Here is a 110,280-nt window from a genome sequence, read left to right on the forward strand (position 1 = left end):
TTGTTTCACTTCAATCATGAACGAGAGTAAATCTTTGAAACTCTGTATGACCTCAGTTTCACTCTCATTCTCCTGAAATTCCTCCAAATTGTTTTCGACTGTCTTAACGAGCAACCGTCTGGGCTTTCCTGGGGACACATTACATTTTAGGTAACGACAAACCTCTTGCAGATGGTCCTCATCTAGCTGCCAGAGTCCGGCGCTCACTTGGTCGTGAAGGAATTGGCTGTTCTCCATGACTAAATTCGTCTCTGTATGAAGAGGTAGTCTTCGTCACACTGCGTACCTCTCCTGGCTGCTTGGCTCGCCAAAATATGTTACACATGTAGAAAGGAGCAGGCGTCGATTCTGGTGCAACACATTTAATAAGGGAGATATTGCATGCAAACCTGCAAGACAGATATCAGATTCAATGTCAATCACAAATGGAGCGTCTCAATTCTGTGTGTTAGCTATCTGCTCGTCTCTGCATTAACTGCTGTATTACGCGTTCTCATTCCATATTACATTTTCTCATTACTCATTTTAGCATTATCTATACCATGGCTGTTAAACAAACTAATGAAATAATTCACTTGCAAATACAGTTTACATATTCAGCCCTTGAACACATATCTTGCACCATAAAATCAAAAATAAACCATGCTAAAATTAATTTGAACCCATACAATTCGCTTTGTTTGTTAAACACTTTTCCGAATACATGCATTCTCTTTTCCAGCATGACTTGTTTACTCTAAATAACACTGTAAAGTTCTCATGTCACCTTTCATAACTTTTATATCATTACTGAGCAAATCACGTCATCTGAGTTTATTAACTCTGCCGCCGCGGCATACGATTTGCACGAAATGGCGGACACCCGCGAACTCCACGTGCGTTACTGAACCCGCGTCACTTAAACTATAAATGTAGCCATCAAAATCACGCAATAACTAAATAAACATCGCTGTGAATAATGTATTTTCATATCTGTGCACAATACAGACTCGCGTTTCACATACAAGCTTTCATTACTGTTGTTTCTGATCATGTTCTATTCACGAGTAGTGACAATACAGTTTTTGTGCTCAAAACTTACTTCACACAACAAAATACTAAAGATAACGGTTCATGAACCCCTTTTATCTGTAATAAACTGAGTTAATCTTACCTGCAAGACAGATATCAGATTCAATGTCAATCACAAATGGAGCGTCTCAATTCTGTGTGTTAGCTATCTGCTCGTCTCTGCATTAACTGCTGTATTACGCGTTCTGGAGCAGATCTTAGCGAGAGCTCCCCCTAGCGGTTTGGATAATTTACACTGCTGTATGTATACATAAATCAATATCCTTCTTGCAGATCTCTTATTAAAGTAACCAAACAGGAGTCTAAGACAGGCTTTAAACACAAGCACAAACATTTAGTCTGAATAGATTACTCTGAATATAAATGTATGCTAATCTCTCACTTCCGTTTGTAATAACTTATTCACACTAGTGCCACATCAACAACAAAATACTTAAACAAACAAAGGAAGCGTTTGCCTCTTTTGATAAGCTTATTTATTTTGCTGTGTTACTGTAACTATAAACGATTATGTGGTTATTTGGACTGTATTTGCATCTAGCATCGCTACAGTATTTCCCTGCTGTCCATGACCCAATCAAAACAGACCTGCCACCAATTTTTGTGTCCTGACCCATTAGAGAACATCTGCTCTGTTTGAGTCTTTTGTGAATCTTTCTATCCAGTCTTGAGCTCATGTATGTGTTTGCGATTTATGTAGGCTACCACTGACATGTTGTCCGAGCGGACCAAGACGTGGTGTCCTGCTATTTGGGGACGAAAGCGCCCCCATATATATATATATTCATATTCATTTGTATAGTGCTTTCCACAATAGTATTATTAATAATTATTATTATTTGAAGTAATATATAGCCGCATAAAATAAATATATCATATACATAAACTTTTTTTTTTCTTTAACACTTTTATGTATGCTATCAGCTACCTGCTGCTTTGAGGTTTGGCACCCTGAGTGAGTTCTTCAGAATAGAATGTAATCTATGACACAATGGTAATGGTTTATTAATTAATAAAGAAAGAAAAACAGTGTCTCACTAATTATACTGTTCTCGAAAAATTACAGAGCGTAATGTACGTTCATTTGATAGTCGCCGCCCCACAAGATTTCATGTATTTTCTTCCATTCTTCTGGGTAGACATTAGGACCGCGCAGACTCTACGGCTGGAGCGTTATATTACTCCAGTATACATGCCCTAAACAACGGGGAACTGGGGGATCGACCCGGAGATTATCTAACCGACGACTTTTTGCACTTTTGATCCAAAGGAACCGGTGTGGATGGAGTTTACGAATCCCTTTACTCAACCCGCACGTTTTACCCACTTGAATCATATCTTCTCTGGCCGCAGAAAGTGTGTGGCTCACTTTTTGGTTTTCCCGTGGAGGAGGACCCTCTGTTGATCCCTCTGTGCGCCCTCTCGGTTCTCCATTCGCCAGACGCGGAGCAGAGCCGCATCACCATCATCATCAGCGCTCGCGCTGCCTCTGTGTGCCCTGCTATCCCACCACCATGAATTCGGATATTAACATGTACTTGGGGCGAGAGAAAACGGGGATCATGCGAAAGAGAGCCCTGCTCCTCAGGAAGGGCTGCAGTTTCGAAATAACGAGGTGAGTTGATATGGGGAAGGGGTTTTTTTATGTTGGGAGTGGGCATTTTTTAGAGCACCGCATCATCCGGTTACAGGATGGTGTGATTGTAAATTATCACAGCAGTGTGTAGGGCATCTGAGATAGACATGTTTTACTCAAGTGTGTGGGTTTAGACTAGCTTTCAGGGGGATTTGGCATGGACCAGCAGCACATTAAAGTGTCTTAAGGCTGTCGCTAGGGATCTCAGAGTCAACAAAGCTTTATTGGCATGATTGTCAAGCATATATTACCAAAGCATATGCAGCATTCAAATTTTTGCAATAGACAGAAAATACAATAACAGAGAATACAACCGTATATATATGGTAATGGTTTATTAATTAATAAAGAAAGAAAAACTGTGTCTCACTAATAATACTGTTCTCGAAGAATTACTATTATAATACAGAAAATAAATAAGATTAGAAATAAAAAAGGGAAAATTTAATATAATGGAAATTGACATATGGATATAGCATACATGTCTCTGTGTGTGTGTGTTTATATATATATATATATTATTATTATTATCTGTATTCTCTGTTATTGTATTTTCTGTTTATTGTAAAAAATGTAATGCTGCATATGCTTTGGCAATATATGCTGACAATCATGCCAAAAGCCTAAATACATACATACATACACACATTTCTTGAGAGTTTAGACACAAGCCATGGTCCATTAAATGCTGAGACATGAGCCTCTAATGGCAATAACCCACTTTTTCCATCGGGATTCCCCATGAACAGTCTTGAGGAGATCCGGGTTTTCTGTTTGCTAAACAGAAGATGTACTCAGAGAGCTAAGGCTTGAGAATTATTCCTTCCTATAAATGCATATCTCGAGTATCGACCCGTTGCTCTTGTATTTGCAAGAGTATTGTGTTTTCAATGTTGTTTTCCATTTATGTCAGTGAAAGTGAAAGGATGATAGCAGCGTAAAAGCTCATGCTCAGTAATGGTTCTGCATCAGTGTCAGACACACCAACACAAGCACTGGTGGTTAAGCACATGAATGTAGTATGTCTGTGTTTGTGTGAGAAATGCAGAGATAGCCTACATGAAGGAGAGAGGTCACACCCCATTTTGGCCTATCTCCTGTGTTGGGACCATCATAGTGTAGACTGCAGTATTATGCTGAGACAATACTGTATAGCTTATTTCTACTGAATCTTAGGTCATTTTGAAATGAGAGACCTGTATGCACAGTAGCCTAATACAAGTTGCATATATGCAACTCTGCATTGGTCTTTCATTAAGTTGCTCTTTGTCAAATACAAATTTACCACATTACTGTGCCCATATTACATGTTATTATAATTGATTAGTAGGCTTATAATAAGGGATGTGCATGAGCGGTATTGACAAAAAATAATAATGATGAACAGATGATATGTTGGTATACTTTGTCAGGTTTAGGACTACCGTGGACAGTTGACTCCTAAAGTTTTTGTTATTCATCATATTCTGCGTGGTGGTCAGTTTGCAGCAATTTGACAGAAATTAAATTTTCCAATAAGTTTAAATAGATTTTTACCTTTTATCTGCATTTTTACCTTTATAAGAGCAATTTGTCTTACCTAATTAAATGTAACCTATGCATAATTTATTATGTCAACTTATTACATTTAATCAATACATTCAGTTAGAATAATAAGACACTATATGGCTGTTACCAGTCAAATGAAATCAGTATCATCAAAATCTGTCTTCGCAATGCATGGAAACAGAAGCTGCATCTGACGTGGCATTTAAATGTATTTACACAGACTCTTTAATTCAGCTCAGAGGTGACATGAATGCATTTAACCTGCTGTTACAAATGCATAAATAATGTTTTGATGTTTTAAAAAATAAAACATTGATGATATATGAAATGATTTTAAAACTGAAAAATACTTTAAATATGAAACCAAAACTGGCAGTAGGTGGCGGCAAGTCACTGTTAATGAGCGAATAATTGAGTCATTAATTCAACCGATTCGTTCAAATGGACTGATTCATTCAGGAATGAAATAACTCTGGCTCTGTGTGTTGCTCAGAGACACAAAACAGTTCTGCAGTGGCTTTGTTAGGAACTATTTACGTCGGCGAAATAGAGCAAAACAGGCAAAATTGTGTCTAAAATGTAAGTCACTTAATTGTTTATTAAACTAGTATTAAATCAATATCGCATTTGCAATCGTGTTTATATTTGGGGGGAAAACGACTTTTTGTGTGATTGCTTATATCAAATGATATAAATATAGCCAAGAAATTTTTACTGCATTTTAATATTGTAAATCACCCAGTGAGAGGGTGCACTCTAAATGTGCACGTGCAGTAAGTAGTCTAACCTAAACTGAAAAGGCTACATCACGCAGTGTATGCACTCTCTAGAAGTGTTTTTGTTTGTTTTTTGCGAATGAGGGACAAACTCGATAATGTCAGATTGCGCATTGTTAAAACATCAATTACAATATTATCATAGATGATATATATCGCACACCCTTCCCTATAATATGGCTGATATTTCTTGTTGTCAAATTTAGCCGGCGGAGCGATTTTTTTGTATTACTCATCTTGTCCATGTTTGCGCATTCTAGACAGACTGTCAGTCTGTTATTTAGTGGTGGAGATTGTTCAGAGACCCTTTTCTGGTGGTTACATAATTATGCAAGTATGTGGTGACAAATTGAATCGTTGAATCATTCATTCCAAAACAATTAAAATCACTTATTCATGCAGGAACAAAACAAGGGACTGCCTTTATGAACAAGTCATTGAATCATTTACTCAACCGAGTTGTTCAAAAACAGTGAGACTTTCATAAACTAAACAAGTGACTGGCTGCATCCGAATAAGCATACTTCCCTACCATGTAGTAAGCAAAAAATAGTATGTGAAAAGAGTAGATGACAATGATCTACTCTTCCGGCGACATTCTGAAGTGCACATCCAATAGGCACTTTACTATCCCATGAGGCCACGGGAGAGGATTTGTGAATGGCAGTGAACTGAACTGACGTTGGGAAGTCACATGACAATGACAACATGATGAATTTAGTACATCTGGGTTACATTCATAGGACACACATTCATACTATAGGACACACATTTTAATGTTTAATGTTAATGTTAATGTAAATTAATGTTTTTATTCAGAAAAGTACCTACTCATAGAGTATGCGATTTTGAATGTCATTGAGTCATTCATTCAACCGAGTCAATTAATTCAAGAGAGAAACTCATGTGTATTGCTCAGATATGCAATGGCTGCTTCTACTGTAGTTAGTCTGGCTACATTTTGAATTATGTTAGTTTGTGGTTCAAAATTAGACAAACTGGCAATAATGTGTCTAAAATGTAAATATTAACTTATTGTACGTTGAACCATTACAAAAATCAACTGCAGAGAGTGCATCAAGAATGCTATTGGTCTGAATATATCAGCTGTGATTGAAGCACTTGCAGGTAATTAGTTACACAAAAACAAAGTCTGTAAAGTGTGACCAAAAATTGCTTATTATCTTCAATAGGCTCCATGGAATGTACCTTATTTCTATAAAAGCTACACAAATCCCTTCCCATATAAACCACAAATTACTTGCTCCCCAAACAAGCAGCAAATTACTCCTGCGGACAGACTTATTGTGTTCAGACAAGGGCATTGATGAGGAGGAGAATGCATCAGCCCCTAACGACATGTAGGCGAGAGGCTCACTGCTTTCATTTTATTCCTCCATAATGTTTTATCATGAAGACAGCCTTTTCTCAAGTGGCAGAGTATAACATGATCATTCAATTGTTTTGAAGGCCACACACAAACACACATGCACAGTGCTGTATGTCTCTTTACAAAGAATGTCTTGTGAAATGCAGTGAAATTGGTGAAGGCTGTTATAGTAACAAAATAGTGCTGTCCATTATGGAGTTCTATGGTACTGTATGTCTGTAACAGCTTTCTATTTTGCCTAATTTGCTACCTATTCATGCACCATTTATTTTGCTCTCGCTTATCTACTTTCTTTTGTAACCTCTCTGTCAGGAATCAGTTGTAAACACCTCTAATGGGACTTTAATTTCCTCAACATTATAAATCATTCAAGACACAAAGATACCTGTTGTTTATTCTTGTCTTTTTCAGTCGTTCAAAACAAACTAAAATAATGAAATGTAAGAAATTGAAAATCATGAATGAATTCCAGACTCCCATAATTTTTTTTTTAAATAATGAATTATATTTAATTACAAGACTAATGTATTCTTGTGAATTTGACAGTTGGTTTTGTCTTACCTACCTCCTTTGTATTGTCGCAATAAAAAAAGCAGAAATAACAGTAGACTGCCAACGCTCTCCACAGGACAATACAAGAAAGGATTGCTGCTAATGTAGTTAAACACAAATCTCCACATGCACAAACACGCCATAACTTTAACAAAAAAAATCTAACAATCAATCAATCAATCCTGAATTTCAGAAGTTACAAAGAAATTACAAAGAATAATTATTGAATTGACAGTGTCCTTGATGCACATCTTACATGTACTGTACTTACTACAGTAGCCTAATAACAATAGTATAAGTAATCAATGAATATTACTTATTTGTATAATTACACTGTAACAAGGACACCCTAAAATAAAGTGTAACCAAATGTTCATGCCACATTTATGCCTTGATTTTAACCTGTCCTTCTGAATTTGAGCACTCATTGCTAAGCAATCTACAATTAATAAACAAGTTATCAAACACAGGCCTGCCTCCCCCTGCATTCTGTAGCTGATGAGAGAATGGTGAACATAGAAATGAGTGAGAAAGTTCATGGCACTATTTAAACTGTTAGGGTGGAGATGACACTATGGCCTCGTTTACACTGCAGGTCTTGATGCCCAATTCTGATTTGTTGCCTATATCCGATTTTTTTGACTGTCTGTTTACACATTCTTTAAATTGTGACCCATATCCGATTCATGTGTTTACACTTGCCATATAGGCTACTATCTGAAACATATCGCGCATGCTTAAAGGGTTAAATTCTCTTGCACAAATAGACGAACACAAAATATGTTTCATGCTCTGCGATATGCAAAGTTGCCAAACACCACTTTTGAATAAGAAACAATGTCTATAAAACTCGTTAAAACTCCACGAATCACAAGCGTGTCGGTGAGAACACTCGTTAAAACAACATACACACAGCCGAACTTGACTGCACATCACATATTTGACATTATTGATACTGCTTTCATTCGTAATGCAACGGACCGATCTACGGCACATACATTAAGGGCTGTTCACTGTTATACAATAAAGAGCCTGCACAGCGACAAGAAATAGAAATTAACACACAAAAAAAAACTGCCTAGAGCCTGTACTTACACAACACTGACAGGAGTTGCGCTCAGGAGTAGAGCAGCTGTGAACAATTTTCTTTTTTCTTTTTTGAGCGGCTGCGGACAAATTCTTTCTATGCACACACAATATTACATCACAATCTGCGCGTATGTTTTAAAAATAATAAATACAAATAAATTACTATTGCTTGAAATGAATAAATGTAAATTAACAAAAATTTTCGTTAAATTTACAGTCATATGAAAACACTTCCCGTGACCCTCTCCACATTCCTCTCCTACGATGACAACGTTTCGTCGGGCCATCCGTCCCTTTGCAGATCTGCGTCGGGGTTTCTCTCGTCATTAAACCGCGGAGACGTTGCCTAATGCCTCAGAAAATCCGATCTTCCTGTTTACATGACAGTCGCATTGGCACATATCCGATTTATTTCCACATATGAATGAGGCCTGAAACCGATCTGGAAATATCCGAATGCATGCGTTTTTTTCTTGTTTACACTGTCATAGAACACATCCGATCTGTGTCACATGTGAGCAAAAAATCGGAATTGGGTCACATTTCACTGGCAGTGTAAACGGGGCCTATGACTCACACTGAGTTCATTTGTGTTTGAACGTGTGAATGTGTGTATGCTGAGCAGCTGAACACAAACTCATCCAGTAACCTGAGCATGAGCCTGTATAGTATCTCATGAATCTCATTTGAATCATTTGGATTGTGCCTGCAATTAGACTAAAGAAAAGACTAAAGTTCTGGCTATTTTCAGCAATCTCTCTCTTTGGCTTCTGAGCAGCCAGCCCTGCAGTTCGTACCAATCTGATAATACTAGCACTACAGCTAACACTAATCACTCTCAGCTGTGCGGTCTGCATGTGCTCGAGCACAACCTCCTCATTTGCAGAGAAAAATAGACGGAAATCAAGCAGAGGAATAAAAGAAAGAGTCCCGCTCTGATTACAGCCCTATGTAAACTTTCATTCCGAGCCCACATATGCTTCCATTTAAGGTTTAAAGATGCATACCTACACATTAGTGTTTTTCGCTCGAGGAAGCCTCACTAGGAAAGACTCTCTTCCCGTTATAGCAACCCTGGAACGCACCCAGTGTAGGATGGATGGAGCTTTTTGGAGTTTAGTATTTTTTAAAATACTGGTGGTTAGCTCCCCACCACAAGGGCATTCACACTGGGTGTGTGTAGCATACATTTGTGGGTCTGTGTTAGGATGGCTAGGGATCTTTAAATAGGTTAACATTAAGTTTTTCTATAAGACTGGGAAAAGGGGGGAAAAAACAAGAAATGCAATCACTGGAGGAAGTGATGTACTGTATGTGTAATGCCCTCTGACATAGTATTATATGAAGGTAGGCCTATTTAATTTGACTGAACAGAGAAGTAAAGGAAATATTTTTCACATGTGAAGTTGATGACACTTTTATTGTTTATTTAAACAACGTTATGGGGTATATTGAAGTCCCCCTGTAGTCAATAATTGTATCCCTCAAAACTCATCTTTGATCACCAAAATGACATATTTAAAAGTTTTTTTCCTGTGAAAAAAAATTCATGCTTAAAATAGCTTGAATGCAGCTCTACACCCTTGGTTCATTTAGTATACGTGGATACATTAATATGTTAATTAGCCCCGTCTCCACTCACGCCAGCTCACAGATTCACTCGGCTAACTTACTGAGGTAATCGCTGCACAATGGTATCGCTCTTTACAATGTCGGACACATAATGGTAATTAATATGATTAGCCTTTGAATTGACTGTTATCAAACAGATAATAATGTGTTGTTAATGTTACACAAACTATGTCCCCATTCGCCATCTCAGTCTGCCTTCTAACTATCATCAGAAACTCTTTGAACAACTCAGAACGTCAGTGGAGAAAGGCATAGTTCACCATAACATCGCAATATAAATCATACATCCGCTATATTGCTAAATCCACCAGATTTTTCATGTCAAGAAAAAAAGATATCGGAAAGGCATTTCTTGAGACTCCCCTGCTAGTTCGCTGTTAAAGGTGCTGTATGTAACTTTTTCACTCTACTAAAGCATAAAAATACCATTATATGTTATGGCTACTGCCAGTTCACCCAAATCTCTATGAACGAGAGCATATTAAAACGCGGATAAATCAACTCATCAACTTACATAGGGCCCTATCTTGCACCCAGCGCAATTGACTTTGTACACTGATGCATGTATCATTCCTATTTTGCACCCGACGCACAGCAGACTTTTCCCTCGACAGACGCACGTCGGTAAATTAGGGAATGAACTTGCGCTCCCGGGGGCGGTTCGGCAAAAAGAGGAGGCGTGTTCCGGCGCAAACGTTCCCTGGTGCTATTTTGCAGTTTCGGAAAAACCTAGTCTAAAGTCAGTGCCGCGTTTTCAGTGCCGCGTTCAGATGCTATTTTAAGGGTGCATGCTTGGCCATAATGTAGCGTGTGCACAACGTGCATACACTTTGCTTCTCTCATCTACACACAGACGCAGCAGTTGCCAATTTTGAAAACCATACATAATTACAAGGAAAAATATTCCACATGAGGGAAATCATTGTGATGTTCATGAAGATGTGAAAAAATAGGAATAAATAGCTTACCATTTACCCGCCCACAAAGTTACTTGCGTTTCGCGTTTGATACTTGCGTTTCAGATCGTTAAAATATAGGGATCTTAGTATTTAAATCTCCTTGGCTTTCATTGTCAATTGCGCTCGTTCCTGTTGCGTTCCTTAAACTGGCAACCCGCGTGAGCGTCCAGTCTAAGCAGGAGGGGGCGGGGGAAACAACCATCTTTTGAATTTGGACTGCAGTGCCTATTTGGACCACTAGCTGTCATTCTTACAGACTGCACCTTTAATGATATGCTTTTTGAGCATATTTTTTTGTCTTTTTTGAGTCTTTTTTTCACTGCAGTTTGAAGGAGAAAATACTCTGCAATGGTGTTGACTTATGAATTTGCTCATGGTTTGTCTTAAAGCACATTAAAAACACCAATATATAAACAACGTTAAAAACTTGATTTTCACCACAGGGGGCTGGTGTGTTAGAGCAGGTCTGGAATGGGTCAAGGTTGAGCTCGTATCAGCTAGTCTATTTATGTATATAGTTTATCCAGTTTGCCCCATCTGGTGGTCAATGACCATCACTTCTGATTATAAGATGTAATTAATATAGCAACATGTTTTCATATTATATGTGCAAATAATTAATGTAAGTATATAGTCACATGATCTTTTTAAAATTTTCAGATACATAGTTTTAGAAAATTCAGATACATATTTTCCATTTCTGTTACATATTTAACTAATGGAAATTATCAACATTTCAGTATTTGTATATTTATATTTTCAGTATATTTCAAAAACATTTTTGTTGAAAAAGCCTACATTATTATCTACAGTAAGCAAAAAGTGACTGAGCGTGACGGGAGTCATTGGGTTGGAATAAAATAAATAAAAACTATGTGAGTCAGAGTACTAGCTGCTGTAAAGGGATAGTTCACCCCATAAAATGTATTCTGTCATTTACTCACCCTCAAGTTGTTCCAAACCTGTATGAATTTCTTCCTTCTTCTGAACACAAAAGAAGATATTTTGAATAATATGGGTAACCAAACAGTTCATGGACCCCATTGACTTCCATATAGCCTATGGAAAAAAGAAAATACTATGGATGTCAATGGGGCCCATCAACTGTTTTGTAACTGACATTCTTCAAAATATCTTCTTTTGTGTTCAGCTGAAGAAAGAAAGTCATACAGGTTTTTAACAACTTGAGGGTGAGTAAATTATGACAGAATTTAGATTTTTGGGTGAACTATCCCTTTAAATAATTTAAGATATTTTCTGTAATTCTTCCTAGTGTATATTTTATTGGATGGACACTCACAAAAATCTCAGAGCTTGCTGCCTTTTGATGCCTTCGCTTGCTGCCTTTCTTGACAGTAGTGAATTACCTCTAAATCAGAGGGGAAAAGTTTAGATAGAGATACCTTTTTAATGCAACTAGTCAAAAGACATTGTAGATCACATTGAAAACGGTATCTGGTTCTGCAATAAACACATATTACCACTAGAGGACACTGTGGTCAAATATATGGAACCCATTGGATTTTAAGACCCAAGAACCAGGTCATCATTTGGCTGTACTTCCCCAAGTCAGTTGATATTTTCGTATAGATTTGTACTTGACACAAAGCATTTCAACAAAAGAAAAAAGTACAAAAGAAAGTAAATGGTCTGATGTTTACCTCCCAATGGTCTTGTAGTAGCCTACCTTATATGATAAACAGATTGAGGCACAATACAAATGGTGGCTGGAAGTTTTGCTGTTAAGATCCAGCCTATAGTATTCTCTAAAGGGTATGGATCATTGGTTTAATATGATTAGTATTGCACTCTGTTCATCCAACAGCATTATTATTAGGTTTAGATTAGATCACACTGATCATGCTGAGAATTTTGTTTAATGCATTTGCAAAAAAAAAAGAAATTAAGGAATATTTGCTTTGGTACATTCTTCTTTCCTCAGGGAGAGTTTAGCCCTAACATCTGCCCTCAGTCTGATCTGCTCTAAAATGCCAACAGTTCACAGACTGGGCTCTGAAAATGTCACCCTGTCAGACACACCATGACGAATGACCCCAGTCTTTATCATAATCAAAGGACATAACCTTTGTGCCACAGCTGCCGATATGTGCATTTATATGCATGCTCATGTTTGTGTCAAAGTCATGATTTTTCGGATCATCTATTCTACATCCAAGTTTAAAAGGGAAAAGGTTGCTGTCCTGTCCTATCTGGTCAGAAATGCTCTTTTCTTGTCCTCGTGTTCTGTGTTCTTTTAGAAAATTCTCTATTATTTCTTGTTTTACTGGAAGTTGTTATGGCTACTGTTTCTCTCAAACTCCCATGAGATTTTAACAAAACAAAAGGCACTCCTAATATAGCTTTAACACATTATTTTATGTTTACAGTGTATAATAATACAATAATAATGATCAAACAAAACAAAACAATTTAGTTAAAACTTATGTAATCCGCTTCAGCCAATAAAATTTAAATCTATTTACCATGTGCTTGACATTTTTGGCAACAAGGAAGTAAAGGATATGTTGGTCACATACTATCAAGGCTCCATAGTGAGTTCATTTTAGACATGAAAATACGTATACATTTTTTTTGTAAATCATTGTACATCCAATAGTTTCTTCTACAGTTTTTTTTCTTTTCTTTTTTCATTTTTTACAGTATAATAGTCTTTTTGCTTGTGTTATGGGTTGATATTAGTAAGTTTTATAGAAGCTGTACCTTTTCCAGAAAGTATTGATGATAGTGACGGCAGTGCATCAGAAAATGAGGTTATAGTAAGAAAGGAAGAAGATCGAAGAGGATAGAAGCAGTGAGGTTGATGGCAGAGATGAAGAATATAAGTCATAGATTGTTGTGGAAGTCAGGCATTTGGGTATATTATCCTATGCCAGTTTGGAAGATGTGATCCAGACTACAAAGGTCAGATGCCCTTGGTCAGATGTCATAGCCTATTGGCCTCACTACACTGACAAGCAGGGATGCTCCAAAAATGATGACTTAAAGGGGTCATATGATGCGATTTCTTGTTTTCTTTTGTCTTTAGTCTGTTATGTAGCTGTTTGTGCATGTATAAGATCTGCAGAGTTACAAAGCTCAAAGTCTCAAACCTAAAGAGATATTCTTTGTAAAAGTTAAGGCTCAGCCACGCCTTCCTAAAAAGCTTTGTTCAAACACGCTCCTACAAATCTACGTCAGTCTGTGGGGGCAGAGTTTCATAACACCGCCCAAATGTGTACGCAAAGAAGGCGTAACTTTTATTCTCGCTGTATTATTGTTGCCGCCAGCGCCGCCATGTCGTGGAGACGCTGTGTTTTTCGTTGCGAAAGCAAAAATACTTTGTTTGTCCTTCCAAAAGAGGACACAATTAGAAAACAGGTTAAGCTTTATTTACACCACTGTTCCAGAACAGTGCAACCAAAATATTGCGCTTGTGTTCTCCGACTTCGCGTGCAGCCGTGCAAAACCTCACAACACCCACCCCCTGTCGGTGATCGGTTGAAACACTATTTATTTTGGTTTTGAGTGGTTGGTGAAACCAATTGTTTTTGTGTGCAGATCTCAGAGCCTAGGCTGCCTACAGAGACAAATTTTTTTGACGGCCTGCTTATGGGGCGGGCAGCTAGTGGATCGTTAGGAAAGATTAGATGAATGTGATCATTTATGTTTGGGCCTTTTTTGGGCCTGAAATCGCTGATACAACCTTTAAAGTATCTGTGCTAATCACAATGCGCTGGAACGCTGGCCAATCAGAGCACACCACGCTTTTCAGAACGATGATATTTGTAAAAATGTACACGTTTCAGAAAGGTGGGGCATTAGGTGGGGCATAGAGATGCAACAATAATGTACGGTATGTGTAAAATAGGTCAACTGGGAAAAGAGGAAACTCGCCCCGTGCAGAGGATCTCTTTTCTCGGTATGGAGCTGGACTCGGTCCACCAGACGGCATGCCTCACAGAGGAATGTGTTTGGCCAGTGCAGAACTGCTTGAATACTGTCAAGAGCTGAACAGTGGTCCCATTCAAACTTTTTCATATGGCATCCGCAGCCGCAGTAACGCCACTGGGTTTGCTTCATATGAGACCGCTTCAGCACTGGCTTCATGGCCGAGTCCCGAGATGGGGGTGGCAGAGCGGCACACTCCGTGTGACAATCACCCCAGCCTGCTGCCAAACCCTCAGCCTGTGGTCAGACCCTTCGTTTCTCCGGGCCGGAGTGCCCCTAGAACAAGTGTCCATCCACAGATGCCTCCAACACCGGCTGGGGGACCACGTACAATGGGCATGCAGTAGCGGGGATCTGGACGTGCCCCAAACTGCATTGGCACATCAACTGCCTTGAGTTACTAGTAGTACACCTTTCTCTGAGCCACCTCAAAACGGCACTGCTCTGCAAGCATGTGCTGGTCTGTATGGACAACACTGCGACCGTTGCGTACATCAACCATCAAGGTGGTCTACGCTCCCCTTGCATGTCACAACTCGCCCGCCATCTCCTCCTATAGAGTCAGGAGCATCTGAGGTCACTTCGTGCCATTTATTCCCCGGCCTGCTCAATCGTGCCCCCGACAAGCACTCACGACAGCCTGTGGCCTCGGGAGAGTGGAGACTCCATCCCCAGGCGGTCCAGCTGATATGGGACCACTTCGGCGCCGCACAGATAGATCTGTTTGCCTCCTCAGACTTGTCCCATTGCAAGTATGCGTTTCCCCCAGTGAGCCTTCTTGCACAGACTCTGTGCAAAGTCAGGGAGGAAGAGGAGTAGGTCTTTGTAGTTGCCCATTATTGGCCCAACCGGGCCTGGTTCCCCGGACTGATGCTCCTCTCGACAGTCCCTCCCTGGCCCATTCCTCTCAGGGAGGACCTCCTCTCTCAGAAACGGGGCACCGTATGGCACCTGCGTCCCGACCTCTGGAAACTCCATGTCTGGTCCCTGGACAGGATGCGGAGATTCTAGGTGATCTACCACAAGCTGTCGTAGACACCATCACTTCTGCAAGAGCAACCTCTACGAAGCATGCTTATGCTCTGAAGTGGAACTTGTCCGTTGAGTGGTGTTCTTCTCACCGAGAAGACCCCAGAAAATGTTTGATCAGTACCGTGCTTTCCTTTCTGCAAGAGGGGTTGGAGCGAAGGCTGTCTCCCTCCACCCTCAAAGTGTATGTTGCCTCTATTGCCGCACATCACCATGCAGTTGATGGAAAATCCGTGGGGAAGCGCGACCTGATCGTCAGGTTCCTGAGGGGGCGCTAGGACACTGAAGCCGCCTCAACCCCCTCTATACCCTCTTGGGACCGACAGCTCTGCAGAGACCTCCCTTTGAGCCATTGCAGGCAGCTGAGTTAAAAGTCCTGTGTGTAAAAACAGTTATCCTGCTTGCTTTGGCCCTTTCGGGACCAGGTGGTAAACCTGCAAGCGCTGCATCTGGAGGCAGACCCAGCCCTGGCTTTTCTCTGTCCCGTCCGCGCTATGTGCCTGTAAGTGGATAGAACACAAAGCCTCAGGACCTCAGACAAGCTCTTCGTCTGTTACGGAGACCAGCAGAAGGGAAAGGCTGTCTCCAAGCAGAGGTTGGCCCACTGGATAGTGGATGCCATCATCTTGACTTACCAATCCAAAGATGCACCATGCCCCCTCGGGTTGCGAGCCCACTGACAGATATCTGTAGAGCTGCGGGCTGGGCGAAACCAAACACGTTTGTTAGATTCTATAGCCTTCGTGTCGAACCGGTAGCTTCCCGTGTGCTCTCTACTCATAGAAGCCAGTCAACACCGTAGGCCCCGCTTGAAGTGTCGGCTTGCTGCGTCATTTCTCTCCTATGGACTGGATATACGTGCGCTATTCTTGCTCCAGTTAAGTTCCCCGTTTGCCAAACCCTGTTGAGTTCCTCCACACCCCCCAGGCCTAGCACTCGTATGCATTGGTGGAACCTGTGCTAGGCTGGGTCCCATGTGTTGTGATCCCTACGGCGATCCCATATGTGTATTCGTCCACGGTACGGCTCCCTGCGGCGAGCCCGTGTCTTTCCCTTGGCAGAGCCCGCTCTGCTGTCTCTGACCGGTGTTGTCTCCTCCCTGCTATAGGCCGGAGCCACCTCAGTGATATTCCATATGTTGTACTGCCAGAAACTGCCAGTCCGTATGTGTAACTTCCACATGATACCTCCCTACTGGCATGATGTGGCTTCCAACGTCTCCCTTTCCACGGAAATGGCACTCTTTCCCAGTGTTATCCAAGTCTGTCTGAGTGGGTCATTCGGAACAGCAGTGGACTTCCCTGGCCTAAGCCCTGTCCTATGTCCGCCTCAGGGATCAGGAGGCTTTTGCTAGGCACTGTAAGTTGGTGATCGTGTTAATGGAGATCCCAATCAGTACAGTACGTCCGACTCACGTCGAACGTGACTGAACTGAAAGGGAACATGAGTCCCGTCGCCACCATTGCTGGACCACCGCCGGCCCCGGGCTTCGCTCGGCTCCTCAGCGGAAAAACAAATATGCGACGCACCTCTGCTCATTATATGCTTAAGCTGCGAGGCAGAGCAGCTAATGCAATTGTCGCATGTCAATGTGCATTTGCTCGTTTTGTAACACTTGAAGTAGATTGGTCTTTCAAAGCGATCCCAATCAGTACGGTACATCCGACTCACGTCTCCATTCCCTCCTTCAGGGAACGAGGGTTAAATACGTAACCGAGACCCTCTATGTGAATGAAAACATCCTGCAAAGTTTTAAATCTGAAAGTGCACCGTATAGTCAAGTCAAGTCATGTCACCTTCATTTATATAGCGCTTTTAACAATATGGACTGTTTCAAAGCAGCTTTACAGTGATAATAGGAAATTAAAGTAACAAAGATTGTTTTGGCTTTACAGCAGCTCTAGAATAAAGTTATTGTCCAGCTAAAGTTATTTTTGATCGATTAACTTCCATTGCAAAGATCATTAGTTATTAACTTAGGGGCCGCTTACAAGACACCGTTCTAACAGAAAACCCTTAAAGGGTTAGTTCACCCAAAAATGAAAATTCTGTCAGTAATTACTCACCCTCATGTTGTTCCAACCCCGTAAGACCTTCGGAACACAAATTAAGATATTTTTTATTAAATCTGAGTGCTGGATCACTCCTCCATAGGCTTCTAAGACATTATAACTTGCTGGCCCAGAAAATGCATTAAAGACATCGTTAATATAGTCCAAGTGACTACAGTGGCTCAATCTTAAGTTTATAAAGTGACGAGAATACTTTTTGTGCGCAAAAAAAAAAAATAAAAAAAAACTTTGTTCCACTATTAATTTCCTTCTCTCGGGGCCTTGAGTTTTTTCACGTAGTGTAATAGCGTAGCGCTTCTACTAGAACTAACCCTTTAATGTGCTCCGGCCCGCTCATTCGCACAACAACAGTGTCTGGTGGCTCGAGAACTCAAACCTTGAAATGGGTTCCAAGGTGCAAGCCTTGAAGAAAATATATAAATATTAAGTATATAAAGTAATTGTCTGTCAAAAGTAAAAGTCGACTCTGAGTCAATTAAATGAATCGTTTTTCAAACGTGTCCTAAGCCCTTTTGTTGTGACGTCAAGACGAAAAGTTAGCATATTGCACGCCCCTCTTATTGCACGCGCAGACACCAGGGAAAACTTGAACCCCCTCAAACACTGCAGCTGATTCCTGTGGATACTGGATAGCATCATGTCGAGAAGATGCTGTGCTCTACAATGTGAAGGTAAAGCCAGTTTTTTTTTTTCACTGCCCAAGGATGAGCATGTAAAGAGTTGTTAAAGTTCATCTTTACAACAATTCCATAGCAGTATAGCCTGAACCTTGTGCTGTGTTCCCGTCATTTTACTGACGACTGCTTCTTCAACTTAAATGCGTTCAATGGTGGATTTGCAAGTCGGTTGTTATTGAAAGATGGGTCGTTACATGTACTAAGTGTCAAAAGCACAAGTATTGCAGAAACAATACACGTCCTTGCAGCAAAAATTTTCAGCCTCGCTTGGCATTTTGATACAGTTCCCACACGTGGACCTAAAAAAAATCAGTAATTAATTAGTCTGTGACGCGTTACACTGAACTAACAAATGGCGACAGACAGCAAGATTAATCAGATTACAGCACGTTACTTATCAGAAATTCTTACTCCGATTCTGCTTGTTCCATCGGCCTGAAGTGCCATAAACTACATTGACACTTACCATTGAGAAAGGTCCGGCTCCAGTCGTGTTTGCGAACTCGTTTCCTCTTCGGACTCTGGCTCGAATTGGTAAGGAAAAATTGATGCCATGTCTGTTTCGACACTGTATACAATTTTCAACATTTGACAAGCCGTAATCCAGTAATGGTGATGGGCGTTCCGTCTCCGACAATCTCTGCATGCAGTATATACCAATCACAACTGACTGGGTCATCTGACCAATCACCGCAGATTAGCGTCAAGCAAAGGAGGGGTTTGGAAAAATGAATTGTTGAGCGAATCCTTTGGGAGTCGTTGAGCAATTAAGGTAAAAATAAATGCATATTATTAGACAATGAAAGTGTTTTTTGTCCTTGCATGCATGTAAACTTGTTGTTGGGGACTCCCAAAACAGAAATAGGAACCTTTCAAATGCCATAATAGTGGCACTTTAATAGAGTTTTTTATGTTTTTTTGAAACACTAAGACCTTTTTACTACTTTTCACTACTTTTCAGACAGTGAAAATGCATTTGAATGTGTGTGACATTTCAGACAATTTGCCAAAATGAATTTACCCTAATAGGACGAAGTCAGTTATAAATGATGGCACCCTTAAAAAAGATCAAAGGTCAGATGTAGAAAACAAATTTTTTCTAGCTGTGATTTCACTATAACTCCCATAGATAGTTAGCCACTGTTAAACAAGTCACATTTACACTCAAATATCACCCCTTTATTGATATTTCTAAATTACTTGATAAATGTTGGTAACATATCATAACTAACTAAATAACGAAAGATTACAAATTAATGCAAAAACTTTTAGGCCTCTATAATCATGCAATATTATTAGCATATTATTCAAAGGCTGTTTGATTGCTAATTATGCATTTGCATTGTTTTCTTCCACTAAAAGGAAAGGGTCCTAATGAATTTTGATGCTTTAGTAATGTTTTTATTGTGCTTTGTACAAATAGAAAATGTAAACATACATTAATATATGTGACCCTGGATCACAAAACTAGTCACATGTCGCACGGGTATATTTGTGGCAATAGCCAACAGTACATTGTATGGGTCAAAATTATTAATTTTTCTTTCATGGCAAAAATCTTTAAGATATTAAGTAAAGATCATGTTCCATTAAGATATTTTGTACATTTCCTACTGTAAATATATAAAACATTTAATTTTGTGAGTGAATGCAGCACAATCGCGAACATAAATGGACAACTTTAAAGGCGATTTTCTCAATGGTTTGATTTTTTTGGACCTTCAAATTCCAGATTTTCAAAGTTGTATCTCGGCCAAATATTGTCCTATCCTAACAAACCATACATCAATGGAAAGCTTATTTATTCTTATTTATATATGAGATGTATAAATCTCAATTTCAAAAAATTTACCCATGTGACTGGTTTTGTGGTCCAGGGTCACACATTATTATAAAATCAACCTATAAGCAAATCGATTTTAAGTTCTAAATAGTCGACATTTTTGTTAGAATTGATTCAGTTATTCTGTCTGTTTTCACCCAAAAATGAAAATTCTGTCACCAGTTCCCATGAAAGCCAGCATTTAGCAAATGATTGGAATACTCAATATGGAAAGTGTTTTTGTTGATGGTGCAAAATGCTGATTTTGTATAGCATGCTGTCAGTGAGTGTGCTTTACATCAAGGCTGATCTATGTGGGAAAAGATCGTGCTGTGCTTAAGTCTGTACTTGGCAAGGAAACACACAATATGTTCATGTGATTTTGGGCCCACTCGATCTTTGCTCTCCAAGGTGTGTGTGTGTGAGAGAGAGCAGAGGATCAGTGGTGTGGTATTACAGGATTATCTATCAACACATTTCTAGTTCTCAGGTATACAGACAACAACAAATACTCACAGAAGAATTCTGCCAGACAGTTATTTCTGTGTTGCTCTATCGGCCTACTTTTATTTACAAAAAATCTTCTGATGGTCCATAACATTCATGATGGGAGCAGTGAATGGGTTTAAGTCGACTTACGAGGATCTTGATGATGAGCAATGAGGATTTTAATAATGTTTTTGTTGTTTCAATGATTGACATCTTTACTTTTGCAAGGATTTCAACTTTGCCATTTTGAGCTTTTTTTCCTGCAACCCCCCAGAAGTCAAAGACTCACCCATGATCTGCTTAAAGTATCAGAACACTGAAAGGTAAGGGTTGTATTGATTGTATTGATTTTATAGAAAAATCCCATTCAGGGTTTTTTGGACACATTCTTTCACTTTAGCTGAGCAGATCTAATGTTTGTATGTTGCAGATGCATAAACTAGCTGATGCCAAGCAAGTCTCTGTGTATGAAAATACAAATTCAATTTGTATGCAAATAGAAATGTAGTTTCAGAAAGATTTATTTCTAAGGCATGTACTTGGATCAGCGTTGTGCCTCATAGTTACAAAGCAGCAAGAAGAACCAGGGACAGTTGTACTTTCCCAGCCATCTGATGTTTTTGGAAAGACCTGCAATTAGTACTTGTCTTCTGCAAGTTGTTGCTGCAAAGAATTTAAACTGATGTAAGGTATCTTTTGGTTTATCAAAAGGATCCTATTTTACACAAAAGAGAACTGCCAAGGATCTTGCAGTAGTACATGATATATGTTGAGGCAGAATAGAAATGTTGGCTAGAAGCTTTGCAGTGGAGCTGATATTGCCTCAAGCTATGTGGGGGAAATTGCTGCTTTATGTAGTTGTGTGATATTGTTTCATTTTATAATATAACAAAGTCTACTACTGTTATTCAAGGTCATATCATACATTTTAGTGTTAATGTTACACTGTATGGTGTTTTGCATTAACAATACTTAGAAATTATGAAAGGCAATTAGCCAAATTTAAATAAATAAATTAAATGATTAAAATTAAAATTAAAACCAGATTAACGATTTCATTACAGAAAACTGTACGCAAAATATGTGACAAAATTGAGAATGAAATTAAATGACGGCTGAAGGGCGTTGTTAGGCACGACGCGAATATGAAACATTGCCTCGGTTAACGCAAGCGGGTATTAATGTCTGGCTATAATTTTTGTAGAAATTGTGTTACTAAGACTTTTGTACACCCAAATAGTTGAATTTCCAAAACAGCCTAATACATGAATGAACCTCATCGATTATGGTCTAGTCTAACATCATAACTAACATGGCCTACCGGATACTTACTCTGAACAGTTTCTCTGGCAACTGAAGATGCCCGCGACTCAGGCCGAGGAACTGCAGTGGGCCGAGGGTTTGACGCATGCTGGTCAGGCTGGTTGTTTCCACGTTCTAATGCTGCGGCAGCTTCCCGCAAAAGCTCACTAACGGATTTCGCCATATCTCGTCGCCTCGATTACAATATAATCACATTTAAATAATTTCGTTTCACACATTCAACTCATGCACACGGGACGTCGACAACTTCGCTTTACAGAAGGCGTGTCTCTAGCACCATTACTTGAATAAGCCACACCCACTCATTAACATAGAATTTGCATGCAGGTTGTCTTTGAAAATGAAAACGAAAATGAAAACTGTGAAATAAAAGAGGAATTAAATTAAAATGAAAACGAAAATTTACATTTGAATTTGAATTGTGTGACTATTATTGCGTGATCGTTAATAAAGAGCATTGTAAAAACTGTATTTGTAGTTTCTTTTTCCGTTTGGCTTTTCATTTTAATATTGCCAGTCTTGCCTCGAGACTGTAGTGAAAATGAAATGTGAAATCACCAATTGCATTTTATTTTTCAATTTGACAGGGATGATGCACTGTCACCGTGAAAATGAAATCATTTAATTTCATTCTCAATTTTGTCACATATTATGCGTACAGTTTTCTGTAAAGAAATCGTTAATCTGGTTTTAATTTTAATTTTAATCATTTAATTTATTTATTTAAATTTGGCAGAAAATGCCTTCCATAAGAAATTGGTTATTTATGACCATTTTCCACCTTCTCTCTAATGGATTCTATGCTCAACGACTGCCTATAGCCTACAGTATTTCCGCTAAAATCTCAGCTTCCAGTATATTCTCTCATAGCACAATTTAGTCATATTTCTAAAAACTGTCAGTATTTTCTTATAATACAGTGTATATATAATATTAACTATAGTAAATGTAACATTGTAATATATTAAAACATGAGAAGCGTTTAATATCTTTAGCGAAAAGGTGGATCATATCAATATTGCTTTGTCCTGTTGTGGGACAATTCTGCAATATATACATTTGTGCTTAATTATTTTTTTTCACTCAAGATTTCTGTACCCTGCACTCCACCAGAAGTTGCAGTGGCCACTGAGGCTAAATGCAGAAGCTATAGTGCTTATAGTAGATAGAATTTCATGCTTCTGTGCCTCTAAGACTTCAACAGTATGTACAGTAAATGTGCTCATAGCATGTGAAATGTACTCACAAACTATACTTACATTGCTTTCAATAACAACAACAGCCTCTTTGCAAAGTCTGAAACACTTTTTCTAACATTTCATTCTTTATTAAGAAAGTTTCGGCCAAGTTTCTGAATAGTGAACAGGTAGGCGTGTAAATGTAGGTGTGCAGGTGTGCAGGTGTATGTATTTGTTAAATTCAGTCATTGGATGTCAGAAAGTTGTGGAGCCATCTTTCTACTGTCAATAAATATATGTTTTACATTCTGAAAGTATGTTTTTAGAGTTTTAAAACATTAGTTTTAAAGTGATTGATTATATGTGCCCATTTTGTCATGGTTTAGAAGGAGAGAACCCAATCGCAGACCATTTGCAGACATTACAAGGGTTTATTACTACACAAAAACAGAAAACAAAACCCACGAGGGGGTAAAACAAGACAGGATGAACTATTAAGACAGAAAACACTAGACTAACACTCAGACGATAAACTTAGACAATAAAGACAGGATCAAATACTTCTAACAAGACAAGGCTTTCTTCAGGTAACTCACGGAGGGTATCAGACAAGGATAGACAATGTACCGACACAGGACAGCAAACACAAGGGGATAAAATAGGGAGCAAACTAATCAGGAACAGGTGACACAGGTAAAGCAATAATGATAACAAGATGAGATAACAAGGGGGCGGGGTTACATGACGAGACAACGCAAGCACACAGCCAAACAAATGGCCATGTGCTTACACACAAAACATGGGCCTGTCATGATCCTGCCTCAAGACCAGGGAAAATCAGAGACAAGAAGGCAGAATCATGACACATTTAAAGTTTTTATGCAGTATAATAAACATGTTGTGAAGAGAATAATGTGTTTGCATGATCCACATTTCAGTGAGACAGATTTGTTTTTCAGCTTGCTCACAAGATCCCCTCTTCCATACATACTTTGAAAGTTTGATCTGCTTCAGTATTCAATTGCTTCACTCTTCCTGACCACACATTCAAAGCATAGCTCTTTAACACGGACACAACTACACAAACACAGTCCTGTCTAATGTGCTATTCAGCTGGAAGAGCCAATGTGAGATGAATGCTGTTGTTCTCTCTGTGATTGTGTGCTGAATTTTTCAAAGACTAGCTGTTTCTAATGTGACTACCCTGCACCTGTCTGTTGTTTATAGTCATTAGCATCTGGATTTTGCGTGTGCGACGCCGACTTAAGTCGAAAAATGTCATTATGGTTTAGACTGTTGTGTAATTTTTTTTTGTAACGTGTATGCGTGTGTATTGTTGTGAAGTGTGTGTGTGGGGGACCTGTATGTGATTACTGCACCTGTAATTTGAACTCTTTTGTTGACAATGAGGTGCTCAACCGCACATTTCATTTGGTGCTATAATACCCACAAGCCTCGAGACAAAAGAGTTTAGGTTACAAACACACACAAAAGCCTGTGCACACACACACACCTGAAAACAAACTACTCAGCACTCAAACACCACATGCATGCTCAGCTAGATTTTATGTACAATTCTAAATATAAATGGTTTGATTTTCTTCTGTTCATCAGTTTCCAGACCAAATTTGCAGTTCTTTTATAACTTTGCCTGTTTTCAGTGCTTTTTTCCCCCAAGTGGATTGCATAAAGTCATTCAAATTCCTTTATATATTGATTCATTTAATAATTAATTGTGTTGTCCTTACACTTAAAAATATCATCTCATAAAATTTCACATAAAACACATCATTACCTCTTCCAATCATCCCATTACTACCTGTGATGTCATCAGGGAGGGACTTGCATACCAGATACGCTGCTTATGTTACTTTTGTGTTGGAGTTTGTTACTGCAAGCCTCAGGCCTTGTCCACACTAATACATTTTCGTTTGAAAACACATCTTTTTCTCTCCGCTTAAGCCTTCTGTCCACACTGAGACAGCGTTTTTAGCAACAAAAACGAAGCGTTTTTTTAAATTATTATTTAGAGGTATTTAAAACCGATGACGTAAGTTTAGTCGTGTGACGCAAATTGAACCCATAGATATTCATGTTTATACCGGTATTGTGTCTATGTACTTTCACTTTCACACAGTTGCTAAAATGTTACTTTGCACATTCTTCATATCACAGTCCTGATGCAAAACATGAGAGCAGTTGCGTTTTAGACCAAACATAGAATGGTGAGTGAGTGCGGCCTGGACGCATCAATGAATGGTGAGATATTTTGCTAAATAAAATGATCCTACCATAAGAATTACAAAATAACTTGATTATGTATTGTTCTGTCTGTGTCATCTGAGCTTTTATGAGGGTTTACGCATAAGATTAATATAGCATTTTACGGCATTCAGTGTGGACAAGAAACTTTTGGAAAACACTTGAAAACACTAGTGTGGACAGAGAACGAGAGCGGTTTGAAACAAACACTCTGTTTTCAAATCTATCCGGATTAATGTAGACGTAGCCTCAGTTTGGCTACTAACATGCTGTTCTACAAGTAATAATTATGAAGAGTAATAAACAGTCTGAAATTAAATATCTGCTCACTTCCTATTGCATATCTCAGGATTCTTATATTCCTTAATATACGCAAGTCTTTCTTTCTGTCTCGCTATCTCATTTAAACTATGTGTGACATCATCAGACAGTGAGGGTGAGTCAAGAGAGAGAGAGAGATTAAATGAGAAGAAAAGGTTATTGTGTGAACAATGACCTCATTGCACCCCTTACTTCTGTGCTAGACAGGAGGATTATGGATAGACAGTGGAAAGAAGAATGAAGGTTATGAGATCATAAGGGCAAAAAACACTGTCTAGAAACACATAAACAGCAGGAGGGATGCTTTTCATTAGTGGTTGCTGTTCTCAGTCCATTTTGTGAATGCAAAGTACGTAGTGTCCTTGGAGACAGATGTCAAAACATGCACACATTCACATCTCACATGCATGCAAACACATATGGCTAATGCTCTGCCTTTTGAAATAAAACCCAGTGGAAAAATTATCCTCATTTGCATGGACTCAAAATGTGTTTGCATACAAAGCTGGTGACAACAGTTATTCATTTACATGATAAAGCAGCTGTAAGTCACAGCGACATCATTTAAAATCATGGCATTATTTAAAATTGTGACATTATTTAAAATTGTGACATTATTTAAAATCATGCAAGTCGGAATCTTTCTAATGTAAATGAGTGTCATGAGGAGAAGTTGTCTAGCTCAACAGCATGATGATCTCGGGTACCGTTACATTAGGGCTGTGCAATTAATTGAATTTCGATTTCAATTTCGATTTTTGCTCCCAACAATCACCAAAATAGTATAATCGAGTAAAAACGATTATTTTGCCATTTTCTGTTTTGAAAGAACGCTCTTATTTTGTCTTGTGTTCTGAATGACACGCGCACATCTGCCCTTCCCTATGCCGTAAACTCTCTCAGCTTGAATGTTTAAACTGATAAGACTTAAAAAGAAGTGAAAATGATAAACTTTAGTTACGATGTAATGCTGGCCCGATTGTACAAGTGACAATTCCATCATGTCCCGACTCAAACGCGAGAGTGTAGTTTCGACGCTTGCCTTGTCCAGCGCATTTTGAGAGACAGAGAGAGAGAGAGAGAGAGAGAGACACGCGGCGCCGCTGAACACTCACGCGCTGAGTTCCCGCATTATAAGTGCTAGATCTGCGGGAATTATTAAAATACTCATTGAAGGAGCCTATTATCTGTTACATTATTTATTTTAATAGTTCAAAAAGTACAATCAATGTTCAAATTTCGATTTTTTAAGAATTGTTGAAAGGTGTGTTTGGTGACACTTTACAATAAGGTTCATTAATTAGCATTATAACTAACTTACCTTTGTTAAGATTAACTAATAATGAACAATAATTCTACAGCATCTTAGTTAATATTAATTTCACCATTTACTAATACGTTATTAAAATGAAAGGTTGTATTTGTTAACATTAGTTAATGCACTGTAAACTAACATGAACAAACAATGAACAGCTGTATTTTTATTAACTAGCATTAAAAAAGATTAATAAATACTGTAACAAATGTTTTTCTCATTGTTAGTTCATGTTAGTTAATACATTAACTAATGTTAACTAATTAACATTATTGTAAAGTGTTACCGTGTCTTTTTAATAAATGCAACACGTTCCCAGTCATGTGAAATAATCGTGTTACATAATCGTGATTTCAATATTGACCAAAATAATCGTGATTATGATTTTTTCCATAATCGAGCAGCCCTACGTTACATGCTGTTCAATGCACCATAGGCAGTGCCTGTAAATGCCTCAGAAATTATGTTGACAGCAAAACTAACAGACACAGAAGGACATTTTGCTAATAAAAAGATGCTCGGTATTTCAGTGAATGCACTCAATTAATAATAATCTTTCACCCTTTAAATCACTTTGCCACAAAGGCAATTAAATATTCCAATTAAAACATTTCACCAAGTGTTTCTGTATGTAAGAGAGAGAGAGAGAGAGAGAGAGAGAGGGGGGGGGGGGGGGGGGGGGGGGGGGGCTACATATTAATTGGTTAACTACAAGATTCCTTTTCAAGTCAAAAAATTAAATACAAGTAAATACAAAAAAAATAAGTATTTTAGTTTGTGTAAAAAATAAAATGTATATTTTACTTAACAGCAAAATATAGCCTAGGCTTTCATGGTAAATTATTGTTAAAATTATGTTTTAATATGCGCAGGCTATATAAATTATCATATGAGTCGCCTTGGTATTTGACTTAACTGCATGAACAATCACATTTATTTTGATTTGATTTTAAAAGTTTTTTGTTGCTGTTATTATTCTTTGCATTTGATGTATAGCCTAGCATTAATTTGGTGTGGTGTACCCTGATGATGTGTTGTGTCCGTCGCTGCTCATTTATGAGCTAGGCTACTTCAATATTTTCTCGTCTTTTATCATTTTGCAACGGCTCTACTGCTGAGAGAATATGCGGTCGTTGACAAGCTCCCCACCTGACTTTCTCGGTCACGAGCACGGCGCTCCAGTCCAGGAGAATCTGTTTCTTGAATGTTCAGTTACGCGTGAGGTGTGTCCTGTGTGTCCATATGAATCTAACCACTGCGTCCATCAGGTGTATTAAAGAAAGCGACCGCCGTCCGGCAGAAACGCGCTACTACCAATAGCCCACTAAAAAGGCAGCGTAATGAAGGGATACAGCAGCACGCGCAGCTGTAGGGGAAATGATGGTTCCTAATCTGTCTCTTTGAAAGAGAAGAGTAAGAAAAAGGCGAGGGACAGAAGAACTTGGACTGCGGGAAAAAATAACATCGCATGGGGCCATGAGCGCTGCAGACCCTGCAGCGAACAAACTGTTGAGTTTCAACCAACGGTAAATCATTCAGTTACTCTATTTCATGTTTATAAATATTGATATTTAAAACGAGATATTCAGTATCAGATGTTGGTGTGTGTGGGTTATTATGACACAGTCATTGCAGCAGTATCAGGGGTTATAGCTTACTACTCAACACACATCTCATTTCAACGTGCAACAAGCGGCTCCCTTCCAGGAGTGATCAATCAACATATTAGATGCGGATTTTGGAAATATGCACTTGCAACTTAAATCATTCATTTTTCTTTTTACTGTTATTTCAAGCTTATATTTTAAATATTCTAAATGTATGTATGTATGTATGTGTGTGTGTGTGTGTGTGTGTGTGTGTGTGTGTGTGTGTGTTTGTGTCTTAATAATAATTGCGGTTTAGTAATCTTAAAGGAACACTTCACCGAAAATTATGTCATCATTTACTCACCCTCATTGTTCTAAACCCCGTATGACTTTTTTCCTGTCAGATGTAAAGCAGAATTACAGTCTCAGTCATCATTCACTTTCATTGTATGGAGTAGCCTAACTCATTTTGTTTAACATCTCGTTCTGTGATCAGAAGTCATATAGGCCTACAGATTTGAAACAACACGAGAGTGAGTAAATAACAGAATTTTCAGTTCACTGTGTGAACTGTGTCTTTAAGAAGAAGCTGTGCTCTTATTTATCTTCAGTACTGCAGTAATATTTGTACATACATAGTCCACACGAGTCTTTGCATCGCAAGTGTTCAGAGTAAATTCAGGTGGGGAAGAGGAAAAAGTCACTGTTTTGTCTTAACCTGTAGGATACAGTCCTGATGAAACACAATGTTTTAGACTTTCCCATGCACCGTGTAGTGGGATATACTAGTGCGGAAAAACAGTAAATTATTCATGCGAATGCCTCGGTAGAATGGACATCCATGCACCACAGTGACTGGTGTCACCCTAAACATGATGTTTTCTCTGATTAAAATATGAAAGAAAAGAGGAACGACCTAAATATTAATTTGCTGTTCATTTTAAGACAGTATAGTGTATTCCTTGTCATGGTAAAGTGTTGTGACATTTGTGAGGCATTCGCAATCATAGCAGGTGGTTTTCCCGAGCACCGCATTGAATCTGAGGTAATTTGAAGCGAGTGTGATGTCACTCTGCAATTATTTACATGACAACTAATGTAACCTCAAATGAGTACAGGACAAAAAAAGCACAACTCCACCTGTTGACATGTCCCAGCTAAATGTAGCAGAAGTGTATTACACATCTTTACAGCAACAGCATTTTTTTTTACAAAACAAATCCACTCACATAGGCCTAACACTCAGCACAGAATGACAGATCATGTGTCAGCGCTCTTTAAACTCACCATATAATTCATATAAATACAGACTCATATTTCAGCTAGCCTGCTACTGAATTATCACCACCAATCCCAGAAAAATACTTTAAGTTGTGTTCATCTTTCAATTAAAATAAGTGACTTTCTCTTACATTATTTATTTCTCTCCAATACTGTATGTTTATCTCTGTTATCCAGATTTATCGCACATATTCTCCAACGGCAAGGTCCCTGAACTATCGTTGCAGTTATTGGTGGCTTAATTATATTAATCTGTTTTAACAGTGCCATTGCTTTTTCCTACAGCAGTGTTGGCGCATAATAAGAAAGTCGGAGCTCAGAGTGCAATTTTGTTGTTAATGATTGCGATGTCAGATGTTGGTTGTCAGACTGTGTGTCAGCATCACTAGTAACCTTTTCTTCGGTCATATGGCAAGACATCAGAGATGCGTGGTCTGAAAATGTCTGAGGCATTGAGCTGTGCATCATTGGAAACATGATATCATGCCAGATCATTATCACTAAATTATTATTGCAGATGCATAACAGGAGTGATTACTGTTAACAAACTTGACCGTATTTGGTTTCTAAGTATCCCCAGAGGGTAATGGCTACGCTAATTATGTCATGCTGTTGCTGTCATCATTATCATAATCTCAAACACGTTCATCTGCCGGTCACTACCATTTAGGATTTCTTTTCGTAAAAATGATCTCATTTTTGTGACATCTTTCAGATTCTTCTTCTTTTTATCAACAGAACCATTCAATCATGAGCGACAATGAAAGGTTTGTTTGAAGATATGAAACAATAAGACGTTCTGCATCTTAAGATGCCTTTATGTCCTCATCTGTTAACTGTATTCTCATCTAGGGTAGTATTTCTGAATTTAGTAAAGCAACTTTCTTTCAGCCCCGTGCCACAGTAAGTCATCTAGTGATGAGCCACTCCTTTCTTGTACTCTAGAATCACTTGTGCATTTGTCTTTAAATGCTCTCAGTCAAAGACATGCTTCTAGTATCTGACGGTAATGCAAGAGTGGGTCAGTCTGACAGGATTATGAGGGCATTTCTGAAGTCGACCTTTTATCTCGTTTAATTTTCCCCCCTCTTTCAATTAACCATCTTCCTTACCCCATCTGAGAGCCATTGTGCATATCAGAGGTGCATAGAGGCATCTATGTTTAAACTTCTTCTGAAGCCACATAAAGAATGCATGTGCACTTGCAAGTTCAACATTGTGTATAACCATGACCACACTGGATCTGCAGAATTCAGGATTTAATTTATTATTTAATTTATAAAATATTTTGGCCAATTTTAGCTACAAATAAGAGTTGTTAAACACATTTTTCAATATTTAAATCCTGCTCAAAAATGCAAACCATGTCTGCAGATTCCACCTGGTTATATCTTATCACAGCATGCGCAGTATCTCTTCTGTTGTCCGTAAAGACATTCTTAGCTGCATTCTGCACTAATGGAAACATAATGATAGCCCTCACACAGAGGAAATGTGTTTGCTCACATGCACTATTTACATTGCACTTGAAGTGAAATGGCTATAATAAATGTAGGCATTCATGTGGCTCAGCATATACTGTACATTCTTTAAACCTTAGTCAGAGGAGATGCTGTCTTCGATAAAGCACATATTATGAAAAAGAAAATAATTTGAGGAGTACTGCATATCAGTTCGCCAGAATCACAAGTAGTTAGCTAAAACAGCAGCATTATTAAAGGTGGTTTGTATTTTTTTAATACTATTTCATATCCCAGTTTAATATACAGAGACATCTATAAGTATGACAGTCGTAGGTTGATGCCTCTGAAGAGTAAACACTTGCTCTTATGATGGCTTTTTTTTTTTTTTGAGCATCTCAACCTGACATACCAACACTGGCTCGACCAATGGTATAAGTTTTTAAGTGAGACTGTGTGTTTGTCCAGCCAATGGAGGACAGGGCTTGTGTGTGTGTATGTTACATTATTTAAAGTTATATTCCCATATATATTTCCCTAAATATATTTAATATTAATAATAATCAAAAGGCACCTCAATGACTTGATAGGGCAAGAGATTGTTTTGCTATAGTGGGCCATCCTTATTGGCAGGGAAAATTTGGAAAACCTGTTTGAAAACATTACTATTTTATTTGGTGATGGTAGTGGCACAGAAATGACACACCTTTAGGGCCTTTATGGTCTTCCTGTGAAGTGGTTTTCAATGAGAGAGATCCTCTTTAAGGTTTTGGGAAGATGTGTGATGTCTATTCGTCAGCTGAGTCACTGAGCATTCGGTTCTCGCTCTAATAATTTGAAACAACCTCACTCAAAGGTTGGTGGGGTGGGAGGGGCTCCTACTTTTTGGAATGCAGGTTTCTGGTATTGAAACTAAAGGCTGTGTCTGTGTGCTCTGTATGTTCACATACGATAAGTCAAATAGCAAAGAATTTCTCTGTTAGAAATCACATTTACAATAACAAACAACACACAAACATTCAACATTTCTTTCCAAGAGAATGAAAATATCTTTTTGTGCGCAACTAAACATCATGAAATCAGTTTGAATTGCTATATGCTCTGTTTTTGCAGCTCAGCATCAGAGGATCTTGGGTGCAGGAGAGGAGAGTTCAGCCGGAAACACTATGGATCAGTTGAACTGGTGAGGACTGTCATATTTGAGCTCTTCTGAATGTACATATTCTACCTCCTCCTTCTTCTTCTTCTTCTTCTTCCTTCTAATCTATTTGTCTTTGCCTGTGCACTGCTGTGAACGCAGAAGCTTCGTGTTGCTCCTTGATTTCTTATATGTCTGTGTTATACATCAGTGGTTCGGTCTGTTACATCAAATGAGATTTGTACATCTTTGTAATTAAATTGTTCTTGAGATGAAGTTCACATAAACATAATCTCACCCTACAGCAGCAGGAGCTTTGCAATAGGTTAAATAGCCACAAGTAAAGCTTCATTTATATTATTCAGTGTTTCGACTGGTCAAACACGTACTGTATTGAGTTGGTGTGGGTGTGTTACTTTTCAGAGGTGTCTGTCTCTCCTAGATATTATTGCATGGAGGAAGTGGCTTAATACCACACTAGATGTTACTTCCTATGTGAAACGTGCAAGAGGTTTGTGGGTAGAAGGAAATGGGTGACCTTGTGTCAGATAGAACCATGTCACAAAACCACATGCATTATCATGCGCGGCAGATGGAGAATGTAAATGTGTGTGAGAAAAGGAGAGAGAAGGGCATTTGTTACTGCATGTGCCGTTGTTCTTAAGTATCTAAAGCTACAGTGGCTTCCAAACGTCTGAGACCACTAATGAAAATGCATTTATTGTTATTATAAATTATGTTATCAGCATAATAACTTCATTGTTTTGAAAGTTTCGAAAAACGCATATGAATCTCAGAATTTCTTAGTATTTGGATCGTTTTGTTGTTGTTGTTGTTGTTGTTGTTTTACATTTTTCAAAATCCCAAAACTTTATTTTCGGGTTTAAATTAGGTTATGAATTATCCTGGATTTTTGATCACCACTTTGACTGTATGACCATGATGTTATGACATTAGTATTGGTAAGAATTTTTTTTTGTGTTGAAGATAAAAATTTAGCATAATCTCATAATTGCCTCTTGCATAAGAGTACCTACATTGCGCTCTGTAATACTTGATTCGGTTTGGTTAGTCACTCATTCTGATATTTCTGTCCAGGACAACACTGACCACTCTGTGAATGTGTTCTGTTTCTTCACAGTTTCTAAAAGGCAGTAAAATATTACATCTCCAATTGTCATCTCAAATCAATATTTCCATGTTTTTTTTTTTATCATTTACATAATTATTCAGAAAGTACCACAAAAATAAACATAGAAAGGTCGATCCTGGACTCTCCACGCTCTCTGTCTTCTCACATAATAAAATAATTTAAACGAATCAATATTTCATGTCTGTTTATTTATTTAGTAAGTAGCCGTGTAATACGTTTCACATCGCGGCCCTCTTCTCTCTGTTGGGGTTTATTTTGTGGTAATGACCATCTGATTGCACATTGCCCCTTTCTTATATCCGTTGTAAATTTTAAACAAGAAATATCCAATTTATTTGAAAAAAAAAATGTAATGCATGCAAGCCACATTTATTTTTGTTATGTTGTCTGTCTTTATTTTTCCATATGATTTTTTAGTTTTTATTCTGTTTCTTATTGTTTGTTTTGCTTTGCCGCATTGCTCTTATTAAACCAGGCTGAGGTTACTATGAAACACGCTTGTACTGTCTCTCTCTTTTTCTTTAATGATTGCTGTGCTTAATTACATTCATTATTCCAGAATGTGTGTAAGTCTCTTATTTTAGTTGGAATCATTGGTTGGTGCGTGTATTTATCTGTCTGACAGTGTTATTCGGTTATATCAATTATTATGTTATACTGCTAATTGATTCTGTTATGGTTTTCATGCCAGTGTTTGCATCATTTTACATTTACACTTGCATGTGTGTGTTTTGCTAAGTTTAATAGTGTAATCATCATGAGGGGAAAATATCAGTATTGACCGTCATCATCACATTACTATACAATTATTCTGTGCAAACATAGACAAGGTAGTTAGCCACACAGAATCTGATTGTCTGAATTATGATCAGAGCATGATTTATTGGGACATATACAGTATATTGTGTCTATATACTTTATCATTGGCTGCAACCTGAGAACCAAGGAAATGCTCTTGATGTTTTAGTAGATGTAATTTCTACTTGCATGGCTGGCTATCTGTATGTTTCAGTCAATTTATGTAAGTGCATTAGCTCTAGGGATCCTCTAATAGGTGATTTTATGACCTCTAAGTGCAAAGTGTGTATGTTAGGGCTGAAGTATGTAATGCGTGTGTGTGAGGGTTTTAAGTTAAAAGCTTCTCAAGTGCTCCATTCTCTCATTATTGTATGATGGCCTAATGTAAACATGACTGTTGTTTAGACACTATTACAATGCGATCAACCATTTCCAGAAGTGGCTAGACATCATCTAGAAATTCCGCAACCTATAATCATATGGCAAACTCAACCAAGACATTAGACCTGATCATAGATCAACAGCCAAAGCCAATGCAATATTCTTGTTGGAAACCAGAAAATGTGCTGCATTTGATGACTTCTCCATCGTTAATGAAGTATGTAACATATGCATGTGTGTAGTATTAGCACGTCCTGATTTAACCTGACATACCTGTCCGTAAATGTATTCCTAACCATATCCCTACCCCTAAACCTACCCATAACTTCTTCCTAAAATCAGAGGGAAATGATAATTGAATAACACTGGTGTAGAAGCACCTAACCCTGGTTTTAAGTCTAAAATTGACATAAACTGTAAACTTGTCCCTCAAATCTGATTGGTTGATTGGAATGTTGTCCCAGGGTCAACAAAGATGTTAATCCAGGAACATATCACAATTGGTAAAATCAGGTTCTGCATAGTATGAATACAATCTGGATGAAATGTATCAGACATGTTGACTTTGGACATACTACTCATTTTGACATAATGTTTTTCGTATAGCAGACATATTTGGATGCAGGGACTGCAATGCCAAAGGTTGACTACTTAATTAACATATATGAGATACCAAGAAGCTACGATTCCAACCAAGGCTGTAACCATATCTCGAACATTGGAGGGGGAGACAAATGTCACAAAATGTATGGTCATTTTTATTTATAATATTTTCATTTTAAAATGTGCTCAAATTCACTCTTAATTGTATACCTAATATGCCGAAAATGGCTGTTAATTTTTCTTGTCTTTAACATTAAATTACGAATTACATTCAAATAATTACATAAATAGTACTGTATAGTCTATGTTCAATTCAAAGCTTAAATCTGACAAAAAAGTTAGTATAGTATAGAATAGTTTGCATCACTGGATATTACTGTCACTTAACATTTCTATCGTAAAACAGTTAAATATTAAATGTTTAGCTACTTCTTACCTCGTACTCTTTTACTGTTAAAACTGAAGTGTTCAGCATCTGTGAAGAGCCCACCTTCTTTGATTTGATTGACCATCACTATCATTTTGAAGGGGCAGAATTGTTTTGTTTCCTAACAACTATGAGAGTTGTGTGTAATGGAGTGCAGGACAGCAACATCAATAATATCCAATATTGGTGGGGGCAATTTGGCCATATCTGATTATTGGGGAGGACTTGTCCCCTAAATGTCTATGGTGGCTATACAGTGGTGAGCCGTTTCCAGCAATGTGCATTATTTTTACAGTTTATAGCAGCATTTTGTATACCTAATGTTTCTAATCAATCTCTAATCCATGTTTGATGTTTAATATACTGTACGTTGATTGTTGAAAAACTGGGATTGACATGGAAGAGGCCTTGTTACATGGAAGAGGTCTTGTTACCAGAGCTTGTCGCATCACACCTGGTCACCTGTAACCAGCATTCAAAGCATATGGGGTTTTTCAAAGAGAGCAGATGAAAATGCTTTGTCATCATAAAAGCAGCATCACTGAAGTCTATGACAGTTCTTACTCAGCATGAGTCTGAAAGCAGATAACATCAAAGCTGAAAGAACAAAGCTGACCTGCTGTGCACACCTGTACAGGTTGAAGATGTGTTGAAGAACCTTTATAATTCCAACAGAAATCTGATATGGAGTGGCTTGAATGCCCCTCTTTCATTTCATCACCTTTTCTCCATTCAGACACATTGCTGTATGTGCTCTTCAATGCCTCATTCAATTTCTCTCTCTCAGTCACTCACCATTATATTTCTTACTTTTGTATGCATTTAAAAAGTTTATGTGATGATTTTCCCTTCCTGGAGCTTTGTTTGATTGTCAGTCATTCTTACAGCTCTCTCAATGGACATTTATAAATACCTTCAAAAACCAACCAGATGAAGAGAACTTGTGGGTTTTTAATTGCACCTGATGGAGAAACTGATAGGAGTAAATTGATTATTATTCCATTTCTATCGAAAAATAAGCATTGTAGTCATTAAGTAGTCACATTTGCTTGGTTATGTCTAAAGCATACAGTGACTGGGAGGGGACATGTTCGGTTCACTTAGTTTTGTCGTGGCCTCGACATATTAACTTGTGGGAATGTGATAATATGTCATGGCCACAAGAACATTTTGTCGAGGTAACGACATCCTTATGCTGTGGCCGTGCAATGTGAAGCCTTGGCCTTCGATGTTGATCCGATGTTGAGGGAATGACCTGCCACCTGGGATTATCAGAAATGGATATTATTGATAAATGACTATTTTATTTTGAATTAAGGATGACAAAAATCTCACATCCCACAGCCTGTAATCATAATTAGTTTGAATAGGAATAAAAGTTGTTGCAGTTTTATAGTCTCTACTGCTCATTTTAGCTGCAAACTGCAGTAAATTGTATATAGGTTTTGTGCATTTTTTGAGTTTTGCAGAAGTGTAGGTAGAGAGGCACGTTATTCAAATGAGTCTATTTTGCAACAGCCTTATGTTTCAGACACAACCATTATGTTTTGTTGTACAAAAATGATTGTGGCCTACAGGCTTATATATATACATACACACACAGAACGTATATACAATATCAACAATAAATATGTATACAATTAAAGGTCCCATGACATGAAATTTCCACTTTCTGAGGTTTTTTAACATTAATATGAGTTCCCCTAGCCTGTATATGGTCCCCAAGTTTCTAAAAATTTTAATCAGTGTAAATCGAGCTTTTGCTATTTTTCTCTGCCTTTGAGAAAATGGAAGCTCAATCGGGCTGATCATGAATCTCCTCCTTATGACGTCATAAGGAGAAATGTTACCTCCCCTTTCTCTGCTTTGCCCGCCCAGAGAATATTTCTCGCCCATGAGAAAATGAGCTAGGAAGTAGAACGCGCGCGCGCGCGATTTTAGTTTGTCCACGAGAGATATCATGGCTTTTGAGCGAGCAAAGCATAATAATTGCTCAATAATTGGATGTACAAATGAACATCGAATGGTCAATACAGAGCTGGGCTTGCTGAACGTCGGACAAGTAAGTCAACAAATTATATATAAGTGTGTTGCTTTACTGTTTATGGTTACCTAGCTTCTTACACGTAGAATGTGGCTGTCACATTAGCTATGCAGCTATGCAGTTACTTGCGCTAATGTAAAGGTAGACAGCATCAAGTTACACATACTGTAACGCGAGTGTTGTACATTTCTTTGTTATTTGGATAACCGTTTTCCTGTTGGTTATATGGCGCGCGCGATATCCACATTTCAAGATCGCAGAGCTTGATGTAATTGTAATAAGATAAATTACAGACGTTACAGATCTCTCATGAAAAGGCAACAGTAGGTTAGCGTTAGCTACATGATGATAACTGTAAACCATCCGAATAAAGTACCGTATCCAGACATAATATTTTAAACTAACCATTCGGAAACGTCCTGCTGGAGCCGCTGAGTTGCAACTTCTTCATCCGTTGCTTCTCCATCTGGATCAGATTCTGGGTCAAACTGAAATGCTTGAACGACTGCGTGTCTTCGTGCCATTGCAATATATCCAACATAAACAAACATGCATGGTACCGTTGCGCAAGATGGTCAAGGCCACACCCACCCTCCACCTTGCGCCGCCTTTCTCCTCCTCATTAGTATTTAAAGCTACAGACACTGAAACGGCCCATCTGAAGGAAACTCATTCTGGGACTGGCTTGTAGTGGCTGTAATTCTGCACCGAGGCTGAATTTTTGGAAAGAGATTTCAGATACAGTACTAAGGACCACTAAGGACTATATTAAAGCCTACAAAAAGTAGCATGTCATGGGACCTTTAATATAAAGGACGGAGTTGGACCTCCATAATTACATGCTGGCCTGGCACTGTGCGGTTTAGTTGTTTACAATTAATTATCATTTCCGATACTATTTCTTTATAAATACAAATATCTCTTGAAGATTTTCCCCTGATTTTTGAGATGGTCCTCACTGCAGAACATGAAATCCACGGGGAGGAGTCGGATCTAGATCCAACTCCTCCCACCTTACATATACCTAAACCTACCCATCTCCACCCCTTAATCCCTAAACCCACCCCTAAACCTACCAATCTCCACCCCTTTATCTGGATCCAACTCCGCCCCCCGGATCTCGTGTTCTGCATTGAGGTGCTACTGTGATTTTTAGAGATTGTTTGAATGAATTTATATTGATACTTGATACAAATATAATAACAGATATAGCTGACTGGAGAATTAAACAAGTCATGAGGGCCTTCCTCTGGCCTTATTGAAATTTGTAATAATGCTGCATGACATACACATCTCACAGTATGCATCTTCTGCCTGTTACATATTGCTCTTATTATAATAATTTGATTCTAACCAAGTAAAAACGCCTTCAGACCCCACACACATATGCTGAGCAGAGGGAGGGTTGGCTGCAGAGCGACTGAGGTGTAAAATTAGCATGTTGGGATCAGTGGTACATGTTGCCTGCAGCTCTATCATTAGGAGTGACTAATGCTTACTGTGTCCAATGTTGTGGGTGGGTCACTTTCTCAAAGATGGGACAAATTTAAGCAATGTTGAAGACATGTATTAGTTTAGTTATGGATTGTCTGAAGGCTGTCAAAGACTGTGTGTGTAGTTCTGGTGAGAAATTGTTTGCGGGGGAAAGAACAGCACACATCAAGTAATTATGATTTGGTCATTTACAGTATGTGTGGGTGTGTGTTAGAGGGAACCCCTTTGTTTTGTTAACAAAACTAAATTAAAACTAATTGTATTATTTTCTCATTCTCCCTCCCTCCACTCTATTTTGTTCTCTCTTTTTCCACAGGTTCATTCAGCTGTAGTGGACATGTTCATGTATGTATTGTGCAGACAGTGTTGGCTACTTTGAAGTGGGTGATAACATCAAACTTAAATTGGTAGATTTATATGAAATAAAACAGAAAAGCTTTATATATGAAGCTGGTTATTTGATGCAATAGAGGCATGTTTTTATTCAACCTCAGGATGTTCAAACTAGGTTTATACATTTCATTCCAACATGTATGTAATTAAACTGTTTACAGTTTTTTACGATTGCTATGACAGATTTATCAATAATTGTAACAATTTTCCAAAACTCTTAACACAGTTAGCACTACATCCATCTGTGTAAGCTATACTATTAACACATTTCTTGTTGCTTTAACACAAAATGCATACAATTAACACAAATTTAATATGCTTGAACTTCTTTTACACACAAGCTCAAACAAGACCAAAACAATGGATTTTTACTGCCAAATTTACCAATGCTTTAACACTGTATGTCAGAACAGATAGCACCATGTTCTAAACCTAACCTTACAGGCGAAAGTCAAGGTAAACAGCTGCTTATATTTTGAATTGAAACACAAATATATCCCCTGTATTTTATTCTATTGTTACTGAGAAACAGCTGATTGAATTATGCAAATATATAAATCACAGCTGATTCCCATCTAGGAAACACACTCAGGTGTTGAGGTTCTTTCAATCGCATGACCATATGGTATACTGTAACCGTACATTCTATAAAGCACTCTGAGATGGGTCTTTTTTTTATTGAATTTCTGCAGAAAAAGACCTAAACCCAATAAAACAAAAATGTAGAGAGGCTTCAAAAGAAACTGCAGTGCAAAACACAATCTATGATCAATACAATATACTGTCTGTTGTATAAGGGCAGACCTGACACATATAAAATAATGCAGTTTCTGTAATTCCATCTGATGTTAGTGTTTTTATGACATTGTGCTATGATTGACTAAATCTTCCTGTTGGACGAGAACATATGTTAGTGTTTTGAAAAATAATTTGATTTTGAGACATGTTTGCAGTGTTTTGGTAGACATAGTGTATTGTTGCTAGTGTATTATTGCATTTTGAAAATTAGTGTTAGTTTAGTTTACAATGTGTGATTTTGAGCATGAAATTAACTGTTTTGCCAATTGTGTGTTGTAGGTGTGTTGGTGCGTTAAGAGTTTAGGACATTTGTTAAAAGTATTGAAAAAATGGTCATAGCGATTGTAAAAAACTGTAAGTAGCACAAAAACAAAAACAAAAAGATTAATTAAAGTTGCACAAAACTTGCAGTGATTAATTTCCTGCCACTTCCAAAAAATGATTGTGATTAATTTATGGTAATTGTAGGCCTTTGTTTGATGGTCTCATAGTACATTAAACTTACACTCAAAGCTCAGTTCCACTGTGTAGACTGATTTAGAATATGGAAATGTTTCCTTTTGTTTTCCTCTCAGATTCAGATGCTTTCTCCATGTGTGTCTCTCTCCATATTCTTTCCTCATCTCATCTGTCTCTCTCTTTTTCTCCAGCTCTATTTTGTGAGGCATGATAACACACACAGAAGCTCTCTAAAAAGATCAATGTTACAATAGCATTGATTCTCTTGCTCTCTTCCTTGCACTCTCTCTCATGCTTCTCTGATTTGTGAAAACATGAAAACGTGTGTGTGTGTGTGTGTGTGTGTGAGAGAGAGAGAGAGAGAGAGAGAGAGAGAGGGAGAGTATGTGTGTGTGTGTGTGTGTGTGTGTGTGTGTGTGTGTGTGTGTGTGTGTGTGTGTGTGTGTGTGTGTGTGTGTGTGTGTGTGTGTGTGTGTGTGTGTGTGTGTGTGTGTGTGTGTGTGTGTGTGTGTGTGTGTGTGTGTGTGTGTGTGTGTGTGAGAGAGAGAGAGAGAGAGAGAGAGAGAGAGAGGGAGAGTATGTGTGTGTGTGTGTGTGTGTGTGTGTGTGTGTGTGTGTGTGTGTGTGTGTGTGTGTGTGTGTGTGTGTGTGTGTGTGTGTGTGTGTGTGTGTGTGTGTGTGTGTGTGTGTGTGTGTGTGTTTTGAACTTATGGTTGAGTTTGGAAGACTGTCCTGTCATTATCCTGCTATCATTAACCTCATGGCATTTATCGAAACACCTTAATAGCATCACAGAATGTCACTGAGCAAAAGAAGAAAAGAAAAAACTATCTCATGAGACAAGTAATTGTGTCTCTGTGTGCTTGAAGTAGATTCCTGGGGTGTGCAAGTCCATTAGAGGGAATGTTGTTTATCAAAGGCCTGTGTCATGGGCAAATGTCAAGTTGTCTCAAGGGTTTTGATCCAGCTGCATCTGTGTTCAAACAGTGAAATATATCCACAGAACCTTTTATTAATTTACATACAACTGATTTGCTGTTTTGCTGTCAATGTAGATGCACTGTTCTGCACATTAATACAGGCTGAAGTTTTCCACTGCTCAAACCCAGCTAACAAAATATGCTCTAAGAATGTTGCTAATGTCCCCATTAAGTTTAGAAAACGTTTTCTGCGTTTGAAAGCTTAAAAATTCTGCTTCAAAGGTAGAAATGCTTCAAGACACATCTAAATCTAATGTTAGCTTTACTTCCTGTCTCCTGAGATACCTTCATCTAATCAAATTCTGAAGGCAGCATATATGTATCCTTCACTGCCTTTGATATCCCACAAACCTGTACGTTCCTTTCTGTTTCTTATGCTAAACCATCATGATGCCATCTGAAAGTTGTTTGGTGGTCAGTTTGTGAATAAATGTACTCTTTTTTTTCCAACTTTTTTCACTTTTAATGTCATTTTTAGCAAGAAATTTGTATTTAGTAATTAAATATTCACTTTGTTTTCACCAAAGCTCTGTATTGTGTAAACCGTTATGCTGCCTCAGAAGTCTGTCTAAAATCAGTTTGGTGAGGTACCTTCTTGCGCAAACGCTGCCTACAAACCCTAGTGAAAAATAAATATACCGAAATGTATTTGAAATACATTTATTTTATGCTAACTATAAGGGGTGTAACAATATATCGTGCCACAATATATCGCAATACAAAAATGCATCAATATGTATCGTGGATAGTGACAATATGTATTGTGTGTAATTCACCCAAAATGAAAACATTTCTGTGTGAGAAAAAATTCAAGTTTACAGAGTTTTAGTGTCAGTACTACATAAAACTACTATATATAATGTTGAATATAATGTATAAAAATGCAATGGGGTAATATTTGTGGGTCCTGATAATGCCAAATGTCTTGTTACTAAAAAGTGGCCTACATTATTTTAAATATATCTAGTCAGTGACAGAGTGCAAGCATATTCGTCTAAAATAATTCTGTATTTTCAGCTTCAGAATCATGAATATTTTTATTCTGGTGTCACCATTGACCAGCACCAAGTCCAAGCCTATTCATTTCCACACCCAATGTAATACCAACTTTAACCTTTTACTATATGTCTTGGAGTATCACAATAATATCGTATTGTGAGTTCAGTATCGTGATATGTATCGAATTGTGACATGAGGGTATCGTTACACCCCTACTAAGCATACTACAAATACATTAAATGTATTTAACAAGTAGTAACATTTAAAAATGTTAGACAAGCGTCCAACATTCCATGAATAATGTATAGATAATGTTTCTGTGCTGTCGTTTTGAGAACATTATTAAAGATCAGATAACTTTAAACAAACATTCTATTAACATTACTGGAAGAACATTTGTTCATAACTTTGTGAGAACCTTGCCAGAATGTTAGGGAAGTTCTGATGTTAGCTGGAAAAATTGCAACTCAATATTGCAATATTGAAAAATATACAGGTAAACCCAATATTAACACATATTACGTATCATTAGCTAATCATAAGAATACAAGGGTGCATCATGTCAGTTCAGATATCAGAGCCAAGTGAATTGTAGGACTGTTTCTCTAATACAGCATACTTTATATAAACTAACTTTGGTCTTGATTTATCTCAACTAGGATGCCAAATTAGTGCTTATTAAGTGATTAGTGTGAAAGCAAGAATCTATCTAGAATGATCTTCCTGGACCTTTGGCATTCTCAAGCCAAGGCAGACCATCTGCCACACACACACACACAAACTCGCACCCTTACAGCTAGTCTCTCTAGCTGCAGTGCAGCTGCGGTCTGTTTTTAGCTGTTTGGTCTGCCAGATACAAACAAGAGGGAAGAGAAAGAGAGAGAGCAAGAGAAGGAGGCAGACCAACAGGTGGAGAAGAAAGGTGAGAGAAATGTGAGGAGGAAAACAAGGTGACTGAAGAAAAAGGAAATGGGAGAGGTTCTGTGTTCTGTTGCCTAGCAACCAACATTGTTCCATCTGGGGGGATGTTGCAATTTTACTGCAAAGACCAGATTACATCGTGTCAGGTGCAAGTGATTGTCCCACATACACACAATATCTGAGCAGATAGACTTTCACTGATACTACTTCTCTTACAGATAGAAACAAACAGTGTGTGTGTGTGTGTGTGTGTGTGTGTGTGTGTGTGTGTGTGTGTGTGTGTGTGTGTGTGTGTGTGTGTGTGTGTGTGTGTGTGTGTGTGTGTGTGTGTGTGTGTGTGTGTGTGTGTGACACAGATGAAGTGATCAATGCTGCATACGGATAGATCAGACACAGGCATCACTTAACACATTAGTCTGATTCTACATTGAAGGGTTTTTATGATTCAAACTCATCTGTATGTATGTGTGTTGAGTGTATGTCACAGCAGATTAGGTAGGCTATATGCTGCCTTTTCGCTGTCTCTCTCGTGTCTTTTTATAGGCATTTCTAAAGCAGTCTTAAACTGCTTATGTTGTTTCTTAACCAAAATAATTGAATCGTTAAAGAGAAAGATTCAGCAGCAAAGAGAATGAATAGAAGGGAGGCAAGTCTGAGGTTACAATGAAAACTTGATACTACCGAATGTTTTGTTATTTACATTAGTGTTCAAAAGTTGATGTATTTTTTTAATGTTTTTGAAAGATGTTTCTTATGCTCACCAGTGCTATATTTATTTGATCAAAAAGTAAAAACAGTAATACTGTGAAATATTATTACAATTTAAAAAAGAAAATTCTATTGTAGTATATTTTTAAAAGTAATTTATTCCTGTAATGGCAAAGCTGAATTTTCAGCATCATTACTCCAGTCTTTAGTTGCACACGATCCTTCAGAAATCATTGTAATATGATGATTTGCGGCTCAAGAATAATTTGTTATTATTATCCATGTTGAAAACCGTTGTGCTGCCTAATATTTGTGTGGAAACTGCATTTTACTAGACTTTTGGACCCTACTGTGTAGCTTTTCTATATGATGAAGATGGTCTCACGTTCATGATGTATCTGTGTTTCTCCTCAGCTCATCTCCAGTGATGCAGACGGGGCAATACAGAGAGCTGGGAGATTCAGAGTGGAGAACGGTTCAATAGATGAGGTAAGATACTCATTAAATATTGTGTGGTCTGAAATGTGTGTGTGTATGCACTGTATGTGCTGGATTGTAATAGACCACCAATCGTTACAAAACTATTATGAAAATTGCCAGGATAGAGGTTAAACAGCCCCACAAGTGTTGAAGCTCTCATGACCATGGAGAGATTCAATAAGGGTTTGAACTCATTCACATGCATACTGATGGCTGCGGGTCTAAGTCAGTGCGGTACTGTAGGAACGGGGGTGATACAATGTATTTAAAGAAGAAGAAAAGAGAGAGAGAACAAATATTCATCTTTTGGCAGTGAGAAACAAACCAAAACTGCCAACTTTTGTGTTTTGCGAGTGTGTCTGTAGGTGTTTCAATGAAACACACATGCATCAGCAAAAACAACAATCAAAGCAAAGCGATTCAATCAATCCCCAATGTTCTCGCTCTCATTTCCTCCCCCTCTCTCTCTCTTCCCTCCATCCACTTGTCCTTTTCATTTCAAGCACCAGACTGTAGCTATGACAACCTTCAATGCTTTATGCCACCAAATTAGACCTCTGATTGGTTGTTAATGATTTAGGGTGGACTGTCACCATAGTGATTAGGGTTCCAGACCCTCAGAGTAGGAAAGCTGTTGTTTACACTGACAATTTGACAAAAAAGTGTTGTTGTTTTTTTACAAAAAGTCCTGTACCTAGTTTTTTTTTAGTCCTGTACGTAGTTAAATTCTTGGTGGGGCTTTTCTGCAGGCCTCTGACTACACACCTGGAACATGGAGGAGAACTGACGTCCATTTGGAGAACCCAGAGTACCACACCAGATGGTACTTCAAGTACTTTCTGGGAAAAGGTGGGATTCCACTGACGCACACATACACGCACAGATTTACAAATTAACTTGTACTAAATATGCATATACTGTACATGCACACACATACAGTAAATGTTGAGATTATACTCAACACAGGGAGAGCATAAATGTGCCATTATTTTGAGAAATCCTGTTCTGTGAAATTTTGGAGTTTATGGGAAAGAAAAAGTTGAATTAGGTAGGAAATAATTGAACAATGTTTGAAATTGGCCAGATTGGGTTGGGAATGGGTTGCATTTTATTTAAAATAGTGGAAACAAATATATTTTATTACGTTTGGTACCGTTAACAATTTTTTTTAACAATGTCTGCATTCTCGTGCTGAGGAAGACGAAGCACCAAATAATGGTATTTTATACTAGTGTTTTATATTTTACACTAAAATACTATGTTTTACACTCTGCCATACACTTCATCACTCTCTTTTTCTTTTCTCTGTCTTTCTTAATCTCCCTTCCTCACACACAAATACAAACACTGTTGTTCCCACACACATTCCCGGGGCAGATTCTGCATTTTGTCTCTTTAATTGATTTAAATCACTGCAAATAGCTTTCATTCAATGAGAGAGAGATTGAAAGAGAGAGAGGGAGAGAGACAGAATATTCTACAGAGGAAGGGTGGAGATGCAGAGACAGACCAGATCTTGTCTTCTAATTGGATTTCAGCCTCTTTTCATTTGTCTTCTTTCTGTAAACCTGGACTGTCTCAATCCAAAATATTCCCCTTAAACAGAAGGCTTCCATCCCTTCCTTTCTCTTTCCCTCTTATTCTGAGGCTCCAGGAATAGATCTAAATAAACAGGCGTCTTCACAGTCACGTCTCTGAGGACAGTTCACATGGCCACAGTGCTTTGGTGTGGCATCTATCAGCACCATTGTGCAGGCAGCACGTCAAGAAGGCTCAAGTTACAATATTCAGAAAAGAAAATAGAAAAATAGAAGTTAGATTCAATCGTTTAATGATGCATTGATTAAAATCCAACTGGTTCATATGCATTGGTCTTAAAATGTTAATTGTTAATAATTTGTTAAAATTATGTCACATTTCTGAAGCGCAAAATATAAAATGCATGAGCCAACACAAATATAATGACACACAATAGAAGATTCGAAAAGACAAGGTAGTGAATAGATCTAGTTAACATTTATAATTAATATTCAGTTGAAATGTTGTAACAGAACAATGTGTTTAAACAGCATAAAAAAAAACTATATCAGAAATATATAGCTCCTGCCTGTAGTTGGTTAATACCAGCAGTAACGTTCTACAATGTTGTACGTTGAAGTTGTACGTAGTCATATCGTAAACACTATCCCAATGTGTAGTGAACCAAGGGTCCTTACCAGTGGCCGGATTCATGTACACGATTTACTGATTCACATGCCAGAGAGCTGATTGAGACACACCCATGGTCTGTTTTGCCTGAGTTCTAGTCATTCATTTGTTGTCATTGTTTCTAATTAGTGCACACCTGTTCCCTGTTCTGTTAATCATCATCCTCTGTGTATTTAAGCCTTCTGTCTTCCTCAGTTCATTGTCTTGTGTTAATGTTTATTGATTGTTGTGTTTAAATTCTCTTCATGTTTAATAAAAGTAGTATATCTTTGTTCATTTTGCATCACATCACACAAGCAATCTATGCCACAGCAAGGATGCATTAAATTGATCACAAGTGTCAGTAAAACAATTCTAGTAAACTCTCTATTCATCAAAGAAAACAAAAAAAGAAATGTTTCTTGAGCAGCAAATCAGCATATTAGAATGATGTCATGTGACACTGAAGACTGGAGCAATGGCTGCTGGAAATTTTGCTTTGCCATCACAGGAATAAATTACATTTCTTTTTTAAACTTTTCTGTCCCTTCTTTCTGTAGTTCACCAGAACTATGTGGGGACGGATGCGGAGAAGAACCCCTTCTTCCTGTCTGTGGTTCTGTCTGACCAGAACAACCAGAGGGTCCCACAGTACCGAGCCATCCTCTGGCGCAAGACGGTGAGTCATGTGTGCGTCACTTATGCTCTGAGCAGTGACTCACATAACAGATTGACCTCTTCGTAAAAGTGACTACACTGTTTTGTTCTGTTGTCTCAAAGGCCAGTATGTGAAGACTAAATGCCTAAAAACCCTGAATGCACAGTGACACGGTATTAAATGTCACCTTCCTATGAACAACAAGGTCTCGGTTATAAAACCTTGTGTCGTAACCTCCAGCATTACTGGCCGCTGTCTTGTTATGCCACGTCACATTTCGCTTTAGATTTGTATGATTTGTGAAATGTGTCCATCTCTTTCAGGGTACTCTAAAAATCAGCCTTCCATACAGTCCGACAAAAACACTATCAGTCAAATCTATATTAAGGTAAGTCTGTCTGTAATGCACCCTATTCGCACATGCGAAGATTTAATTTGAGCGAAATAAATTAAAACGCATTAATTTTACCCTCTTGACCCTTTCACCCACCAGTGCCATGAATGTGGATCGTTTCGAAAAGGGCCCGAGGGAGATCCTTAACCCAGAGATTCAGAAGGTGCCCACCCACACCTGTCAATCAACATTACATGTCCTCTGCTCTGTTAATTACTGTCTATTTTTGCTCTGGTTTGTTGTTCTGCTTCATAATCACTTTAGGATACAAACGCAGACGCTGTCTGAGCTGCTATTGCTCCAGAGAGCTTGGCTTTTGTGGAAATGAGTGCCGCTAATCAAAGGCTATTGTCAGTGGCATTCAGATATTTGAATGCATGAACATGCTCTCTGTAATGTTTGTGTAACTCACACTATTAGTGCTCCTAACTGGTGTTTAGAAATTTAACCTTGATGGAAACTCATTGTTTTATTGTACTGGGATATAATGTTATTTATTTATTGTTGGCAGGACTTACTGGTGCTGGAGGAACAAGAGGTTTGTACTGTCAAATGTGTGTATGTGTTTGATTTAAGTATGCCATGCAAATAAATGACTTTCTTAGTGATTTTAAAAATCAATTTCTTAGTGAATTCCCCCTGAATGTTCCTCACAAGTGTTTGTATGTTCTTACAGGGCAGCGTCAATTTTAAATTTGGTGTTCTTTATGCCAAAGATGGACAGTTGACAGATGATGAAATGTTCAGCAACGGTGAGCACAGAACCTATAACATACTTATAATACTAAATATATCTGTCTAATAATAATAACCAATAACCAAATAAAATAATATTCTGTTTCACTTAGAAATACATCATATTAGGAACTACAATGCAATTAATTACAATTCACACTGATTTTAAAATATCTGTGAACAGAAAAAGGTGGCTCACACTTGATGTCTGTTAAATGTATTATTGCTTTACAATCAAGTTGATTTTTTATGTTTTGTACTTTTTTCAGAAACAGGAAGTGAGACCTTTGACAAATTTCTGAATCTCCTTGGCGATTCAATCTGTCTGCAGGGCTGGGCAGGGTATCGAGGAGGACTGGACACAAAAAGTAGGACAAATACACATACATATGTTTACAAATCAACAGAGGGATTTTTTCCCTTTAAACTGTATTTTACTAATTTGTTCTGTCTCTGTTTAGATGACACTACAGGAATGAATTCCATCTACACAGTCTATCAGGGTCATGAGCTCATGTTCCATGTTTCCACCATGTTACCTTATTCTAAAGAGAACAAACAACAGGTAAGTTGTAGAACACATAATCTATATTGGCATATTGGTTACTGGCCGATTTTGGTGGTTTATTCTAATGTACACTGCTTTCCAAAAGTTATTTTTAAATGTTTTTGAAAGAAGTCTCATATGTTCACCAGAGCTACATTTATGTGACACAGAATACAGTAATAACATTATAATTGTGAAATGTTACAATTTAAAATGACTTTTTTAAATGTAATGTAACTCTGTCTAAGTCCATGTAAACTTACTTATGATCAATTTAATGTGTCTTTGTTGAATTCAAGTATTAATTTATTTAATTTTTTTATCGTACTGACCCCAAACTTTTGAACGGTAGTGTACATTGGTCAGTATTGAATACTGTAAAAGCCAATACTGAAGCCAATTACATGTTTAATTGTTCATGCTCATTACCTGTACCATTAATGGTACCATTTTTAGTTTTTGATTACCTTTGTCATCATTAAAGTTGACTTAAAGTTAACCTTTAAAAACACTAATACTTTAATTAAAAACACTTGTCTAATGAAACCTTAGCATGTCTCAAAATACAAATTTTTCATACTGTACATTCTAATGTTGTGATGCCTAAATTGCAGCATTTAAAATGAGTAATTTTACTTTTTAGTGTTTTATTTTTAATTTATTTAGACAAAATAGTATAAAAGTTTATTATGAGCCATAACATGAAAATAATTATGAGATAATCGTATTATCAGTATCATTATCAGCCCATCCCCCGGGATTCATTTTCTAAAACCAGTCCTCTCTGAATAGGACTATAGAGAGACATTCTGGTTCCAAACACCACCGAAAAAACAACACATCCATGTAAAACTACAAATAGAATGAGATAAAGACAAATAGGGAGCAGATCAAATACACAGAGAAGGGGAAATGAAAGAGAAATTTGAATGATAGAAAGAAGGGAGCTGTGTGTTCAGGCAGAAAGGAGCCAGTCTGTAGCTCAGTAGGTGGTGAGGGGAAAACAGGCTATATTTAACATCCAAAAGCGCTGGACATCACAGCGGTCAGTCTCTCCCTCTGTTGCTTTTCCCCTTTCCCCCTCAGCTCCATATCCTGATTACATCAAGTGTCAATCACTTCACTCTCTCTCACTTCATATCCCTCTCTACTCTTGATTATATCATCACACAGTAATCCATTTTCTCTCCCTCACGCTCTCCTTCCGTTTCTCACCTTTTCTCTTTATATGGAAGTAAATGAATGACAAATGTCATTATGCATTAATCCTGCTTGCATTTTTATGGGCTGAAATTCAACATGGTTGTATATTTAAGCTGTGAAAATTTCAATTCAAAACATTTCACACACGTTTTCATTAATAAAAAATCAATAATCCATATTCACCTTTAAGATTTCACTTCCAAAATATTCATTCTGTTTAAAAATAAACCTATAATATTCGACAGGCAATTTTCGGTCCATTTTATTTCGCTTCCACAAATTCAGTCGTTTAAATCATGGTTTAAATTCAACAGAAAATTCAACATTTCACATCCAGGAACGGCAGGAATATCAGTAGATTGCCGATTGACAATCTCCATAGCTGTTAGTCGACCTTACCAGCAGGGGTGTGTGCGGCTGTTGACGAAGAAGACTAGCGCAACGGATGAGAGAGTCGTTCATTCATAAAAACGGATTTACAAAAATGGAGCAAGCGGGTAAGTATTTGTGATGATTGTCAGGGCCAGTATATATATGGAAAAGCTGATAAAGACACAAAAGCTGTGTTTACATTGAAGTCTTAGTTTTGCACATGTAAGCAGCTTTCTCTACCGTGAACGAGATTATAATGGTATTCCCCGATGCTGATGTATAGATAAAACGTTAAATCTGAGGTAGTAGACATATGAAGAGTTCAGATGCAAAAGCCTCTAAGTGCCATCTGAAATTTTCTTCTAGAATGATCATTTTTATCAAGCTCGTAGATTTAAGTTCAGTAATTTCACTTAAATGACAATTAATAGGTCATTTTCATTGCCATTTAAGTGAAATTACTGAATTTAAATATAAGCTTGATAAAAATGATCATTCTAGAAGAAAATTTAAGATGGCACTTAGAGGCTTTTGCATCTGAACTCTTCATATATTTCTCTCGGTTGTTTCGTTTTCTTAACTTTATATTGCAGTGATGTGCTGCAGAACTGGGGATTCCCTCAATACCTCATTCTCCAGGATTCCCCTGCGGTCAAGACACTTCTTAATGGACTAATACAGTAATAAAAAATAATAAAAAACTCCCCCCTTATTGGGGATAGGGTATACCAGATATAGGAACAGGCAAGCGGACTCAGAATATGAACGTAACGTGCAAAGTTTCACGCTGAGCGATTCCCAGTGAAATACTGGCACAACGTTAAAGCTGGCTTGACATTGGAGATTCGATATTTGTACATTTAGGGACCGTCTCTAAAGTTACATAATACGACATTGGTACATACGTTTCTAACTTCTAGCATTTGAAGAGAATGACTTAGTCATAAAACCAACTGTAAAGTGTTCATATAGGTGCATTCCAGGCATGATGCACACCTTACATGTGTAAGCACAGCTTTTGTGTCTTTATCAGCTTTTCCATATACTGACCCTGATAATCATCACAAATACTTAAACTTGCTCTGTTTCTGTAAATCCGTCTTTATGAATGAATGACTCTCTCATCCGTTGCTCTATAGTTTTCTTCGTCAACAGCCGCTTGCACCCCCTGCTGGTGAGTCAAATGTTGAATTTTCTGTCGAATTTGAACCACTGAATTTATGGAAGCGAATTTGTAAAGCGAAATAAAATGGACCGAAAATATCCTGTCGAATATTATATTATATATTTTTAAACAGAATGAATATTTTGGAAGTGAAATCTGAAAGGTGAATATAGGTTATTGAATTTGTATAAATGAAAACGTGTGTGAAATGTTTTGAATTGAAATATTCACAGCTTAAATATACAACCATGTTGAATTTCAGCCCATAAAAATGCAAGCCCTAAAAATACAATGCATTAAAATGCAAGCAGGGTTTATGCAATGCATATTTTTTCAAGTAGTGCAATTCAACAAGCTTTTTTGTTTCAAAAACATTTGTCATTATTTTACTTCCATATCTTTCACTCTATCAGATCATCTGATTGAGTACAAGTAGAGCTCTTGTGCACTGGAGTGCCTGTGGAAGCATTCACAATAGCAGGATTTTCAAAGTATTTGTGTCGGTTCAAGGTCTCGGCACTCCACAGCCGAGAGCCTCTTCAGCCCTCCATGTCAATAACCACCTTTACCAATGCTGAACCACTCATGAGAAGAGCAGAAAAGCTCATACACGCTAAAAGTCTCTTGCTGACCCTAAAATCATGCAGACACACCGAACAGGTGAAAGACATGACTGGAAGGAATCAAGTACTGTTCACAAGGGAGAGTGTTTTTTCTTGTAAGAAAACTGTTCTTTACCCAAAAATGAAAATTTTGTCATTCTAAACTGAATTACTTTCTTTCTTCTGTGGAAAATGAAGAACGATATTAAAGAAGCATAGCTATTTTCCATCAAGGACAGTTCATAGGGACTGCATGAAAGATATAATCACTATGAACTGTGGTATGGAGATGTTTCTTTATTTAAAAATTCTTCTACTGTGTTCTAAAGGAGGAATTAACAACATATGGGTTTGGAAAAACATGAAGGTGAGCGAATAAAGACCTGATTAAAACATTTCGGTGAACTATCCCTTTAAAATAATCCTAGAAGGCTTAGACCTAACCATGCTTGACCCTGTCAAACCGCTGGAAACATGTAGGAGTCAGTCATGAAAGTCTGTTGGTATTGTTCAAGTGTTATGCGTGTCACTGGAAGGATGTTCTGTGCGACGGGGAGGGGATGTGGCAGAGAATCATAATTAAGCTCTCAGTGGATATGAATCTGTCACTGCAATAAGTAAATACTCATTCCTGTCACAGCTCGTGGTCAAGCGCATGTATCTGTGTGTGTGTGTGTGTGTCTGAGAGAGAGAGAGAGAGAGAGAGAGAGAGAGAGAGAGAGAGAGAGAGAGAGAGAGAGAGAGAGAGAGAAAATGAGATGGATACTAGTGGAGAGGGGAAGGTGAAAAAGAGCCATGTAGTAATTGAGCTTTAAGAGGTGTGTGTGTGTGTGTGTGTGTGTGTGTGTGTGTGTGTGTGTGTGTGTGTGTGTGTGTGTGTGTGTGTGTGTGTGTGTGTGTGTGTGTGTGTGTGTGTGTGTGTGTGTGTGTGTGTGTGTGTGTGTGTGTGTGCGCGTGCGCGCGCGCTCTTGAGACAAGAGATAAAAGCTCCTTTTCAAGCATAATGGTCCAGACTCATTAACAAGCACAATTATGCTTCCTGGCTAACAGGCGTGAGGTGTCAGAGGGCGTTAGGAATGTCCAAACATGCACACACAGACCAAACTCTCAACATACACACCTAGGAATGTACAATGATTTATTTATTTTTAATTTAATACTGTAGAGAAAAAAGTGGATGCTTTTTGAAATGTGCTTCATGCATGTATGATTATAGCTTTAATTATTTTGCTCTGTGCAGGTAGAGAGGAAGAGACACATAGGGAACGACATCGTGACCATCGTGTTTCAGGAGGGAGATGACGCCTCTCCGTCCTTTAAACCCTCTATGATTCGCTCCCATTTCACACGTATCCTTCATCCTCAAACTGAGTCAAACTGCTGAAATGAGTCACTAAGTGGCAGTGGTTAGGCTTTTTATGGGTGACTTGTTTTTATAGGGGGGAAAAATGTCTAAATTAGTTTATATTTTTGTGTACATTAGTAGTTATGCATGTGGAGCTATTGTATGGATGATTTCCTTTACGTATCCCACAGATATTTTTGCCTTAGTTAGATATAATAGCCAGAATGATAGTTACAGGTATGTATGTGTTTGGAGGTTTTACTTTTTGTGCATAACACATATGTAGAAATGTGAGTTATTTAATACATGTATTTATTTTATTTGAATAATATATTAAATACTATTATATTGTATACACTACCATTCAAAAGTTTGAGGTCTTTTCTTTTCTTCAAAAAGAAATTCATACTTTTATTCAGCAAGATTGAAGTGACAGAAAATACTTTTATATTATTACAAACATTTATATTTCAAATAAATGCTGTTCTTTTGAACTTTCTGTTCATCATAGTACCCTGAACATTTTTTTAGCATGGTTTTCACAAAAATCTTAGCAAAATATTTCAACATTTATAATAATAAGAAATGTTTCTTGAGCACCAAATCAGCAAATTAGAGAATGTTTTGTGAAGGATTTTTTTTTTTTTTTTTTTTTACTGCTTTTACTGTATTTTTTAATCAAATAAATACTTTTTCAAAAACCTTTAAATCTTTCTGACCCCAAATGGTAGTGTATATTTGTATCTTAATCATTTTATGTTGCAGGTTGAAGATTTTCTCAGAGGAGAGTGTGCCGCTATTTGGCCCGCCCCTCCCTTCCCCTCCAGTGTTCACAGACCACCAGGAGTTCAGGGACTTTCTACTCGTTAAATGTTAGTGTAACTCACCAGTACATAGTCATTTTACAGACAGCATGAAAACAGTTGTTTTCATAGTCATTCACCAAAATGTAACAACTTGCCTCTGAAACAACACTTTTCTGCTGATCTTACCAAAAAAATACAAGCAATATCAAAGCCTATTAATACTGATTGAAATCCCCTCTCCAGAACCGAATGAAATCCCATTCTACTAAATGGGTTTCCTACTGAATGTCCTGTTTCAGTCAAAAATAGATTATATTGCAGAATTTAAATTAATTCCAAATGCAATTTCATGGCATTTCAGTACACAGACCTCCTGTTAGAATACACACCTGTGTTTTTGTGTTGCCAGCTTTTATGATTTGATTTGGCTCATGAACTCCGTAAAGCAGATGCTTTCATTAAACAGACCTTGTAAAATGTGTCATGCTGTTTCCTAAGGGTTATTCTGTTGCATAACGCTATCACCTTTATCCTTCTGTCTCCTGTAGTAATAAATGGAGAAAAAGCCACTCTCGAGACCCCCACTTTTGCTCAGAAACGTCAGCGTACGCTGGACATGCTGATCAGATCCCTGTACCAGGATCTCATGCCTGACATGCACAAGGTATGGACACATAATCTAGAACAGTGTTCTCAACCAAGGGGCCAAAGGCATATTAGGGGGCTTCAAGATGATTTGAAATTATTTAAGATAATCCAAAACAACTAAAAATTCAAATATTTCTTTTTTTTACAGAACCAGGGCTATCAATGTCTTGAAAACCCTGGATATATTGTATGAGGAAGCCTAATTTAAAAGTGTAATGTGTCATTTTCAGTCATAATAAAATTATGTAAAGTAAAAAAAACATCATGAGCATTTTTATAATGAATACACATTTTTCTAGTTATGTTAAGTTCTAAAATATTTTATCGACCTGAAATTGTGAATAAAATATATAAAAAAAATCCTCAACCAGTAAATCATTAAAAAAATTGAAAAATCATGGGGATATTTTGGTGGACAATGAGGGGCCTTGGAGTCAAAAAGGTTGAGAACCACTGATCTAGCACAATACTTTTCTGTATTGCTCTACGTTTACCCTCAAGCTATTACCTCACTTTTGTTTTCTGCCATATATACGTTTCTTCTCACAATTCTCTTTTTAAATACAACTCTTTCAAACCACTTAGCTGTCAAATGTACTTTCATTCTGTTGCAGCAACCTGTCAGCTGGTCCTAGAGCTGGCTACTGTCTTTATATTGTTGTCTATTCCTGTTTCTATTCCCGATTACAAGGGTTAGAAATATCAGGAACCGGTTGTGCAGAGAAATTTGCAGTTTTTATATTTCAATTAGAAAAAAAAGACCTGCAGCAAAACAATACGAAGACGATAAAATCTTCTTGTTGTGTTGTGTTGGAGTCAGAATGTGAACTGTCATTATTTCCTTATGATTCCGAACACAATGTACAGTATTACGACTGATAAGGTACAGTGGTGTAAGAATTGTTAGTCTCTGCTTTGCTCTGTCTTTCTGGCTGTTTCTGGGTCAGTCTCTCAGACCCATATTCATCTCTACCACTCCCGTAGGTTCCCTTCTCTCCGCAGAACATGCTGAACCGACGCTCATTCAGTGATGTACTGCCAGAGTCGCCCAAATCGGCCCGTAAAAAAGAGGAGGCACGTCAGGCTGAGTTTGTACGGGTGGGACAGGTATGATGTGTACATCTATGCAAATATGGCATTCCACATAGGAATGAAAGAGAATGTTACAATACGAGGAGTTTTATTAATAAATATAATATTGTGTCCAGGCCTTGAAGCTGAAAACTATAGTTAAAGGGGATGCGCCCACCAGTCTAGTCACTACTGGCCTTTGCAGGAAAGAGGTGAGGGGCAAGAGGAAAAAGCGAGGGATGCTGTTATTTTGCATACGGTTCATCTCTAACAGTGTGTTCCTATGTTTTCTGCAGCCATGGGAGTCACAGTCATTCTGCAGCAGCTTCCCATATGAAATAGTCTGTGGAGACTCATGGGGACAGTCATTACTGGTCGCCACAGATTCAGCAGGGGTCATGCTGCTGGAGGGTGAGAATGCTTTTTCATGAGAAACAACACAGCTGGACAGAGTAGTGGTTTTCTTAATAATGGCATGTAAACTTTCTGTAATCTGACTGTAACTTTCACCAGCTTCTACATGGATAGATCTACAGTACATGGATCATATCAGTGGACATAAACACTGAGCTGAATTGAAGTCCATACTCAAGGGACAGTTAAGGGGAAAAAAAAGAAAATTCAGATTTTGTTTTATAAATGATGTATTCCGTTGAACACAAAAGGAAATGTTGATGCTGCTTTTTCCATAGAATAATAGGGAACCGCAAGCAGGGGCTGCCTAACAATTTGTGCTCCAGCTTTCATTTAAGTGATGCCAAATGTCATTGGTCTCTAGATGCAATCAATTTAAATGTAAATTCAAATTGGACAAAGATTTCAGGGCCGTAGTAAAGGGGAAACCAAGTAAAATCAGAAACCAAGGAAAACAAAACTAAACAGAGCAGGCAAACGGGAACTAAGGGAAACAAAACAGAACATCAAAATAAGAGTCGGTCACCGAGACCGTACTCCCCCCTACTGGAAGGCGCGGTCGTGCCGTAACAGATAGGTATAGTGTGGAGGATTGGAGCGGGCTTTGGAGGAGGGCGCAGAGCTACTGATGGACAGGGATGAGATGGAGTCAGTGGAGAGAAACACCATGGTGGAGCTTTGGAGATGGAACCAGGGTGCCTGAGGAGCAGAGAGGCCGACGGACCAGGGCGAGGTGGAGGTGCTGCCTCGCAGGAACAGGGCGGAGACGGTGGCTCAGCAGACCGGGGCGTTGAAGGAGGAAAGCCCAGTGGAGCCAAAGGGGTGGCGGGTCGAGGCGCAGCAGAGTCCGTGGCGGAGGCAGAGCGACGACTTACTGAGGCTGAGCCATAGGGACAAGGAGGAGTCTTAGGGCTGACGGACCATGGCGGAGATGAGAGAACAAGTTCGAGGTGGAGATGGGGACTCAACCTCATGCCGAGCTGGTGGTTGGAAAGCACGAGATGGAGCCAAAGAGCCGCACTGAGTTAGCGGCAGGGGCAGAGCCGAGGAACAGGTGGAGCAGTTGGGACCAGGAAGTTGGGTGGGAACACCAGAGGAGGAAGGTCTCGGGATGGAACCGGAACATTTTCTAGGAATCACAGGAGTAAACAAAGGCTGCGTAACAGCGTGTATAAATAAACACAAGACAATACCGGATAAGGAACAGAACCAAAATCATGACTTCAAAACTAAGGAGATAACAATGAACTCAATTTGACACAGCTGATAATTATAAGTAACCACAGAAATAAACAGAGACATTTACAGAAACTAAACAGAGCAGAGAAATAGGAACTAGTCCATAACCGTGACAAGGGGAGCATTTTCTGTAAATAATCATTTGAATTTCCATATGTTCCTCACATAGAGCTATCACATGGCTTTAGAATACTGGAAGAAAATAAAATACAGCCAAATGGACTAGTGTTCAATAATACATTAAGATACTTATGGTTCTTTTTAGTCATTTTTGGAGCCCCTGGTCATCATGTAATTTCAATGAAAATAAATATGAAATTAATATGCTAAACATATCCTTTTGTGGTCTATGGAAGAAAGAAAATCACACAAGGTTGGAAAATGAGGGTGAAAATATTTTGACATATTTATTTATTTTTAGGTGAACCATCTCTTTGAATAAAAGTATGCATGTGGAACGTGTATAATATTTTTGGGTCTATTGTATGTGGGAGCTACCACAATGAAATGTACACAACCATTTAAAAGGGGGTCGCTAAAAATGTTGTACGGCTGCATTTATTTGATCAAATATACACTAAAAACAGTAATATTAAAAGTAAATTACAATTTAAAATGTTAAAATAGCAAAGTTAATTTATTTCTGTAATGGAAAAGTTTTCAGCATCATTACTCCAGTCTTCTGTGCCACATGATCCTTCAGAACTCATTCTAATAGGCTGATTTTGGTCCTCAAGAAACATTTATTATTGTCAATATTGAAAAGAGTTGTACTGCTTACTGAAACTGTGATAGTTTTTTCAAGATACTTTTATGAAAGTTCAAAAGAAAAACATTTATTTAAAACAGAAATATATTTTGTAGCATTATAAAGGTTTTGATCAATTTAATGTGTTATTGTCAAATAAAAGTGTCAATTTCTTCTTTTTTTTTTCTTCTTACTAACCCCAAAACTTTGAACAGTAGTGTTTGTATGGTGCAGATGGCACTTTCATTTAACTTGCTGAATCTGATCAAATCTGTCTTCCCTTTTAGCCTCAGATCCACTGTTCTCCAATGCAGGTATGTATAGCATGCCCACAACACTACAGTGGATATAAACGCTTATAAATATTACAAAGTATTTATACATGTTCCCAGTACATTTTTGCAGTGACAATTAACAAATGTGTCTGTTACTCAAAGCAAGTGAATCTCATTTGGGGGATTGAGTTTCCATGCAAACCACAAACTAATCTTTATTTGCATGCTGGTCTAGATTCACCAACCCTGCCTCCGGTGCAGGTATTTGACAAGACCTTGACAGTCAAACAATTGCACGTTCTTGAACCTCAGGACCTCCTCATTGCAAGAGCAGATAAGGGTAAGATATGTTTGTTTTTATATTTATACGAGCAATAAATATGGCACAGTTCTTATGTGGGTAGAAAAATGGTATGGAAACAATCTGCCAAAAAAGAGACCAAAGCAAAGTGGTAAAGGAATCTCTTGGTCCTTTGCTCTAATGAGCATCTTTATCCAGCTGGGAATAGCACAAAATACAGTAGTATTCAAACACACACACACACACATAAGGGCATTACCTTTGGCTCGCATTGTCTAGACTTATAGCTCATTATAAAAAGAACCAAGAGTAGAGATGCATGTAATTTAGTCTCAACCATCATCTTCTGTACTGATCATTAGCTCAAGACGGTGTACAGCAAGCTCTCACACGTATTGGGAAGCACAGCTTCTGCAGAGGGGAAAATAATGAATCCGTTATCAACTCCGTCACCAAGCAACTTTCATTCACTATGACAGGCATTTGAAATCCAAACATGTTGCATTAGCTGAGACGTCATTCAGTTTGATGAGACGGATCTCTCATTTGTTGCCAGGCTATTATCATATATTAATGGTACTGAAAGCTTCATTTGTAGAATTCACTATACAGCTGAAGTAGTCAAGCTCATTTGAATAACTGTACCAGGAATGTATAAGAGTGCTTGAAATTGGGTTTAATTTCAATTACTTGATGTCCAATTGAAACTCTTTTGCAGGGAAAGACGCTCGACTGTATGTTTACAGACTGAGTACTCTCAAACGTGGGATAGAGGAGCGGCAGCTTGTCCGCACCAAGTATGACAGTCGGGAGAACAAGCTTGAGAAAACCAAAGGTACAAAAGACTTGTCTATATAGTATATGTAAGCAATAAGGTACAAGATTTCGATCCTCTAGAGGCCATGCTCTATTGTGAATAAAACATGGCTGAAGTGCGTTATTAGGCACGACGCGACGCTTTACTAAATAGTTCCTCTCAGTGACAGTAAATGGCAAGAGAATGTTTTTAGGTGTAACATGCCTCATCTTGTGGAGCTCAAATAAAAACAGAGAATTGGAACTGTTCTCATCCACTGTGTCTTTTTTTTTAACACCATATATGATATTTTCTCACACACATATCTGCTTATCTCTCAGCATGAGAAAACATCTGTTTTCCGCATTTTAGTTTAGTTCCGACCGATCCGCAGCACAGCGTGAGTTTGCAAACGTCATTGCAGTGTAAATTGATGGACATTCAGTACCATACCTGAAACAGAGAACTATTAAAAACAGTAATATTCAAGTATAATGTTTAAATATATATGTTCAATATTTGCTCAGTTGTAAGGCTGTGTGCGCAATACAAAATGACATAACAAATAGCATCACTGCTACCATATCTTGGACACTGTTTTTGTGGCTTGAAGTTTTAATAATTAGCTATCATTTCCAAGGTTGTCAAAATCAGAAAAACACATTGCATACATTTGAAATGAACCGAATTGTGTTTCCTCAGGTTGCCATCTCTACTCCATAAACACACATCATGGGGTAGAGCTTAGAGTCGTTGCGGCGATAAGAAACAAGCTTCTTCTGATCACCAGGAAACAGTCACGCCTCGATTGCCTCAGCTCTATCGCTACAGTCACAGGGGCTACTGACTCACCTGTGGAAGAGTTCCAATACATACGGGTAGGACACGGATATTCATCATAAGTTAACTGGATTTTACTGTCATTTGTAGCTCATAGGGAATATTCTCACAGACATTTAGCTACTTTTAAGCTCTCAACATTTCCGATGTTTGATGTCGCTTGTCTTAGGAGATCTGCTTATGTGACTCCCCGGTGGTCATGGCTCTGGTTGACGGTCCAACAGGAGAGAATGACCACATGATCTGTGTGGCCTACAGACATCAGTTTGACCTGATCAATGAGAGCACAGGAGATGCCTACAGACTACACCATGTAGACTCCAACCGGGTGAGAATATCAACATACATTATCATTCAAAAGTTTGGGTTCAGTAAGATTTTAGAAGAAATTAATAGTTTTATTCAGCCAAGAATGCATGAATCAAAAGTGACAGTAAAGATTTATACTGTTACAAAAATGTTCACATTCATATAGAGCATACAATATAACACAATCCAAATATCCTTACCTATATCAACGTATTATACAGTAAGTTGAACCACTTTCATTTTTTAATTGGTAACAGTAGTGTCTATTATTGACATGGTCACTTTACTTTTTTCCAGGTGAACTTTGTTGCTGCCATAGATGTGTATGAAGATGGAGAGTCTGGACTTCTTCTTTGCTATAACAGTTAGTGTCAATTTAAATGTCAGTGATTGTATCTGTGTAGTCAGATCCTCTAATGCTATATTTCTCTTCTAACAGATATTTGCGTATATAAGAAGGTGTGTCCGTTTAACGGAGCCACACCCATGATTCAGCCCAACTCTTCAGACTTCCATTTCAGCTGGAACCAAATGCCCAATGCTATTGGTCAGTACCTTTAGGACATGCATTTCAGCGAGTGTTTGAATATTCTTTATTATTACTACTTTATCTTCATTTCAACACTCCTTTTGTGAAAATAATTGAGATATCGCCCTATTATGTCACTTCCTGTGTCACAGTGTGTGCGTTCCCATATATCCTCGCATTCACCACCGACTCCATAGAGATCCGGCTAGTTGTTAATGGCAACCTAGTATATACAGCTGTCGTTCCAGAATTGCAACTGACTGCGTCCAGAGTAAGTGTTCAATCCATAAGGCTTTAATTTTTTTCAAATACATTATACAGCTGAATATCTATCAACAGGTATACAGTATATACAGTGGGGTCCAAAAGTACATTTTATTTATTTGTTTAGTCTTAGACCGTATTAAAAATTTGATGTAGACCTGCAAATGAACAGTTTTACAAGAATGAATAAAAACACAAATAAAAACAAATAAGAAATACTTCAGATGTACTGAAAAAATGTGATGTTGAACCATTTTGGACCCCACTGTATCTGATTTATGTTTTTATTTGATATATGAGGCTTGTCTTTTTGGGTCTGTAAGAATTTTAAAAATGACTCATGCTCACCAAGGCTGCATTTATTTGATCAAAAATACAGTGAATATTATTTATTAATATTATATAATGTTTTCCGTTTGAATATATTTTAAAATGTAATTAATTCCTGTGATGGCAAGTTTATTATTTTCAATGTGGAGAACAGTTATTCTGCTTAATATTTTGTGGAAACTAATATTTTCAGGATTTTTTGTTCAAAAGAATAGAATTTATTATTGATGACAGTGTCCTCTCTTTAATAAATGCATTCCTCTGTCAGTCACGTCTCTCACTGTTTAATCTTGTTATTTCTTCCTCTCTTTTTTCTGCAGTCTGATATCTATTTCATCTCGTCAGCACCTATAAACTCTGCCTCTAACTGTAGCTCCAGAGACACTAGTTCCCAGAGTTCCCCTCAGACTCCCACCGGCTATGAGATGCCCGTCTTCCCTTCACCGCTTGGAGATGGTACGCTTCTGCTCATGACAGAACATGTACACAATTTACCTTAGCAATTTTCTTAAACTGAATTCCCATGCTATTGAACTTAGGTATTTGTGTTTAGGAGTGTGATACTGGGCAAATTCAGTGTATGATATGTTGCTTTTTGTTTTTGCTATTATAGGGTAGCGAGTTACGCAAATGCGAGTCGTCTAACTGTCTTTGTGAATTGTCTTACGGTGCTTTTGTCTTTTAATCTGTGCGTGGGTTGGGTTGATATATTGCTCTTTTCCATCCCTGATCCAGATTGTATTCGGATCCCCTACGGCACCAAGCTATCCCTCTACATGTCTAAAGACTCTGAAGGTACTGCAGGCACTTCTGTTGCCTACATTTCCCATGCTGCCTCACTAATGCACGTTACCATGGAGACTCACCCTGTCTATTATTCAATTAACAAACGCATGCAGACGCATGCATGTTGAGTGAAATGTGCAGCTGACAGAATGTGTCCCTTCTTTCTTGCAGTTCCACTGAAAGAATAACAAAGACAGATAGAGAAATGGTGGCATAAGGAGTCTTTGGGGGGAAAAGACTGAAGTGAATGAGATAGAGAGAGATGGCAGAGGAAATCAATAGACAGAAAGAGACAGATACATAGAGACTTTAGGGAAATGGGACACATTTTCTGCAGCATGAGTTACAGATCGCTGTGTCACCATGGATACTTTTGTCAGAGCCCCTCTTCTCTTCATGCACACACACACACACAGTCTGGACGGCCCTCCAGAGCTTAGCACTTCTGTCTACATGCGCGGCCTGAAGAGGGCCGTCAAGGGGGCTGTGACAAAATACACATCCTGGTGTTTTGAAACATCCAACCAATTGTCTGTGGCTGCCATTTTTGCACCATGGGAAATAGACTGATAGCATACCATGACTTATCACAACATGTTCACATTAATAGTTATAACCTACATATTTTGGTAACATTCATATTAAGGTTCAATTTGTTAACAGTAGTTCATGCATTTGGTATGATGAACTAAAAATGAAAATTACTTTTACAGCATTTATTAATCTGTTAATTTCTATTTAAACGAAAAAAAAAAAATCATGTTGTATAAATCAACAATAATGTATTATAAACAAACTTGAATTAACAATACTATATTTTTAAATGAACATTATTCTGGATTAATGTTCATTGTTGGTGCATTGTACCCAATGCATTAGCTGATTTTAGTGAATTTAACTCTAAAGCATTACCATTTCTTCCTGTTTGTTTTTGTTTTTGATATACTATTAAATTTTGGGTCGGTATTTTTTTTAAATGTTTTTTAAATTCTTATGCTCAGTAAAGCTGCATTTACGTGAACAAAAATATAGTAAAAACAGTAATATTGTCAAATATTATTATAATTTAATTGAGTTTATTCCTGTGATGGCAAAGCTGAATTAACTTAAGAAGTCATTTTAATATGCTGATTTCATGCTCATGCAACATGTTTGTGCTATATACATAGTGTATGTTCATATATACGCTATATATATGCATATATATTATGTATCGTGCTGTCCCATGGCGCAAAGATGTCTGTGGAATACTTTCAGTGTATTCCAGACTCACGCATGGATTCATAACGAAATACTCCTGTGTTTGATTATGACTCTCTAATTATTCTAAATGAACTTAAAGGGGAAGCATTCTTCCCTGCCTGGAAATCTGTATATGCTGTTGGACATTGTCATGTCTCTAACCAGATCATTGCTCTTTTATCTAACATGACTACAGTTTTCAAGATTATTGTTTGTTGCGACTAAATATATGTGTGAATTAGTTTCTCCAAATGACCATGCCTGTGACAAATATCCAAAGCATAGTTAAAAAAGGTTTAAAAAAAAAAGAAAAAAAAAGTGAATACAGTATTCAAAATAGCAATCATGCTCGTGCACTGGTATCACCAACATACTTCATATGCATAACAGCATGTATTATTTCTTATTTTTCTTATTGAAGCATCTTACCCAGACAAAAGTAGAATTTTTTTAAGGTTTATGTCATGTGCTTTAGATTTGTATTGTGTTGTTTTTTTATTATCTTTATTTATAAATTTTTGTTGTTGTTTGTTTTTTCTTTTTTTATTGAGACACCGGTGAAGGTTCACACTTTATATTGATGTATTAACCCTATTTTGTTGCAGTGGCCTTGCAATTAGTGCCATTCCATCATTTCCTGCTCTCACTCTACCAAAAGTTTCCCAAAACCAAGTGATTTTACGTGGAATTATTCATTAATATGCCAGCACTGATCAAGTGGTTTCCCTTTTAAACACCTGCCTTTCCTAGTTTCTGAGGAACAGAAATTAGACACTCATTTTCTCAACAAGTCTTTAAGCGGTTTACATGATGTCATGTCATTGTTTTACAAGACTGAGTCAAGAGTCAAGTCTTAAACTTGAGTCTCAAGTCTAGTGGATAAAGATGAGAATCAAGTGTTGTACATTTACCTTATAGACTTCTACTTATATCATTGTAAATGTGCTTTTGTTTGTTTTCATGCTAATCGATAGCATTATAATGTAACCAATCAGATTTTACTGACAATGAAACTTCTTAAAAAATCTCATTCCTGTTCTGACTCAGTAGGCTTTATTTAGTCTATCGGGTTAAACTAACTGTATTACTAACTGTAAACTCAGAATGTTTGAGACAGCAGACAAATGTAAACAGATAAGATTAGGCCCCCCAAAAAAACAAAAATGTCAGTCTGTGAATAAATAGCTCAACCAGAGTCAAGTCTGAGTTGAGTCACAAGTAAATGCTATGATGACGTCTAAAAACAGACACAGTCTGACTCGCGTCCAAGTCGTGAGTCTGAAGTCCACACTTTGGAGAGGGGAAAAAATACTCGAATCACTGTGTCCTAACTCCTAACCAGACAAGATGTGATAAGTTTCCTGATACAAGTCATTTGTCTGTCTGAATGTGAAAAAGCAGTGTGATAGTCAAAGCCAATCAGAACATAGCTAATGTTCAATTTATAGCGAGAGTGAGATTTTGGAACAATGACATTTCACAAAAAGGCGGGACTACACAAAAGTGCGACGCTAATAGAGACATGGAATAGTTCGGTAGCAATGTTGCAGTACACATGGTTGTTGTGTGTGTACATGTATTCAAAAGTTTCGAGTCAGTAAGATTTTGTTTTGTTTTTTAAGAAATTAATACTTTTATTCAGCAAGGATGCATTAAATTGATCAAAAGATGAGTAAAGAAATGTAAAATCTTCTATTTGAATAAAAAATATTTTTAAATAAAACTTTCTATTCATCAAAGAATCCTGAAAAGCGGTTTCCATAAAAATATTAAGCAGTTGGTTTCAACATAATAAAAAGTTTCTTGAGCAAAGTTTCTTTTGCTGAAAATTCAGCTTTGCCATTACAGGAATAAATTACATTTTAAAATACATTAAATAGTTATCTTAAATTGTAATCATATTTCACAATATTACTATTTTTACTGTATTTTTCATCAAATAAATGCAACCTTGGTGAGCATAAGGGACTTATTTCAAAAACCTAAAAAATAATCTTACTGACCCCAAACATTTCAAAAGTAGTGTGTGTTTACTAATAGACTGCTGTGTCTGAATTGTATGAAACTGTGTTTTTAGTTACCCCTCTAATACAGATTTAAAATAGGCTTACCTGTGGGTAGATGAAACAGTTGTTTTCCTTTAAGCTAATTACAAAAGTGTGGCACCAGCAGTGACTCTGACTGTATTTCTATATATGTGTGTCTTTAAACACAAGGCGATGTGTGTACATGTTATGTTTTATTCTGTGCAGAGTAGATATTAATGTGCCTAACAGCAGCTCTGCTCCTAGATCGACCACTGTGGTAGTTACACCATTTATTCTAAAGTCTCATTCTTTAGCCTTCCCTCTCTTCTTTTCTGCCCCTTTCCAACCATCCCTTTCTTTCTTCAAGGTGAAGCTCCCTCAAAACACATCTATAAGATTCCGTTGAGTAACCTAGTTGGACGCAGCATAGAGAGGCCCCTCAAGTCTCCGTTGGTCAATAAAGTGCTCACGACACCTGTCCCAAGTGTAATCGGCCCCGCTCCCATGATCGCAAGCACAACCTCGCTCTCGCTGTCTCGCATGGAGATCAAAGAGATCGCCAGCCGCACACGGAAAGAACTGCTGGGTGAGTGTCTCTGTATTTGTGAGCACTTGAACTGAAAGCTATCATTACGTATGTGTGGCGCAGTGGGAGGCTGGCATGAAATGTACCGAATGAAATCTGCCACAGGATAAGTGCCTCTCTTTGGATGTGTTTCTAGGGTAGGACAATAAAGCTCCAAGTGGTGCAGCTCAGTACCATTTATTAACGTTTTAATTGCGTGTGATAAAAAAAACCTGCAATGATACTTGCATGCTTGATCTGTTGTAATGCTTGTTCTGCAGTCAAATTGAGATGAGATAGACATTTTTCATTATGAAGTGTTGGAGCGAGACATTCTGATCACACATTAGATAAGCTGCTAGATCCACTAGGCTGCCACACTTCACACCCCACACACGCACACACAAGAATGACTAAGTGGACTATAGGAAGTGCTATTGCACCTCCTGCAGGTGCATATTTTCATGTCATCTTAAAAATTCTGCGTAAAATACAGTAGCATAAGAAGTCTGAGTTTGTCTATAAACTCTGTACCTGTTGTAGGTTTAACTGAGGAACCCAGCAGTAAGGCAGATGGTAACTCAGTGAAACAGAGAAGAATGAGCAAAAAGAACAAGGGGGAAGAGCAGAGGAGAACAGCGGAGATCAGCACCACTGAACAGTAAGTGTGTGTGTATGTTGGTAAATATTGTGTAATTAATAGGGATGTCAATTTTCACAAATTCCCATGATCGATCGTCGTTTAAATTAACGATCAATTAATCGATTAATCGTTAGCCTTAATACTGCGATATGCGTCTACTGCAGTGGCTATGACAGCATGACAGGGTCTGCAAATTATGCTGCTCAAAACGCTATGTTCCTCACCAAATCAATTAGAATGGTTTTAAATATAAATAAAGGGCTAGTAGGATTGTAAAATGTTTCGATGTGATTGATAATTAAATTAATTATTTAATAATCAAATATAACTACAACTACTAATACAACGTGTCACCAACGCCGCCTCATATGCGGTGAGAATGTGTGACTGTTGTGGACGCGCTCTTCCTGGAACAACTGCACGCGCTGAATGAATCTGCTACCGTTAAACTGGAGCACTTTGCTAGCACGTTATTTATCTAAAAGAAACGCGTCCTATATGAGATTAATCAGATATATTCAAAATAAACATAATATTACAAATTATATCTGCACAAAATGACGCAAATTCATGCACAAGTGAACTTGAACTAAGTTAACTTACGTGCCATTCATTCAGAACTACTCATGTTGTGGACGCGCTCTTCCTGGAGCAACGCGACACGGCAACTAAACCCAAATAATTTACAACGTTTTATTACAATATTGTTCTCTTTATAATGTTATGTAATATTACAGTCCCAATAGTCATTATTAGTCGTGCACTGCCGTTTGAGCTGCGCGCGCTGAAGCTGACGCTTTACTACAGAGTTAATTCTTAACCAAATGCATCCAATATGAGATAAATCAGATATAGATAGGCCTAGAGAAAATAAACAGTATTACAACTTACATTTGCACAAAACAAAAGGCTGCGAATGCACACGCAAACTTACAGTCATGATGAAGGTGTAAAATGGTCCCAAACATAACTCCAGCGCGCTCGCTTTACATGTTTCGCGGTTGAGCAGCACGCACACGCATAAAGACCTGCTTAATCGATGATCGATAAGTTGTAGCGATTAAATGTATTATCGACAATTAATCGATCGTCGATTAATCGTTGACATCCCTAGTAATTAATAGCAATATTTACTGACATATGCAGTAAGTTTGGGGTCAGTAAGATTTTTTTAATGTTTAAAGTTCCATTTCAGTTCATTTCACATTTATTTGTATAGCGCTTTTCACAATACATACTGTATCATTTCAAAGCACCTTTACAGAAAATATTACAAGTTATCTGTTATCAGAGTTTGACTGTGTCAAAGTAATGTTCATATGGCAAAAATTTACATTTCTTATTATTTCTTATTAAAAACAGTTGTGCTCCCTTATATTTTTGTGGAAACATGCATTTTTTTCCTGGATTCTTTGATAAATAGAAAGTTCAACAGAACATTATTTATTTGAAATAGAAATCTTTTGTAGTATAAATATTTTACTGTCACTTTTAATCAATTTAATGCATCCTTGCTAAATAAAAGTTAATTTATTTTAACAAATTTTTTTTTTAAAGAATCGTACTAATCCAAACCTTTTGAACAGTAGTAGATATTGCATAGGCTGAAAATATTGAGCTATACTTTGTTTAGCTATATGCAGCTATAAGCTTTATTCTTCATGTTAGATGCAAGTATACCAGTGATGTATACTGACTCTGAGATATCTCCAATCAGAGTGGGAATGGAGTCTGTAGAGGGAGAAACTGACGTCCAGAGGATTTGCTCATCTGGCTCTGAGGTGGAGCCACGAGAAGATAGCCCACCCACGGCCAGCCCTTTTACCATATCCACATCTTTTGAGGAGGATATTTTGGACCTTAAGTGATGACAATCACAGTCTGTGGATTAAAGTGCACCTCTCACCTTACAAATCCTCTTACCTTTTACTTTATATCATTCTTTTTTATCATGTTACATTGAATTTTGTTTTTTTCTTAGTCTGCCCACTCATTTGTGTGTGCAAATGAATCCCCAGAGCTTTAAACTGAAAGGAGTTTACAGTATGGTGATGTCAAAATTCACTCTTAGTGGATGTGTGCGTGTGTGTGTGTGTTGGTGTGTGTGTGTGGGAGTGTGTGCGTGAGTGCGCGTGTATGATCCTGTGTTTACTCTAAAAGAAAGATACTAGAAATACAACAAAAATGTGATTATCTGCGATCATTTCAGAATTCTGCTTAAAGAAAAACTGACCAAAAATGTTACAAACCCCCCAATAATCTGAGTTAGTCAAAGTTTGATTTAGTGTCTATGATTGATGAGACACATTCTCCATCAGCTTTGGGACAAATATGTAGCTTTGTAGCAAACCTGAAGCCATATGAACAGAAATAGAACTTTTAAACAATTTTGGCGTGAAAGGTTTGAGCCAAAATCTAAGGTCAAGACAATATAATATTACTTTTCACTCGGAAGACCTGATTGTAAGATTGACGCTCCTAAAAACAATGACACATATTTTTTAACTCCTTATTTTGTGTTTTTAAATGTTTTCTATGTTTGTGATTTGTACATTGTGTGATTATTTCAAAGTTGTAAAAAACTATATGCATCTCGGACCAGATGCACATGAACATATATATACCTTTCTCGTTCTGTTGTATTATGGAGAAATAAAACTCATTTCTTGTGTATATCAATGTTATGGTCTAACCTGCCTTCACCCTTACCATGCTTTTAAACCCTGACATGCAAACCCTTGGCAGAAACGGCAGGAGTCTCCCACAAGTGCCATTTTCTACTGCACACGTCAACCACTAGCGCCCTCTATCAGACTGACCATGAATTACATGTCATGAGGCAGAAGCCAACAAAAATCATTAAAGAACACAGTTTGGTCACAGCTGGTAAATTTGCAGCTGTTTACTATGCTAACAATAGCATCCGCATTTACAGGTACACAGAAAAGGGCTCTGGATCACCTGCATGCCTCCCTTCAATCCCACTACAAAAATATAAGGGATTTGATGTATTAATGGTTTAGAATTAGGATGTATTATCTTTATTTTTCTCATGAATTTGGTACAAATTGAAAGAAACCGCCTGGAATTCAAGCCAGGGTCACTTAGATTAAAGCTCAGACTCTGGGTTACTCAACAAAAGATATATATTAATTAAGGATGTTTAGATATTTTGACTGGAGAACAATACAACAATCAGAAAAATTATTATTGCTGTGTAATGTGTAATAAGAGAATACTGATTCTGCTGTTTACAGTTCAAACTCAGATATGTGTAAGAATGTCAACAAAGTGACACCAGAACACAAGAGCCTCAGGAACAGCACAAGAGAAGTAAGTGTTAAACTGCTTAGCTGAATGCATGCCCTCTCCCTTACACCTCACCCCCCACATCCCACATCCCATACACACCTCAACCTTTCTTCATCTGAATGTGAACCACTCAACATTAGAAGCATTCTGAACTAAAAAGGGAAAACTTGGAAATATTTTTGTAAATGTTGAGTTTTACATTATGTATTAGCTTTTAGTTGTTCTTTGAGGGGAATAGGGTGAAAGACTGATGGAATATATTTTTCTTTTTCTTTTTTTTTTTTTTTTTGGCATACTGTTGTCTTTCCTCCTCCCTCTGTTCACTCTCCTAACTCTTTTCGCAGTGGTTTTGTATCTATATCAATATTAACTGTTTAGACTGTTGCAGAAACTCTGTGATATCGGAAAATAAACAAAAATGAATATAAAAAACACCAAGTGTCTTAAAATATTGTATTGCCATTGTTTTTAATGCCAAGTATACTTGTAAATGTTTGTGTTTCAGATGTGGCCTCAAAAATATTATTATAGCATTTATTTGAAAAAGTGCTGTAGCCCACTGCTGTAGTTAATATTGTTCATTGAAATTAAATAAATATTTATGAAATTTGACCATGCAGTTTGTGTTTTAACAAGTGTAAACAGCAGACAACAACTAGAGACAACATTTAGATCATATTATTGACTAACATATATCTTAAAATTTTTGTTGTGTGGTTTTCCAATATTGAACTGTTTTCTTTTTCACTAAAACAAAGATACACATGCCACTAATATGATACATAGTAATGCTATCTAGGTAGGCAGCTCAATAGGTTGTCAAGGTTGCAGAGAGTTAGGGTCAGCAATTTATCAATCCCAATTTAGGAACCTAGTTTATGTAATTTAGTAATTAAAAAAAGTGATTGCATTTTGCGGAGGAAAGAAATGACAGATATTATCACCATTAGTATTTGATCTCTAAACATGCTGTCAACATTAAAGTGTCATCCCTGCTTTAGCAGTGTTTTTTGACTCCGATTTGAAAAGGGTTCCAAAAAGTTATGTTTTACACTGACCTATAGGTGGTAGTATTGTTGAATCAAACTGGTCAGCGATTACCAGCACACATGGGGATATTTTGGGGATATTTAATTTAATTTTATCAATCAATAAATTCCTCTTGAAACAAACTTTGTTGTATTATTTTAATTTAATACTGTGAAGCTGCTTTGATACAATCTGTATTGTGAAAAGCGCTATACAAATAAACTTGACTTGACTTGACTTGACTTGACATGGGTCACATAACGCAATGCTACCTACAACCAAAACTTCTACGAGTTTTTAATTCATCAAGGTTTGTTGGAAAATATGACAAAATAATAAATTAATATGAGGAGAATTTCGTGTGAAATTATTAGTATTCTGTGCATTATTGTAATTAATTAAAGGTACAATATGTAAGAATATCCAAAAACCACTTGCAAACTGTTTTATATTTCTTTCAATTGTGTACTTATATTATCCTAAATGTTTCCAAGAATCTGTAAATTCAGAGAATTTCACAATTCACAATTAAAATTCACAATTTAAAATAGTGCCCCGTCCCTTGTAGCTTGTCGCCTGTCAATGACGTAATATCCGCATAATATCTCTGGTTTCATTTCGAAAAGGCCACGCTGATATTGATCCTCGTTTTATTTCTCCTTTTGTCCCAAAGTCTGCTTGCCATGGTCCATAATGTTTGAACAAAACAACAGTGTGAGCGTGCCGCTAGACGTTATGCAGTTGTCTACGTCTGTCGCCATGGTTACTATGGCAGTCTCAAGACACTTTCACATTTTATTCTACGACATAAAATACATCAGTATTACCCCACTCGTGATTGTTTGAAGCTGTTAGTTAAACGTATAGCTAACAGTGGCTAAATGGGACTACAGAGGCTGTCGGGGAGATTAAACGTCATCATGTAAACTCATATGCTAACGGCCAGAAAAGATTTGGGTAACAAACCATTCTGACCAGATCTACGGTCAGGAGCATTTACTCTGAGGAGGCAAGGGAGGCACGTGTCTCCTCAAAAAAACTGAATGAGAAAATAATATTAACAAAAATAAAACAACACAACTATTACAAAATTTGACATAAAAATTCCACATTCCACATGGTGTGGGAGTGGCATTTAGTTGTCACAGTGAACGAGAAAGGTTGACATGGAGCACGCTAAATCTAGCTTGAGATCCTTTATATCTAAACTAAAATCTCTTAAACCTAGTAGTGTATGTTTTAAGAGCAGTAGGATAATATTAATTTTAGCATATCAGCAATAGCAAACTACAATGATCCAACAATCCATTAAATTCCCAATGGACAAAAATAAGTCCTACATTTTTCTTTTTACTTGGATATACATCACAATAGGGGAGAAAAGACAATCACAACATGTTTCATGCTGACTTTAAAGGGACAACTTTATACCTTATTTACCCCTAAAAGGTACATAGGCTACAATAGGCTACATATTACCACTCTAAGGTACTAATAATGCACCTTTTAGTTGTAGATAAGGTGCAGTTATTGCTTTAAGGGTACTGTCCCAGTGACAAGCTGTTTTTATTTGTGCACATTAATTTTTCATGACAGAGTATAACATTGTTTATCACAGTATTTTTGCATGTCTTTTTGTTGAAGGCTTTCTATGAACATCTCAAGTTTTAAGCTCTGAGCACACACGTATGTATACAGACATTTTCACTGACAAGCCAAGGCATGTTTCATGACTACATAGGTTCTTTTAAACTCAAACACTTCCTTCCATGCTCTCTGGCAAGATCACTTCTGCTGCCCTTTCACATATTTATCTTCATTCACTTCCGCCATTGGTGGCAGTGGTGTTTTCATCAAACCAATTAAGATTGTGTCATCTGTGATATCTGTAATAATAGTGCTGGAGATCTGGTTTATTCTATGTCAAACAATATTATTCCTTTCTCACAAAGTTTTTAGAATTCATCAATCTTTTCCTGTCAGACTTTTTCCCTCACTTTTTGTACTAAGAAGTAACAATGGGGTCTGCTATGTTATAATTGCATATTTGGCAGCTATCCACCTCCTCTGATGATTTTTTTCTTTCCCTCTTTCTCTCTCAGCTCTTGTGAGTCAACAAAGTATCACACTTACCCATGCACACACAAAATCTTTCATCATTCCTTTATTATGAAAACTATGATTTTCTCATCTCTTTTGAAACATCACTACACAAACGATACAATACTATAAACAAATTAAAATAAGTTACACCTTAAAAAATATATATACTATATATATATATACATATATAATAAAAGCTTGTTCAACCAAAACACTGGCTTTGCATGCTGTATGCAAGCATTCTTGAGGACAGGCAAAGCCCCCGGCTGTGTTCGAAATGCAGTAAAACCCAAAGCACAGTGGGCAAAGAGGAAGGACAACAGTATTTGTTTAACGCTACAATAAATTTGAAAGGTCTGGGCTCTGCAGGGCTTATGGTTCAATAACAGAGGAATTCTTTCAAATTTGGAAAGTTATTGTGGAACAGTCACATGGACTCTGAACTGACCTCAGCAATTATTGCTTGTGTAAACTTTGCAGTATGAAAGTGAAAAGATGGTGTTTGTCACGTAAAGTCTTGTAAATAATGGCTGCGCTATAGACTGGAGATCCATTCAAGGTGAGTAAGGGCCTATTAACACCAAGAACATAACTATAAAAATAACTATATTAGCGTCCACAGCAACGGATAAAATCATCCTGTTCATTCTAAGCATGTTCTGCAGTTTTCGTCTGCAGCTTTAAATGCTTGAGCTCTTTAAAGCAGAGTGGATTCTGATTGACTGTTAATGTTTTTATAGTTCATCAGCTGGAAAAATTTGTTCTGAAATTGATTCCAACAATACCATTTCCCAATGCCTTTATCATTATAGTTGTGGTGTGGACTCTGTTATTCTTTATCGTTATTGTCCTTGGTTGTTTCAAATAATATAAATATGATGAAAATAGGCAAACCTTATCGTGGGGGGAGAAAATAACATTAAACAACCTTCATTTGAATGGTAATGCAACAATACACATGGCATCAATACAAACCAGTACTAAAATGACAGCAATGAATGTTGTGTTTTAAAAGCAGAGCTATTAATTGTCAGTCATCAATCAAGTCTGATTCTAAAGTGAAATGTGAGATGTTGAGATGCTGTAGGTCCATCAAAGCAGCATTCCGCATCACAGTTGTAACTAGAAGTCTTAACCAATCACAGGATTCCATATTTGACAGGGTTATGCGAATGAGGCTACCTCCATGAGTATCTGTATTGCCATGGAAACGCAGGGCACCTGAGCGATGACATAGGCAAATGAACGCGTCGGCGCTTTAAGTGCCAACAGGTATGCTATGCTGTGAACAACTCGACCCAGGAAGAAGACCAGAAAATGAAGTCGTGCTACTGCATACGAGGGTCCTGTCATGGAGTAGATGGCTCCGAGAAATAAAAAGGGGAAAATGTTCTCCATATCATTGCGGTGTGCTCTGAAAAAACAAACAAAAAAAAAAACAGTGTAAAATGAATGTAGGAAAACCTTTGAAAATTGTAATGGAAACAGCGTGTATTGGTGTAGAGGAGGTATAAGGAGAACTGCTGAAAGCTGTTGAAAACATGAATAAGACATGACTTCGGTAATAGAAAACAAAGAGTTTTGATGCCATGAATGATGTACAGCAACATGACCATGCTTGTTTAATCATAGCTCATCGTGAGTAAGATCTTTTCAAGTGTTGACCACATCTCTCATGCATTCCCACATTGTCATTTAAGCCTCTCTTTCAGCTACTTCTCGGTAATGTTATTCTCTAAACACTGTATTTGAATGAATAGCCCTTTGAGGCATTTTTAACATTCCAGACTGTCGAAATACATATGGAAAGCTGCTTTTCTAAGGAGCTGACGAATGTACACTCAACATCTGGCGTTGATCAGGACTGTAAACTGTCTGGCTCTGTCTAATGGCAGCATGCCAGGACAGTAAACATTGCCAACATCACACAATCTTGCAATATAAATTTACTTTCACTACGAATCACTCACCAGTGTGTCATCGCATGAACGCATCACAGCAATCAGAAGTGCTTCCTGTACCAGCTTTAAAGGAATTAATCATATGTTGACATTCATACCACCATGAACACATGATGGTCACATTTCCCATTATTTTCTCATTAGTTGTTACGTAGCAGACAGTTATCGTTGTGAAATCCTGCATTACACAGTTTCTTCCTTATTTCTTTGCCCCAACAAGGACTTTTCATTATAACCACTTTCTGCTGGTATTTCATTTTAAAAGAGGAAATAACTTTCACCTATTTGTTATTTGCCATTTTCCACATCCTTCCTTAAAAAATGTTGTAGCTTTTATCCTAATACAAAATCTAATTGTACGCACCAGGTTCAAAGAGATTATAAAACAGCTGAAATACGCAAACCTGAGTTGTAGTGAATACCTTTGTGAATGCATTGCAATTAAGGTCAAATAATGGTCTTGTCAGGACTTGCTGACAAGTCCTACCGTATCACATTTTACCAATCTGGCAACTTAAGATTACATATGAAAATCTTAAATTACCACTTACAGAAAACAAGACTTTCCAGTGCCATTAAGTGATTTCAGAGCAGTCTACTGAAATAACATCTTTATCATTTTCCGATTGTGCAGATGTCGGTTGGAGTGGTCTGTAATGGGCAGAACAGGCGAGTTTCCTGATGATAAGTTAGGGAACGCCAAACTCTAAGAACCCTGCAGCTTAAAGTATGTTGAATGTTTTTAACAGGCAGCCACATCTATGATTGTTTTAGAGTGTGTAGTCTCAAAATAAAATCTCTCTTGTTCACATGCTCTCACATGTACATGTAGGCTATTGATACTGTGGAAACATATTCGAAAAAACATAGACTGACTAATAATTATTACACAAATGGGCAAAATAAAGATATCTTAGCTACATGCAGTCACTTATGAATTAAGCATGATGCTTCCTATATAGAGGGCCAGTGAACTTTCACACAGAACCATACCAGTACTCTTTTTCTGAAGACTTTGACAGTGCTACAGAAAATAACTAATCTACCAGACACCCTGCACAGTTTTTCCAACTAAATGGGCCAAGTGGGAACAAGACTGAAGCAATACATATCCAATGGACCCTTTTCACATTTCCAGAGTTTTCAGAAGCGGAAGTTGTCATAGTTGGGTAGACTTACTTAGTGGTGAACGGGAGACAACAGCAAATACAATTTTTGTATTCCCATTTGCTCCAATAGCAAAAGAAAAAAATCTATGATAGCATTTCCATGACTTTCCAAAAAAGTGGAAAAAAAATAGCCAGAGATTGATTACAGCAGTTAGAAGAATGTCCAATTTGCCAAACTTGCCAGCTGTTGTATTAGAAACACCATCACAGCAGCATTAAAATATCCACTAGATTTGTGATGTTGATAACTGTGAAACACACCATTACAGTCTGTTGTTTACTATTCACAACAGACTGTTGTTTACACCATTACTATTCTCTTGTGTAAGTAAAGGTTTGAGTCACCTTAATTTACATTCAAAAATTATGTTCCCAATAAGTTCCCGTGTAAAACAAATTATATTATATAATAGAATATTATGTTTCACACAGGAACATATGGGAACACCATTTTTAATGTAAATTAAAGTGACTCAAACTTTTACTTACACAAGGGAATTTAGAGATAAATAGTGGCATGCATTTGCCTAACATGAAACAACATGCCACAAAAATGCATTTGTTAACATTGTCCAGGTTTTTTGTCAATTAGCCATGGGGACTGAACCCTCTAATTAGTAGCATTAAACATAAAATCACAGAGATGTTGAATTTAGATGTTTAGAATTGTACTCCTACCTCATACAGCGTTCCACATATGGATCGATGCGGCAGAACTGCACACCCCCGTGTCTCTCTGCGTCCTCGGGATTAGCAAACGCCTGTCAAAAACACGTAGGTTTTACATCTGTCTAGGACGTCAAGACATTTTATGAAAGCACTAACCAACTACCTTCGTTTATTTTATAAATGAATCCAGAGAGTTGAAATATGGCAACTCTTTCTATTCGAAATAGAAACACTTTATTTTAGAACTCGACTGTCTTGCAGTGATTCTGTCTCGTCGCTAGCGGTGTGTTTGCAGTAATGAAAAGTATTTTGGATAAAAAGTTCCACAACGTACCTTTTTCCGAAGTCTCACTTGGCCCGTAATGATGGCAATGATGTACATCTTTAAGATTAAGAGCGTGCTGTAGAAGATGAAGCACAACAGTACATCGCTCCCGAGCATTTTTGACTTCAACAGACTGTGTGTGTGTGTGTGTGTATATGATATGATGGAGACGTAGCCTATTTGGAGAAGTTTTTATATGCGAACCCCAGACCGTTCTGTCCAGCCCAGTGCCGTTGGTCCAGCCTATTCCCCAGTCACTCACTATACCTAGCAAGAAACTTTCACTGACGTGCAGACTTCCTGCCCGTGTGATGACACACATGTCCCATATGAGTATGAGGATAGGGTGAGCCGAGGAGGGGGGGGGGAGTTGTCAAACAAATATCAATGATAATATTGTGGTCAATAAAACAAAATGCATTTGATTATAATTAACATGACAATGTGTACAAACCTAAAGTAACCTAGATTCACGTTTATTTTTTACGTGTCTGTCAATCTGAGGTGTCATGTCGTTGCCATAACGCGTTGCTAATGCTATGGGTTGAGTCACTAGCGTCATGTTGCGTGTGTCTTGCTTCGGACGAGGGTCTAAAACTCCGGAGTAGTGTGTGTGTGGACGGCAGGCGTAACCGTAGCAAAAGTTATGCGTTTTAAAATGAAAATGCACTAGTGTAAACGTAGGTATTCCACAGTCTGCTCGGGAACCGATGCTCTCGAGACAAATATAGTTATCTCAGTGAGTATAAGGCTCGACGGCAGGAAGGAATTAACCAAATAATTTTTAAACGTTTTATATATATATATATATATATATATATATATATATATATATATAAAATAAAAGGTAGTGTGTCGATTCAATTAAAAAACCACATATCACATATTTGAAAATATTATCTGGCACAACAAGTTCAAATTTCATTGGACAATGTGAAGTGGAGCGGTAATTTTCCAGTCATTCAATCGTTTGAAAATTAGATGGACAGACGAATTTACATTTATGAAGCGATCTGAATCTGCGTCGTTTAAACAATGGATGCTAATTGACTACAAAGCACTGCACAAAACCAGCACCAAAAGTCGCCTTAATGGTAAGTAGTATTAAAGTCACTTTTTATTTAGTCTATGTAAGTTATATTGATACACCGTGACCGTTTACCATTTGATCAAACTATCATAGCAGCTAGTTGGTTAAATGAAGCCCAGGCCTACAGCCTATTATGTGAAGTGTAAGCTGACAACAACAAGCAAAATTGTGACGTGAAAGGACTTTTAACATTTTTTTTTAATTATGCAGCATTATTACATGGCTTGGTTGAATTCCAATGTATAATGCGGTCTGTTATTTCTTGATAACAGACCGCTGCGAAGTGACATTCTCTGGTATAACACACCGTTGCCATGAAAAACTGCGCGTTGCTACGGACGCGGAACGGACTATTTTCTTTAGCGGAAGCAATATAATCGTTTTTAAATCAATAAACTCCTTTTTAAATCAATATTTTGTGTCAAATTATTTATTTATTTTGTAGGTAGCCATGTAATAAGCGGGATAATGTATAGCGAGGCGGTTGTTATAGCAAATAACAACCCCTTCAGGCTAGACCCCGAAGCCGCCATTTGCGCCATTTAGAATTTCAGCCGCCGCCAGCCAATAATTTCGTAAGCCAAATTGAGCCGCCATCTGATAAAGTTTGGCTGAGCCGGCTAGAATTATTTGCATCAAATAATAATTCTATCACATAGAGACATACACACACGAAATATATAAACAATACACGAGATCTATTTTCCCACTGGATTCATAACAGCACAGTCTTGTGCTCGTTGCTACGATACACAGACTCACAGTGAATTGACGACCAATTCAAATTGCTCGTTTTCCGTACAAAGAAGCGATGCATTTTTTTTCTCGCACTGAGGTGAAATGGCGGAAAGAAGCAAGCAAGGTAATTTTGATCTCACTTCTCACATACTTTCCTAATTCCTACTTATTATTTTTTTTAACTTAGGCCTACCCAGAATTTTGTTAAATCTTCAGGGCACGGTTGCACAAACACCTGAATCAAAGATTGATGTTATGAACCAAATATTCTGGAACGGAGAGATTTATAGCACTGAACGTGATATTACTGCAGTAACAAACCACCGTTTCCACATTGCTAATTCACGACGCATGCTTCAGTGTACATTGAAGTGAAATGTGCAAAACTTTGTCCAAAATAATACTGATAACAGTGTGTGTTTATATTAAGGCTAGACACGGCAGGCAAAAACATCGTTTTTTTTTTTTTTACTGGTCAATTTTGAGATTTTTGGATATTTGTCTTAAATAACATGTCTTCTTTCAGACTTGTGGTGACAAAAAGTCCGAAATACACATTTAGGTCTTTATTTTACTGCACTTTGTCTGTTCGCGTCTGTAGATTTCTCCTAAATTCAACAAAAGTTTGCGTTCTTAATCAACATACTTCTCCGCGATCTCTGCCGTCGCTATTTGAAAATGTTTAGTAGCATACAGACTACAAAATAAATATGTACATACGTTGTGAAAGTAAAATCTGGTGTTTTCTTTATTACATTGTATTGCATTTTGTAGAAATATAGTGTAAGCCATGCATTGCTTGGAAATATTGAGATCTAGTAAATCAGTATAGACATCTGTAACGTTAGACATGAAGTGGCAGCTTCAGCCATTTGCAGCTATGAAAAGTTTGGCGGCTGCAGCAGCCATTTAGGTTTTGGCTGAGCCGGCTAGCCAGCCAATAACTTCATCAGCCAGCCATTATTCTCAAAACAAATGGCTTCGGGCTCTACTTCAGGCTGATTCAAGATCCCTCCGCTTCGCGGCGGGGTCCGTTCAGCCTGTCGGGGTTGTTATTCGCTATAACAACCGCCTCGCAAGCTCGCAATACATTATCCCTTACATAGTATAGTACAGTAGCCTACTACTGGTCAAAAATGTACTATTTTTATGTTTTTTTTTGTTGTTGTTGTTTATTAAAGTCTATTATGCGCATCAAGCCTGCATTTATTTGATCAAAAATACAGAAAATATTATTACAATTTAAAATGTTTTTTCTATTTTAATATAATATATAATTTATTTCTGTGATGCAAAGCTGAATTTTCAACAGCCATAACTCCAGTCTTAAGTTTAATATGCTGAATTATCATCAATGTTAGAAACAGTTTTTTTTAAACCTGTGATACTTTTTTCAGGATTCATTGATGAATAAAAAGTTTCAAAGAACAGTATTTAATTAAAATATAAATTATTTTAAAAGTCTTTACTTTTGATAAATTTAGCACATCCTTGCTGAATAAAAATAGCCTATTAATTTCTTTAAAAAAAAAAGAAAGAATATTTCTGACCCCAAACTTTTGAACGTTAGTGTATATTGGTACAAAATGTTTATATTTTAAATAAATTGTAGTTTTTTTTACTCCGAATCCTGAAAAAAGTATCAAAGGTTATAAGTATATTATAATAGAAAACCATTATTTTAAATTGTAGTATAGGTTAATATTTCACAATATTATACTTTTTTTCTATATTTTAGATAAAATAAATGCAGCCTTGATGAGCATAAAGGGCTTCTTTCAAAAACATTAAAAATAATAGTGTCAAAACTTTTGGCCGGTACTTTTGAGCCCCTGCCCCTGAGGAACTCTCTGCACGTCCCTGGGTGAGACATAAGGACAGGACAATGTTACCAGAGCCCGTCTACGGAGAGCCTGGCCACTCCCTATTAAGTCCTATTGTACCGAATTTTGGTTGTAGTTCCACCAGAGTTCCACTGGGGGCGATCGCCCATGAGTGCAAAATGAATGGGAGTCTAGGAGGCTAGACGGCTAAATTTGTCTCTTTCACCCGATTGCCGTTGAGAAATCTCAGATTTGATTGTAGGTTTTGCAAGTTCAACATGGGTTATAGGTCGAAAGTTGAATGAACGAGTACTTATGTCCTTTCGATTTCTTACAGGTTGAGTTGTTGTTGCCCATAACACACTAGCATTCTGCTAATGAACGCTGATTGGTCAGATAATATAAAATGTCCAGAAAATATAGCTGGACATTTGTTTTTTTAATAGGATATTAAATAATAATTGTGGAAAAACTTAATGTAGTAATAGTAATACAGTTGAAGAAATCATAATAAACAACTTTTTTTTATTAATTTTGTATAGATGGGGCCTTATACGGTACTCAATCAAAAGTAACATAAAAAATTTTACCCGGAGGACAGCAGAAGCGTGATATGGAATTGAAAGTGTTTGCAATCAGTTTTCAAATTATGTATATATATTAAAATAAATAAACCATGAAATACCAATCTGCTACTCCAGTGTTGTTGTTTTTCAAGCTCTTATAATGGCTTTGGATGTCATTAGCTATATAGGCTACAGGATATGTTAAAATATAGCCTAAAACAGTACAATAATTTGGAAGAAAAAAATGATAAAAGAAAAAGAATGTATTACGTAAAGTTCATGAATATGCAAATTAGCCCCGCCTCCACGCACACCAGCTCAGAGATCCACTCGGTCAACTTCATGTAGTAAATGCTGCACAATGGCATTTGGAAATACTGGTTTAATTCAGCCATATGTGTTTGAACCAGAAACTGATTCAGAAGAAGAATTGGAAGAGTCATCTATAAGAGCTTGGAAGGGTCATCTTCAAGTCGATGCATCAGAATGGTAGCGTTTTGTGTATTGCTCTCCTCAACATTGGACGTTCCCATTCATCATCTCAGAGTCAGACAGCTGCCTTCTAAGTCTCCTTGGGAACGCTTTTGAACAACTAGAATGTCAGTGGAGAAAGGCATATAGTTCATTATAACATTGTATAATTGCATAATTCACCCGCTATATTGCTAAATGCACCCGATTTTTCATATCAACAGAAAAATATACTGGGATAACCTGGCTTCAATTGAGACTACCCTGCTTCGCAGCATAGTTAATTATATGCTAAAGCCTGCCCCGCACTTTGGCGGAATTGGTAACAACCTATTTGTGACGTAGAGAACAAGGGAGGTTTCAAACCGCGATTTTAAGAATGTCTTTGGTTCACTGCAGTTTTAAGTAGAAAATACTCAGCAATGGTGTTGACTGATACATTTGCACATGGTTTGTCTTAGCGTCATCATTGTTCAGCTGAAGTCAGTTCAGCGTTGATTCCGTTCCATTCAATTATTGTGTAAAGTTAATCAAATATGAAACAAGTTCAATTCAGCTATAAAGCAGCTCTGGAGAAAACAGTGATGTCATCGTTCAGCTCAATTTTCATCCAATAGAGTGGTGCAGGTATGACGTCACTTTGTAGGCCAACCGGCAGTTAGCATCACTCTGGTGCCCTCGACAAAAACCCAATAGGATTTTTATGGAGTCAATATAGGGCCATATATATCTGCAAAATAAAACAATGTTTTGCAAAAAAAAAAAATGTTTTGCAAAAAAAAAAATGTTTTGCAAATAAAAATAAGAGTATTGAGAATTTTTTTTGCTTTTTTGCAAGTAAAAAAAAAATTATTGCAAAAGAAAAGTTAACCACTGAGAGAAAAAATAAAGTTTAGCAAAGTAAAACTTCAGCAGCATTGACTTTGCAACACATATTTCCCTTTGCGCCGCTCCTTTAAATCCGCGTTTCAGTCATCTGTGCCTCTGCGGCGCAAGCTTTCCTTTGCGCTTCATTTTTCTTTGCGCCTCGCTTTGTGTCCCTGATTTGACGTGGGGGGAGGGGTCAAGAGGTTGGGGTGTGTACAAGCAAGCGGGAAGGAAGTCGACCGGAAGTTGAAGCCGGCCGCGTGCCACCATCTTGTAGCAGAACTTCACCTGCTGTTAGCATCCCATTGACTCCGATTCATTTTGGCGTCACTTTGACAGCGAATAACTTTACATCTGAGGCGTTTGAAGACTCCATTTGTCCATTATTTATTTCTAAAGAAACACGACAATGTATAAAATGCTCCATTACCTTGTAGCTTACGTTATGGCCCAGTAAAAACAGTTTTTGTAAAAGTAGGCTAACGATTGCGTCATAACCACACGACTCTCTGTCGCACAGTAGAGAGATTACCGTATTGACGGGAGGAGAAGCTCGCGGGCGATCGGGGAGACGTGGAGGCAAAATGACAAAATAATTAATCAGAATACCTAGCAAAAGTTTCTCCTGCTCGTAGCTCATGGACAGCTCCTACTCACGCTCTCCGTCTCTGCAAGATTCGGAAGGGAATGATTCAGATTTCTCATGCCACAGCCACTAGAAGACAGACGGGTTGCTCACGTCACATCTACGTCGTCAAGCTCGGTTTGAGTCTGCGCGTCAGGAACGGAAGTCCTAAAAAATCGCTGAAAATGGGCTTCACTTGCCTCAATTGAGTTCCAATGAGATGACTCTGTCCATTTCTTATACTGTCTATGTGTACAAGGGACGAAGGCGCGTCCCTCTCGTAACGTCATCAGCGCGAGCCCCAGACCGACTGGATCGATCGAAATGGCGGAGCAGAGACATGTGAGGCTGCGTTCCAGTCCACTTTTAGACACGCACTTGCGAACTTCCCTAAGCACTTCCCCTTGGGGGAATCCCTGCCGCCATTTTGAAGTGCGTTCCACTTCGTGAAGTGGACGAGGGAAGTTTATATGGACAGACCCTCGTTCCCTCGATTTTGACCGAGGGAGCGAGTCTGCTTCAATATACACTTCAGGCACCTATATGTCCCACAATGCAGTACGATTGTGACGTCACCACATATCTCATCTAATCACCACCACAACAGACAACTCTATGATATATTAATAATATATATTTTTAATTTAAAACAACCCAAACACACCTATAAACATTTGGATGCTGCATTAAACAAATTCTTAAAGGGAAACAAAATGTAAATAATAAATCAACTCCACAGCTGATTCCAAGTGATCAAGGGCTTAGGACGTTCCATTTCAGCCCATTGCAGTTTCTGCCAGTAGTGAGCACTCGCAATGACGTACATCCGAGTGAACGAGACGGAGGGAAGTTAGCGAGTGAAGGGCATGACAATTTTGGACTGGAACGCAGCCCGGGTGATGGATCACAGGTATGTATTATTGACAATAATAGTCTGGGGCTCGCGCTGATGACGTTACGAGAGGGACCCGCCTTCGTCCCTTGTACACACCCCAACCTCTTGACCCCTCCCCCCACGTCAAATCAGGGACACAAAGCGAGGCGCAAAGAAAAATGAAGCGCAAAGGAAAGCTTGCGCCGCAGAGGCACGGATGACTGAAACGCGGATTTAAAGGAGCGGCGCAAAGGGAAATATGTGTTGCAAAGTCAATGCTGCTGAAGTTTTACTTTGCTAAACTTTATTTTTTCTCTCAGTGGTTAACTTTTCTTTTGCAATAATTTTTTTTTTACTTGCAAAAAAAATTCTCAATACTCTTATTTTTATTTGCAAAACATTTTTTTTTTTGCAAAACATATTTTTTGTTTGCAAAACATTGTTTTATTTTGCAGATATATATGGCCCTATATTGACTCCATAGATTTTTCCATAGGCTTTTGGATTATCGCGAAAAAACAAGCTCTGTGGTCAACAAAATTTATGATACTTAGACGTTTTTCCATCAAGATTATTTTCACCGATTTTTTTTTATTCTGAAGCCTAAATGCAGTTGCCAGAAGTAAAAAGCTTAAAGGGACATTGTGTAGGAATTTCTCCCATCTAGTGGTGATAATGTTTTTTGCATTCATAAAAATAGTGCTCTTCAGCGCCTCGCTTTTTCAAATGCGTGTTGCATCTACGGTAGCCGTATGTACCAAAAAGCTATGACAGGATGTTCTAATAGCACTTCGAGTTTTCCTTCGGGTGAACAGGTTTGTTATTTCAAACAAACTGCAACTTGACAACGAATAAACGAATGTTACAGTATGAATTATTGACTGTGAAAAACATGAACTATGGTAATTAGTAGTGATGCCTTCTTTATTCGTTATATCAGGGGTGCGGGAAGAGGTTTTAGGTTGGGGGTGCTGAGGTTTTTTCGTCACCACTTTTGAATAAGAAACAATATCAAGACTATAAAACTCGTCAAAACTCCGCGAATCACACAAGCGTAGCCTATCAGTGAGAACACTCGTTCAAACAGCGCGCGCACACTCAAACCGGACTTCACATCACATTTTTTGACTATTGATTCTGCTTTTATTCGTAATGCAATGGACCGGTCAACGGGACATAAATGAATCCTTTAGTTTAAAGAAAATGGTTATTGGGCTGTTTACAGTGTCATATACAATAAAAGAGGCTGCACAGCGACAGGAAATAGAGATGATCACAAAAAAACTGCCTAGTGCTAACCTTACACAACGCTGGCAGTGGACTTGCGCTCATAGCTCTGGGGTTTTTTTTTTTTTTTTAGCAGCTGCGGACAAATTCTTTCGACGCACACACAATATTACGTAACACTCTGCGCGTATGTTTTAAAAACATAATCTAACATATAAATTCACACTTTTTAAATAGCCCACTTAAAGTGTTAATAACAAATAAATGACTAACGTTAAATGCTAAAAATGAATAAATGTTAATAAACAAACATTTGCGTTGCATTTACAATTCTGTGAAAACAGGGAGTGCTGCACCCAACTTCCCGCGGCCCTGTATTATATAATAAAGTACACAACCAAGCAATGAAAAAAAGCTTGTAATTAAGAACGTAACATTGACTTGCCTGTCAATGAAGAAGCAGGCAACTTCAGCGTCTCTTTTGAAAGCTTTCTCCTGCATTAGCTCGGTCCACCTGGAAAAAGCTATCCCGACATTAACCCTTGTTTTTTTGTAATCTCCGTTCACGTTTCCCTTTACGGTCTATTTTGGACTTTTTCGACGACGAGGACTTATCCTGTGACTCAGCATATGTAAGGAGTCCTCCATTATAAATAACCGTACAGTGCAGCCTTTTAAACTTGCCGGGGCAGTGACAAGCGCCTCTCACTGCTCTGCTCCTCCGCTTCTGCTGGTTTCAGTCACGTGACGCTGGCTCTGAACGAAAACGCGTTGTGGAAAGGCGTTGGCTTAGTACTTTTTGTCCCTCTCTGCTATTATAGTTTTTCAAGATGGCGGAACTACATGGAAGCATGCGGGAAGGAAGTCGACCGGAAGTTGAAGCCGGCCGCGTGCCACCATCTTGTAGCAGAACTTCACCTGCTGTTAGCATCCCATTGACTCCCATTCATTTTGGCGTCACTTTGACAGCGAATAACTTCACATCTGAGGCGTTTAAAGACTCCATTTGTCCATTATTTATTTCTAAAGAAACGCGACAATGTATAAAATGCTCCATTACCTTGTAGCTTATGTTATGGCCCCGTAGAAGCAGTTTTTGTAAAAGTAGGCTAACGATTGCGTCATAACCACGCGACTCTCTGTCGCACAGTAGAGAGATTACCGTATGGACAGGAGGAGAAGCTCGCGGGCAATCGGGGAGACGTGGAGGCAAAATGACAAAATAATTAATCAGAATACCTAGCAAAAGTTTCTCCTGCTCCTAGCTCGTGGACACCTCCTACTCACGCTTTCCGTCTCTGCAAGATTCGGAAGGGAATGATTCAGATTTCTCATGCCACAGCCACTAGAAGACAGACGGGTTGCTCACGTCACATCTACGTCGTCAAGCTCGGTTTGAGTCTGCGCGTCAGGAACGGAAGTCCTAAAAAATCGCTAAAAATGGGCTTCACTTGTCTCAATTGAGTTCCAATGAGATGGCTCTGTCCACTTCTTATACTGCGTTCACACCGGACGCGAATAGCGCGTCAAATTCGCGCCTGCCGCGTCTAGTTTGACGCTTGACCACTTTTGTGTTAATTCGCGTGTCAAGAGCGAAATTGACGCGCGTAAAAACAAAAGTTTGAACCAAATTTACGCGCGTCAGAGGCGAAAGTTTCAAAACCCGTTGGCGGCCATCTTTTTTAGATGTTTATCGTGCATTAGCATTAGCATTAATCGAGAGAGTCATCGCTCGTATATGCTCTGGAGAGCAGAAACAGCTGCGTAGGGGACATCGTCACTGTACTCGGGTCCACCAGACCCTCCAGAGGGTTTCAGGAGTTTCACAATTTGCTCCAGGAGCTAGGTTTGGTGGACCTAACGGTGAGGACGCTGATGAGGACAGCGTAGGCCGTAAGGCCTCGGCCTCGAGTGGTCGCTGCCTGACGAGCCCGCGCTCTACAGCCCGGCGCGAGGTTCACCCTCGCCCGCACTAGTGGTGCAACGGATCATCATTGATCCGTGATCCGTTCGGATCAATATCTTCGGTTCGGCACTCACGTGATCCGCGGATTGATTTATGAAAAAAAAGTTGTGCGCATGTTCAGTCCACACACAGCATGGTCATGGCGAGCGTTATGAACCGTAGAGAGCGTGACGCCCATAGACAGTATATAAACTGGACACAGCGACCCCATTGGATTCAACGGAGACAAGTGAAGTCAATTAGAAGCACTAACTTCCTGATGGTCGAGCGTACTGCGCAGACTCAAACTGAGTTTGACGACGTAGATGTGACGTGAGCAACCCGTCTATCTACTAGTAGCTGTACCAAGAGAAATCTGAATCATTCCCTTCCGAAACTTGCAGAGACGGAGAGTGTGAGTAGGAAGTGTCCATGAGCTAGAAGCAGGAGAAACTTTTGCTAAGTATTCTGATTAATTACTTTGTCATTTTGCCTCCACGTCCCCCTGATTGCCCGCGAGCTTCTCCTCCTGTCCATACGGTAATCTCTCTACTCTGCGACAGAGAGTCGCGTCGTTATGACGCAATCGTTAGCCTATTTTTACAAAAAACTGCTTCTACGGGGCCATAACGTAAGATACAAGGTAATGGAGCCTTTTATACATTTTCGTGTTTCTTTAGAAATAAATAATGGACAAATGGAGTCTTTAAACGCCTCAGATGTAAAGTTATTCGCTGTCAAAGTGACGCCAAAATGAATGGGAGTCAATGGGATGCTAACAGCAGGTGATGGTCCGGTAGCCAATGGCGGCGCCCGGGGAAACTTCAAAATAATATGAAACCCTGCCCCCCTGGGTGACGCCTCATTTGCGCCGCAAAACCTCCAGACGTGCGTAAACGCGTCTTTACATTGACTTCACATTGAAATCACTCGCGCCAGACGCTCTATTCGCGTTTGGTGTGAACGCAGCATGGGTGACGGCGAGAGAGAGAGAAAGAGTGCCTGCGAGTGCGAGCGAGCAAGGTAATACGTCGTCAAATATGTTTAAACTTAAATGAACTACATAATACAAGTAGTTATGTCTCTTTGTATTATTTGTCCTGTTATTGACATAGGCCTAATGCGCGTCATTGACAAAATGCGCAACCAGATGTTCGAATAATTCGAATATGTGTTTTTTAGAGGGAGTATTCGAACGTCATTTTTTAGCAATTTTGACAGCCCTATATGACAGTGGAAACACATAAAGCATTGGTCCATGTTTAAAGGAAGGAGATGCCTTTTTATGTTGCACTTTAAGTTGTTTTTCATTAATTATGTTAAAAAGAAGATATTATGCCTTGTGCACTTTAAGTTGATTTTATATATTTTAATTTAATAATTTAAAAGTGTTAATAAAATGTTTTATATTTTTTTGCTGATCCGAAAAATGATCCGATCCGTGACTCTGATCCGAGAAACGATCCGAACCGTGAGTTTTTTGATCCGTTGCACTCCTAGCCCGCACCCACCTAATCTGTCATTTATTTTTGTTTTGATAATAAATGGAGTCAGCCTCCAAAAGTGAAACCTGTCCTGTGATTTTTGTTTTTATACACTAAATTGTGTTTGTTGTCTTTACATTAGAATAATAATGTTTCATATAATCTAGAATAGATATGGAATAAATAGCATTCAATACAAAATGAGTATCTCTCATATATTGAAATCGAGTTTTTATGTGAAAGATTTGCTTTGTTGTGCATTTTAGTCATATTACAAAATAATTTATTGAGGCCAAACATAAAATAACATTATAAACTGTCACTTCACCACGTGACAGCAGCAAGCAGGCTCCTGATTGGTTAACGCTCTACGCCTCATTCGCGCCGCAGGAATTTTTTCCGCGCGTAACGCGTCTTTGCATTGACTTAACATTGAAATCACTCGCGCCTGACGCGCGATTCGCGTCCGGTGTGAACGCACCATTATACTGTCTATGCATGGAAGCAGGGGGGCAGGGTTTTATATTATTTTGAAGTAGCCCCGGGCGCCGCCATTGGCTAGCGGACCCCCACCTGCTGTTAGCATCCCATTGACTCCCATTCATTTTGGCGTCACTTTGACAGTGAATAACTTTACAACTGAGGCGTTTAAAGACTCCATTTGTCCATTATTTATTTCTAAAGAAACACGAAAATGTATAAAAGGCTCCATTACCTTGTAGCTTACATTATGGCCCCGTAGAAGCTATTTTTGTAAAAATAGGCTAACGATTGCGTCATAACCACGCGACTCTCTGTCGCACAGTAGAGAATTACCGTATGGACAGGAGGAGAAGCTTGCGCGCAATCGGGGGGACGTGGAGGCAAAGTAACAAAATAATTAATCAGAATACATAGCAAAAGTTTCTCCTGCTCCTAGCTCATGGACACCTCCTACTCACACTCTCCGTCTCTGCAAATTTCGGAAGGGAATGATTCAGATTTCCCTTGGCACAGCTACTAGAACACAGACGGGTTGCTCACGTCACATCTACGTCGTCAAGCTCAGTTTGAGTCTGCGCAGTACGCTCGACCCCCAGGAAGTAAGAGTTTCTAATTGACTTCACTTTGTCTCCGTTGAATCCAATGGGGTCGCTGTGTCCATTTCTTTTACTGTCTATGCATGGAAGCCTCCGTAGACCTACCCGTCCCATGTATATAAAGATAATAAATTCTTCGTTTATGAGGATAAGTCCAATAATTAGCAGAGGTATTTGTACACCATTGAGGACATATTTATGAATAAAAATATTCATTTTAGATAATAAAATACCTAAAAAGTTTCACATTGTCCCTTTAAGGTATGCTTATGCTATAAACGAACTACACCACAGTCCCACAAATTCAACGCCCCCATCACCCCATCCGACAACTCTTTACATTTTTATCTAAAACACATTTTCTGAAAGTGTAGCACTGAAAGTGCTAAAATGCTAACTTGTTTCTGAGTTTTGGCCTACAAAGTGATGTCATACCTGCACCACTCTGTAGTGTCAGTGCAGTCAGATCAATAATATTGCTGAATATTAAATGTCCCCAACCAAGCCAGATGCGAGGAACCCAAACTCCATCAGGTGACAGAATGGAGAAATAAACCTGGGAAGAAATCTCAGTGGGGGGACCAGACTGCGACTCACCAGGACTGAGACTGGACCAGACTCACTCTGGCCAGACGAACCAACATGATGTGATGTGAACATGATTCCTGGCCGCATCACAAGAATTGTGGATTGATATCATTCAGAGTATTTCATCCAGCTACAGAGGACTTGTTTGGTTCTCGTGGTCTTTACTGAGGATCCGTGCTGATGGATGTCATGTCGATGAGGTCTTCACATGCGGTTTGTCTCTAGAGTTTGTCTCCTCATTATGGGGTGTATCACTCGAATAAGCCAGGGTAATGTGTAGTCTTCGACTGCTCTGCCAGATGCAAGGGAACCAGGCTAAACAATCATCTACTTATAGGCCCTGACCTGATGAACAGTCTGACTGACATTCTTTTGGGTTTCAATTTATTTGTATGGTCCCTTTAACACATAAGCCAGGGTAATGTGTAGTCTTCGACTGCTCTGCCAGATGCAAGGGAACCAGGCTAAACAATCATCTACTTATAGGCCCTGACCTGATGAACAGTCTGACTGACATTCTTTTGGGTTTCACTTTATTTGTATGGTCCCTTTAACACATTGTGTTGACTATAAGTAATGTTGCACCTACATGTCTACTAACTCTCATTAGACTGTTGGTAGAGTATTAGAAGACTGGTCAAGGGTTAGGGTTGACATGCACTTGCAAAGTTACTTATAGTTAGTAGAATGTGTGTTGGGGGAGCATAACAATAAAGAATTGGCAGATATGAATCAGTCAGTCTACTAATTCTCTAATGAGAGTAAGTTGACATGTAGTTGCAAACTTACTTATAGTCAACAGAATGTTTAAAAGGGACCATTAAAATAAAGTGTTACCTTCTTTTGTGTTTCAGACAGTATCCAGTGGCCTTGGTGTGTGATATTGAGAGGATGTTCCACCAGTTCTATGGCGACGAAGCAGATCAAGATTACTTATGATTTCTATGGTGGTGGAGAAATGGAGATTTCAACTCACAGCCTCAAACATTCCATATGAGAGTACATATCTTCAGTGCCTTGTTATCCCCTGGGTGTGCTAACTACAGGCAAATGCATCTTGCAAGAAAAGGTGAGTATTCATACTCCCTAGGTTCACAATTCATCATGCAAGATTTCTACATGGATGTTGGAGTTTCTAGTGTCAAAAGTGCAGAGAAGGCCATCCAGTTGGTTTGAGAAGCTTGTCTGCTTTGTGAGCTAGGAGGTTTAAGGCTGCACAAGTTCATGTCTAATGACAAGGCAGCTTTGGAGAGCATACAACCCACTGAGTGTGCTGTAGATGTCAAAGCTGTTGATCTTTCCCCCACTGATCAGCCTTTGCAAAAAGAGCCGTGGGCATTTATTGACATGTGGAACATGACAATTTCGTGTCAAACTTAAAAACCAGCCAGCAACCCGTAAAGGCATACTGTCTACTGTGTCATCGTTTTTTGATCCCTTAGGGCAGTGGTTCCCAACAGGGGGGTCGCGGCCCACAAGGGGGCCTCAGCGAGCTCTGTGGGGGGTCGCGTCATATTTTGAAAAGTGTTGAGCAGTAAGCATCAAGAGCGATCATATTAGATTAGCTAATGAAAAATTAGCTAATTAGAAGACCAAAAAATGGACAAATTTGTAATTCGTCCTCCACAAAAACGTCAGAGTCCCACTCATTCGCCTACAGCTGCTGGTAGCAATGACCCAGACATACTGGACCCAGGTGAGGAAACTCCCACCAAGTCTGTTCGCGGTGCTAGCAGTGCTAGCAATACGAATACGGGAAACACGAAATGCAGGAAATACCAAGACAGTTACCTGGACTATGGTTTTATTTCATTTTCTCGTAGCAAAGACTCTCTGCCCCAGCCACAGTGCATTTTCTGCGCCAAAGTCCTTGCTAACGAGTGCATGAGGCCGTCCAAATTAATAAGACATTTTCAGACAACTCATCCCCAATACCGCGACAAGCCCAGGGCATTTTTTGAACGCAAGGCAAAAGAACTGACACTCTCGCAAAATGAGATGAGGGAAATCACAGCTACTGACAAGAAACTTTTAAAAGTATCGTATACAGTTGCTGAAAAAATCGCCAAAGCAAAGAAAGGGCATACAATTGCAGAAACTTTGATTTTGCCATGCGCAACAGAGATCGTCAAGGAATTATTTGGAGAAGATAAATCAAAACAATTGGCTAAGATACCATTATCAAATAATACAGTCAAACGTCGTATCACAACAATGTCAGAAGACGTGAGGGATCAGCTTTCTGCACGACTTCGTGGTAATAAATTCGCACTTCAAGTAGACGAGTCTACTGATGTGTCAAAAGTGGCACAGCTCCTCGCATACGTTCGTTATGAATGGGAAAACGAAATAAAAGAAGATTTTTTGTTTTGTAAAGAGCTGCGTACCACGACGACGGCAAACGATATTTTTGAATCTTTGGATAATTTCATGAGATCAAATGAGATAAACTGGAGCGACTGTATTGGTGTATGTACTGATGGAGCTGCTGCGATGACTGGCAGGCAGTCCGGGGTAGTTCAGCGTATCAAAGGTGTTGCACCCCTTGCGATTTCAACGCACTGCTTTCTGCACAGAGAGGCGCTTGCTACAAAAGAAATGGAACCCAGTCTCCATGGAGTTTTAGATGTGGCCGTAAAAATCGTAAACTTTGTGAAAGCCAGAGCCACCAACTCCCGGTTATTCACTGCGCTCTGCGAAGAGGTCGGCGCTGATTACCATACCCTGCTGATGCACACTGACGTGAGGTGGCTGTCCAGAGGGCGGGTGCTGATGCGTCTGTTCAACCTGAGGGAGGAGTTGCGTGACTTTCTTGCGGACAAGAGACCAGACCTTGCTGAGTTTTTGGACGATGACAAATGGCTCGCTCAACTCAGCTACCTTTCAGACATATTCGGTGAAATGAACAAGCTTAACAGAGCAATGCAAGGTGCAAACATAAACACTGTGGTGCAGCATGAACGAGTTGAGGCTTTCAAAAGAAAACTGCACATGTGGAAAACCCGTGTCTCCTCCGGAATCAGTGACATGTTCGAGCACACCCATGCATTTATTGCAGACAGACATTTGAATTTTAAAATCATTCAACGGCAAATAACAGTGCATCTATCAAAGGTCCTGGAGAAATTTGATAGTTATTTCCCAGCTCTTACTGAGGAGCAAGCAACTGATTTTATGTGGATCAGAAACCCCTTCACTGAGAATATTGAAGCAAAGCTTCCAGCTACTCTGCCATCAAGACTTCTGGAAGAGCTTATAGAAATATCCTCTGATGCCAGCCTGAGAGCCCGTTTCAGTGAGGTCCCATTGGAATCATTCTGGTCTGAAATTGCAGAAGAACACCCAGTCTGTCACACAGCTGCAATGAAGGTGCTGATTCCCTTCAGCACCACCTACCTTTGTGAAGCTGGGTTTTCAACCATGACAGCCCTTAAAACTAAATACAGGGCCAGACTGACCCTTGAGGATGATATGCGTCTTGCCCTGTCAAAGATCTCTCCACGAATTGACAAAATTATTTCTAACTGCCAGCAGCAATCCTCACACTGATTGATATTAATCTAATAACATGCAGTGAGTATATAATAACATTCAAGTATTGAGGTCGCAGACAGCATTCATTTTGAAATATCCTTTGTTCTTTTTTTTCTATGTGAATACTGCTATTTTTGTATTGTATTGAATACTGATATTTCATTTCAAATAGGGCCAATTTATAGGCTACTTAGGAGAAAAATAAATAATTACAAATGGCCTATTGATGTTTTTGTTTATTGTATTTTCAGTATATGCTATTATTTTTGCATATATAAATATATTAATTATCTGTAATAAATAAACCGTTTGTTTGAAAAGTAATTTTTCTGTCATCCTTGCTGCAAGCTTACAAGAGTGATAATATCATTAAATGTGAAGGGGGAGGGGGGGGGGGCCCTGAAATATTTTCTTGGGAAAAAGGGGGTCTCAGACAAAAAAGGTTGGGAACCACTGCCTTAGGGTTTCTCGCTCCATTCTAGCTCAAAGGAAAAGCTGTGCTTGAAGAAATGATCAGAGATGGCATGGGCTGGAATGATCGCTTACCTGATGTTTTACGGCAAAGGTGGGAGCATTGGAAGGCCGATCTTGCAAACTCAGAGAAGATCAAGGTACCTCGTTGTATTGTGTCTGCTGGCTTTGGGATAATTACAAAAAGAAAGATTCCTAACTTCTCGGACGCAAGCATGAGCAGGTATGGCCAGTGCTCGTACCTTAGGATCGAGAATATACAGGGTCTAATATACTTAAGGGAAAGGCACATACCTCCCTCTGTGGATGTTAACACACAACTTCCAATTGGAGACCCAGAGGTCAAGAAAGCTTAATCACTGAATACACAAACAGTAGAGTATTCCTGTTTATCCAACTGTCTCACAAGGTTGTCTTCATGGTCCCAAGTCATCCAAGCAGTTGTGTACCTACTTCATCGAGTCAGGAAGGACAAATCGAGTGACCACAGTACAGTAGTAGAGCGTGTGAATGCTTAGCACATCATCAAGGACTTAAAAACTCCCACGCAGCAACAGGCTACACTATCTTGAAGCTTTTGTAGACAATGACAGATTGCTTAAGGTGGGAAGAAGACATTGTGAAGCTTCTGTTCTTATCTAGTGATAATTCCAAAGGAACACAATCTTATAAAACTCCTGATCACGGATTGTCATGAGAAAACTGGACATCAAGGTAAGAACTGACTATAAATGAGATTAAATCAAGATGACTTTGGATTCCGCAAATAGGACTGTAGCCTCCTTTGTAAAGACAGCGTGTAAGGTGTCGTAAGTTTCACAGACCCACAGAAGAAAAATGGCCAATCTGCCCTCAGAGCGTATAGATACATCCCCTCAGTTCACATACTGTGGAATGGACTGGTCTGTTGATCAACAAACAGGGGAGTAAATTGTATAAGTAGTATGGACTTCTTTTACCTGTTTCTGTAGCAGAACCATCCATACTGAGATAGATGCCTTCATTAATGGTCTGCGCCATCACAGAAGCAGTTCGTCAGAAAAAGTGTGACCAAGGCAGTTATTTCATTGGAGCCAAGAATTAATTTTCAAAGGCTGTGACAGAGATTGACACCAACCATCTCGTAACATTCTTAGCAGAAAACCAGTGTGACTTCAACGCACCCCATTCAAGTCACACCGGAGAAGTTTGGGAGAGATTAGAACTGAGAAGTGTTCTTCATTCTACTCTGTCCTTATCTTCTGGAAGACTTGAATATTTCTTCCCTACAGACCTTCTTTTACGAAGCTATGGCAATTGTAAATAGCCGACCACTCACAGTAGACAATTTGAATGATCCTAAATGCTAACCTCTAACCTGCTTGTTTTGAAAGCTACCCAAGCTTTACCACCCCCTGGCAAGTCTGTCAGAGAAGACATCTATGCTCGAAAGAGATGGCGTCATGTCCAATACTTTGGAGGTCGGAGAAATAGTCTTGGAGAATGCATATGATCTGCCCAGGAATGAGTGGCACTTTGCATAAGTTGTTGAGACTGTTGTTGACAAAGATGGTTTGGTGAGAAGAGTTAAAATTCATTTTGGAGACTGAAGACAATAGGGAAGGATGGTAAACATTTAAACAAACCATCAGTAGTTGAATGCCCAGTGCAAAAGCTGGTTCTCCTGCTGGAGGCAGCTTAAACTTCTTGACATATCCTTTAAGTTAAGCCAATTCATGGTAGAATATGTTACAGTTATTTGTTTTACCTTACATCTAGGCAATTTAATCACATCTTTGTGATTAAAGCTTGAGATTTATATTCACTCATGATTTGGTGGGAGTAAAAATAACCCTCAGTTAATTCAGTAGTTATTTGGGGTTTAAAATATTATTCTAATATAATGTTTAATAATTCTATATTTTCTTATTAGTAATATTAGTTTATTTATTTTTTTAAATGTTATTTTGCCCTCTTTAAGTTATTATGCCTATATAGACTTTTAATCTGAAATGTAGTTGTATGGAAAGAGACAGGAGAGCGAAGGGTAGAAGGAGAGAGATCACTCATAGACGGAGACAAATGGTCACAGAGTTAAATTAGAAAATAAAAGGAATTTAAGAGCATAAATTTAGGGCATTTAGTTGCTGTTTGTTGTTTTATTTTTGTATTTTCATCTTTGGCTGTTTTAGTACATGGTTAAAAGGAGAACAAGGTTAGTCATGTATAGCCTAGTTATGCATTTATATGTGGTATATCTTGCCTTTATGCTTGTTTTATATGTTTATTTTTTGATTTACGAGTAACTTTAAGTTGTTTACATTAGATGTTAGTCCTATAATTTTGTTGTTGAATAGCCAATTGTTTATTTTCATTTTGTATGAATGTCAATTCCTTGTAAATACCAATATTGTTTTGTTTGTTTGTTTTAGCTCTCGAATAAAGTGTATTGTGGAGATAAACAAGGATAATAAATGGAAAAAGAAACAAACATCAGTGCAAGTTTCTTTATTTCAACCAGGTTGTTACTTTCCACCCTTTGTTCTTCAAAAGTCTTACTGTAGACAGCATTTCTAGTCAATATCATTTTCTATTGCCACAGCGGCAAGCATTGTTCGTTATTACATAAACTCTTTTATTTCAACAATAGTATTAATTAGTTTACTGGAAATGCTTTAAATCAGATATTAAATCAATTAACTGTAGCAACACAGAAGCCTTGATGGGAATAAATCAGTATTAAACCCATGTGACTTAAGTTTATTAGACTCGACTGTATAATGGTTTAAGCAGCACAGCTTTAAAATGTTAGAAACTGAGCTTTAAAATGATTCTCTTGGATAATAAGAAATTAATAGGAAAAATTACTGAAATTTTGCAGGAAAAAAAGGTCCAATGTCTATTGTCAATATTGTGTATGAAGCACCAATAAGCTTTATAGCAAGGACTTTAGGGACAAATGTGGAAGACAGTTGGCACATCTGGCCTATATGGCATGGCTGAGCTCATGTGGGCCAAATTTTCACCATGTTTTGCCATGGCTTTAGAATTGGAGGGAATTTTCTTTTGGATAATCATTTGTATTGTGGTACACTCACCTAAAGGATTATTAGGAACACTATACTAATACTGTGTTTGACCCCCTTTCGCCTTCAGAACTGCCTTAATTCTACATGGCATTGATTCAACAAGGTGCTGAAAGCATTCTTTAGAAATGTTGGCCCATATTGATAGGATAGCATCTTGCAGATGATGGAGATTTGTGGGATGCACATCCAGGGCACGAAGCTCCCGTTCCACCACATCCCAAAGATGCTCTATTGGGTTGAGATCTGGTGACTGTGGGGGCCATTTTAGTACAGTGAACTCATTGTCATGTTCAAGAAACCAATTTGAAATGATTCGAGCTTTGTGACATGGTGCATTATCCTGCTGGAAGTAGCCATCAGAGGATGGGTACATGGTGGTCATAAAGGGATGGACATGGTCAGAAACAATGCTCAGGAAGGCCGTGGCATTTAAACGATGCCCAATTGGCACTAAGGGGCCTAAAGTGTGCCAAGAAAACATCCCCCACACCATTACACCACCACCACCAGCCTGCACAGTGGTAACAAGGCATGATGGATCCATGTTCTCATTCTGTTTACGCCAAATTCTGACTCTACCATCTGAATGTCTCAACAGAAATCGAGACTCATTAGACCAGGCAACATTTTTCCAGTCTTCAACTGTCCAATTTTGGTGAGCTTGTGCAAATTGTAGCCTCTTTTTCCTATTTGTAGTGGAGATGAGTGGTACCCGGTGGGGTCTTCTGCTGTTGTAGCCCATCCGCCTCAAGGTTGTGCGTGTTGTGGCTTCACAAATGCTTTGCTGCATACCTCGTTTGTAACGAGTGGTTATTTCAGTCAAAGTTGCTCTTCTATCAGCTTGAATCAGTCGGCCCATTCTCCTCTGACCTCTAGCATCAACAAGGCATTTTCACCCACAGGACTGCCGCATACTGGATGTTTTTCCCTTTTCACACCATTCTTTGTAAACCCTAGAAATGGTTGTGCGTGAAAATCCCAGTAACTGAGCAGATTGTGAAATACTCAGACCGGCCCGTCTGGCACCAACAACCATGCCACGCTCAAAATTGCTTAAATCACCTTTCTTTCCCATTCTGACATTCAGTTTGGAGTTCAGGAGATTGTCTTGACCAGGACCACACCCCTAAATGCATTGAAGCAACTGCCATGTGATTGGTTGATTAGATAATTGCATTAATGAGAAATTGAACAGGTGTTCCTAATAATCCTTTAGGTGAGTGTATATGGCCCAGATGACAGTACACAACTGAGGATTATATGTGGTATGACTATGGCACACCATGGAATATGTTATCTTATGGTTAATATTTGGTTCATACTTGGAAAAACACATGTAACCTGCTGCTAGTCATGTGAGGCAGGTTTGTGAGAGTCCACACCTCAGCCTATTCAACTACGCTATTGGTTGCTTTCTTCTTTTTTTTGTGCTTTTTTTCTTGAGCTCCTATTGGTGGATTACTATGTGACTGCAACATTAGCACACTTCTTTTTTATTTTAAGATGCTATTATTAATAAATAAATATAAAAGACTGAATCAGTTTTTGTGTTTAAGACTGTTTGATTTACTGTTTAATGGATATAAAAATAAAATAAAAAGGTGTGGTATAAATGTGGTTAAATAATGGCTTTGGGTCTGTCAGCCACATTTGGGCCACGTAAGGGCCATCCGCCCTTTACAGAACTCAACCAAACAAGAATTACATATAAGGTTCCCATATGGTCCAAATATTGTTTTTATCATTTGGCTTACTGTGGTTGGAATTATGGCACTGTTTTGGTTTAGTTCCAGCTAAGAAGTGGACCAGATTTGGGCAGGCAAACACAATCTAACTTGGGCCACACTTCAGCTGTTTATTTGGGCCAGATCTATGCCAAAGCAAATTTCCGTTGCAAATTCTGCAAGTGAATTTATTAAAAAAAATTTACTTCACGTGAAATTCCAGATCGCATGGATTCCTTTTAAAATTGCTGGATTGCCCTGTGAAAATTTGCCAAAAAAAAATCTGACCGCACCTTAAAACACTACAAATTCATCACAATATTCATTGTGAATGATTTTGTTCCTCCCACAAGAAACCAACAGCATTACAATTTTCACATAATTGAATGCTTTATTTTTTAGAATGTACATTCATATTTCCAAACAGAATTTCCATCCATAATGATAAAAATAAGGGTGATTCTATAATAGAATTATATTATAGCTTTTCCCTGACAATGATAGAGTAGGAACTAAATTGGGTTATTGCTCAAATTGGAGTAGGAACTACATTGTGGACATAATGAGAGCAGAACCCTTTTCACATAGTCAAGACACAAGGTTTAATTCGGGCAGACTAAGGTCTTGTCCAATGCATATTTTTCTCTCCATTTTGGCCTTCTGTCCACACTAAAACAGTGTTTTTGTCCGGCAAAAACTGAGCTTTTTGAAAACGCTTTCCCAAGTGGATACATTCGAAAATGCCGTTTTCGTGTTGTAAGGTGGAACTGTGTTCTGTGAAATAGCCTGTAATGTGCTATTCACTTTCACAGTTATAAAAGATGTCACTTTGTACACTCTTCATATCATAGTCCTGCAGAGATTACAGAAAATGTACTCGCAATTGCTGTCCTGTGACAAAACATGAGAGCAGTTTGATTTTAGACCAAACATATAGCCTAATGGTGACTGAGTGCGACCTGGATGCATCAGTGAATGGTGAGATATCTTGTCAAATAAAATGATCCTGCCAGAAGAGTAGCGTGATAAATTTATATCTGTTCCATCTGTATCATCTCCGTGAGCTATTATGAGGTTTTATGCATGCACAGCAAGGTGAATATAGCGTTTTCCGATGTTTCAGCGTGGACGAGAAACTTTTGGAAAACACTAGTGTGGACAGAGAGCGTTTTGAAAAGAAAATGTCGTTTTCAAATGTATCCGGATTAATATAGACGTGTCGTGGCCTCAGCGTATTTCATTGATATTGGGTGAGTGACTGAATTTAGAGCCAAAGGGAATGGCAATATTTGGCAAAAGGTGTCAGTAACCTGCAATAGTACAAAACTACAAGTGTCAACAGTCTATTCCGAGATATTCCGAGGAGGAGGACGAGCTTGTATTTGTGATGTCATCGCAGCAGTCCTCCGCATCAGAGAAAGAGGAAGTGTAGTGGAGGCCTGAGAGTCTGTGGTAGTCCTGCTGAGAATTCTCTGGCAAATGGGACATGTCCATCGATGTTTGGCCTCTTTGTGAGCCAGAAACACTCCACATATCAATCAACTGTGTGCAAATAGCACAACCCATTGTTGAGAATGTCGTCAGATACAAATTGCTTAAAAAACTTTCTTCCTAAATGACATAACCTTTTATCAGGTATACACTGAAACACATGTCTGCAGTGTAGAAGCCTTTACTCATTCAAGCACTGGCTGTCATTTAAGGATTCAGTTGGAGTCAACATGGAAAGAAAAAGAGAGCGTGAGAAAGTAAATTTAGACTTTAGGTCTGTCTTTCCTAGGAATGCTTTGTTCAAACCCTCGCCTGGAGGTAGTGACAATTACAAGGTGGAGTACAAGCTGAAAACTGAAAAGGAAACATTGAGACAAGAAAAGGCAGAGGGACTATGAGTCAAATTGTTGTAGCATGTGCTTTGCAGACCACAAATGGATCAGAGCTAGACTGAGGTCTGCAAAAGAATTACTGAAAGGTCACAAGGTTACAAGGTCAATAGTAAGTGTAGTGCAAAATATTGAAACATGGTCAGTAATATTTCTGTCAGATTCTTAGTGTTGGTTAAAAATATGACAAAAAAACTGGAATATGGTATCAGTGATGAGTGTTTATCTAAAAAATGCTGTACCACACCTTACTTGCTTTGCTTTGAACTCACATTATCAACAGATAGAATATCAGAAGCTAATAAAGTCTCCATTTTGCCCTAATCAAAGATCAGTGAAGCTGTATTCTCCCACCCTGTGAATCCTGGGTGTGACTCTGATCATTGTCGCTATTGTTGCTAAAGCCTCGGTGGTGTCATGAGTACATCTCTCGGACCATTATCCAGCCTGGGGAAAGAAACATAACACATTCAGCAGTGTCGTTTGATGGCATCACAGATAATCTGCACCTCATAACAATGAACTTTACATTAATGTGGACTGCGGTTTACAAGAACTCAGGGTAAAAGACTTGTATCAAAATACCAGGTGTGCAGTCAGATGATGCTGATTGTACTAAAAGTCATGCTACATGCTACAAGTAAATTTGAATGTACAGTATGAAAATTGGATATTCATCTTCAGATTTGCTGAAAAACTACATTTAACTGTTATTAAATAATTTGTGTTTTTAAAGATAACTTTAGATGACAGCAAATTTGATCTAAATGTTAAAAAGGGAAAAATGAGAATGCACAAACACCCAATATCGACCGATTCAATCTTTAATATCGATAACATTTTATACTCCATTACATGGATATAAATGTAAATCATTAGATCCTTACATAACTGTGTGTTTACATGCTCTGAACTCATTGTTAACGCCTCTTGCCTGCATGCCTTTGTGTCTGAGATAACTGAAGGGAATTTGAGACATTTTAGCAGACATTTGAGATTTGGTGATGTACTTCTGGGAGACCGCAGACTTACCTCCTGATTACATGGATATGTTGATTGATTCATGCAATTACTTTAAGCAATTAAATTAAATGGATATTGGTGTATTTTATAAGATAAAGCCCATTTCAATACACTCATATATGAATATGAAACTTTCAAAAACGGCACAACAAACACAAGCATCAAATCTGAGCAGAAAGCACAGCAATCTTTTATTTAGTAAAGATTTCAACTTTATATTAGCCCTTTCTGGATATACCTCTTGAAGTGTTAATAAAGCAGGAGTGTTTTTTTTTTAGTTACCAGTTACTGCAATGTTTATGTTTATAGTGAAAAAAAAAGTGTCACCTCTGTGTACAGTCATTTTACTCTTATCACATCAGTTTAAACTGGCATTCAATTATTCTTTTTTTTTTAATGGTTTTATGAACCAAGGCTGTGGTTCACATGTTATTATCATTTAAAATAAGCACACTGTAAGCAGAGTCTTGACTAACAATAACCTGATCATTTAGACTCAGCAATTCAATATTTATCTATTGTGTTAAACAAAAGAGCTGCCAGATGTTTCTGCAGCCCAGCTAGTACCACACATGCTAATGTTTACAGAACCAAACCAGAAAGATGTTAGACGTCATACACAAAGCATGTTTATTTCCTGAAATGACCCTTTAGATAATGAAAACCAGATGCAGCAATTGCGCAAAAACAGAGGAATGACGACTCACTTTGGGCTGAAAATTACAATCCTTTACGGCAGCCAAGACAGCCGCTCAGATGGGTGGTCTGCAGCTCTCTGCATCCTTCTCTCCTCCTCCTCCTTGCTCTCCTTTCTTCAGCCTGCAGACAGAAGGAGGACTTACAATGACATCAACAATGATAATGAGCTCTGTCACATAAATATTCACCTCACTGTGAGATTATTTGGTTAATACAAGGCAGTTGAAGCAATATTCCAGGGGCTGTGTGAGGACAAAGAGAGGATGGAGACGAAGGGTGGGGGGTTGGGGGCATGCAGGGAGTGGTGATTAAGATGAACAGAGCCTCGAGCATGAAGGTAACATTGAGTAGATGTTCCTCAGCATGCTTAAAGAAGGCCTGGGGCTCTGGGAGCCAAATATGGATCCTTGAACATTTTAAGACGCAGTTTGTAACCATAAGTGATGGATCTGTGGAAATAGCTCAGCTTGAAAACTAGGCTTTTTTTTCTTATACATAGTAATATCAAATATATAATTTTAGATAGGTAGCTAGTAGAGAATAAAAGGCATTAAGAAAAAGAAAAAAAAGAGAGTTTTTCAGTTTATGTGGTAGATTAGTGTCATTATTTACAAACTAAAGCTACAAAACATTTTTTTTTATTGACCATTAAAACTTTAATGATTACTTAAATAAAGATTAAATGAAATATAATATGGAAAAACATTTAAGAAATATTTAAGATGAAGTACTAAAATAACTAAAACTGAAATATAGAAATATATAATAAAACAACAATTACAAAAGCACAGCAAAATTACTAAAAACTTAAATTAACATTCAAATGAAAACATAAAATGAAAGCTAATTAAAATGTTAAAAAACATGTTAATAAACACTGGCTATATTGACAATGTCCATTACAAAACAATTAAAACATTATTAAAAAAATATATTTTTAAGAATTTATTTAAAATCATCAGCTTAAAAAAAAAGACGATTATGATTCTGGTTAAGAAACAACTTAAGTGTGGGCATGGCTTTAGGTTGCGCAAAACGGATCTGAAGTTTATAACTGGATCAAGCTGGTCATGAATGTAGCAATTCAAGACAATTCTGGGAATTATCTATATAAAAAGTAATAAAATAAAGAAATAGACACTGTGGAGAAAGAACAGGCTTTATTTCTATAAGTCAAATCAGACAGATCTTAACATTTAAATCACTTAAGTTAAAAAGGCATTACATCAGAAGTTACCTTGGAAGTTCCTGCAACAAAATATGTCACAGACCCTATTGTCCTATACACAAGCAATTCTCCACAATTCTGACCGTTTGCTTATGAGAAAAGAAGACATTCATAAATAAATACTGTTACATTTTTTTATGTAAAAAGAATATGTTCGAAATGACATAGTTAGGCTAGCTTATCGGCATTCTGTTAGCATTTCCAACACATCTGATTCACCTCATTGCACGTTCCCTTGGAAAAATAGTTTAGTTTCATTTGAGACTGTGGAGCTGCATCATTGTGACATATAAATGACGCAGCTTTCAACAGACAGTACACCAAGCAATTGAGTAAGCAGTTACTGTACGTTTTTGCCAGTCTGAGGAAATTGTGAAAAATGTGAAGACCATTTATTAGTGAATACGTCAAACATAGTAGCTTACGCAACCCTGTGTCAGAGCTGGGGCGCCGAGATGGGGATATCCGTGAAGGATTCATTTCCTTCTATTGGGACAGAGCATGGAGCTATGTCAAAACTGAGGATTTTAAAGTGCATTAAAACAAAATGTAATATTAATGGCAAACACATCCTGAGCTTTTAATATTGAAATATTGTATTGTGTAATGACAGTTTCGGTCGAATTTCAGTAGCATTGAGTAAACAGCCCTAGATTCAACATGAAAAGGCAAATTCACCCATGGCATCACATCCTGTTGCTACTTAAGATGAATTATTTTAATGCCTGAATTATAACTTCCAAAGCAAAAGTGCTGGTACTGGCACATATCTGTAACATCAAATCGTATCCCTCCCTATAGTTTCCAGAGAACATGATTTAGTGGCTAGCGTTAACATAAACATTTGATTGTTGAGTTTTGATGGAAAAAGTTTTCGTAGATCCCGGAGGTAGGAATGTAAACACAACTCGCTGTAAAATAATGCTGAAAAGATTAAGCCTTCAACATCATCATGTTTCAACTATTCATAAAAAATAAAAATAAACTCACAGTGCCAACATGCTCAATTTCATCACATTTGTACTGTGAATTATTGTGATCTAGTGGAGTTGGGTGACAAAGAAAGCTTCTTTGAACATGCAGATACTAAGTTCAAGCCTTATTTTTCCTAGGCAGACGTCAGTAAAGAGCTCTAACAAAAATTTTGAGTGAGAGTTTGAATATGTCCTGCTTGATGCATCATGTATTTACCTCTGCACTACTGAGAAAGGCTTACGTCACTGCCCTTAATCCCAATGACAACAGAAACAAGCATATCACCAGCGCACATGTATGAAGCTTCTTCATGAATGTTAAATATGTTTTATGTGTGTGTCTGATAATATATTTATTCACCTAATAAATAAGACCCTTTCCTACACTAGGAGAGCTCTGTCAGTCACAGATAACAGATCCACAGAAATGCTCACGAAGTGCTTGTAAGACAGTAAGCGCAGTGCGTGACTGTCATCCACACGCTGGTCCTTCATCACCTACAGTAGAGCAAAGAAACAAACAAAACCTATCAATAACAAGTGAATGTTTCATTCCTGTATTCAAATATATGGGTGATTTTTCAACTACGGTAGTTGTTCTGTCTTCTAGGATGATTTAAATATAAAAAATATACTTTTTCATGTAAAATCATCTAGGGGACAGAGAAGCTCAGTTAAACATATTTTTAAAAAAATCCATGTAGTGTTAAGGGATAGATAATAATAGCTCTAAACATTTATAGTGCATGTTGAAGGCACACTATGTAAGATTTATACCTTAATATAACAGCTTCTAAATAATTTCGATGGTAAACAAACTCTTAGTAGGGCGAATCATTCCTATAGCAAAGCGGGGGGGGGGGGGGGGGGGGGGGGTATGATGTCCCTGGCAAAACCAGCAAATCTTGCGAGAATCACGACCTTGCTTTAAGGCACGACGTCACATACATCAACAACATATGAAGCAGCCTCTATGGAAGACACTACCACAGATTTCAAACGTGAATTGTGGCAGAGTAGTCAAAGAAAACGAAGAAAGCGCGGTCGGAAGAGCGCAGAGACGGCTCTGCGTGAGTGGTATTTACGACAGTAAAGGCCCTTGCACAATGAGTCTGAAATTTGCATCCGAAATTTTCGCACCTTAAAAAATAAATACGACCTCACGTTATGTCAATCATGCTTGCACTCTGCCTCCGAAACTTTCCTCCGTCATAAAAAAATTCAGATCAGGTTCGATTTTCTCAGTTTTTCGCTTTCGTAGCAAGCATTTTGAATGGCATTTTGACAATTCAGAGCCACCGAATCACAAATACGAAAAAGCGCATGCGAAAATTTCAGACTCAGTGTGCAAGGACTTTAACGTTAAATACAAGTACTCCACAGTTTGAGAAAAACGGAAAATGCATAGTGTGCCTTTAACCATAACCCTAATTTTATTTATTTTTTTAATTTAAGGTTACTTTTAGATGAAACAATTTTTGGCCGTTTCTTTTAAAGAAAGATATTTTTTCTAAACTGTTAAACAAAAACTATTAATTTCTTGAACAATTTGTATAAAAAACTAAATAAAAAATAAAAAATAACAAAAATTCACTTTCCCCAAAACTACTGCAAAGTTTCTATTTGGTCATGATATACATAAATAAAATGAGTAGAAATGTGAACAGGGTTTCTGCAGGGTTTGGTCAGTCAAATTTAAGACTTTTTAAGACCTTTTTATGACCATTATGATTGAAATTTATGACCTACACGAATTACGAAAAATCATTAAAATTCCTTTCAAAAGTTTTTTTTTTTTATTGACTTTCATTGAAAATAACAAGATGTATTATTTAAATGCCTAAAGACAGCTCCAACGCCTTCTTACCCAGTGTGCAATATGCTTGATACTGATTATTTGCAACAGGCTTGAGCCAACTACTAAACACACCATCTTTGAGCCATGGCTCGTTAAATGTACACTTTCCCATTGTGATAGACCGGGAGATTTCAGTTAGGGCTGGGCAATATGGCCAAAAACAATTATCACGATAATTGTTTTATATTAGTCAATATCGATAATTATCACGATAAATGTCAAATCTTTATTTCTTTCAAGTTTAAAGGCAGACTGTTGCTTCTAAGTGAAAGTTGTAGAAACCAGAGCTTTAATTGTGGTTTTAAACTAACTTTACTCTTTATTGTCAGAAAATATAATGACAAACACTTGCTAAAACAGGTGAACATTTCACAAATCTGAGGTAGGACATTCAAACATTTGTCATTTGTCCTTAACAAAATAAATATCTTTATTGGGAAAATAATTACTTAGTTTCTGCATGTGCTAATAGGGGCCAAGTCTTGAAACAGGTTTGTGTTGCCTAACTTTGATGGCACGTATCTTCAGGAAATGTATGAAAAACAGTAGCCTAAATACATTATTAAATACTGTAAATATTCCATTAGTCCTTTAATACATTATCAGCACTAATAATATAATAAAATTCAATATGTATATCCCACATGGTGCAGTTAATATTACTAGGCTAACGTTACAGTAAATCCATGATAAATGATGGGAGATTGTAGACGGAAAAGCCTTCAGACTGTATCGTTGTGCAGAGTTTCTCCTGTTGGTCAGCGCTGTTTAATCTGTCTTTAAACTGGTTTAAATCACTGAGACAGTGTGTTCTTCGCTGAATTCAAGCACTTCTCACTGGATCTTGTGACCGAGACGATCAGAGTAAACGCATCAGTTCTATTGAGCTCGCGCTGCCGTTTGGACTTGGAGCCGAGCGGGTAAATGGTTCGTGTGGCGCGCGTTTCAAATGAGCGTTCCGCTTTTGGCGCATTTAACCTGTGCATTTAACATTATGCCGCCAGCGCATTTTCAGGGGGAAAAAGCAATGGTAGAACCAACGAATGAACGAGCATATCAATTTAAGACGTGGCTAAATGAAATTTATGACCTTGTATGGAAAATCCGGACGTTTTTATGACTTTTTATGGCCTAAAATTCTGATTATTAAATTTAAGACGTTTTATGACTTTTTATGACTCCGCGGAAACCCTGTGTGAAGCAAGGGTAGCAGACAAACACTATAATCTTAATTTGATATGTTTTACACTTTGATCTGAGATCAAATCAAACCATTACTAATCCAATTATTTGAGAATTTAAATTTGTATTTTATTTTCATTTCTGATGTTTTGATATTTTGTAGTTTAAGTTAACACAATAAGTTAGTTAGTAGCTTATTAACAAGTCCAAAGCTTATTTCACATTTGTTGAATATGTCACCATAGTCATGTCGTTTCAAATGACTAGATTACACATTATACCCAAATCCACCTGAAGCTTCACCAAAACCTTGATCAGATCTTTATTGCACGACATGTGATAAATCATTTCATTAAGTTTTTTTTTTAGTTTTTTTGGAACTTGCATTTTTCAGGATTTCAAGTAGTAAAAGTGCCCCTAATTGAAGAATCAGCCAAACACAAGGGCGATGTACGTAG

The 110,280-nt window shown here is 38.0% G+C and overlaps 2 protein-coding genes and 2 long non-coding RNA genes across 11 annotated transcripts; 1 reads left to right on the forward strand and 3 right to left on the reverse strand.

Moving 5' to 3' along the window:
• The first annotated feature begins 2,192 nt into the window (after positions 1 to 2,192).
• Positions 2,193 to 74,878, forward strand: garnl3 (GTPase activating Rap/RanGAP domain like 3). 8 transcript variants are annotated; one of them, XM_082169017.1, is made up of 31 exons: positions 2,193 to 2,686; positions 32,533 to 32,602; positions 45,130 to 45,204; positions 45,945 to 46,044; positions 47,943 to 48,061; positions 48,364 to 48,428; positions 48,534 to 48,597; positions 48,946 to 48,972; positions 49,111 to 49,186; positions 49,439 to 49,537; positions 49,631 to 49,734; positions 54,299 to 54,407; positions 54,595 to 54,640; positions 55,169 to 55,275; positions 55,758 to 55,873; positions 56,842 to 56,964; positions 57,066 to 57,140; positions 57,225 to 57,339; positions 59,617 to 59,643; positions 59,840 to 59,944; positions 60,624 to 60,740; positions 61,404 to 61,579; positions 61,711 to 61,869; positions 62,148 to 62,214; positions 62,290 to 62,397; positions 62,532 to 62,650; positions 63,294 to 63,429; positions 63,709 to 63,768; positions 67,396 to 67,614; positions 68,137 to 68,254; positions 69,954 to 74,878. In XM_082169017.1, exons 1-31 carry the CDS (start codon positions 2,586 to 2,588, stop codon positions 70,102 to 70,104), a joined length of 3,153 nt encoding a protein of 1,050 aa, XP_082025143.1. In that variant the 5' UTR covers positions 2,193 to 2,585; the 3' UTR covers positions 70,105 to 74,878. The 8 variants fall into 8 exon arrangements, with proteins under 8 accessions (XP_082025143.1, XP_082025144.1, XP_082025148.1 ...); XM_082169018.1 differs by having other exon boundaries at positions 56,860 to 56,964; XM_082169022.1 differs by lacking the exon at positions 69,954 to 74,878 and adding an exon at positions 69,350 to 69,939 and having other exon boundaries at positions 68,137 to 68,285.
• Positions 74,726 to 79,059, reverse strand: ptges (prostaglandin E synthase). Its single transcript, XM_082169065.1, has 3 exons — positions 78,814 to 79,059; positions 78,489 to 78,571; positions 74,726 to 76,094 (listed from the first exon to the last, which is right to left on the reverse strand). The coding sequence occupies exons 1-3, from the start codon at positions 78,919 to 78,921 to the stop codon at positions 75,845 to 75,847; spliced, it is 441 nt and encodes a 146-aa protein (XP_082025191.1). The 5' UTR covers positions 78,922 to 79,059; the 3' UTR covers positions 74,726 to 75,844.
• Positions 79,060 to 87,197: 8,138 nt separating this feature from the next.
• On the reverse strand, positions 87,198 to 109,408 carry LOC309498468. Its single transcript, XR_014205959.1, has 2 exons — positions 108,448 to 109,408; positions 87,198 to 87,435 (listed from the first exon to the last, which is right to left on the reverse strand). It is a non-coding gene; the product is annotated as an uncharacterized lncRNA (long non-coding RNA).
• Positions 101,356 to 105,213, reverse strand: LOC309498365. The gene is made up of 3 exons (XR_014205930.1): positions 104,774 to 105,213; positions 104,589 to 104,700; positions 101,356 to 103,305 (listed from the first exon to the last, which is right to left on the reverse strand). It is a non-coding gene; the product is annotated as an uncharacterized lncRNA (long non-coding RNA).
• Positions 109,409 to 110,280: the final 872 nt, after the last annotated feature.

Source organism: Leuciscus leuciscus (genome assembly GCF_965113295.1).
Source record: "Leuciscus leuciscus genome assembly, chromosome: 5".
In the NCBI taxonomy this organism is placed as follows: Eukaryota; Metazoa; Chordata; class Actinopteri; order Cypriniformes; family Leuciscidae; genus Leuciscus; species Leuciscus leuciscus.

Excerpts from the sequence above, each read along its gene's own strand:
- garnl3 (XM_082169017.1), top strand. The coding sequence starts at position 2,586 with ATGAATTCGGATATTAACATGTACTTGGGGCGAGAGAAAACGGGGATC. Across the intron at positions 55,276-55,757 it reads GGACTTTCTACTCGTTAAAT|TAATAAATGGAGAAAAAGCC; the intron begins GTTAGTGTAACT and ends TGTCTCCTGTAG. Across the intron at positions 62,651-63,293 it reads TGCAACTGACTGCGTCCAGA|TCTGATATCTATTTCATCTC; the intron begins GTAAGTGTTCAA and ends TTTTTTCTGCAG.
- ptges (XM_082169065.1), bottom strand. The coding sequence starts at position 78,921 with ATGCTCGGGAGCGATGTACTGTTGTGCTTCATCTTCTACAGCACGCTC. Across the intron at positions 78,572-78,813 it reads AAGTGAGACTTCGGAAAAAG|GCGTTTGCTAATCCCGAGGA; the intron begins GTACGTTGTGGA and ends TGTTTTTGACAG. Across the intron at positions 76,095-78,488 it reads TATGTGGAACGCTGTATGAG|AGCACACCGCAATGATATGG; the intron begins GTAGGAGTACAA and ends TTGTTTTTTCAG.